The 121,896-nt window shown below is 38.7% G+C and overlaps 1 protein-coding gene across 5 annotated transcripts; it reads right to left on the bottom strand.

Moving 5' to 3' along the window:
• Nucleotides 1–6,474: 6,474 nt before the first annotated feature.
• C12H1orf87 (chromosome 12 C1orf87 homolog) lies at nucleotides 6,475–84,796 on the bottom strand. 5 transcript variants are annotated; one of them, XM_072730777.1, is made up of 12 exons: nucleotides 84,716–84,796; nucleotides 83,539–83,738; nucleotides 67,300–67,516; nucleotides 53,714–53,854; nucleotides 52,866–53,126; nucleotides 50,570–50,691; nucleotides 46,710–46,872; nucleotides 39,589–39,686; nucleotides 25,230–25,294; nucleotides 16,378–16,457; nucleotides 12,844–13,054; nucleotides 6,475–6,928 (listed from the first exon to the last, which is right to left on the bottom strand). In XM_072730777.1, the coding sequence occupies exons 2-12, from the start codon at nucleotides 83,643–83,645 to the stop codon at nucleotides 6,768–6,770; spliced, it is 1,626 nt and encodes a 541-aa protein (XP_072586878.1). In that variant the 5' UTR covers nucleotides 83,646–83,738; nucleotides 84,716–84,796; the 3' UTR covers nucleotides 6,475–6,767. The 5 variants fall into 5 exon arrangements, with proteins under 5 accessions (XP_072586878.1, XP_072586876.1, XP_025862680.1 ...); XM_072730775.1 differs by having other exon boundaries at nucleotides 46,710–46,875; nucleotides 84,716–84,794; XM_026006895.2 differs by having other exon boundaries at nucleotides 83,539–83,671; nucleotides 84,716–84,794.
• Nucleotides 84,797–121,896: the final 37,100 nt, after the last annotated feature.

The following is a 121,896-nucleotide window of genomic DNA, read 5'->3' as shown; positions in this document are numbered from 1 at the left end:
GACACTTATCTGACTGAGCCACCCAGGCACATCTAGACATCCATTTTCTGACCCATTAAGAGCCAGGGAGAGAAACTACCAACAGATCAATCTAGACAGGGGTCAGTTAGAAAGAAGGTAGTCCAAGTAAGCCAGTGTTATTTGGGCAAGGGAATTTTCTGGGAAGTCTAGAAATATTTTGGGAAATCCATTCAAACTGTTTATTGAGACCTGACCATAGTAGGTGCTCAGCAAATACTTGTTAAATAAAAAAGAGACAACTGTACAGGCCTGAATTCCTCATTTCCCTCCCAAGACACAAAAAACCCAGGATTATTAGAAGCCCCAGAAGGAAGTAGCACCCAGGCCATTTCTGCCCTCCTAGGCAGCCCAGGGTGGGGGTCATCACAGGATTTGGAGCTGGGAAGGTCTGTGTTAAATCATGTCTCTACTGCTCTTTTGCTGAGCCTCTGAGGTTCAGCTCTTAATTCATAAAGTAAAAATAATTCCCATCTCTAAAGGCCATCATGGGTATTAGGAGAAATTATAGTACCTGGCCCACAGCATGGGTTCAATACTGAGAGTTCCTTTACCCTTCTCTTGGGTTTAAGGAACCTTGGCATGAGGCAGCAGGACACAAATCCCAAGGCGTAGCAGTGTGGGGGAACACAGTTCTTGCACTCTGCCAACCTACTGTGGGCAGCTGGAAAATAAGCCAGGATGGAGGGGGATTGGCAGGACTGGCGAGGAATGGCCCCTAAGAGCTGTGTGAGGGAAGGCAAGTTCTCATCTCTGTCTCTAGCACCTCCTGCACCTTTAGCAAAGCCACAGAGTCTCAGCATGCTCATCTGCAAAATGCTCACCGTTGTTCTTGCATTTTACTCCACTCCTGGCCCACTCCTGTATTTCCCCCTCCCTCAGGATAGAGGGTTTTCCTGAAAATATGCCCTAGATACTGCATAGGATATTACAGCTGAAATCAATTCCTTCAGGAAGTGGGGAAATAATGAGCCCCAAATGTGTCTTCCAAAGGCAGAGTGTAGATTGGAACTCAGGCTCTGGAAGCTCCCATTGTGCATAGGTCTTTGTTTGGGGTCTGCCTGAGAAATAGCAGGGGTCCAATTAGACTAGGCCTCCTGGACTGCGTGCAGCTAAGGAAAATATTGATTTAATTACAAGTGTAATGATGGTAACAAAAGACCAGAGGAGACTAAGCCAATCTGGGGATAGTGGTACCTCTTCTCTCCTTCTCTGCCATTGTAGAAGGTGGCCAAGACCTGGCGACCTTTCAGAGGCTTCATAACCTGAGGCTTCTGTCATTCATGTTATCCTATACTTGGAAGGAACCACTTATCTTTCCCAACACTGACAGATTTTCATCCATCTCAAGGGCTTCTGAGGACAGAAAGCTACTGCTCTTAGGGAGCAGCCCACTTTATTGTTTATCAGTTCTGATCACTAGCATGTCTTTTCTCTGGCTGAATCAAAATCCATCTACCTATCATTTTCCCCATTCCTCACCTCATCCATGGACCCAATGGGAGATAGACTGCCTTTCCTACCTGCCTTTCTGTTTCTTTGCTTTCTTTGTCACCTGCTGAATACATGGTTGAGTAAGGAGTCAGAAGTGTTGCTAACCAAGGCCAGTGGGTAGGGGTATTCTGAGGTTGAGATGGCTTATTTGGGATGGGCAGTTTATTCAGAGGTACATACATAGGAAATTAAAAATAGAGAGTGTAGGTCAGCATATGGATTATGGAAAGTTTTATACAGTAAAAGACCCTTCCCGAGCTATCTATTTCCCCAGTGGGAGTCAGTGGTGGAAGAAAACAAAGTTTTCTTTCCTTTTTTTTTTTTTTTGTTGTTGTTTTGGTTTTTGTTGTTGCTGTTGTTCTTAACTCTAAAAGGGCAGTTGTTGTTGCCATGACTGATCAAACTTTACATCCTCTTTGGCCACAAGGGAGGGTAGAAAGGAGGTTAAAGCAGAAACCAATTTTAGAAGAACAAATTGGAGCTGTCTGGAGAAGGAACTGTCTTAGAGATGACAAGTAGTGAGGTCCACATCCCTGGAGGTGTTCAAACATAGTGAGTCTGAAGGAAACTGCTTAGAGACAACACAAGTATGTTGGAAAATGGTTTTGCTGATTGGAATCTCCCAGGGATTGGCCTATTGATCAGTATTTTGGAATTCCAGTGAAACAGAACCCTGGTAAGGGTCCCCTAATGGAATTGTTGAAGTCTGTATGGGAGAGCAGGATATGTGTTTTGAGCAAAGGCTTGGTGCAAGTCACTGACTGCTCTCCACCAGCTAAGTCTTTGTCAGAGCTCAATCTGCTTGTGAATTTGTCTGGAATCCATTCCTAGTGGCACCATCTGTTTGTGATTGTCCTATCATCTGACCATTCACCCTCTGTCAACTCCCCTCCTCTGGGCACTCCCACTGCCAGTTAGAGTTCTACCCATTGTCCAGTCTGGATAAACTGAGTCTGAGACTGGACAGCAGAGAGGGGAGAAGGAAGGACACCTTCCAGTGTGTTGGCATCCAAGCCCATGATGTGTCTGGGAAGTCCCTATCAGGCCTTCACACAGAACCTGGGGAGAGAGCATGTGGCTGAGCCAGAGCCATATTGTGCTCCAGGCAGTCTGATGGCTTCACAAATAATATTGATGCCTTTTGTTTGGAAACTTTTTTTTGGAGGCTTCCCATTTCCCAAGAAGCCATGCTAAATGCTGGGCCTCCCCCAAGCCACTGCCTTTTGCGTGGTCCTGAAGCTAACTGTGCAGGCAGATGAAGAGCCCTGAATGCTAATGAGAGGGATGGCTGGCATTCCTGAGGCACCCCAGCCCTGGGAAACCCCGCCTTTGTTGCTAAGGAGCCTTGGAACTGTAGCTGAAAGGCTCTAATGAGGAGGGGCAAGGAGAGAAAGAGAAGAAAGGCCAGCATTTGTTTGCAGAACTCCACAGTTCTCTGGCCAGCTCCAAAGCTGTCCAGTTGCTGATCCCAATTAGAATATCAAACCCTGTATTGTTTCTCTTAATGATCTTGGGAAATTCCTCTGAAGAGTCAGGGAGCACTTAGCAAACTCTTTGGATTGCCTGATCTATACAGTTGTTTCTCTGCTTGTGCAAACACACAATGCCAAGAGTTCTGAAAACACCTTTCATTTCAGTCCCCGCGAAGGCAGGGATGTAGCCCTGAGAGCTGCAAGAGGGCAGAAGGCCACCGGCCTTCACAAGTTTCATGTAGGGGCTCCATTCTACAGATATTTTCCAGGTGCTCACTTGAGAGTGAATTTGGGCTGTGAGCTGGGGACAAAGCTGGGCAAGACCTCAGGCCTTTTTGGGAATGACCTCCAGACTTGCTGGGGTAACAGACCACTCATGCTACAGAGAATTTTGCAGGTTATTTGCTCTGACCTGCAAGCCACTGTTGGACTTAAAGTTGTGCACTGGGTTCTAACCCTGACTCAGTCATTCCCTAGCTGTTAGCCCTTAGGCGAGTACTTTTACCACCCTGGGCCTCAGTTTCTCATCTGTACAATGGGCTTCATAGTGAGACTAGCCTAATTGGGTTACTGGGAGGAGTCAGAGCAGGTGAGAGAATGAAGAATGAGAATGTGGAGGGCATGGTCCCTGCCCTCGAGGACTACATGATCCTGGGGCCACTTGTTGGCTTGGAAGGGGTCTGTACTTGGAAAAGGGATTTGATGATTTGGGTTACTGAATGGAGTAGATGGAGATACTGTATAAGAGTAAAATAGGAAGCCAGTGTCCCCTCTGGAGCATGTCTATGTGACAGGTATAGTGCTGGACAATTTGTACCATTATCTCCTTTAATATGAATGACTCCGGGAGATAGGGAGTGAACTGCCCAGGGTCATACATCTGGGAAGGAGGCTGCCCAGCTGGTGAGATTTAGCCTCTGTCATGCCTTCAGTGATCCATCTTTAGAGGCTGAGGCTTTCAGACAGTTGGGGCAGACACAGTTGACCCTGAGTCACTCCAGGGCATTCTGGAGTTTGAACAGTCCATGCACACAGACACCAGTATAGAAAGGTTCTGCTAGAGAAAACTGGTCAAGACCGCAGACACCAGACTTCTCTACCCAAGTGTTAGAAGCTCACAGTGACAGTCACTGAGAGTATACAAAGTAACACTGACATCTGAGGGGGGAAAGAGAGAAAGAGAGAAAGGTAATAGATTTTCCATAAAAACAAATCATGGAGAAGTCCTAGGATAGAGGTCAAACCAGTATTCTAGAGCATAATGACCTCATAGCATTTTCCTGTTTATGTCCAGTGGTTTGTTTGCCTCAAGGCCTCATTTAACATCTGCTGTCACACTGTCACCTTGATATCTTTGCTTTTCTCTATTACTTAAGTTGAATTTTGTTTCTTTTAATGTTTACTCAGAGAAAATTGAACGAGTATTTACTTTTGCAAGGTGGAAGTTTTGCAAATGCACGCACACACACACATACATACACACACCCCTTGGGGGTAAAGTAGTGGACAATTCCAGACAGGAGATGTTTCAAGAACAATTGTTCTTTGGTCCTAGAAGACAGATATATCTCAACATTTGTTTTTGCTATAGGGGTAGCCTTATGTCCCTGTGTCATTTCACGCAGACCATTGTTCAAGCATCTTGATGCTCAGCAGCTAAGGGAAGGGGGCATAAGAAAGGTCCATCTCTACCATGTGTAAGAACCGTCCAAATGGCATGACTCTTGGTGTTTATAACACTCCTGTGAAACAGTGTTTATGTTACTCCTGTTTTAAGAAGAAACTGAAGCTCAGAGAGATTGAACACTTGCCAAGGCTATTACCTACTAAGTGCCAGAGCTGGATTTGGGTGGGTTTTAAAGCCTTTTCTTTTTCTGCTGTTTAAGAACGGGTAGTGGTGGTGGGATGACTGTGGATCCACGTATGGCCATGGCTACCCCACTTCCAGAAGCATTTAGCCAGCCAGCCCTAAGTACAGGGTGTGCATGACTTGTGGTCACATAGCTCTGGGACACCTTTCATGCTGCATTCTGGGTCAGTGGAGTCACCTCCAGCTGTGTGAGTTGGTAGGTGCTGAGGCTATCCATCAGGAGCTAATCTAGATATTGCACGCAAAGAATTGGGTAAGGTAGGGTTACACCCTCCGGGACCACACAATTGAGTCTGATAACCCTGGCTTCATGTTTAGGACCTCCCATCATCCAATCCTCTTTCCAGTCCACTTCCCCACAGAGATGTAGGGTGGACAGGGTATTCTTAGGTATGTGACCAGTGTTCTTCAGGAGTCTCTAACCCTCTGGCCAGTTATCAACGGCACAGCTCTGTTGCTTTTCTACCCTTTACTTCTTTGAGTCTCTTTCCTCAACAGTATTGAGTACTGTTGAGTACAGTATTTACTCAATATGGTAAAACCCACCACAGTGAGTCATCAGAATTGGATGAAGCAAAATATGTCCAGTTCCCAGCACAAGTTAGTTGCCCAACGTATACTGATTTGTCTGATCTAATATTCTAATTTCCCTCATTTGACATTTTGGTAGCTTGAGAAAGCCATGTTTATTTGTTTACTTCTCTGACCTCAAAAGCAGCTAGCAGGGCCAAGGGTTCTAGAATGTTAAAGAGATGGTCAGTGGGCCTCAAGAGGCATTTTTTTCTGGGTTACTCAAGGATTGTGAAAACTAAAGCAGGTCACACTTGAAGCCTTTAGGGATCATTGATGTTAGTGAATCAAAATTATTTTGTTCTTAGGGCTTGTTTATGAGATTTTATGAGACACCCCTCTACATAAAATAGATAAAAAGAGATGCTCAGAGATCTTTTTACTTTTCCCCTTGACCTAACTCCTTTGTTCTGTCTGAAAACCAGAATCCAGGTCACTCAACATTAATGATGGTTCTGGGAACACATTTGTCTCTGAAGTCCTGGGTCAGTATTCCTTCAGTGAGCTCATGCTACCTGTGTGGTGTGATGTGCGTGTTATGTGGGAGGTGCAAAGTTGGATAGGAGAACTGTGGGAACTTGTGGAAAGTTTTGCTTGATTTTTCTGCCAGAGAGAGCAAAGAAGATGTTGCCTATTTCCAGAATCCTTTGTCCCAGGTGTCACTTATTTAAAAACTTCTGATACTTTGGGAAGAAGATAATCCCTGGGGATAGTGTAACATCATCTTGCTTTGTACTAGAGAAAATATCTCACTTGTTCAGAAAACTTGCTTGGAATTCTGCTCCTACCCTTACCTTAGTATTAATATATTGCCAATAATTTTATCTTTTATAATGTGAAAATCCTACCTAGAATAGTGACTAGAGGAAAGGCTAGCTTACTTATCTAAAAATGATGTATCTAGGTCTCCTATGTGACAGGCATTTTTGGGAGTTGATAAGAATGTCTAGCGTTTTTTTTTGTTGTTGTTGTTGTTTTGTTTTATTTTGTTTTGTTTTTACTATTTGGAATTGCAGGGTTTGCAAAAAATAAAGTTTTATCAGCAATATAGGGGGAAAATCATGTAATGATAATAAGGAGCTTTATGAGAATAGAAGAGGACTTTAAGAAATTGAGTTCTTGCCACCTCAGGAGGGGAAACCTGTTTTTCCAGGGTCATTCTGAGCTGCCTATGAGGGAGCATCATAGCCAGAAAAGAAGTCCAAGTCCAAAGCATCTCCAATTGCTGTATCGGCCTCAACTCTGACAGTGCCTCTACCACTACACTCAGGACGGGGAGGAACACGTGTCTGGGTAAAAAGGAAGATAAAGGAAACATCTGTTCTCACAATATGGGCTTGTTATCATAGCTCCTTTAAGTACTGAAGTGCTGGTTCCAAGAGCATATTTTCTCCCACACGGAATCTCCGCAAGGCTTGGTCGATTTTCTGAGGGCTCAGGGACAGGTTGTAAATGAGATTGTAGTTGTGAATGAGACGTCTGGCCCGTTCTTTCTCCAGGACCCCTGCAATTTGGTCAGGTGGGTGGGAGGTTTTGAAAACAGGATGGAGAAAGCAAAAAAGAGAAAAGAAATCTATATTAGCTTGAGTGACTTCTGAGTAAAAAACAAAATGCTAATATTTTGACACTTTCAGCTTCTTAAAGCAATTTAAGCTTGTTCTTTGTGGCCATAAAACTTTACAGGCCAATTTTTAAAACAGGTAGGGTGTCTGCTAAACTCAATTTCTGAGTTTTCTGGTTTATTTTTATCTTACTGAAGTAGCCAAACATGTTCCAAAAATGCAGGATTCAAACAGCTCATTTTTATGCATCTCTGAAAATGTATTTACTGTGACTCCCTCCTGCTTGCTTAAGTGTAGAGCATGACATCAGCAAAGAGGAACAACTCATTCATAAGCCCCTAATTGTGAGCTGGTATATGTCAGATACTATATACTTAGGAATATAGAGGATTTAGGGAAGGAACATTTTACCTCAGGAAGATCCCCAACCAGTTGGGACAGTAAGATATGCAGAAAATTAGCTAGAGTACAGCAATAGTAACTGAGACTTATAAGTGTATGTAACATTTACTATGTTTCAGGCATTCCCACGAACATTTTACCAATAGTAATTCACTGAATGCTCACAACCACCCATTTTACAGAGGGATAAACTGAGGCACAGAAATGGTAAGCCACTTGCCCAAGATTGCTTGAATCCATGCATTTAACCATGACACTACATCATAGAGTAAGGGGGAAGAGATTGTTGCAAGTAAGGCTCAGATTGTTTCCTAAAGATGTTCCTTGAATTGTGGAGATCTACAACCCCAGGTGTCCAGAAAAGCTTTTCAATATCTTTTGTAGGGATTAAAGATACATCCCTTGCATGTTGTTCTTCTACTTTCCTGTACTCATGGAGGCTATAATAATGATTGTGAAATTCTTTTTCAAAGAGGTCAGATGCAGTCCTCTAGTCATTTTGTAAACACCACAACCAGTCCATTTGAGGTTGGGTCTACTAGACACCTGTTATCTCTGTTTAAGCTGCCAAGTATTTATATTTCAATGAGCAAGTACTGTTGAGAATGATGCTCCCCTCTGAACCTCTCTGTGATGTGTGTTCTTAACAGTGGGCTACAAACATTTTGGGTCCTGATGTGATTTATTCTATTCAGTTCTATTTAGTTCTATCCCATCCCACCCCATTCCATCCCCATTTGTTTCTTTTCTGTTCTATGTAGGCTTGTTTATTGTCTCTCTCTTCTATTAGAGTGTTGTTCCTTTCTTCTGCAGAAATATCTTTCTTTGGGTTGGCCAATTGCATCTTCGCAGTTCTCTACATCGGGTGGTTGCTCTTGATCTGGTCTAGGTTGGATCCCTCAAGACATTTCCTCATAGTCTGCCTCTGGAAATAGAAGTCATAGGCTTTGGAGTAAGTGTCTGACTGGGGTAAGTACTTTAACTTTCTGAGACTCAGTTTCCTCAACTTTAAAATAGGGATAATTAAACTGTATGAAAATCATTAAAATAATGAAAGCTTAGCACAGTGCCCAGAACTATTAAGCACTCATTAAAGCAAGCATTATTATAGGATGAGCATAATAGGTATAGCACCATTATTATTCCAAATAAATAAGAATATGTCTTAATAAGAATATTTTTTATATATAAAAATTTAGTTTGTATTTTAATTAAAAATTAAAAGTAGTAGTAGAAAATATATGCAGGAATCACCACTGGTGGGCATAAGGGGCATTTTCTACTATCTTCTAAGCTATGCCACTGTTAGAGGATTCCTTGTGTCAAACAAAAGTCCATTGACTGAAATTTGTATCTATCTAATTTACTGTCATTAGGGGCTGCCCAGGACAGCTGCATAAAATAACCCTTACAATCCATCTTAGTGTTGGGAGGCTATTCTTCTCCCATCACAACCAAAATGAAAGGAATAAGAAGAGCCTCTTTAACATCCACTTCACTCTACAGTTTGCAAAGAACTCTCAAATCTCATGTGATCCTTTCTCAAAGCAGGGAGGTATGTTTTATTATTATCAGTCTTAGTTTATGATGAGGAAACAGGCTCAGAGAATATAAACAACTGACTTTCAGGGCTTAGCAATTAGTAAAGTCTGGGCTTGAATCTAAGTCTTCTGGTAAAACCAAACAAATAAACAACCGACAAAACAAGAAGCAAAACCTCATGTTCTTTCTAGTGTGTCATGGGAGTTTAGTGTAGTGGGAAGTCCAGTACAACTCGGTTTGAATTATGGCTCCACTTCCCACTGGCCCGTCTTTTACCACTTTGAGCTTGGCTTTTTCCTCCGTAAATAAGGACACTAATCCCTTCAGCATGTGGTTGATGTGAGGAGTTAGTGATTCACTGTGTGCAAAGTCCAGACCCATGCAAAGAATGTCCTTGAGGGCTGTCATTGCATTCTGCCTCCTTGAACTGGAAAACATTTTTCTATCTAGCCTTCAGTTCATTGGGAAGATTCCAAATCTACCATTCACCCAAACATTTATCCCAACCGCCCTTCTTTCTTTAGAAAACACAACCAGTTATTCACAGTCATTTCTTATTCTTTCTCCTCAAGGATATTTTCTTGACAACCCCTGTTAGAACATAAGCACAGAGTAGGTTCCCAGAAACACTAATTTGATGATGGATGGTCTGTCTTCACCCTGAATGAAGAACACCCTGGCCTACATATTTCCTTGCACATAATAAAGAACACTGATTCATCAATAGGCAAAGTAGGTATCATCTGCTCAGTGTCTCAAATGAGGCTGTGGGGGTCAGCTAAATACTGTGGGTAATAAACCAACTAAATGACCTCAGTTAATCCTCTTCCCTCATTAAAGATAGTTATAGATGTTCCCAGATCAGGCTGACACATTCCCTGGCTGATGAGGAACTAATGAATTTCATAGAAACAGAGAAAACAGGCATAAATAGTGAAGAGGCCATGAGAGAGGCATTTCAAATCTGCCGGAATCTGCCTCCAAAGTCAACAAAACTCTGTTTTTCCTCAGAACAGTTCAAAAGTATGAGAAAGGTCCTGGTCTTTGGGGAGTCTCTTAGCAACTAAGTTTATGATCCATCATCCATCACTGCAACTCAGCATTTGTTTCTTTAGAAATGTCTTCCTTCTTCACCTGATGTTTTTTGTTTTTGTTTGTAACCCCGTCACCACTCTTAGGTATGAATACCTAGACTTATACATATACAACATCATTAATGTCAGATGTAGAGTTCAGTGATTCATCAGTTGCATATAACACCCAATGCCCATCACATCACATGCCCTCCTTAATGCCTCATTTACCCTGTCCTCATTATTACTATTTCAGTAACTTTTTGATCACTTTTTCTCCAGTATCTTCCCTAAATTATCTGTCTCCACTTTTATTGTGTTCTCCTCTGATCAAACCTTCGGTGAACACTGGGTAGAGGATTAAGCCTCATCCTAGCACTCAGGATTTGCAGTAGGATCTCAGCTTCACTATCTAATCCAACACGAACCTTCTAAGCTTTCCAGAAGATGGTTTCAACTCAGAACGCCCTCCCCACCTATCCAAAGTAAACCCCAACCTCTCCCGAAGCCTCACTTAAACTCTCTCTTCCATGGAGCCCTCTCTGAACACTCAGCTCACATTAGATAAGCTGCTGTTCATTTTTCTTCTCTTTCTTTTGGACTCTTTAGCTCTTCTTTATGTATTCAATTATTATACTTTATGTTGTCCTTGAAAATGTTTGGTTTTTGGCATTACTATCTGTCTTGGTGTCTTATCTAAAGGTCCTTTAGTCCAAAGATCATGTCCCATTCTTTCTGGGTTTCCTTCTGGTCCAGCCTCTGACACAGTGCTGGGTTTTTAACACATGTCTAATAAGTTATTTTCTAATTCAGCTATATGAATTTTTCATGTAAAATTTTCACCTCCCCGTCTCTTTGGTATGATTATTGGAATTCCATGGGTATTGTGTAGTAGTACCCAACGGTATTTCTTGGGTATTGTGAGTTCCTTTATATTGTCTACACTTAAGTGCTTTGGAAATTCAGAACAACAAAAACAAAAACACAGAGAATGAAAACACAGGCATTGCTACTGTTACATGATTACTTCTAGAATGCACTATATATCCACTATTTTTTTGTTGTTGTTGAGATATAATTGACATATACCATTATTTAAGTTTAAGTTGTATACTGTAATGATTTGATACATGTATATATTGGGAAATGTTTAACACAATAAGGTTAGTTAACATATTCTTTATCACACATAATTACTATTTTGTTGTGGTTATAGTTTTGGTGGTGAGAGCATTAAAACTCTACTGTCCTAGCAACTTTCAAGTATACAATACAGTATTGTTAACTGAAGTCATCATGCTGTACATTAAATTCTTGGAACTCATGCATCTTCTAACTGAAAATTTTGTGCTTTGACCGGTGTCTCCCATTTTTTTCCCAGCAATTACCATTCTACTTTCCATTTCCATGGGTTCCATGCTTTTAGGCTTCATGTATAATACACTAACTCACTATAACTACAGAATGTCATTAAATACCACCACTTCAGTCCATGTGCATTTGTATCTGCTCCCTCTTCCCCAGGTTTTTGACCTTGTCCTGGACTTTGTTTTCACTTGGACATTGCAAGTCCTTTCTCCTTTCCTTACTTTCAGTTTCTCCTTCAATCTGTAGACAGCCATCCATGATCTTTCTGAAATACAACTTCATCATACCTCCACCCTGCCTAGAAACTCTCAGTGTCACTCACTCTTTTTGAACTAAATCCAAATTCCTCGGTCTGGCATCTAAGATCTGGAATCTTATATTTCTACCTTTATCATTTCACATTCTTCTTAATAGTCCTTATATTCTTTCCAATCCAAAATTCTTGCCCTGAATTCACATATAACACTTTACTTGGCTAATGTGTACCTTTGCCAGAAAGGTCTATTTTATTCCTTTGCATGTAAAGCACACTTTATCCTTAGTGGTTAATTTCACACTGGTATCACCTTTCCTGATCTCACTAGGAAGGAATACTCCTTTCTCTGAATGCCCACATAGCACACTGTAATGGTACTTATTACCTCCCATCTTGGATTTATTTATGTATTTACATTCATTCCTTTCTTTGTTCCTTCAAAAAAAAATTGAACAGAATTGTGCAAGGTGCAAGGGCAAAAAAACAGAATAGAGTCTACTGGTGAGATTGTTTAAGTCCCCAAATAAAAAATATTTATATCAACTATGATAATGGTTGTTAAAGAACTCCAAGAGGCCAGATAAAAGCCTAGATCTGTCTGGGGAAATCTTGGGTATCTCAGGGGAGTAGAGCCTGAGTTCTAACACAAAATATGTTTAGGCATGAGCTAGCCAGGTGGACAAGATGGAGAGTTGGCCGGGGGGGTGGGAGCGGGTGGTGGGGTAGGAAGAGGAGAGGCAGACAGCTCAGATGGAGGGCATAGGTTGAGTAAAGGAGCAGCCACAGGAGAAAGTATGGCATGTTTGAGGAGGGCAAGTTATTCATTATGACAGGATAGGATACACTGAGAGAATACCAGTTGAAGGAGAAAGGACTTGTAAGGTGGACAGATCCAGCTTTTGCCTTGCTAAGGAGTTTGGAATTCAGCCTGTCAGGGGGTGCACTGAAGATTTCAGCTGGGAGTTGCAAGATTGGACTGTGTGTTAGACTCCAGGAGTTGAATGGAGGAGGATCAGACACAAAGGACTGTGAGTAACCTGGTGGGGGATTCATGTCTCAGTCTGATTTATCTTTGTATTTTCCAGTTGTATTCCCAGTATCAGTGCACATGGATTATATACAAAATGTCTTTGATAAGAAGTGAAAGAAAAGAGGTGTCCACTTCCAGACTCGAACAAAAATAGAAAGCATATCAGCTCTCAGCGGCTCACTTCACCTGTATTACTCAGATCACACAGGTAGAGGGCATTCTCCAGCTTCCTGAACCTGTTGATCCACATCTCCTGTTCTTCAGACTCTTTCTTCATCATCATTGGACTCACAAGAGGCTGTGAGACTGGCCTGACCTTCAGAGCTTGTAGGGGATCTTCGGGGGCTGAAATCTCAGCAGGACGGTGTTCTGATGGCAGCTCCTCTTCTGGAGTTTTCTACCAAAACAACACAAGCATTGCACTGGCAATACATTCACCACAAAGAACTCTTCCAGTCTCTTGGCCAAAGATGAGGCCACACAGCTAGCAAGATTTATTGCAAGGTCTGGCTTTGTAAAGCTAGAGGATGTGTTTCAAATCCTCTGTGCCATAGGACCATATCTGCCAATTCTTGCTGGATATAAACTATGTTGAGTTGGGTTTTTTTTTTTTTTTTTGGTTGTTGTTGTTAAGAGAAGGGTGAAATCATGACTTTTATTCAGTTTACATTTCTGACTTACACAAAACAAAGGTTTTTGTAACTGAGAATTTTTATGATATTCTACTCTGTTTTTTTTTTTTTTTCTACTCTGTTTTATACTAGTGGGATACACAAGAGATATGCTTCAGGCAATGCTTATAATTTCTTGGTGGGAAACCTCTGCATCATGAGTGTGAGATTCCTGACAGAAAGTGATTGAAACAATATTGATATTATCTTAGGCTCATGGGCCCATTCTACTAAACCATAAAGCACCTCTGTGGTCTGTCCATTCTACACATTTAACAGAGGAAGCGACCTAGGGAGTGGAAGTGACTTACTAAGCTCATACAGTCAATGGTAGACACAAAACTAGAAGGTGAGTGTAGAGTTTATGTCTAGTCCCTTTTGGTATTCTAACTCCATGTCCAGCACAGAATGGTTTTAGAACAAGTGGACAAATGAGTCCTTACTGTGCCATGTAAGACATTCTATCACCTACCATGAAGAGAGAGAGTAGACATCAGCTGTTTGATCTGCCCAACCCCACTTTTCCAGACATTGCCCATCCTCCCTATCTACATGACTGTGGAGAAAACCACCATGTATCTAAGGACATGATGCAGGACTGGCCACCTAATGCAAAATGGACCAATAAACACACTGTCCAGTGGTTTGGGAACTATTTGTGAGAAATAGAGACAGACAAAGGAAGGAAAATAGAGGCCATTCTGTGTAAGATGTAGGAACTCTAGCAAGTTTTCCACTCTGTGTATTGAAAATGAGAAAAAGATGGTCTGCCAAGAAAGATAGACACATACACAGGAAGATACATAGATAGAGGATATGAAGCTGACAGCAGAGAGAAAAGACACAGGAAGTCATGATGTTGTTCAAGTCCCTGACTTTAGTGTGTTGTTATGGTTCTGACCTTAGTGTAATATGCTTGTCTATCCTTCCATTATATTGGTAGAGTTGGCTCTGTTCACCACAATGCAAATAATCTTAGCTAATTTGCCTTAGAATTATGCCTCCAACTTCTGTATCTCTGTGGTTCCTCCATTTTTCAAATACCTGAATTTCTCCAGTTTTGTACCTTTGTCTCAAACTTCTCACATATGAGTTGTGAAAAACCCCATAGCTCTAAAGAATGGAAATTGCAATAAGACAGCAAGTTTTGAGTTTGTTAAAAACACGGATTGAGCTGCTTCTGGGGATTGTAAAGAACTGTTTTGTTTCAAAGAATAGAATGCGATATGAAATTGCAACCATATGGGTGACCAGCAACCGGTAAATTGCAAGAGATTAATATAAAAGAATTCCACATTGATAAAATCAATCTTGAGAAACAGATAAAGTTTTCATGAAGTAAATAAATAGGATTATTATACTTTTTAGAGATTTGGACCCTTTTAGAAATCTGATGAATACTTTAGATAATCAACCCAGCTAAATGCACACTTGCATAGAGTTTGGTGGATGACTTTAGATAATTTAAAAGAGGTCTTTGGATCTGAGAAGCTGATTTTAAATAACTTTGTATTCCTTCAGATAGTTTAACATTCTCTTTGATCACTAAAGGCAGGGAAAGGGAGGATTTATATAGACCTGAATTAGGTTCAACTAAGTAAGTAGGTGACACACCCTATATTGTTTTAGTCCTGCTGTAACAGGGTAAAGTCCAAATTCCTTACCTGGCACTTAGGATCATTCAAGTTCTTGTTCTTTTTCTTCTTTAAAATTCTATGTATGCACCCCTTTTCTCTCATTTTTTCCAGCCTCATAAAACCAGTGGAAAAAATGAAGCTGTATAATGCCTTTATGCTTTATACATGCTATTCCCTCTGTTGTGAGAGTCCTTCTTATCACTCATGCCTTGATTGGTTGGGCTTCTACTCATCCTTCAAGACCCAATTCATATTTCACTTCTTGTGGGCAGCCTTCCCCAAAGCGCCAGGGTGGGTGACGGGTGATTCTTTGCAGCCCTTTTATCCATCACAGCACTTATTAGAGGATATTGTAACTGTTACAGCATCTCTCTTCTCTACCAGGGGTCTAGAGACTGGGCCTGTGAGGTGGTCATTTGTAAACCTTCAAGGTCTGGTTAGTGGCCGGCACAGGTTGGTTTTGAAGACATGTTTACTGAATGAATATGGGAATGAATAAATGATTTTCTCTGGGAAAAGAGGAAATGTGCTTTACCAAACTTCTGCTTCAATTTCTCTCTCTAAAGTGGGGCAATGAATGCTGCTTATAGAGAAATGTGAGAAGAATCAATTATTGTAGAGATGCAGTAAAATCCTCAAACAAGAGGCAAAATAAAAGAGCAAAGTATATTTTTTATAATCTTATTCACAACAGACTTAACACTCAAGGAGAAAAGCATTTGCTGTTGTTTCTTGCATGGCAAGAGGCTTGCCAAAATGGATACTATTTTCTAAAATATTTCGAAGTGTGAAGTGCATGAAGAGGCCTCCCGTCATTTTAAGATGAATTTTGTTCTAATCCGGGCATTTAAAAAACAACAACAACAGAAAAACTCAGGCTGTTTTTCAATTCTATCTGCATCTTCTTTTGGCTAAGTGCTGGGAATATTAAAACGGATTTTAACTGCTTGCCAGATTTTTTTTTTTTTTAAATCAAAGAGCCCATTACATTTTAAAATGTGATGTCTGGGGAAAAGGTCACCCTCAGTTTCTGGAAGCTGGACTTAAGATGTTAAAATAGGTCTTATAGCCATTTTTTATTTTGACAGCAGTTGGTGGATTGGTCACAGACTTTGGAAGGACACCTGTATACATGCTACAAGTCCAGTGTCTTGGGGCAGACAGCAGGTCCGTCACTGCGTGTTGAGAGATTTCTGCTTCCGTATCAGCTGGGACAGGAACCAACCCACGCACTCCCAAGAGTTCTGCCTCCCTTCTCTGGTGGAGCAGAGTCTCAAAGTCAGACTAGCCTGACATCAAGGTGTTGGGTGGAAATCAAAAACCCGGAAGGGAGGCCCTCACCCAGCATGAGAGAATAGAAGGCGAAGGATGGGTGAAGCCCTTCCTCCAGCCCCATATAGCCAGGTGCATACCATATGTTCTGTTTTGCCTGGAGACATCTCAGGAACTTCAGCCGGCACTGCGGTGCCAGAGGTTTTCTTTACATGCTTTCCTGGACAGGAAAGAAAAAATGGAAGGGTTTAGTTTGGTCTCTTCATTTTAGCACATACTCATATATACTCAGGCAAAGAGAATGTTGAGGCTCTGTTAACATGGTTGGCCCTGTGTTAGGTGATAGGGACACACTGGTAGAGAAAAACAGACCTGGTACCTGCCTTGATGGAGCTCACAAAGGGGAAGTAGATGCTAAATCACTCCTCAAATTGATTATTTGGTTACAAACTACCATAAGCACAGCCAAGGAAAATGTGAAAATCTTTACATTTATTTTGAGATGGGGGTGGGAGTGCTGGACGATCAGAGAAGGCTTCTTGGAGGAAGTGACACTTAAACTGGGGGCCTGAGTGATGAATAGGAGTTTCCAGGTAGAAGTGATACTGGTGGTGCCTCCTGCACCAGATTGTTCCAGATAAGCAGAGACAACAGCCTATAGAACCGCCTTGAATCCGGAGGGCTTTCACAGTGTGGAGTGTGGCAAGGGGCCTCTTTCCATAGCTTTGCCTCTTTACAGAGAAGTGGGAACATTTGCCTCTCTCTCCATCCAGGTGTGTGCCTGAAGGATCAGGTAAAAGCTTTGTCTTCCTCCTTCCTTGGTCCTTTCCATGTTCACAGGTTATCCTGAACCCAGGGGAGTCTACTGTCTGGGTGCTACTTGCCCAGGCTGCTGCCTTCATGCATAGAAGACATTTCCTTAGGATCCAGGAAAAAGACACGCAGACTTTCTGCTCAGGTCCTCTTAGGCTTATTATGGGTATCATTCATTCATCATTAGCACCTCTGGTGCCTTACTCATTTATTTTACAAATCCATGCAATGGCCATCCAGTACAGATTTCTGGGAGCTTCAGCTCCCATATTTAGTGTGTAATTCAAGTCTGCCAATAACAAATGCTTACTGTTTCTGAGTTGTGACTTCCTACTTTCAGCAATGATGGTTCAATCAATACGTTTTTTTAAAAGGGTGGAGAGTGGCAGTGTAACCTAATGGTGGAGAGTGGAGGCTCTGCAGCCAGATGTCCTGGGTTTGAGTCCTAGCTCCTTTCTCTATGAGCTGCATCACCTTGGGCAGGTTACTGGTCCTCTCTGTGTCTCACTCAGTGTCGACTTCTGTAAAAGGTGGCTAATGCCGCCCATAGATAATCGTGAGGATTAAAGGGGCTAGAAAATAAAGCAAATACCTAGAACATAGCAAATGCTCAATAACTGTTAACTAAGAGTGCCATCTATGTAAGGAGGTTCATGTAAGTCAACTTATATATCGGATTAAAAAGCCTTTTGTTGCACTTTGAATATTACACCTATGAATTGTTATGAATCCTCTCCCTCAGTTTCTTGGTGAAGACAATGTGACTTCAAAATATCTGAAGCCCCAGCACCCAGCATTAGAATAAGTACTCAGTACATTCTTTATAGATTAAGTGAATGACCATGTGAATGGGTGATTTGGGGTTTAGAAATTAAAGCCGCTGCATATATAGTTCTATTTATCCCAATTCCTTTTCAGGCCCTACAGGAGAAATTTTTCTTCACATTTCTTTATCATCTGATCCTTAACCCAGATGCTGTATAGAGCAAAACTTAATAGATGCTTAATGAGAATCATGATAGCCAGTTGAGGCAGCCCCTTCAGGGCAGATCTGTTTTAATTGCTGAAAATTTGTCACGGGAACCCATCATCACCCCTGGCACCTGTTTATTTCACCCAGTATGTGAAAGAAAAGCTTTCTGGTTACTGTAGGTGAAAAAAGATTCCAGTTACTCTGAATTATCAAGTTTGAGATTTAAAAGGATTCTAGAAACAGTATTTAGCATATAAAATAATCTTTGGTTTATTCAGACCTGAATGCTAATCCTGATTCTTCCCTTTACCAGCTGCAAGCTTTTAGATCCTAATTTCATCAGTTGTGAAAAAGGAATGATACCAGCAGTTTGCAGGAAGATTGTGGAGATTAAAAAAAAGTTACTCACAGAAAATACTTAATACAGGGAAGATGCTCAGTGCAAGGGATGATCATTTGTTATTGTGTTAACCTTATTATATGATCTTCAGCAAAGATTATTATAGGATCTTCAACATTAATTATGTTGTGCCAGGTATTTTTCTGAGCACTGCTCATGTACATTGTCCCTTTTAGCATAAGATCTAGAACCTAGTCTTTGCCCTAGGCCAGTTTCTCTCTGGTGTCTGCACCTCTCAAAGTTCCATTAGGAGAAAATACATACTAGTCTCCCCGGTCTCTCTTAAGCTCCCCTTTCTCCTTTCTAATACCTATGAGCATATAAAAAGGTAATGGTTTGCACGTGTAAAAATGGTTTGAGAAACCCGAGGCTGGGTGGATTTTTTTTCTTTCTAACACAGCAGGAAAGATAAATAATAACCATCTGTCTAGTCTGCCAGTTGATGATTTGTACGGGAGGAAATAAGCCAAGCTGGCTTCTAGAGGTTTCCAGGTGTTGGAAGGGCCAGGTTTTACAGGGCTTCCAGTGAATTCTGATAGTCACGCAGCCCGTGCTCCCATCCCCCCGCACTAATGACTTGAAATCAGTGGTCTTCAGGGCTGCCTGCTAACATGCTCCCACCTGGGGAGCTTTAAAAATTACCAGTGCTTGGGCGGCACACCAGACCAATTAAATTAGGATCTCCGGGGGTGAGAACCCAGCTCGGGACGTCTAAGGGATTCCCTAGGTAATTCTAAAGTGAAGCCACAGGAGAAAACAACAGATCTAAATAAAGACTTCTGGCTTCATTGGACCTAGTGAATGAAACTTTTATGAGAAGGAAACACAAATAAATATACGTTAAATATCTACATATGCCAGACATCTCTCACAGGTTTTCTTATTTACTCTAAAGAATAACTCTGTGAGGTAGAAATTATCTCTATTTTACAAATGAGGGGACGGAGGCAACACCAGGTTCAGTTTCTTGCTTAAGACAACCGAGGTAGGGTTAGGGCTGGGATTCTAATTCATTCACTCGTTCAACAAACATCCATTAAATGCTAACTGTGATACCATGAGGAACAAGACAGAATCATCCCAGGGAGTGCACATTCCAGTGGTGAGGGCAAACAAAGAGATCTGTAAAATGACATCAAGTAGCCATAAGTGCTAGAAACGCAGCTAAGGCCAATTATGGGGGGACGGGGGTAGGAAGTCTTGGCCGTTGCTATTTTAGGGAAGGGATTCACCAAAAACCTCTCCAAGTGACATTAAATCAAAGACCTGAGAAACAAGGGAGAAAGACATGCAAATGTCTGCAGAAGGAGCATCTCAGGAAAAAGTTATCATAAAGGCAAAGGTTATAAGGGAGGGAGGAGTGTTTGGTGCATTCAGGAAATAGCTGAGAGAAAAGACCAGCTGAAGCCAGATGAAAAGGGAAGAAAAGTGGGTTAAGTATTCACAGAACTGAAGAGCCTCATGGGCCATTCATGTGACTGGAATTGTGTTTTGTTTTCTTTGCTTCCATCATTCATTTCTTCTATGGTGATTGTTCTCTTCATTAGCTCCTTCTAATGATAGCACCTATATTTTGCTTGTGGGGACCATTCCTCCTCCATCCTAGTGCTGTGGTTTGGGAAGAATGATCCTCCAGTTCCAATTCCAAGCTTGGTCTCTGATTAGTTGAAGATAGTCATGGTATCCTAATCACAGTCCTGGTTCAAAGGTAGACATAAAACTCAATCTAATCTAAGTCTCTGAGACTAGAGGAGACATCTGCTACAGTTTCTCAACTTGTAAAATTCTCTCCTTCTGGGAAGAACTGGCCAAAAGAGAGAGAGAGAGCTGTGAAGATATGATGACCTTGGCTGCCATAGCTATTTTGTTATTGAAGAAGTGTCTGGAGTAGTTGAGGCACCACCAAGTAGAGCCTAAAGATCATGCCAGCACGATACACAGTAGAGCAGAGAGCCAGAAAGAAACCAGATCCTGGATTTTGATATTTTAATGACTACAGCAAATCAGCCTATAGTTCTTGCTGCTGCCAGAGTTTTCACTTACATAAGCCTATAAAGAGTCTAAACCAACTGAGTTGGCTTTTCTGTTCCTCCAATATAAATAGTTCTAAGTAGGAATTACTATGGATTTTTTTTTTCTTAATAAAAGAGAGGTTGAACTCTTAGTCATTTTTCTGTGTTATCTTGAGTGATAGATCTTCAAGAGTGTTTGCGGGGATCAATGAGCCTTCGAGGCTACCATCATTCTCTCCAATTTCCCCCCATTAACAGCCTTGCTATAGACCTGCTCCTTTTCCTCACTCACAGGCTCCACAGTGAAGAGATTCAAAGTTGGAGCCTTACTTCATTTTTGCGAAATACTATTTTAGACCTCAGACCATAGCATGTTTGGAGGGGTGTAAGCTCTTTTGTATTTGTCTTCAGGGGGATTCACAGGACTTCCTGGATCTGTGGCTTGAGGTCTTCTATCACTTTTGGAAATTTCTCGGTCATAATTGCTTCAGATATTGCTTCAGCTCTATTCTCTTCCTCCTATCTTTCTGTGACTTCATTACATGTATACTGGATATTCTTGCCACTTCCTATATGTCTCATACACTTTTTTGGTATGTCCTATCTTCATTGCTCCTTCATGCTTCAGTCTGGATGTTTCCTGCTGAACTATATTCCAGTTCTAATTCTCTCTTCAACTATACTCAACCTCCTTTCTATTCAACTCACTTGGTGAGTTTTTAAAATTTAGTTTTTATATTTTTCAGTTCTAGATACTCTATATAGATTCAAATTACTTGCCGAAATTCTCCATCTTATCCATTTTCTTAAACATATTAGTTACAGTTATTTCAAAATCCATGTCCTGTTTTGTATCATTCCTGATTATTTGTAATTGAATGCTGGACATTTTATATGAATAATTCTAGAGATTTTTATATGATAACTTCTTCCAGAGGGTTTTTTTTTCTCCTTTCTTTCTGGTATTCAAATTCCAAATAATAGCTTTCAAAGAGATACTGTTTTGTATTTTAACTACTCTTCTAGTTGATCTTGCCAAGAGGTCTGATTGCTGTAAACTAGTCCATCTAAGGCTTAGCCTAAATCACAGATATTATTTATGTGATTATCATGTACATTAAAAAACAAGTTCATAGGATTCTTGTGAGTCCAAGTGAAATAAAATTTGTGATATATAAAAATGAGTCACTTTGATAGGCTACTATAGAATCTTCGAGTGAAAACAGGCCCCAAGAATGAGAAAATTCACAATTCTTCACACCCAAAAATGAGTAGCTGCCTTAGTGTCTTATAATGTACCTTCTTTCCTTTCATAACACTCACCTGTGGAGCTAAAAAACAGGCAAATAAAATGCCTCCCTTAGTGCCAAAGAGCACTTAATTATCATAGCTCCAGCAATACAGAAATGGGAAGAGATTAAGGCATTAACTTTCTCAGTAAGCAGTAGGTCATCACAACAACAATCAACAATGGTATCGCTAAAGTCCTGTTGCTCTGTAGGGTGCAATATAGCCTTAAAAAATTTGTCTGTCAGACTTCTAATCACCTTATCAGAGCAATAGGGAAGATATTTTTTATTTCATATTTTCAGTTCATTTTAGAGATGAGAAAAATGAGTCCAATAGAAGTAAAATAAATGTTCCAATATAAGGTGGCTATTTGGTTGCAAAAGTGAGACCTTGACCCTTCTTTTTATACACTTTTCCATGTAAACTATTATGGATTGCATTCTGTCCCCCTCAAATTCATATTTCAGACTTTAACCCCTAGTACCTCAGAATGTGACTGTATTTGGAGACAGTCCATTTAAAGAGGTGATTCAGTTCAATTGAGCTCATTAAAATGAAGATACCAATCTGACTGGTGTTTTTATAAAATCAAAAATTTGGACACACAAAGAGACACCAGAGATGTACAATGCATTGAGAAAAGACCATGTGAGGACACAGTGAGAAAGAAGCCATCTGCAAGCCAAGGAGAGAAGCCTCAGAAGAAACCAAACGTGCTTACACTAGGACTTTGAACTTGTAGTCTCCAGAACTGTGAGAAAATAAACATCTGTTGTTTATGCCTTTCTAACAAACTAATGCATTGAATGACTTGGTAAGCCAAGTCATTAGTATATTAGAGAGAGAAGGAGAAAGTATTTGATTCATACATTTGTTCTTACCACCCTTTGATATGCTTGTTTTGTCTTTTCAACAAAACTGAGTTCTCTGAAGTTACAGATGACAGCATGAAAGATGAACCCTCAGTCGATGTGACTCTTGATCTTCTAGCACATCTCTTCTATCTCTTTTCTGTAACGTTGGGCTGAGGATCTACCACTATATTTCCCAGATACCCTGGCTCACTGGCTTCAGGCTAGATTCTAACAATGGGAGACAGTTGGAGGGAGATTAGACTGTGAGGAGAGTAAAAGTACTCTCTTCTTATTTTTGGAGTTTGTTAGTATTTGTTCAGCATGATGGGAGAGCTATTGCTGTTGCTACAGCCGTTGGTAAACTTTGAGCTGTCAAGAGAAGCATCCTGGACCTCACTCTTAGGTCTGAATGAGACTCCTTAAGTGTTTTTCAACATTTTTAGCATTGGTCATATGTGAAAATTCAAAATTTAGACACAGGACATCCCATTCAGTAGGCCCATCATTGACCACATGGTGCTTTGTTAGAAATCCAAGCACCAGCCCCACTTGTAAAGGTCGGAGTTTCAATCTATGTGGTGTTCCAAGGATCAGCTGCATGGCACCTCCTTCAAAATTATTTCTCTAGCTGCTTGCCATATTCTTGGAGGTCCTAGAATCAGCTATGCAGTAGCACTGGCCAAGATTCTGCTAATAGTACACTTTTCTCAATGTTTCTTTAACCCCAAGAATGAGTGCTGCTTTCTACAAACTACTAATCTCTGGGTTGCCTCAACTCTCATGGGTTGAATTGCGCCTTCTGACACAGCTACCACTGGTACCTGTTAATGTGACCTTATTTGGAAACAGGATCTTTTTATATGTAATCAAGTTACCATGATATCATTCTGGATTAGGGAGAGTCCTAAATCCAATGAATAGTGGTGTCTTTATATGAAAAAGAAGATACAGAGAAGACACAGAAGAAACAGAGAGGGAAGAAGACCATGTGAAGACAGGGGCGGACAGTTGATTTAAGCAACCACAAGCCAAGGAATGCCTGGGAGCCATCAGAAGCTGGAAAAGGTAAAGAAGAGCTCTTTCTTAAAGCCTTCAAAAGGGAGCATGGCTCTTCTGACACCTGGGTTTCAGACTTCTAGTCTCCAGAACTGTGAGAGAATAGATTTCTGTTATTTTAAGCCACATAGTCTATGGTACTTTGTAATGGCAGCCCTAAGGAAATGAATCCACACACCATCCTCTTTTTTGCTCTTTCAAACTAATGTTTGAGCAACCAGTCCTCCAATCCTCTGTTATAAATTCCCTGTTTGAAATATCCAGCAGGGTTTCTGTTCTTCTGCTGGAATGCAAACTGAGATACCATCCCTCCCCTCAAACTTTTGGTACCTTGTATTTTGATCCAAAAGGTAATCAGCAAATAGTTGATGGATGTAGTAAATAGAGAAATTGCAACAGCAGATTAATATCAATGCATATTTTTTCACCTGTCATATTTAAAACTTGCTAATTGCTAAATATTTTGCCCAAATTTATCTTTACAATTTCACTTAATATGTTTTGGAAATTTTCCTGTATCAAGGCCAGCCATGTTACTTTACAGCTGCATAGTTTTATCAATTGGATATACCCTAATTTAATTAAATTACCCCTAAAGGATTTCTCATTGTTTCTATTCCTTTTTTTTCTTTTTAAGATTTTACTTATTTATTCATGAGAAACACAGAGAGAGAGGCAGAGACACAGGCAGAGGGAGTAGCAGGCTCCATGCAGGACTTGATCCCGGAACTTCAGGATCACACTCTGAGACGAAGGCAGGCACCCAACCACTGAGCCACCCAGGAATTCCTCATTGTTTTTATTCTTATTTTTAATTTTTAAAACATTTTAATTTTCATTTTATAAGCATTTACCAAAAAATGCTGCACTAAACTGTATTTTATTGCTAATTTTTTTAATTTTAAAAATTTAAAAATTAATTAGTGTCTATATGTATGTATGTATGTATTTACTTTGTGAGATGCCAGTAGGATAAGGACCTAGCTGTGGGATTCCTAGATCTAAGGAACCATGCAACTGAAATTCTAGTAATGTGCACTTCTTCTATAAGTGCTGCATTCATCTGAAAGGGCTCTCACTAGAGAATGCTTCATGATATAACACAACTTGGAGAATCATGCCTTTTATGATTTAACTGGCCTAAAACAATAGCCAGTAAGGCAATTCTGATTTTTCTTATTTTTCTGCACTGCTGAACCATTTACATTTCTGAGAGCAATGAGATGAAACCAACAAGCAGGGACGCCTGGGTGGCTCAGTGGTTAAGCATCTGCCTTCAGCCCAGGGCATGATCCTGGAGACCTGGGATGGAGTCCCACATTGGGCTCCCGGCAGGGAGCCTGCTTCTTCCTCTTCCTGTGTCTCTGCTTCTCTTTCTATTTGTGTCTCTCATGAATAAATAAATAAATAAAATCTTAAGAAAGAAAGAAAGAAAGAGAAAGAAGAAAGAAAAGAAAAGAAAAGAAAAGAAAAGAAAAGAAAAGAAAAGAAAAGAAAAGAAACCCAACAAGCAAACCACTGGAGCAAAGCAACAGAATCAACAGTAGCTCTGAGAAATGGGAGGCCTCTCAAGGAACAAAATCGCCAAACTTACCTGCAGGCAAATCATGTGACAAATCGGAGAAAGCTTTGCTCAACAACTCAATGAAGTTCTGCCATCTGTGCAAGAAAAGGAAACAAGTATTGGTGATCAACGTAGAAAGCCCTGGAAGAATGTGCAGTAGAGGTCAGTTTATATTGATATATTGATAGTGATATTGAAGGAGCTTTTTTTTTTTTAAGACTTTATTTATTCATGAGAGACAGAGAGAGAAAGGGAGAGAGACACACACAGGCAGAGGGAGAAGCAGGTTCCATGGAGGGAGCCCAATGCAGGACTGGATCCCGGATCCCAGGGTCACAACCTGAGCCAAAGGCAGGCGCCCAACTGCTGAGCCACCCAGGCATCCCTGAAGGAGCTTTTTGATACCTATATCATTCAGGGTATTAACTCAGGAAGCAGAAATTACTTTAGGTGTCTTTACTAGAAAGAGCTTTAATATAGGAAATTAGGTGCCTAAAAAATTATTGCAGGGGTTAGTAGAATGGAGGTTGGCATCTGACATTCGCTCAGGATCAGGCTTCACCAGTTCTGGAGACCAGTGAACTGTAGGAAATTCTGACTGATGTCTCAGTTGCCCTTGACTATGAGGTTGGTGACCAGGCCATACAAATTGCATTTTGGCCACTGCAAGAACTGATGCCTGCCAGGGTCCGGAGTGGCTACTACTTCAGGAAAATAAATACTTAAAATATCCCTGTCCCCACCTCTACCCCTTCTGCCTTTCAAATCTCACGCAATTGCTTCTCACTGGTGGAGCTTAAATCAATTCCAGAACCTTGGTGTCAAGGGAGTTAGAAATGTTGTTTTGTAGCCTTCCCAAGAATGGGAAGTATTGCAATACAGGAAAAAACAGGAGAGGATAGAAATGGGTTCTGAGTGCCAACAGGCAATATTTAGCAAAATCCCCAAGCAGCAACCACATTAAGCAATTATGTGCATGGGACAATCAGGGAATCATTGAAGGCTTACAAGTAGTTTAGGAACATTTTGGCAGTGAAAATCACCTGTATTTGCTTGCCTAGCATCTATCCTCCATTTATATACAAATATGTTCTTCTCTGGGATGATGGACTACAATCAATGTCCCATAACCTACCCTGGCCAATGTTTTGACTCACCTTGTCTAAATAATCTCGATTACATTTATTACATTTATTACATAACTCATCCATCCTTCTTTTCCTCCTTCTCTCCCATTCCCTGTGTCTCTCATTAGTTTTTGGTTCTGATTTTCTTTTTTCCCCCAGTTTGTTGTCTTACTTCATATCTTTTCAAAATATTTCTTTCTGCTTATGTTAACAAAAGGCAGTTTCGGTTGCTAGCAACTGGACTGCAACTGATAAGAATTTTTATCTCCTTCTTGCCCATCAGAAGTCAAGCAAATATGAAGGCCAAATTGTGAGCTACAGAAGCCCTGAATTTTCTGAAAGAGTCTAATGTCATGTGACCTTACTCTCTTTAAATAAAAATGATTCATTGTTTTGCTTATACTGCATAAAACTTTTCCTATACATGACATCACAAGTCAGAAAAGATCTTTGGTTGGTATGGAAACATGGCCTCTGGAGCTTCATGTCAGTTTGGGTACAAGAAAAGATAAGATGTGGGTATGCAGAATCACATGCCAGGTGAGCTGATGACAATGTCACCTGCTAAAGGGCTACACAGGGAAAAGAAAGTTGGAAAAGCAGCAATGTCAAGAAATAACAATAATCATGCAAAGGTTCGATATTAGCCCAGATCTGAAAGTGAGCTAGAGTGGAAGCATCTCCTGTCATCTATGCTTGCTGCAATCTGTCCTCTTAGGAGGACCAGCCTTAACTCCTGCCATCTTCTGACCCTGAGAAAAACAGCCCCAACAACATGACAACAAAAATCTAGATCCTTTGATGTTTCCATATTACATAACATTTATTTTTCAGAGCTGTTAGAAGTTATCAAATATGAGGTAAGGCATCTGGACAAGCGGTAGCAGAAGCCCTTCTGCCCCTTCTTGCATGGTGCCAATAGGGGGAGGGGGAGACTGTGGGAAAATCTTGTTAAGTATTGAGCCTGGACACTGCCTGTTTTAAATGGTGTATAGAACTTATGCAGCCAATGAAATCCTTGAGATCCTTCTAATTAATTTTTCTTTCTTCCATATTCTTTACATTACCCTAGGACCTGCAAAGAGCCATTGACAATTTAAATGTGAGAATGAGTTCCAGTTACCATAACAGGTACTATAATTCTAATCACAGTAGCAAGTGCCAAATTCCCAATGTAGAGTTAGAGAGTTCGGGAGGACAAGCTCTGTGGGCCGGATTTAAGATTCAGGCAGATCTGAGTTCAAATTCTAACTTGCACAGATTATTAAGTTAAAATGGCCTTTAGTAAGTGTTCTGAGTACTTCATGTGTATCATTATCTCATTTCATTTAGATAATCATCCTATGAACTGCACAAATGAGTTGTCCAAGGACACACTGATCAATGGGGTTGCCTGAATTTAAACTCTAGCTGTTTGACTCCAAATCCTGTACATTTAACTATTGTACTATATGGCCTTACATGTGAATGTAATATTATTTGGTTTCAGCTACATTTTTTCTCATGAACACAGCTCCAGTGTCTTCTGATATTTATTATTGCAGAAGTTTGAGGTCAGTCTGACTTAGGTTCACTTAAAATTAATTTTTTCCTTCCTTTGCTTTGGTTTAGTTTTATTTTGGTTTTGGCATGCATCCTTAAGTAATTCTCTTTGTCTCTGTAAACACAAAACTTTCATCAGGATAGACATGGATACGTTTTTTTTCTTAAATTAGCTTAGTCATACTGAATCCTCTTGATCTGTACACCGAGGGTGTTTTCTTTTTTTCCATCTCTGCAAAGTTTTTTCAGTTGTGGCTTTTGTTGTTAGTTCTTATTCCATTTTTCTAGTTTCTTCTTTCACAATGTCAAGGCCTCTTAGTTTCAATTTCTATTCTTACCCTTCTATATCTATGATCTGTCTCATTTTTTTCTGTTTTTCTTTTCTAGATTTTGTGGAAACCTCTCAAGTTTGACATTATGTATTAGATTTTCTCTAGTATTACTTTTACTTTTTATTGATTCCTGGATCCCTCTTTTATTTTTTTAAATAATATTTTATTGGGAGGTACCTGGGTGTCTCAATCGGTTAAGCATTCAACTCTTGGTTTCAGCTCAGGTCACAATCTCTGGGTTGTGGGATCAAGCCCCATGTTGGGCTCTGCGCTTAGCATGGAGTTCCGGTTAAGATTCTCTCTCCCTCTTCCTATGCCCATCACCAACACTCATTCACTCTCTGAGTGAATATTAATTAATTAATATTTGGAACACAGCCACAGCCATCTATTATGTGTTGTTTGTGGCTGCTCTCGGGCTACAGTGACATAGTTGAGTAGTAGAAACAGACTGTAGACCCACAAAGCCTAAAACATTTACTATCAGGCCCTTTATAGAAAAAGTTCGTTGACCTAAAAATATAATACAAATATCTCAGTATCATCAAATATCTAGCAATATTCAGATTTCTTTGCCTCGTAATTTTTTTGAGATATAATTGGTATGTAACATTATATTAGTTTCAGGTGTACAACATAATGATTCAATATATGTATATGTAGAGACATGATCCCAATTAGTCTAGTTAATGTACATCAACACACATAGTTACAATCCTGATTACCTTTTAACGTGACTTGTAGAAGCTTCAGTTTCCTTGAAATTGTCCATGTTTTACCAAGTTCTTCCTAATTTCTTCTTTTCACTTTAGTGCTTCCTAAATCTCATTTTAATAGCTTTTAATCTCTTTATGCTTATTACTTTCCAGTTGATTTCAATAGAGGACATGGATCCATACAGCCTAGAGAGAACACCAGTGGTTTTCTAAATGCTACCTAGTTTTTGGAATAGATCATTTTCAAAAGTTTGGAGTCTGCAGGATTGTCATTGCCTCTCCATGGTCTGCAGTATTTTTTAAAATTAGGCCTCATATTTGGGGTTTTCTCTATCCACTGCCAAATGAAGAACTGCTCACATTCTGCATAATCCAAGAGATGAGTTGCATAGATTTTCCTTGGCCCTGTTCACTGCTTACTTAGCTCTGCAGTCAAGAAGTGAGCGATGACCCTCACCGATGCCTGGTGGCCCTTAGCTGGGACCACCACAGAGATGGGTTGTATGTCAGACATGAAATTAGTGTGTATGTCATAATTGATACATTCAAGTATATACAACTACCCAGGAGCTCCCTCTCTCTGCTCCAACCCACATGACCTTATTGCCAGGAATTACGCCACAGCATATGCAGACAATGCAGCCAGGTTTGCCCCTTCCCTCTTTCCTCACCCCAACTTCTGTTCTGTCATTCTTTGAAGTTGTGCTTTTGGCATAGGTACAGAAAAGCAGCGTGTGGGTAAGGGTATGTGTGTGTATCCTTGGGTGAGGATGGACACAGGCTAACAGTACTCAGATAGCTACAGAGAGTAGCACCTGTGTCATTTTTATGGTGTGTTAAGATGTGGGGCCTCCAGGGGCACCTGGGTGGCTCAGTGATTGAGCATCTGCCTTCAGCTCAGGTCATGATCCTGGGGTCCTGGGATTGAGTCCTGCATCGGGCTCCCTTTGGGGAGCCTGCTTCTCCCTCTGCCTATGTCTCTGCCTCTTTCTGTGCGTCTCTCGTGAATAAATAAAATCTTAAAAAAAAAATAAGACTTGTGGCCTCCAAATCAAGGAGAAGTTTGGTGAAGGGACAGGAGCTCTTTTGTCTGCTGTACTTCTCAGAGGTAGACAGGGCAAAGCATGGGCATCAACTCACTGATTTTCCCAGATTCCATTTACTTATAGTTAGTGGAGATTCTTTCTCAATTTTGATACTAGAGTGCCTATTAGTTTTTGCTACTGGTATGGTTACGATTCTCGCCTCTTTATTTACTCATTGGAATTTTAATCACAGCTTATTAAGTGGATGACATTTTATATAATAAGTAATTTTATAAGTCTTATATATCAAAACAAAATGAAACAAACGTCTACATATAACAAACATACAAAATTTGGGCTATTTCACAGAAACACCCTGGTAATCTTGATGAAGTTAATTCCAGGTGACACGTTTCTTAAAGGAAAGCTAGAAGTCAAGAGCAAGGTGTCAGCAGGTTTGTCTTCTGAGGCTTCTGTCATTAGCTTCTAAATGGCCACTTTCTTGCCATGTCCTCATGTGGTCTTTTCTCTATGTTGGCCCATCCTTGGTGTTTCTGTTTTCAAATTTTCTCTTCTCAGATCAGATTGGATTAGGGCCCACCCTAATGGCCTTATTTTATTTAACTCAACTGTTAAACAGGCTTTATCTCCAAACACAATCATAATATAAGGTACTGGAGGTTAGGGCTTCAACATATGAATTTGGGGCGATGTAATTCAGCCTATAACAGACTCAAAGAAGTCCAGCTTTGGAGATAATTTACTTAAGGTCTCTGCATTCCAGTTTACTCATCTGTGAAGTGGATATAAATACATAACTCATTGGGCTGTTGGGAGTATGAAATAAGCCATACAAGGCATCTAGTCCCATGCCTGGGGCGTATTAGGTGGCACAAACATCGACCTCTTACAGCCTCAAGTCAGGAGGTTATTTTGGTTATGTTATTTAACTCAGCCACTAGGATGCTCATTTCACTCCACCATCTTCCTTTGTGTTTACCTTCTGAATCATGGACCCTTCGTTGTATTCTTCTTGCCTTCCAGTTAATTGTGAGAAGCACAGTCCTTCCCTGATTCATAGGCAATAAATTCTCAAATCCATACCAAAAAAAATTCTTTGTCCATTTGGCAGATGAAGAAATTGAGGTTAAGAGAAACTGGTTACTTGCCCAACTTCCCCAAGCTAGTACATTTCAGAGCAAGGATTTCTATCTAGGCCCATGTGATTCTAGAGCTCATGCTGCCTTTCTCCAAGGACAAGGGATGAAGGGGGTAAAGGGAGGTGCTATACCAGTGAGATGTTACCTCCTGGGCTGGGCCCTGGGCTTCTTTGGGTCATGCCTTCCCCTGGAACTTAAGAGCCCCTTTGCTTTTGTGTATGTTTCTCACACCTCTCCTAGGTCTTAGGGGAGAGGACAGAAGATACTGAGCTCCTCAAATTCAGACTGCTCAGCACCAAGCCCAAGGGTGGAGCCAGCCATGGAAATCAGTCAGTTTGCCTAAAGCACCTGTGCTTAGTCACTATTCTAGAAACTTCTGAGTTTCCTAGGACTTGTAGGAGAGTCAGTATAGTATATTGAGATTACAGACTCTGAAGCTAGAAAGCCTGGTTTTGACTAAGCCTGATAATTCATTTACCAGTTACCTATTGGTTTTGCCCTCTCTGTGCCTTAGTTTCCTCTTTTGAAAAATAATAGTATCTACTTCATGGGGCACTTACAAGGATTAAAAGAGTTAATATTTATAAAATATTTTAAAAACGCTTAGAACATTGCCTGTAATATAGTAATTACTATATAAATGTTGTCTCTTAATAATAATAATAATAATAATAATAATATTACTATATAAATATAAATAAATATAAATATATTTATAATATAAATATATATATTACTATATAAATGTTGTCTCTTAATAATAATAATAATAATAATAATATTATTATTATTATTATTATTCTCACCCCAATATGGATATGGACTTCTGCAAGAGAAGATGAAATTCTGAACTCTTAAAAGCCAGGTCCAGTTTCCAACACCCAGCCGATGAGCAGATCTATAACATGTCTCTAATTGCTCACTGTCTACCAATTTTCCTATTCCCATTCACAAGTAATTGCTGAATCAAACACCTCATGTTTGCTTTATCTCCTAAAATCCTCTGGTTGTTCCTGGGATTATCAAACCAGTCCTTTTCAACCTAATTGCACTCTTCATAATGGGCCAGATGTGTATGATAAGTCCTACTTGTGGCTGTGTCAATTGCTCCATTCTATTTACACAGCTTCCAGAGCAGCTTCATTATTTATCCCCTCCCCCAACACAATTTGGCTTGTGTGCCTGTGTTTTTAACTGGGTTTGAAGCATTTAATTTTGCCAATACAATTTTAGGGTATTAGTTTGCCTCCTGTTCTCTCTGTGCCCTCCTTAATTACCATTTATTGCAAAGTCACATAGAAACATCAAATGCTAATTCTGACTTACATGTTCCTGGCCAACAACGAGGATAATAATTTCCATCCAACACAACCTGAACTCATTTTACATAAGGGCGATTCAGATTCGAGATTTGAAATCATAATCAAGTCTTTCTCAAAATCGCCTTACCCTAGCAGACATTCACTAATGTGTCTGCTAATTGGTAGGCAAATGGCAAAAAACAAAATCTCAGTGTTAAAAAAAAAAAAAAAACAACGCAAAAAACAACTTTGTAACAGCATTCGTGAAATTACTCCTCTCATCAGCTCTTGCAACGTGACAGTTTAAGAAGGGAACACAACTCATTTTATTTGGTTAGATGGGGCTAATCCCACATCACCATAATCCCTCCTGATGTTTTATTGATTCTAAAGGACATTTAATCAGGAAGCAGCTCAGCACTAGAATCCTGCTAATTAGCAAGCAGCCACATTCCAAATGGGTTCCCAATTGAACAGCAGATTAATGGACAATATGCACTAAAATAATGATTCGTGCATTCAGCTCCTAAAATGTGTGTCTAAATTGCATCTTTAATCTCTTAAGGATATAGGTTTGCATACAAAGCCTTTAGCAGAATGGATTTAATTCAACAGAAGAAGCTTTAGCCAATGACTGTTTAAGGATGAAACAGGTTTATCACTTATAAATGCAATTCTTCTCTGGTTCTTGTGGTTCAATGTCCTTGAACATTCAAAGGTCAAACACAGGGGAATAAAGAAACTGGTGTGCTTCTCTGATATGCACATAAAACAGTGGGAAATTGAAAATATTGCTATACACAGCCTAACCTCATTTGCTCTTGTCCTCATTAGGGACAATCACTCTTGTTCTCATATCTCTGTTTCCTGGAATCTTGGTTCTGGATCCCCCCTTTTAATCAAGTATATTATGTACCACGTATACTGTGAGCTTTGATACTTGCATTTTCTCCTTGTATATTGGAGCCTTTTTGGAGCTCCCAATTTTAGCTTATTGGTTTTCTACTTGGCTCTTAGCCCACTTTTCTGCTTCTGCTGCTTAACCACCTCCCCCGCTTACTCAACCATCCCCAAGGTTTTAGAGAAGGGAAACCCCCACATGCCAAAGCTGGTCTACTGGAAATTCATTGGTTAGACTCAACCTCCTTCCATCATTAATTTATCAATTGATGTTCCCCATAACCTTTACCCTTCTTTGTTTTTCTGTATTGCTCTTATCATCATGTGATTTATGTCACACATTCCAGCTTATTTATTGTTTCTCTTCCCCATTAGAATATAAGCTTCACAAGGGAGGAGATTGTTCCACTCATATCTAAATCCCCAATGATTAGAGTAGTGCTTGGTATACAGTAGGAACTCAATAAATATTTGTTAAATAAATGAATAAATGAATTAATAAAAATATATATTTAAATATTTTATTTATTTATGAGAGATACAGAGAGAGAGAGAGAGAGAGAGAGAGAGAGGTAGAGACAGGCAGAGGGAGAAGTAGGCTCCATGTAGGGAGCCTGACGTGGGACTTGATCCCAGGTCTCTAGGATCACACCCTGGGCTGCAGGTGGCACTAAACCGCTGAGCCACCCAGGCTGCCCTGAATTAATAAAATATTTATTGTGTGCCTATCATGTGCCAAGTATTGGCCTACAAGATGTTGGGGATATAATGTGAGGGAAATAGTCATGTTCCCTATCAGCATGTAGATTACTATCTAGACATTAAAGTAACAAGCCACACAAATACATGCATAATTACAAATAATGATAAGTTTTAGGAGATAAAATAGAGTGCTAAGAGAGAGTATAGCACAAGGAACCTGATTTTTTTAAAATTTAAATTAGCTAACATATAGATAGTATATACTTTGTTTCAGATGAAGTGTTCAATAATTTATCAGTTGTGTATAACACCCAGTGCTTATCACATTATGAGTCCTCCTTAATGCCCATCACCCAGTTACCCCATCCCCCACCCCCTCCCCTCCAGTATCCCTCAGTTTGTTTCCTATAGTTAAGAATCTTTCATGGTTTTTCTCTCTCTCTGATGACTTCCCATTCAGTTTTTCCTCCCTTCTCCTATGATCCTCTGTCCTGTTTTTTATATTCCACATATGAATGAAGCTGTATAATTGTCTTTCTCTGATTGACTTATTTCGCTCAGCATAACACCCTCCAAGTTCTATCCATATCAATGTAAATGGTAAGTATTCATCATTTTTCACAGAGCTGGAACAAATAATCCTAAAATTTGTATGGAACAAGAAAAGACCCCAAATAGCCAAAGGAATGTTGAAAAAGAAAACCAAAGCTGGTGGCATCACAATGTCAGACTTCAAGCTGTACTACAAAGCTGTGATCATCCAGAGAGTGTGTTACTGGCACAAAAACAGACACACAGATCAATAGAACAGGATAGAGAACCCAGAAATGGGCCCTCAATTCTATGGTCACATAATCTTTGACAGAGCAGGAAAGAATATTCAATGGAAAAAAGATAGTCTCCTCAATAAATGGTGCTGGGAAAACTGGACAGCCACATGTAGAAGAATGAAATGGGACCATTTTCTTACATCATACCAAAGATAAGCTCAAAATGGATGAAAGACCCTAAATGTGAGACAGGAATCCATCAAAATCGTAAAGTAGAAAACAGGCAGCAACCTCTTCAACCTTGGCAACAGCAACTTCTTGCTAGACGTATCTCCCAAGGCAAGGGAAACAAAAGCAAAAATGAACTATTTATTGGGACTTCATCAAGATAAAAAACTTCTGCACAGCAAAAGAAACAGTCAACAAAACTAACAGACAACCTACAGGAACGGGAGAAAATATTCACAAATGACATATCATAATGACATAAAGGGCTAGTATCTAAGATCTATAAAGAACTTATTAAACTCAACAACAAAGAAACAAACAATCCAATCGTGAAATGGGCAAAAGAGATGAACAGAAACTTCTCCAAAGAAGACATACAAACGGCCAACAGACACATTAAAAAATGCTCTGCATCACTTGCCATCAGGGAAATACAAATCAAAACCACAATGAGATACCACCTCACACCAGTCAGAATGGCTAAAATTAACAAGATGGAAAACAACAAATATTGGTGAGGATGTGGATAAAGGGGAACCCTCTTGCAGTGTTGGTGGGAATGCAAATGGCATAGTCACTCCAGAAACAATGTGGAGGTTCCCCAAGAAGTTAAAAATAGAGCTACCCTATGACCCAGCAATTGCACTACCGGGGATTTACCCTAAAGATATGTGTTGTGATCTGAAGGGGCACCTGCACCCCAATATTTATAGCAGCAATATCCCCAATAGCCAAACTGTGGGAAGAGCCAAGATGTCCATCGACAGATGAATGGATAAAGATGTGGTCCATGTATACAATGGAATATTACTCAGTAATCAGAAAGAAACCTCGTGTTGATGAGGTCTTTAGGAATGGCCTTCTTCAATTTGACCGTCAGAGGGACTTTTCAGAATCTGTGTATCTGCACGCATCCCTGAGAGTATTCTGAGAGTCTATCCTTTCCATAGTTCAATTCAACTTCATAGATATTTGTTGAATTCTAATATGTACCAGGCAGTGCTCTAGACACTTAGGATACATCAATGAGTAAAAATTCTGCCTACCCCTGGCACTATAATCAGAAACCCACAGATGACAACAATAAACATCATTCATCAGCAACTCACCTGATACATTAGAAGTTGACAAGTATGTAGAAGAGAGCAGAAGGGAGCAAGTTAAAGGGAAGAAGGGCTGAGAGACTACAACTTTAACTAGATGGCTAGTGTAGGCCTCATGGACAAGGTGACATTGGAGCAAAAAATAAAGAAGATGAGAGAGTTAACATGAAGATATCTGGGGAAAGAACATTTTAAGTAGAGGAAACATTCAGAAGTTAGTTGCTGAGGTGAATATATACCTGGTGTAAGAAAGACAAGGAACACAGTGTAACTGAAACAGAATGAGCAAAGGAAGTTGTAGATGGAGCCAGAGAAGTAATGGGGGAGCAGATCATTTAGGACTCTTTATAAGTATTTTAATGTTTTTTCTAGTCCTCCCACCCCCCTGTGAAATAAGATTCTCTTGCAGTTTCATGAGCAAAATAATGACATAAACTGTTTAAGGTTTTGATAGACACTGTAGCTGCTGAATGGAGGAAAAACTAGGGACAAGAGATAAGCCTACTTCAATTAGGAAGCTATTTTAGTGCTCCAGGAGAAAGACAGTGGTAGCTTGAATGAGGTGTAATTAAGTAACAATAGAGGTAGCAAAAAGTGGCCAGATTCTGGGCATACTCTGAAGATAGAATTGATTCACTAATGAATTTTTGTTGGATTGGATAGGAAATGTGAGAAAAAGAGAACAGCTAAGAATTACAGGTATGTTTTGTTTTCATTTTAATTCAGTTCGAAATATTTTCTAATTTCCCTTTTCCCTCTTACCATAGGTTATTTAAAAGTGTGCTATTTAGCTTTATGATGTTTGGAGATTTCCAGGATTTTCATTTGTTTGCTTTTAATTTCTAATTTAACTCTGTTGTGATCAGAGAACTATTTTGCATGATTTCATCATTTTAAACTTATTGAGACTTGTTTTATGTCTCAAAATATGGTTCATCTTTTAAATATTTAATGTATGCTTAAAAAGGATCTGTATTCTGCTATTGTATGGAGTGTTCTGTAATTGCTAATTATATCAAGTTGTCTGATCATTTAGTCCAATTTTTTATATTTATAATGCTTTTCTATCTGCTTGTTCTATTAATTACAAAGAGGTATTATATTCTCCAACTGTAATTGTGAATTTGTCTATTTCTCCTTTAAGTTTTGTGTTTTTGTTTCATGTAAATTAGAGCTACATTTTTAAGGACATGAACATTTAGGTTTGTTATGTCCTCTTGATGAATTAAGTTTTTGGCATCCCCTGCTTTGGAATCCACTTTGTCTGACATTAATGTAACTAAGCCAGCTTTCACTTAATTAGAGCTAGCATGATTTATCATTTCCATCCTTTTACTTTTAGTATGTCTTATGTCTTTATATTTTAAAAGGGTTCACTGTAGACAGCATTTAGTTGAGTCTTGCTTTTTGTTTTTTAAAGATTTTATTTATTTATTCATGAAAGACACAGAAAGAGAGGCAGAGACACAAGCAGAGAGCGAAGCAGGCTCCATGCAGGGAGCCTGATATGGGACTCAATCCTGGGATAGCAGGATCACGCCCTGGACCAAAGGCAGGCACTTAACTGCTGAGCCACCCAGGCATCCCGAGTCTTGCTTTTTTAATGAAATCTGAAAATCACTGCCTTTGAATTGGTGCATTTGGATCATTAATATTTAATGTAATCTTGATATGGTTGGGTTTAAATCTAAGACATTGATATATATTTTCTATTTATCTTATTTGTTTCTTGTTTCCTTTTCTTCTTTTGAATCTGTTATTATTTAAATATGCTTATGCTTCCCTTTTATCTTTTTAATTAGCATTTTAACTTATTACACTCTTCCTTCAAACAAAATATAATACTTAATTTATAGTATAAGAACCTTATCAAGTACATTTCCATTTCCCTCTTGCAGCCATGTATGCTATTGCAATATGTGGCACTCATATTATGAACTGCTTAGTGCATTGTTTTTATTTTTGTTTTAAACAGTAAATTTTCTTTTAAAGAGCTATTTTTAATAAAAATGTATTTTTAAATTTATCCATACATTCACTATTTCCAGTACTTTTCTTTTTGTTGTGTGTGTGTGTAGATCCAAAATTGTCATTTTTCTCTGCCTGAGGACTTCTTTTAATATTTGGAGTATTACTCTGATGGTTTTGAATTCTCTCATCTCCATCTTATCTTTGTTTTAAAGTCTATTTTGTCTGATGTAATTATAGTTCCCCCAGGTTTCTTTTGGTTTCCATTTGCATAGAATATCTTTTTCTATTCTTTCACTTTCAGTCTGCTTGTTACTCTTACATATGAAGTGAGTCTCTTATAGGCAGTATATAGATGCAACTTGCTATTTATTCAGTCACTCTGTATCTTTTGATTGGAGAATTTGGTCCATTTACATTTAAAGTAATTATGGATAGGTATGTACTTATTGCCATTTTGTTCATTGCCTTCTGGTTGTTTTGTAGATCCTCTATTCCTTTCTTTATCTCCTGTTCTCTTCCTTTGTCGTTTAATGACTTTAGTGATATGTTTAGAGTCCTTTCTCATTATCTTTTGCGTATCTGCTATAGGTTTTTGCTTTATGGTTACCATGAGGCTTACATATAACAATTTATATTTATATTTTTAAGTTTTATATGTAAATATTTAAATTATATTAAATATATTTAATAAATATTAAAGTATTTAATAAATACATATTTAAATGTATATTTATATTCCCCCCACTCTGGCCTTGGGTAGTTTCCTCAAGTGAATATATTAGCCAGTACCCAAGAGCAACTATTTAGAAATCTCCAGAGAGAACTCTCTGGGGATATCTCTTTTCTACCACTCTGTACTGTGCATTCTAGCTTCTTTGGTCTCCTTGAACTTGAAACTCCATCTCTTTAACTGAAGAGGAATTCTGGGCTCTGGATTTCCTCTTCATGTCTAGTAAGGTTAGCTTACCTCATTTATTTTTTTTCCTTTAGGAATCATTGTTTTGTGCTGCCTAGTGTCAAATATCTGAAAACCACTATTTCATGTATTTTGCCCTGTTTTTAAGTTGTTTAAGGTGGAATGGTAAATCTGATTGTTGTTAGTCTATAATGGTGGGAGTTTGAAGCTTCCTCCTTTGTCTTTCTATGACCAAGAAGATTCTGTTCTTAATATAAGCAAACATTCCTTAACTATCTTCAAGTGATGAAACATTGTTTCACAGATGTCTGGGTGGCTTAGTTGGTTGAGCATCTGACTTGATTTCAGCTCAGGTCTTGATCTCATGGTTGTGAGATCAAACACTGCATTGGGCTCCATGCTCAGTGGGGAGTCTGCTTGAGATTCTCTCTTTTCCTCTCCCTCTGCCCTTCCCCCACTCACATGTGCATTCTCTCTCTAAAATAAATAAATCTTTTAAAAAAAGAAATTGATTGCTTCACACCTAAAACTTGTAAAGACAGACCTCAGTATTTGGTATCTTAGTAGATAACTATGTGAATAAAATATCAACTTACTTTATTTCACCATGGTAACCCAAATCTTGATGATTTAGCAATGTTTCCAGGAAACTCAAAGTTAGATATAATCCATGCTTTCCACATATAGCCCTAACCTGCAAAATAAGAAAGGATTTGGAGTTTCATTATAATAAGATTAAGATTTGAATTACTCTCTCATAATTAGAACCCACATGATTTTGACAAAGAATTAATACCCAGGAGTGCATTATCTCATCATAATATCCTTCAGGACAAGAATGTCCAACTGAATGAGCACTGGGTGATATATAGAATTGCTGAATATTGATCACCTGAAGCTAATAAACACTGTATGTTAACTATATTGGAATTAGAATATGAACAATTAAAATAAAATAGCAAATTTTTATTTGATTGATGCAGAGGTATTGTTCATTACTCAGAAGCTGTTGCACTTTGAAATGTTGATCTTAAATTTTTGTCAGCAATGGGATGGGTGGACAAGGACTAGAAGTTACATACGCTTATACAGGTAAATTGCAAAATATTTTTGTGTATCTCCTTTGATTTATAAAACAAGCTTGATGCATTAGCATGGTCAGTATTGCTATCTGCATTTCATATGTGACAAAACCAAGACTTAGAGAGATTAAGTCACTTCCTTGATGTTACACAGTTCATAAATGATGAAACTTAGTCTAAAAACCAGATGCCCAATAAATTTTTGTTGGATTAATAAGTAAAGTGTCATTGTAGTTTCCCAGGTACTATTTTTTTCTTTTTTAGGATTTTATTTATATATTTGAGAGAGCAAGCATGAGCAGGGGGAGGAGCAGAGGGAGAGGGAGAAGCAGACTCCCTGCTGAGCAGAGAGCCTGACACAGGGCTTGATCCCGGGACTCTGGGATCATGACCCATGCCAAAGGCAGATACTCAACTGACTGAGCCATCCAGGCACTCCAGTCCTAGGTTCTTAATATATTCTGAGTCTAGCTGACAAATCAGTTCAGTTCTCAGGTTGGTGGGTAGCTAACATTTAGATTCAAACATGTCAGACTTTTACAGGTATGATAGCATGTATTATGTGTTCAGCGTTTTGTTTTGTTTTTGTTTTGTTTTGTTTTGTTTTGTTTTGTTTTGAGACAGAGTGAGAGAGAGCATGGCACAAGGGTTTGGAGAAGCAGAGGGAGAAAGGGAGAGAGGCAGGGTGAGGGAGAAGGAGAATCTTAAGCAGGCTCTACGCTCAGCATGGAGCCCAGCATAGGGCTTATTCTTAAGACCCTGAGATCATGACCTGAGCTAAAATCAAGGGTTGGACACTTAACTAACTGAGCCACCTAGGTACCCCTAGCATAATGTTCAAACATAAATTTTAGAATAAAACAGGACTTACTTGGGACACCAGATCTGCTGCCTGTGATTTGTGCAACCTTTCTGTGCCCAATATTCCAACTACTAAATAAGACTAATATTTTAGAGGCACCTGGGTGGCTCAGTCAGTTAAGCATCTGCCATCAGCTCAGGTCATCCTGGGATCGAGCCCTGAATTGGGCTCCCTGCTCAGCAGGGAGTCTGCTTCTCCCTTTCACCCTGCCTGCCACTCCCCCTGCTGTGCGTGCATGTGCTCTCTCTCTTTGACAAATAAGCAAAATCTTTTTCAAAGGCTAATATTTATTTTCCCTAGGGTTCTGTGAGGATTACATCAGAAATAAGCAGTTAGAATAGTGTCTTACTTTTACTACGCATTTGATTAATATTTGTTGAAATGAAGAGAAGAAAGAGGAAAGAGAGATGAGAGGAGAGCATAGGAAAGGAGAGAGAAAACAAAGAAAGGTGAGGGAAGGGAAGAAGAGATGGAAGGAAGGAAAGGAGGAAGGGAGGGAGGGAGGCAGGGAGGAAGGAAAGGGCAAAGAAAAAGAGATGCCTTACTTAGTGTTTGGACTAAACAGTAGCTACTATTATTACTTTGAGGAAGTTCAGTATAGTGACTGTATTATGTATGTTTTTGTACTCTTATGATTTGACATCTTGGGCTGTGCTGACCCTGTAGTGATTGCCCCTTCCAGGGCTAGCTATTCCTAAAGATGGTGAAGGACTGGCTTGGAAGTGTGCTTTTCTCTCATGTGCAAACCAACCTCTTCCTTTACAGGCAGTAGGGAGTGGGGGTGGGGTTCTCACCGTGGGGCCTGTTTTGCTACCCTTATCACCCCAGGGTCAAGTACTAGGCAAGTTGGGACAGCCCCCCTAGGCCCCAGAGCTCACTGAAATTATTCAAACTAGCCAATCCTAAACCTTATCTTGCCTTGCCCATTCCATAATTAGGGCTCTTGCCCACATTATCCCCTCATCCCCTTTGCCTCCTGACCAACCCTGCTCCACTTCTGGTGGAGCCTGTGTGGGTGTGCCATGCTCCCTTCCCTTGGAAACTGTACCAAACTATCTCTTGAGTGGCAGTCATCTCCTGATCTATTGGTCTGAACATAGCTGAATAATAATAAAACCTAGATTTTAAAATGGTGAGAAAAAGCTAATCTTTATGGAAGGAAACAAACAACAAATCTGGGTTCAAAACTCACACATGTTACTTACTAGGTATATAGGAGTCACATCAGGAATGCATAACAGAGGGAAAAATATCAATTTAAAACACAAAAAACTGAATAAAAGTTTACCAGAAGTAAGTAAGGGGTCAGGGAACATTTTAGGCTGAAAAAAATCATGCTTCTTAGAAGCTGCATATATTTTGCCATTATCCACTCTACTATAGTTTTATACCCTTTTCTAGGCTGGGCAGTAATGATCTGGTCATGAGAGCTTCTCTACTAAACACTGGCTTACTGAGGGCTACAGCTGTGTTTCATTCATTCTTCAATCACCATTTGTCTAGCACCATGTTGAAAAATAAAGTATCAATAACTATTGAACAAACACATATGTAGATAAACAAGGAAGTGAATGAATGAGTTGAAAGCAGTAAGGAGTAGAGTGTGTATGGGCAGAGATTGGCAAAAATAAATTTAGAGAGGTAGAAATTAGTCACATTGTGCCATTTTACTCCTTAAATAAGAACTGGATTGTCCTCATGATTATAGCATATTAATGTATTTTTAAACATCAGTGTAAGTAAGAGGTTATTCTAAAAACAGTTCATTTACTTCTGGCAACATTGAGTTTTGCTGTAGGCTAAAATGAACAGCAGATTAGAAATAGTACATCAGGGTTCCTAGAAGCAGATTGATTGATGGCTGCTAAGAGCTGACAGTTACAAAGGAGCAAAAAAACATCAAGCAGAAAATCCTGGCAACTTAGTGTTATTCAGGATTATTACTAAAATTGTTTAAAGCATGAATATTCATAATGGTGACCCTTGTTCAATAAGAAAACATTTCATTAAGTGTAGTTTCTTCTGTTTGGTAAGGAAATGTTTTTTAATCAAATGTAAATAAAATGTCTATGTTATTTAGAAAATGACATGTGAAATAAATATTCATTTCCCCAAAATGCTCCTTGAAAGAATGGCACACAGATGCTCTCTCAACTTCCTCTCTTCCCACTTAAGGCTCTATTTGCATTTTACCCCATCACTGTACTTCAGCTGTATTTGCCAAGTCACTGGTAACTTCCATGGTTTGAAATTGCATGAGTACTTTACAGTCCTAATTAGATGGTCTCTTCATAGCATGTAACATGACTGATAATGCCATCCTTCTATAAATCTCTTTTTTGGCTTTCTTGACTACCTCCCATGCCTCTTTTGAGGATTTTAGTCTCCTTTGCCAGCTTCTCTTCTTCTACCTACTTCTTGACAGTAAGTGTCCTCCTCTACCTTCCCTTCTCACTTTCCATTATGTCCTTGGGTAACCCAAACTATTCCCGCGGCTTCAACTGTATATTGAAGAACTTTAAATCATTATTTAGATTTTTATCTCTCAACCGAGCGAGTACAATGTGTTTAAAACTGAACTTCTCATCCCATCCTCCACCCCTCCAAAGCTACTCCTTGTCTGTTTTCTATCACAGAGAATGGTATCACTACCTACCAAGATGACAAAGCCAGAACCTTGGGAGTCATTTTTTTATTCCTCCTAATTCAGGGCCCACTTCTAAGTTAGTTGTCAAGACCTCCTTTCCTACCTCCTTAACATCTATATCTCTCCTTTTACTGCCCTGGCTTAAAACCTCCTAATTTCTTGCTTGAATTGCTGGCTAGCCTTCTAAAGGGTCTCTTTGCCTCTAATTCTTCATATTCCACTAGAGTGTTTTTTTAAATTTCAAGTTTAATCATATCATTCACTGTTTAATATACTTTGATGATCCCTTTGGGCCTTCAAGATAAAGTTCAGCCCCTTAGAAAGACCCTTCATGAACTGGCTCCTACCTTCCATTCTAACATCAACGTGGGCAGCATCTCCCACCATCCCCAGCTGCCACACACCCACTATGTTCGGTCTATATGAATGACTTAATGTGTCCCTGAATGAGTCCTGCTCTTGTTCTTTTTACCTAGAATACCTTTCCCATCCCTTCTCCTGCCCCTCCTCTTAATTCTTTGTCCAATTCACTTGTCCTCTAGGATTTAGTATTTGCACCATCTACCCTGGAGGGGTTTTGAGCCAGGCTAGGTAGTTATTCTGTCTCTGTGCTCCCAGTTACTGCATCTGTCATACAGAACTGTGACATGTTTAGAATGCCATCTTTCCCCTGAGTTCCTGGAGAACTCAGGAACTGAAATCATAAGCGCCTCTTGTCCTTAGTGTCTTATCATAGTGCTTAGAACACTGGATGTGGATCTACATTGCTATATCCAGAAGCCATTGTTGCATCAAAGATGTGCTAGGGGAACAGGAGGAGTGAGTCACAGAATGAGGATGGTAGGTATTTGATGTTTTTTTGACTATGAGAATGGCAAAATTTCATTCATTTGAGTGGCAAGATCCACAGGGTATCCTTCAAGACTGCATTTATTTATCTGAGAAACTACAGATGATCTGTGAGCCTTCTGAAATGGCTGTAAGGACAGCCCCTTTCCCCAAGCCCCACACAAAGGGGCACAGGGTGCATAGATTTCATGAGAAACTTAAGGAGGTCTGTGATTCTTTCCCTTACATTCCAAAGAGATTAAGAATTGCTGTTCAAAAAGAGAAGCCCTCCCAACTCATAGCCTTTCCCAGCCTACCCTGAAGTCCTGTGTCCAGGAACATGAATGGTGGGGTGCAGCTGCTGCTGCTTTTGTATCCAATGTCCCTTGGGCCTCAATTTGTCTCACGTTCTGGGGAAACAGAATTCTATTTTACATGCCTCCCAGACTGCAATATACTTTGAGCGAGTTCCAGATGTCTTAAGAGATGCCAGATGGCTCAAGAGAGACCAGCTTCAAGGAAAATGTGCCCCATTTCCTTAGATATGAATCACAAATTTAAGCTTTCAGGGCCAGCTCTGATAGCCAGTGCTCAATGTGGCCATCACTTGACCCTGGAAATATCCTCCTTCCTTGGGCTGTTGTGAGTAATAATTCAACCAAATCCGTTTGTTTGTTTGTTTGTTTGTTTATTTATTTATTTGAAGAAAGAGAAACTAACATTTACTGAGTGCCTCACATACTAGCATGCTAAGTGCCTTTACATACTTATCTTGTTTAATCCTCACAATAGATGCAGGAGATAGGTATTTGAAACCTAGTATTTTTTCATTTGGAAAAATCTGAAGACTCAAAGAATTAAAGCAAATTTGTTTTGATTCACAAGTTATTTATGTTTTATTCTACAAGTATCACCTGAGAACATTCAAATTTCATTGATGGTGTTATGTAATTTCCGATCTAACAAAGAATTGTTGCTTTTTATTCAATTTCCCCTGATCTTATGAACTTAATAAAAGCCATTTATGTTGTGTGGAATCTCCTATAGCATACACTCTCTGTCTCTCTAGTGAAACATGCTTGCACGTGTAATATCCACATACACAAACACACGTACACGCTGTCATGACCTTTGCCTTTGCATAGTTAGCTGACTGTGTAATGAAAGCATAGAGAAAGCTGCTTCTGTCCTGGAATGGGAATCTACTTTCAGCATATTATGTCCTTGCTTCCTTAGTAAACATCATATGTTCCTTTTAATTCTCTCTCTCTCTCTCTTTTTTTTTTTAATTCTCTCTCAATCTAACCCACTTACCTAGGTGAAAGATTTTCTAATCTTTTCTATAGCACTTTCTCCGCCCCCTCCCCCCCTGTAATTTTAAATCCCTTCTACTCCTCTGGAATCTTAAGTCTTATATCCTGGACTCAGTGGATGCTTTCAGATATCTTTGGCCTCATAGAGTTCCAATTCTGGCTCTCAATCTCCAGTATTCTTCTATACTTTAAACCTTGACTCTGCTGCTTGCTAGCTAGCTGTGGCCCTTGGGTGATTCAATTGGCCTGACACACAGTATTTTTCATTAAATGGGTATTATAACATCTATCTGGATTTTGCAGTTCTCTGCAAATGTTAAATAAGATAATGTAAATAAATAAAAAAAAAAGATAATGTAAATAAAGCATTTAGTGCAGGGGTTGGCATTTGGTAGGAACTCAGTAAAGCGTGGTGGTGACAAGTTGTCGTTAACGGAATTGTAGTAATAGTCATAATTATTATTTCTTCTTTGTCTGAGGTAGCCTCATGACTAGGGCTTGTTTAGCTAAAGACAACAATTGAATTAATATGGTTCTGGATCCTGTTCCACAAAACACATCTGCACTGTTAACGCTCCAAAACAGCATGCTAATCTCTATCAGCAATAAATCACATTAGTTCCTAAAATTGGATGCTCCTAAGGAATGGGATACCCCATGTTCATGTCACTGGAAGCTGGTAGAGGGTATGAGAAATGAACATCTGGCCTTGGAAAAAAATATTTGTTGTCCATTGTGAAATATTATTTGGGTGTTGTCATCTTCGCTATTATTAACATAGAGTATATCCTAGCGTAAGTACTTCCTGGACTAATTCCACACATTTTACAATTCCTTTTTCCTTTTGTTTTTCTCCTCTCAGGCATAGAAAACAAATAATTGTATAATGTGATCCACAGGCAGAACACAGATCATAACTGTGCTTCCTGATAGACCCTGAGGTAGCCTTTGAAGACAAACACACCTGAACTCTAGTTTTGGTTACCTTGGGTGGGGGCAGGGAGCCAGAGAAGGAGCGGTCTTCTTTCCGAAAACTCAGGCGGAGGCCCTCTATGTCGAGTTTGCCACTGGTTGTCCTTAGTGCCCTCAAGATCTCCAACAGGTTCTGGCTCACTTCTGACTGAGGGCTGGCATCGTGAAGAGTGGTACTGCTTGGAAGGGCAGGGGAAAGATAGACTGTGAAAACATGACCCACCCAAAGCTGCTATGCGTTTTCATACCACATCTCTCACCACTGACATATATTGTGAAACCAGAGAACCCACCTAGTAAGGTCTTCTAAATCTCAGGAACCTGGTCATGGGGTCTGTGCATGGAGATTTCAGAGATTGTCTCCAATCTATTCCAATCTACTGACACCAGAGTCTCTGCTCCAGGAGGCTCCAACCAATTCAAGTAGAACATAACGCCAAATCTGTCATCTACTCTCTCACCCCTTTTTGCAGCTTGAGAGAAAAAATTACAAGTGGCCACAATAGTTTACTTTCACTGCTTGATCTGAGCCCAGATAATTATGAACGGCAAATCACATCTCCAAACTGTTCATTGGCACAGGCAAAGCAAAGCAGATCCTGCCAGATTCCTATAACCATGGAACTTCTATAGAAGGAAATCTTGGATCAAGTGAACATCCCATATCCTTGACTCTGCAATTTGTATCTGGAAAACCCAGAAAAGTTTTGGGAATAATGATTTTTCAAATGTTTGGAACTATTAAGATGGTTTATCTTACGGACTCTTGTTACTTTAAAAAATAGGTGAAAACCCACAGGGTGACAAAGTGTTATAGTCATTTATTTTATGAAACTAGTTTGAGATGTTTACTCATTTAGCATCCAAATGATGTGTGATCTTCTTGGCAGTGACATTTCCTCTAATTTCCACTGTCTCAATATAAAGCGCCACTTCCCCACAGGGACATTCTGTGACATCTCCCAACCTTCACTTCTGTAAATCAGCTTCCTTTCAGGAAACATTAAATCAGTAAACTTTAACAATCTGCTCTCCAAGATAATGTCCTAATTTGTAACATCACTAATTTTCACGGTGTAAGAACTCCCACCATGGCTGACTTCAAGCTACAAATAGGATGTCACTGAATGAGAACTTGGGAAGGGTGCTCCTAATTGGCCCTCAACGATGCTTCAGCACCGGCTGCTTGATCACCTCTTTCATTGTTCCTGGTCTTTTTCTTAATAAATCTCAGGTTGCAATCATATGTTTATTTCTTTAGCTATTGCTTCATGTCTGACTTCCTTACTAGACTGCTCCATCAGATGTGGGTCTGGTTTGTTTTGTTTCTTACTATATTCTGGGGATCTTGTACAGTACTTGGAATGGACTATTTTTATATGCATTTAACTTTTACTAAAGGCCATATTGTATCTTCTTTTTTTCTTTTCTTTTTTTTTTTTTGTATCTTCTTTTTTTCTTAAAGATTTTATTTGAGGGGGTGGGGAGGGAGTGTCTGGGGGAGGGTAGAGCCTAGGTGGAGGCAGAGGGAATGGGAGAGAATCTCAAGCAGATTGCTGAGCACAATCCCTGCTGAGCACAGAGTCTGACAAGGGGTTCCATCGCAGGACCCTGAGATAACAACCTGAGCCAAAATCAAGAGGTGGCTGCTTAACCCACCAAACTACCCAGGTGCCCCTGTTATCTTCTTTTTGCTCGTGATTCTTAACTCAAGCTTTGGCCTAACAGCTCATATTTTCTGAAAGCTTGGTCCAGGAAAGGAGTGGCTGTTTGTCTTTGTTTCGGTCACATAGTTTCTACATCCTCCTTCCTGGTCCAGACAGTTCTCCAGCTTAGGAGTCTGCCTCTCACCCTAGCAGAGGAAAATGCAAGCCCTGTGCTTTACTGGTCTCTCTTTGCTGAGAGAGCACATGACCCAGGCCTTGCCAATCAGATAGATGGATCTGTCCCAGATCTGAATCACACAAGTTTTCCTTCCTCTTTCCTTTTCTTGCAATGCCAGTTCCTGGGGGTAGGAATTCGTGAGGCTTTGGCCCCTGTCTCTGAACAGCAAGTCCTAAATGGGCAGGGGTTGTATGGAACCCATTTGCTTCAGCTGGTAGGGTTTCTCAGGAAACCTGCTTTAGGAGTTTGTTTCATCTGGTCCAACTTAGGTAATGAGAGTTGTTGCCACGCTTGTTGCCACTGGTGACGCTGGAGGTTTTTAAACATCACAGAGCTGCCCTTTTAAAGGCTCTACCTGCAGAACATGGGAGGGCCTTTTCCTGAGCAGCACATTAATTAACAAAGAGCCTGGGGTCATTACAGGCCATCAGTTCTGCACTTCCACAAACATACTGTTTGGTTTGTATAAAGCTGCACCTTCTCTGATGAGTTCAAAGTGATCTCTCTGTGCACCTTTTTTTATGGAGTAGGCATCCAGATGTCCCCGCAAGTGGATAATTGGAGGTGCCAATTACATTAAAAAAGTATTCATCAAGCATTTCCCATGTGTCAGGAACCATGCTGGACACTGAGCTGGCCAGGGCAGACACTATTACTGACCTCAGATGTCAAGTGGCTAGTTACCAGTACAATGGCTGTCAGGCAAGGAAAAGACTGTGGGCCATACCACAGAGAGAGATAACCTAGTCTAGGGCTGCCCAGGACTCATAAGACCCCTATCTGCCAATGGGTAGCTATGTATGTTAGTGCATAGTCTACCTCTCAGGGCCCAAATCTCATGGTTAGTGTTTTATGAAGTGTGGTTGCTGATTATTAAAATTTCTGGGGCTTTATGGCCCTCTGTAGGACAGTTGTTCCCAGATATTTGACTGGTGTACACATATCTTTCTTTGCACTTTAAGCCTTGAGGGAAAGACTGGGCCTTGCCAACCTCTGGATTCACTGTGCCCAGCAAGGTGTGTCTGGCAAGCAGCTGGTATTCAGTGAATATAAAAAGGCACAGAAAGGGCACACTGTAGAAAGGAATCAAGTCTAATGCTTGGCTCGGGGACATTTTTACAGGAAACTTCTTTCCGAAAGTGAAGTGATAAATTACAATACCGTGGCTCTTAACCACTATGTCCCATTGTTTCTAACTGAAAAGAGTGTCTTCTGGTAGGAATAATTTAAAAATAGTACAAAAAAATTGTTATATGGCATTTACTATGTATCAGATACTGTTTTTAAGAACTATGAATTGATTAAGTTACTCTTAACATCTACGAAGTGAAGGGAAATCTCTTATGGATTCCATTTTATAATGGAAGCACAGAGAGCGTAAGTGATGCCCAATGCTACAGAGCCCTTAATGGCAGAAACAGGAATTGAGCCTAGGCTTCTGGTAATGGAGGCTATGCTCCCAGCCACTGCACTTTGTCAACTTTCTTGGAGAACACAGACACTATCATGCTTTATTGTGCCTCATGTTTAAAGATATTCCTCATGTTCTGTTTTTACTTTGTGTCATTTCTTTCCCTCGAGATTACATGAAAGGATTATTGATTCTTATACCTGAAACCTTTCTTTGCTAGTGCCTGTAAGCCAGGAATTCATTGACGGAATGTATTTCCAGAATCACACTGTATAGACTGGAGCTCTGCACAGTATACAGTCGTTTTTTATTCCGTAACGAAGGTTTACACTTTCACATGGCAACCTCACAAAAAAAGACACATGCTTAATCTCAAGAAACCCATGCAATTATTGCAAATAACTTTCTGTGCTGGTCTGCATACAAGAGAGAGGAGAGGAAATGATAAGCATAAGCCAAGTGTTGGTGAAGGGCAAAGTGATTCCACATTGAGTGAGCTTTTTGGGTGAAGGGTCTCCAAAATCACTGGTAGTTCTAGAAGTTTAGGAACACTATACCCAAGAAAAGAAAGAAAGTACCTTTGACTATGATGATGACAACTTTGAGTTTTCATTGGGTGGCTGCCCACAGCTCTTGTGCTTTGCTTCGGATCATCTGAAGCTGCAGCTTTTAAAAACCAGAGGAGCTTTCCATAATTCACCTGAAAATCCGATATGAAACAGAACGTCCTCATTTAGTGTACATGCAAGAGAAAGAAATGCCCATAGGGAGATACGTGTTGAGGTAGAGTATTTGGGAATATTTTAATAAAAAAAATTTATTAAGGGGCACCTGGGGGTCTCAGTCAGTTAAGCATCTGAATCTTGGTTTCAGGTCAGATCATGATCTCACAACTATGGGCTCTAAGCTCAGCGTGGAGTCTGCTTCAGATTTTCTTTCCCTCTCCTTCTGCCCCTCCCACTTTTGCTCCCTCTCTCTTGAATAAATACATCAAGTCTTTAAAAAAAAAACTTATTAAAAGTTTTTAAACTGGCCTTAAAAATAGAGTATAATGATTATCAGTGCTTTTTACCAAATATTCCTGTTATTCTCCCTTCCTGTTTGCCTTGGGGTTGGGTAGGGCCATGAGAACAGTTCTGGCCAATGAATTATGAGAAGTCACATGTGCTCCTTCTGGTTGAGGATTAAACTGTTCACACAAGACCCTCCAGAGATTTCTTTATTTCCCCCTCTGCCAGCAAGTCCAAAAATATACCAGAGTTACTACTTCATCAGTCTGGTTTTGGAGCTAAGATAATGACAATACTATGGCTGATTTCTTATGGAAATATAAGTGAGAAACAAACTTTTATTGTTTTGGGCCACTGGAACTTTAGGGCTATTTGTTACTGCAGCCTAATCTTGTCTCTAGCTTCTCTCTCTCTCTCTCTCTCTCTCTCTCATCTCTTATATATTTATTATATATAGAATAGGCTTATATTTAGATATATCTAGCAGATATATTCAGATTATTTGAGGACAAGGCCTTATTAAGCTAAGTGAAAACTCCCAAGGACCCCTCCCCTTTTTCTTACGAGGGAAAGGACTGAAGGAATGTTGTCCATTTGCACTCTTGGTCTGGATGACATCCTAGGGATTCTGGTGGGTAGACAACTCCAGGGTAGTGGAGGGGGCAACAGATGGGGAAGGAAGCTATATAAAGTTCTGATATAAACTTGGCTTCAGGCCAGAGAATTTGATCAAACTTAAGATTCATAGTGGTTGTACTAAGTTGATATTGTATTGCTAAATATTATCATCAACAAATAACTACTTATAGTTAGCTAGAGATGGGCAGGGGAGAGAACTAACATTTATTTGAGAACCTACTAAATGCTAAGCATATGACCAGGTACACTGCATTTATTATTTTTTTAAAATATTTTATTTATTTATTCATAGACACACAGAGAGAGAGGCAGAGACACAGACAGAGGGAGAAGCAGGCTCCATGCAGGGAGCCTGATGTGGGACTCCATCCCAGATCTCCAGGATCACACCCTGGGCTGAAGGCGGCGCTAAACCGCTGCGCCAGCGGGGCTGCCCAATTGCATTTATTATATTATTAAATTCTCAGATTACCTCTATAAGGTTGAGTTTGGCCTGGTTTTCTATCAACACATGCTCACTCGTGATTTATCCATTGCTATTACCTCTCCTTGTTGTAGGATATATTCTTCTCTAGCTCTGGAATATGGTTACATTTGGACTGTGCTTTGTATCCACCCACAAATGTAAGCTTGGAAAGTGTAGAACCCTGGACTTATCACTGGGGAGCCTTTATATCTTCCATGGGTTTGGCATTAATTCTCTGGGTACACTGAGCAATTTCCTTACCCCACTCTGGGTCTCAGTTTTCTAATTAGTAAAATGGTGGTGAGTCATATTCCAAAAATACCTCCCACCTTAACTCTCTAGGAACTGTGCTGATATATCCTAGCCAAATTCTCCAGTCTTATCTCAGAGCCTACAGACTGATCAACTTGTAAATGAGACTCAAGTGAGCCCATTATTCTAAATCTGTAACTACCCCAAAGTGCTAAGAGCAGACTAGGAAAGTCAGGACAGGAAAGTCTTTTAAAAAGAAATCAAATAGGGCTAAGAGACCATCATCTATTTTCTATTTTGGTGTATTCTGACTAGAAATTTCCATATATAGATAAAAATAAGCTTTATATTTTAGGGTTCAATAGTAAACATTATTATTATTATCATTATTATTATTATTATTTTAGTAAACATTATTTTTAAGAAAGATACTAATTACATGACTCTGGTAGATTCAAGTTAAATAAATAAAAGGAACCCACACTTAAAATAGCAACATGGCTGTACCATTTCTGGAGTGTCCCGCCTAGAAAACCTCTGGCAAAGGATCTTGACTGTTGGTAACTGTAGAGGGACTTCATGCCTCAAGAAAAGGCGGCTAAGTTGGGATTGGAGAAGAAATCCTGAAGAGATAGGATCCAGGGTCGTCAGCTCTTTCTGAAGTTTTTCTAGTAAGCCAGCATTCAAGGGGCATGATCTGAGTTCTCTTCTGACCAGGGCAAGAAGAAAAGCATCTTCTCTTGTTCCACTTGGCCTCTGGCCAAAATCCTGACAAAAGAGCAATAGCAACAATAAATTAACATGGTTCTAAAATAAAAAGGCTGAAGGCCAATGCAAGAAAACAGAAGCCTAGTGGCATCCACTTTCAGGTCTACCCTAGAGCAGGACAGGTTGCTAACACCCCGGGCGGGGCAAGTGTTCAATCTGGGTGTATTTATTAGTTTGCAATGGCTTGGGACCATTGCCTTCAGGAGAAGAAAAGAAGCAAATCATTTCAGAGCGTATACTCTGTGAGGAGGCTCCCTGAGTTATAAAAGTTATATCACAGGTCTTCTGTAAATATTTTTTTAATTATAAGGGAATTTAGAATGCCAACTCTTAGAGACTCATTGGATCTCTTAGAGACCCATTGGAGCTGGAAGAAGGTAGGAGGAAGATGAGAAGTTCAGTTGAGACATTTGCAGTATGCCTTTGAGTTACCAGGGAGCTTCTTGAGGCTGATTGGATGTATGGCCTCTGATGTCCTCCAATCCATCCTCGAACTGTCTCATTATCTGCTCCACATTAAAATCTACAGGCATCAAATAATACCCATCATCCACAATAGAAAACAAGTCCAGTCTTAGTACATGTACCTCAGGTTGGTCAGAGCTGCCCCTTGGCATCCGTTCCAAGGACCAGTCTCTTATGTTTCTCCTGGGGAGACCATGGATATAGGACAGAGACTGGTCTCCAGTTGGCACCGAGCTGCAATAGACATTTGCCTGGCTGGGAATCTTAAAGAAACAAAGACAAATGGTAGTAAGGATCAGAAGGGGAGAGGGAAATGAATGAGGAAAGAAGAGGGAATATGAATAAGGAACCAATCTCTTAAAACACATTCCCAGTTCCAAGTGACTTCAGCCCATATAGTCATTGAATCATTCAGTCCCCAAAGAAGAAAGCCTGCCTCAACATCAATCTCAGCATTATTCAATTAACATGTCTGACAAATATATTAACAATAAAACAATGCTGCGTCATTTACGTGAGAAAGAAGGTGTCTGTGACAGACAAAGGAAGAATAGGTATAACATAAGGTATTTATAGGCAAATGTAGAATCCTATTAGAGATAAGGGTATCTTTAGGCTGTTTTATTTTTATTTTTTTAAGTAAGCTCCATGCCCAATATGGGGCCTGAATTTACAACCTTGAGATTAAGAGTTACATGTTGTACTGACTGAGCCAGCCAGGCACCCCCTTAGGCTGTTTTAATTAGCCGATTGAGGAAGGGCAACAAAGGTAACTGTGAGTTTTGTCAAGAACGGAGTAAAATAGATTAAAAAGCCCAGCGTGTTATATCCTAAGAGCAATGTTATTAAAGGTTACCATAGACTAAATGATGGAACAAAGGTCAATGATGAAGTATCATTGCCTCTTGCAATAGAGTATGGTATATTAATAATGTTTTTTTTTAAATGTTCCATATTTTATGATGTTTTGACATCTTGGATAGCATTGCTGGCTGAAAGAGACTGCCCTTCCCAGGGTTAACTAATTTCTCTCAAAGCAAATATCCCCTGCCCAAAATCAACACAGTCCAGGTACTGGACAACTAGGGACAGCCCCTGAGCCATTTATTCAAAATTGCCAGTCCTAAACTGTTTACCCTACTCTGCCTTGCCTTTCCTGTGGAGACCCCACTAATGCTTGTAGACTGTGCTTTCTGCTCACTTCTACCTCCTGACTGAGCATAGAACATCCCCATGTGTTCCTATGTGGTGTGGCTTGCCCCCTTTTCAAGGAAATTTTAACCCCTTTTCATGGATATTTTAAGAAACTATTCTTTCAAAAGCAGTTGTCACTCTGTTTTCTTGTCATACCAGATAAAAATAACATTTGGGGTACAAATCGAGATACATGGGTATTTTTAATATCCGATCATGGAAAGGAGACAATTAACAAAATGATTCATTGAAAATGGAATGTCTGCCCTCAATTGATGGTTATGTGAAATAACCTGTCAGTATGAATAGCAACCTACAGGTGCTTTATAGTTATGAAGTATTTCAAAGAAAAATCAAGAGGCTCTCTAGAGTGGGAAGAGTGAGCAGGAGAGAGTTCTAGAATAAGCATAAAGACAGCAAGATATTTATTGGGCACATACTCTGTACAAGGCACCATACGGATGCTTTGTTTATAACATTCGGTTTAATCTTTACAATGACCCTATAAAGCAGTTAGTGTTAGCACCCTTCTATATTTTGAAAGCCAAGGCTTTCAGAAGCTTAGTAAGCTTATATTACCTAGAAGTAATATAAATTACGAAATACTTATGGCTTGCTTAACCTGGGCCAGGCAGGGTGATGGGCCCTACAGTGAACAAAACAGATTTGGCTCCTGCTCTCACAGGGTTTGCAGATGGAGAGGGTCACAGCAAGCACTTGTGACAGAATGATACGGAGTAGAGAGGGTCACTGTCAGAACTGTCCATAGGTCCACTCAACCTGGACTTGGTGGGCCAGATACAGAAGCAATGACCTTGAGGTCTAGGCTTGAAAGATGAGTTCGATTTGGATATGGAGAGGCTAATGAGTAGAGGGAGAAGAGAAGAAGGAAGGGCCCAGGAAAGAAAGCTGGGTATTGAAAACCTCAAAGGTACACACAGGCTCTGAAGAGAGAGATGGATGCTTCCAGAGCATAGTTTAAGTTTTGAGAAAAGCAAAAGATAAGGCAGTAGAGAGAGAGAGGAGAAAGGGGGTGAACCCTCAAGTCGTATCAGCCTCTGTGCTTTCTCCTGAGGGCCATGGGGAAATGTTTTCAGCAGAGCCAGGACTAGGTCAGAAGTGTCCAAAATTTACCCTCAAGTAAATTGTGCAGGTACGACTTGAACCCTGCTTTTTACCACTACCCCAGGAGGAGACAGATTCCACATTCATTCAGTCCACAGAGCAGATTCATCCTATGGAATATTTGGCTAGGCATTTCAGGTGTTTCCTAGAACATTTTCTTAGAACAATATATTTCTTTGGAAATTACTTACAATTAAAACATTTCCATTGGCAGCCACACATACATATTTTTCTGCCTCTGAGAATTGCTACATGTCTATATTATAGTTTTCTGAAGCTGCATTTATCAATACTTCATCATCCCAATGGAGTCAAGGAGGGGTGTCCCTTTCCTCATTTAAATACCAAAGTTTATTGAGCACCTTTATTTTTAGCACTACAGATACAGGTGAACAAGGCAGGTATGATTCTTGCCCTCATAGATCTTTCAGCCTAAGCATCACAGAATAAATTTTATAGCCTTTACTCCCAGGACTGCTGTGAGCAATGACTATTCTAATGTATTTAAACATTTTGTAAACTCCAAAAGTTTGTTACTTGCTGTATATCTCCAATAGAGTGTGAACTCTGTGTGGGCCAGAATTGTTTTGTATCCTGCTTACTCCCAGCACCTAAGAAGGGTGCCAGATTGGAAGAACAAATAGAGAAACACAATGTCAGAATGGTGATGATGGCTTGTGCAGGCCCAGCCTATGCGGGGCTTCCGGATTTCTCTCTTCACTGACATCAATCACCCTGGGCTGTTGTTTTTCAAAACAGTGTATCCACAAAGTGTCAAAGAAGATAAAATGGAATCATCATGTTTCTGACTTCAGGAGTTGCCAGAGTATCTATAAAAGTTCCTGTAACATTTGCTTTACTTTGAATCACAAAATAGTGCTTGTGGATGACACAATAGCCTGAAATGAGTTTGGGGCAGAAGACTAGTTTTGTGATATTTACCTAGAGGAATTGTTACAAGTGATGCACAGAAATGTAACACAGATTTAGTAATCCTTCTTGAGGTGTTGGAAACTTGCAAGTGTTGGGAGTATAAACAAGTCTTTTTTAAAAGATAGCTTATAAATTATTTTTAAAGTGGTGATATTGTGGAATCCATGAACACTTCCCTCCAAGACAAGTGAACACAACAAATTGTCTTAATATTGTGCAATGCATAGCTGGGGATTGGGAGAAAATCTGCAGAGATGGCATCAAATGCAAATTTGAAAAGTTCTGTTTCTTCAACATTTTAGACCAAGGTGTTGATGTGTTCTAGAAAGCTGTTAAATGGCTCAAAAAGGGATGCTAGTGATAATAAATACGATGAGAAAGATGCATATAAAAAGCTTGATAGGATTTCTCAAGAAATGTAGAATTGAGAAAAAACAGTATTTCCAAATTAATAGATTTAACATGTGATGTTAATATATACTTTAAATCAAAAGAGTAAAGTATTAGAATTAATCATTTGAGTATTTTAGTTATATTTGTAAAAATCTTTATTTTCTTTACATTTTCACTTGTGATTAAATTATGGAAAACTTAAAGCATAGGCACATGTACCCAGGATAGTATAATGGAACTCCATATACTCATCACCAGGCTGTAATTATCAACTCAACTGACATTCTTGTTTTATTTATATCTACATCACCCGCCACCAGAAATGAAGTGAACCACAGATGGTGTATTATTTCATCCATATTTTTTCAGTATGCATCTATAAAGCAGTGGTTTTCAAAGTGTGGTCCTTGGACCAGAAGCCTCAGCATCACCTAGAAATGTATTAGGAATGTGAATTCTTGAGACCCAGCCTAAACCCACTAAATGAGAATTTCTGTGTGTGGGGTCCAGAAATCTCTTTTGTTTTATTTTTTTTAAAGGTTTTATTTATTGAGAGACACACAGAGAGGCAGAGACACAGGCAGAGACACAGGCAGAGGGAGAAGCAGGCTCCCTGGCAGGAGCCTGATATGGGACTCTACCCCTGGGATCACGCCCTGAGCCAAAGGCAGACACTCAACCACTGAGCCACCCAGGTGCCCCCAGAAATCTGTTTTAGTAAGCCCTCCAGTACTCGTAGTGCATGCTAAAGTTTGATAACTACCTTAAGGATAACAACTCTTTGAAAATATAACTATGATAACATTTTAATACTTTTAAAAATGTGATTCCTTAACATCATCAAATATTACAAATATTGTTATTCAGCAATAGATAACTAAAGCAGACTTATTTTGTTTTTGAGTTTAGGAATTGATTTTTTTGATTTTTAAATTTGTTTTATATTTCTGTAAAATGTTTATGCGGTTCCAAGGCTAAATCTACAAAAAAGATTTATTTGGAGATGAGTTGTTTCCATTCTTGATCCTTCCAACATTTTCCCTTTATCCAAATAGATAACCATGTTTTAAAAATCCTTTTTATTAATTCCTTCATTTTAAAAAAACATAAGCAATAGAGAGATGATAGATGATAGATGATAGATAGATAGATGCCTCAAAGCAGAACCTACATACTTTTCTTCACTTTGCTTTCATTTAATTAATGATATATTTAGTTAGATTACTCCATACAATGATAGTGATCTTAACATTCTGTATATATTGTGATAGTCTTCATACCCTTTTACAGTTTTAAAGTTTTTATAGGGCAGCCCCAGGTGGCTCAGCGGTTTAATGCCACCTTCAGTCCAGGGTGTGATCCTGGAGACCCAGGATCGAGTCCCACGTCAGGATCCCTGCATGGAGCCTGCTTCTCCCTCTGCCTGTGTCTCTGCCTCCCTCTCTCTCTCTCTCTCTCCCTCCGTCTCTCTGTCTCTCATGAATAAATAAATAAAATATATTTTTTAAAATAAAAATTTTATAATACTCTGTATGGATGTACTGTAATTTATTCAACCAGTCCCTTATGGATGGGAATTTAGGTTGTTTATAGTTTTGTTTTATTTTTTTTTAATAACAAGTAATGCTGCAATGAGCACTTCCTGCATAAATCTTCTAACATTTTTTTCCAGTGTACCTTTGTGATAGTTTTCTGAAAGTGAGATTTTTTTTCATGTCAACAAATAAGTGCATATGTAGTTTTGCTAATTATTGTCAATTTCCTGCCAAAACGGTTCTACTTTAAACATCCTCTACCTTCCAACAGAGTATGTTGTCAATTTTCTGGACTTTTGCCAATGTAATTGTGAGAAATTATATCTCAGGGTGGTATTAATTTATATTCCTTTTATTAAGAGCAATGCTATATTTTTTGATATGCTTAAGGACCATTTATATTTGTCTTTCTATGAACCATCCCTATGTTTTGCCCATTTTTTCTAATAGTTTACTGCCTTTTTTTCTTTCTTCTTTCTGATAGAAGATTCTATATTTTAGGGATATATTTATCTATGATATAAATTACAGATTTTTCCCCTCAATTTGTTGGGTATATATGTACACTTTGCACACAATGATTCTGGCTACATATATATAGTCAAAATCATCACTTTTTTTCTTATGGTATCTGGATTTTGAGTCACAGTTGAGAAAATTTCCTCATCTCAGATTACAGAAGATTTTCTTGCACCATTTCCTTGCACTATTGTGTAGGTTTATTTTTTTACATTTCAACCTCTGATATCCATTTGGAATGTATTTCAGTGTACATTTTATGTATGTACCATATACGAGAGGCCCAATTTAAAATTTTCTCTGTGGCTATCCAATAATATCAGCATTACTAATTAAAAAGTCCATCTTTTTTCCTACTAATTTGCAATATCATCTTTATTATATACAAAATGCCATTAGGTCTGTTTCTTGATATTTCTTTTCAATTCCGTTAGTCTCCTATCCATGTGCCAAAATCACATTATTTTAGATATAGAGATTCTGTATCTGCTAATGCTACACCCACTGCTCTTCTATCCATGACTATTCTTTCTAGTTTGTTATTTTAAATTAACACATCAATTTGACTAGTTCCAAAAATCTAATACCATTCTTGTTGGAATCATGTTATCCTCAGGGAGGATTGATATCATGATGTTAACTTTCTTTCATGACGTTTTTTTATTGTGGTAAAACACATATAACAAAATTTATTATCGTAACCATTTCTGAGAGCATAGTTCAGTGATACTAAGTACATTCATATTCTTATGCAGCCATCTGCACATCCATCCCCATGGCTCTTTTCATCACACCAAACTAAACGTCTATAACCACTAAATGTTATCCATCTATTCCCTCCTCCCCCAAGTCCTTGGGGCCACTATCCCTCTTTCTGTTGTTATGATCATACACTATTTGTCTTTTCATGGCAGCCCTGTTTTACTTAGTAAATGTCCTCAAGGTTCATCCATTTTATATCATATGTCAGAATTACCTTCCTTTTTAAGGCTGGAATAATATTCTATCATATGCATATGCCCCAGATTTTGCTTGTCCACTTACCTCTTGTTGGACATTTGGGTTGCTTCCCCATTTGGGCAACTGTGAATCATGCTGCTATGAGCATGGGTGTACAAATGTCTCCTTGAGTCCCTCCTTTCAATTCTTTTGAGCATATATCCACAAATGGAATAGGTGGAGAATATGGTTATTCTGTTTCTAATTTTTAAATACTTTTGAGAAACTGCCACACTGTTTTCCACAGTGGCTGTACCACTTTACATACCAACAGTGCATAGAGTTTCCAATTATTCCATATCCTTTCTAATAGTTGTTGCTTTCAGTTTTTTGTCTTTGTTTGTAGCTATCCTCCTGGATGTGAAGTGGTATCTCATGGTAGTTTTTATTTGCATTGTCCTAGTGATGTTAAATATCTTTTCAGGTGCTTATCGTCCATCTAAAAATCTTCTTTAAAGAAATGTCTATTCAGGTCCTTGCCCATTTTTGAATCAGATTGCTTGTTTTTTGGTTGTTGAGTTTTTTAGTTCTTTATGTATTCTGGATATTAATCTCTTATCAGATATGTGATTTTTCAATATTTTGTCCCATTCCGTAGATTACCTTTTTATAATCAGTTGTGTATTGTGGCACACAACATTTTTTTTAAAGTTGCATTAAGCCCAATTAGTCAATTATTTATTTTGGTGCCTCTGATTTTGGGGTCATATCCAAGAAGTCATTGTCAGATCCAATCTGAAGACTTTGCCTTATTTTTTTAGTTTTAGGGGTTTTTTTTTGTTGTTGTTTTATAGTTTTAGATCTTATATTTAAGTCATGGATCCATTTTCAGCTAATTTTTGTATATGGTATTAGGAAAGGGTCCAACTGCATATTTTGGCATGTGGATATCCAATTTTTCCAGTGCCATTTCTTGAAAAGACCACCTTTTCCCCATTGAACATCTTGGTACCCTTGCTTAAAAAAAATCATTTGACCATATATGTGAGAATTTACTGTGGACCCCTATTCTATCCTATTGGTCTCTATGTCTGTCATTATGCCAGTACCCTATTGTTTTTATTATTTTACCTTTGTACTACCTTCTTTTTCAGATTTACTTTGGATTTCAGGATTCCTTGAGATTCCATATGAATTTTAGGATGGATTTTTATATTTCTGCAAAAAAATATTATTGGGATTATTTTTTTTTAATTTTTTTTTATTATTGGGATTTTGATAGAGATTGATGACATTAACTTTTTCTATGTATAAGAACGTACTATACCTCCATTGTTCAAATCTACTCTTGTGTCTTTTAGGAGAGTTTGTAATATTTTTTCCTCATAAAGATTTGAACATTTCTAGTTAAATTTGACTGCATTTGATTTATTTACTTACTAGCTAATTTAGTTATGATTTTATTTGGTATTATAAATGCTGCCTTCCATTTTACTAGTCTTTGTTTATAGATGTGAAGGCCACTGATTTATGTATATTGATATAACCATGTTTGGCCAAATTCTCCTAGTGGTTTAGTAGTTTCTTCATAAGCTGTTTTGAAATTTTATATGTATAATCTTCCATCTGAAAATAATTTTTCCTCTTCCTTTCTAATTATTATGCCTATAATTGCTTTCTTTTGTTTAATTACATTGGCCAATGCCTCCAACATAATATTAAAAACCAGTGGAAATGATAGATATCCTTGAATTTTTCCAGACTCTAGTGTGAAAGCCTCTAGTGTTTATCCATTAAATAGGATGTTGGCTTTGGGTTAATATATAAAGAGAAGCATTTTGGAAAAAAAAAGTGAACAAGGAAATTCTTATTCTCAGGAAAATTTACAGACTTGTGTAAGGAGAAAAGGAAGTCTATTTTTTATTTATAGAAGATATATTCACTTATTTATAAGATTTATTTGCAAGAAATTTCATTATAAATTATGTGTTTATGAGAGGCATTATATAGTGCATGCTTTTTAAAAAAGATTTATTTACTTATTTGAGACAGAGAGAGAGAATGTGAGCAGGGGGAGGTGCAAAGCAAGAGGGGGAAAGAGAGAGAATCTTCACACAGACTTCCTGCTGAGTGCAGAGCCTGATGCAGGGCTTGATCCCAGGACCCTGAGATCAAGACCTGAGCTGAAACCAATAATCTATTTCTTACATGACTGAGGCACCCAGGCACCACAATGTATGCATTTTTCTGAATGTTGCCCTTTAGGAAGCAAAAAAATCTAAAATATTTCAGTGATTGCCAGCACTCCAAAGCTCAACTCTACTCAACAAAACAGTGTTTCTTGGTATTTAATTCCTCTCTCTTTAGTGAAAGTTTTAATTTTTCTCCTAAGGATGGAGTCCAATAATGAAACAGATATTGAGAAACACTGGTATGGTGGATCCAGACTACTTAGGTTCACATTCTAGACCCACCAATACTCGACCGGTTCTATGAGCTTTGGTAACTTACTTCCATGTCACTATGTCTCAGTTTTCTCACCTATAAAATGGAGATATTAGCACCTACTTCACACCATTGCTTTTTAATTTTTTAATTATTTTTTTTATTTGAGTGTAATTGACACACAATGTTAAATTAGAGGAAACAACTGTTTTTAATAGTGTAACAACATCTGCTATAGGGATATGCACAGATTGATTTACACTTACCTCAATTTTGGTAATCAGACAATGATGCTTCTTAGTAGACTTGACCTAAGTTGAGACCCTAGTGTAATTAGGAGTTAAATGAAGATAGAGGGAAATTTTCATACTAAGGGAATAGCATGGGCAAACCATAGAAGATAAAATGAAACAGAATTCTATTTGGGAAATGTAAGTTGTTTAGGGAAAGATGGGCATGGGAAAGAAGTAGAGAGTGGATAGAAGTGAGTTAGAATGGCAATGAAGGAATTTGCCTTTTATACTGGAGTAAGGGGGGATTAAACAATGTTTTTAAGTATTTTAAGCAGTGGCTACACTTGAGTACTTTTGAAGTTCTTCCTAAAAGAGGCAGAATATATATCCTTGCCCCAGTGGTATTGTGCTTTGGCTTGTGGCTTGCCTTGGCCAATGGGATGGATGTTAGTGAATATGACACATGCAAAGACTTAAAATGTACTTGTGGTTGAGTCTGTCCTCTTGAAATGTTTCCATTGCCATAAGAAGAACTTGCTTTGAGGATCCCACTGGATTCAGAACAATAAGAAAAACACAGAGCAGACCTGAACCAAATCTACCAACTGGAGCCAAGCCTAAAAAAGTTTAATTTAAAAAAAAAAAAGCAAAAGATATCTTAACTCATATCCACAGATGTGAGCACAAATGATTATTGTTATAATCCGCTGAGTGCTGGGGTGATTTGTTGCACAGCAGTATTATTATAATAGCTGACCAAGACAGGGAGACATAGAAAAGGATAGCCAGTTTGAGGATAATTAAAAATCACTGTGCTGAAGTACATGGTGGTCTAACTAGGATGATGGCAGAGGAAGCAGAAGGCATTTTTGAGAATTATAGAGGGTAGAGTTTAAAGGGCTCAGTGATATTAGACTTAGAGAGAGAAAGGGGGAAAGTGTGCCCAGGTTTCTTGCTGGTATAATTGTGAGAATTGTGGGATTGTTCAGTGAGACACAGACCACAGAAAAAGAACAGGATCAAAGGTTCTGTTTTGAACCTGGTGAATCTACCAATGCACAGCCAAGTGGAAATGTCCTTGACGTCTGTCTATTCACCTACAAAATGAGGACGACATCATGTGCTTCTACCTACCTCACAAGACTACTGTGTGGAACAAATAAGATAAAACACACAAAAGCACTTTGAAAAGAACACATTACCAATTAACTATGATAATTATTAAAATTAAAGCACTAACACTTTCATTTTCATGCTGCCAGATGCAAAAAACTCACTCTAATTTTATTTTTGAAACCGTGCTACTGAGTTTGTAGCTAGTCACACATTCTTTTTTATTTTCTGAGAGAAGGCAGAGCTGATGCCTCTGAGAAATAATACAAATGATATTTGTATTTTCAAAGACACGTAAGGAACAGAATTTGGAGAAAAAAGATTCTTGGGTTACTGTTGATAAGAGTCAGACTCTTGACTTGTGAGACCTCAAACTAATCACTTAAGTTCTCTGGGCCTCCCATTCTTTGTTTCTGAAGTGAAGGTTTGTACTTGTTGATTTTTAAGATATCTTGCTATTCTCAGATACATGAAACCCTAGGTTTTCATAGCATTTTCAGCTCTACTTACCTCCTACTAACTAATGATACTCTTCAAATTTGATTTGTAATTTAGAAAAGAGTTTCACACTTGCCTGTCCTCACCCACGTTAGCTCAGTCTTTATCAGCAACTTTTCTTTTGGAGCAAATTCAGGCAGTCCAGATTGCCTGTTACATCCCAGGCAGGAAAGCTTATTTTCATCTATGTGTGAGGAAGAAGGATCTAGAAGGAGTTCTGATTGGTTTGCTTCTTTCACTGAAGCAAAATTCCATTTACCACTTAGTCAAGGTGGTAATGAGGGTCTCTGTATCAGGCAACTGTGGCTGCCATCTGGCAGGCCAGCACCATATACTCGGCAGACAGAACCAATTAGTCAGGCCCCACACCTCCCAGGAGGCCTTGCTGTATTTGGTGGCTGGGTGTCAGCTCTGCTGAGTCTCCTACAAGAAACCTCATTGAGTTCTGGGAGGGGAAGGGCAAATCATCTCCTTCTGGCACTACAGGGCTAGCAAAGAATCCAGATCTTGGAGGTATAAGAACAGCTTACTCAAGGAACATTCTGCCTATGATAATGGTAATGAAAAATCTATACCAGAAATGGACAGCTTGATGTGGTAGAGGAAGTATCAAGAAACAAATGTCCATTTATAAGAGAAAAACTAGAAATGACTTTAATGCCCATCAGTCAGGGATTAGTTAAATGAGCCATGTTATATCCATCCAAAGGAATGAATATTATTGGTGATGGAAGACCTAGGACTTGGGCTTTAATTATGGCTCTGCCACTGCTCAGCCTTATGACAAGGGCAAAGCACTTGATCTTGCTTTTTAGTTCCTTCATCTATGAACTGAGACAACAAGAGTTCCTACCTCATTGGGTGCTTGGGAGTAGTAAGCTAGTTAATATATATAAAGAACTTAGAACAGTGCCCAGCACATAGTAAAAGCTATTTAAGAGTTTGTCCTGAGTGTGATTTTCATTAGAGCCATTCAAGTGATGCTTAGGATGAATTTTTTGAATACATGGTAAAAATTCGTAGTATGAAATGAATCAAGCAGAATAACAATATATATATAATGATTCTCATTCTATATCTATGCATGGAGAAAAAAAGAGAAAGAAATATATATTATAATTTTTCTTTCATTGAGTTTTCTTATATTCTCCATCTGCCAAAATTGTACATGAGTATGCAATACCTTATAATGAAAAAAATGATTTTAAGAAAAAAAAAGGAAGAAAAGACTAGAGGAGAAAAACTGGATAAACATCTTATCTCTACACTTAAGAGTGACTTCAATTTTCTGAGCCTCAGCTTTATCATCTATACCATAGTGATTAAAAAAACACTGATACCTACCGTAGAGTGTTAATTCCAAGGAGCAAATGATAAAATTTACCAGAAAGTAATCAGTCAATAACAAAGGGTCTTATAACTATAATATTATTACCAAAGTCATCTTGCAAAGTAATAACAAATACATCAATGACAGAGTCAAAATTACATAAAATCTCAGAGGTCTTTAGAAGTTCAAAATGAATCATTTCACCTCTTCAGATGTGCTATGTCCTGCCCCAAACTTAAATTCAAGAACTACTTATACGACAGTCAAAAGAGGGGCACCTGGGTGGCTCAGTCAGTTAAGCATCTCTCTTTGGTTCAGGTCATGATTCCAGGATCCTGTGATGAAGCCCAGTGTCAGGCTCCCTGCTCAAGAGGGGAGTCAGTTTCTTCCTCTACCTCTATCCCTTCTCCCACTTGGGCACTCTCTCTCCCTCTCAAATAAATAAGTAAAATCTTAACAACAACAACAACAAAAAGTCAAAAAAACACATTAACTGAGGATTAGAAGGCTCAAGTTGCAGTGTAGGCTGTGTCATTGACATTTTGGGCGAGTCACTTTTGTTTCTGGACCCATGTTCAGTTAGACCTTGCAGAGTATGGTCTGAAGTCCCCTAGTAAACCATTAGCCACTTTAAATTATAAGCTTTGCAGGGTTCTTATGAGCAAAAGATCACAAATCCATAGGCTTTTATTTTCTCAGATGACTAAAGACTAGTTGGTGTCTGAGTGATTTAGTAAGGGCTATTAAAATTATAAACTAAAAATAGTTATGTTAGAGTTTATTGCAGACTCTAATTCAGTATTCTACTAAAATATTTGGCTGTCACTTAATGCTTGGCAGCACTGCAAAACTCCTACTCTATGTATCCATCTAATTGCAATTTCAGCAATTTTTGGAAATGATACTTTGTTATCAATGAATCCTTAGTTTTGTCTTGATTTGGATCCAGTTTTCAATTACTGCTATTCTTGTGTTTTAATTACAAATTACTAATCACATAGATTCATCATTATCAAGTTAGTTTGTTGTGAATTGTTTGGTTGATTCTTAAGAGTACATTGATGTATATTTCTACCAAGATTTTTGGCTGATAATTTTTTGATATGTAGACATGGTTGCACCAGATTTTGAAAATAAATGATTCCTGTAATGTTACAGCAGACAGACCTTTCTCTTGCACCATAACCCAAATTTGCATGTACATTTACCTGTATCACTATATGAGTATCACTGAGTTAGCCACCAATAGAGTTAGTTGGCCAACTCAACTGGTGATCAACCAGGATGCAATATACAAAATGACCTAATTAAAAAAATGAATTCCAAGCCTACCTTATGCAAAATATATTAATTACCATTAGTATAAAGATGTGTGGGTGTGAATCTGTTTCAAACTAATTCTGAATTTTCTTAGTCAATTACCAAGAAAAGCTTGGATATTTGTCACTCACTTTGCCATCCAGAAATCTGTTACTGCGTGCTCCTGCTAGAAATTTTTGGTTGTTCTCTGGGTGCTTGCTTTCTTCCTTATCATCCAGGTCATGATTGATTTGATGATCAGTAGGATTAGTAGGAGTTGGGGAGTCTCTGCTTATCTGCCTTGCACCACCAATCATGGATTTCTGGAGTACTGTTTGAGTTTCTGCCTTCAAATTCTCATTTTCCTTGCTGTGAAGAAACAGTTTTGCACTTTGTTACTCATAGGGCAGACTCTGCATACACGAGGCTGGTATAAGAAGCAGAAGGTGTTAGTCTGGTGGTGTGAACAGTGGTAACTCAGCATGGCGGAATGAAGGGGTAAACATTGATTAACTGTGTGTGGATCATTTACCATAGAGAGACTGTGTTACTATCTTCTCAGAGTTTAACTTCTCCCACCCTCTTCCTCATGTTCATAAAGAGAATCTATCCATCTGCTCCTATACCCTTAATGTAAGTAATGGGAGTGTCAAAAACGAACCCCACAGTTTATCACATATCTTACTGACAAATCTAATGGGTATTTTCAGTGTTTACAACTAGAAGAAGAAGAATTCCAGTCCAGGGGGTTTGCTAGCTGCAGTCCTGCTCTGTGTCTCTCCTTAGGTGCTTCCTCCTGTGGCTTCTTTTTAACCTTGGTAATTCTCCATTTAAGTTTAATCTTAAACAGAGAAAAGAAAAGGAAAAAAGAAACTGTAGGAATGATTCAGAGAATGGAAATAATAAAAATTTAAAAGGACTCAACCTTGTTTAACAACTAAAGACTCACAAATCAAAACAATTATATAAGACATCACTTTAAATTTAGGAAACTTCTTTAAAAGTAAGAAAGTCAAATGCTAATGGCCATATAAATAGATATAATTCATATAGTGGGTGAACTGATAAAACATATGAAGAGTCAGTCAGGAAGCTGCAATGGTTTAACCTATTAACTCAATATTTAAGATTGTGTATTATGGGGAAAAATGGAGAAGAAGAAAAATTTTAAACTCTCAGTATTGAGTAATAGGTGAATATGCTGAGTATTCCATTCTATGTTCATATGATAGGATTTATAAAGCTATGAAAATAGGAATGAGATTTAATGACACAAGAACATATCTGGTTATACAAATAAGTGAAAAATAATTATCTTACATATGTGAAATGCATGTGCATAATATATGTGCTTGTGTGGTAAAGTACAGAGTTTATCTAAAAAGAAATATGCTAGAAATAAGCAGCGTCTCTGGGAGACACTTCACTTTGCTTCCAAGACCTTACACTCCTGGTTTCCCTTCTACCTTATGAGAAGTTCTTCTAAATCTCCCTTACTCTTCTTCCCTCTGTACATGTAGGTGTTCCAGTGGATGCCAGACTGAAGCGGGTTGGGGAAAGAGGCGGCCAAGAAACCGAATACAGAAGTATAAAGACCTCTGTGAAGAGGTTTGGCTGCAAGATAGGAGAGAGAGGAGTTGGTGACTGGAGTGCAATGTAGGTTTCAGATGGGGCTTTATGATAATTATGTGGGGACTTTAACACATTAAATGCCAGTGGTAAAGAGCCCATTGAGCCAGGGGGAAAAAGAGGATATTATTGATGAAATATGATGAACCCTAACAAAGTGAGATGGGATATCATTGGGAGAACAGAGATAGAAATGAAACCTCAGGGTAGTACAGTAGGGAGATAGGTGAGGATGTAGGCAAATTTATTTGTACATTTGGTGACGGTTTGACTTTTCTCTTTGATATATAAGGTATGCTTACCTGTTGGCTCTCAAGCAGAAAGGCCTAGGGGAGGAAGTCTGAGCTAAGGGCAGATGGCTTGAGATAACCGCTATGAAGAGTGGAAAAGAGCTGATCAGAACAAGAAGAAGGATCGGCTGGGTACAACCAGGTAGCCATGAAGATTGGGGACCACAGTTTTATGGCTTCAATCTGAGAGGATGTATATTCTTTTCTGAGATTTCCTAGGAGTCCTTGTGGAGATGGAGAGGAGAGAGTGGGGCTCATTCACGGCTGGGATTTTCCAGATAGTACGGTTGAATGATAACACAACAGAATGGGAATGTGAGAACAATAGTGTATATTTAACAAATAATTCTTCCAGTTAGAGAAGACATAGGACATATGATCCCCGACCTAAAGAAATTTAACTTAATTTGGCTGTCCAAAAATAACACAAATAATAAAGTTAACAACTGGTATAAACTTGCTTCTAGGAGTCAGATTGATAGCTTCTACGTAGTGGTTACCTTTTTAGGGAGGTGTAGAGCCCAGAAGGGAACACTAGGGCCTTCCATGGTATCCATACTATTCTGTTTTGTTTTGTTTTTTTATCTTGGAGTTTGTTACAAGGGTGTATCACGTTTGTGAAAATTCAGTGAGACCATATATATCATGTGGGCTTTTATGTGTGTATGTATGATAGATAGATACATTATATTTCTATAACATGTTCAAAGAAATGGGTTTAATTTATGAAACATACGCAATTAGTATATAAATCAATGTCATGTGAAGGTCACAAAGAATCAGTGCTGCTGAAGTTCATAAGAAAGAGAAAAGAACTATGATTTGTAATGGTTGCAAAAATAACATTACTGAGCATTTAACTACATGACAGTCATATTATAGCCATTCACATACATCAATCTTCAGATCAACCCTATAGGTCAGTGCTTGTATTATTTTCATTAGGACGAATGAATTAAGATTCAAAGAGTTTATGTGATATGTCCACTTGTACATGGTTTTCCAGTAGTAGAACCGGAATTTCAACTTAAGTAGGCCTGATTGCACTTAGAAGCCTACTTACTTCCAGCAGGGTCAGGAGAGAATCCATGGATGTTTACACTAGGTGAGGAGCAGAAAGAGGAGGAAAGTGCAGATTTAAAGGCAAAAATGGGTTCGGGACAGAGTTAACTCCTCTGGCTGAACACAATCAGCTTTGCTTTAATCACCTTCAAAATCCTTTTGTGGGCAGTCTCAGGACAGAATTGCCTGAGAAACGTGGAATGTATCTGCCTGCCTGTTAAAACAGTCACAAGTAGATGTAAAACCAAAAATAACCTGTTAAATCTGTTCAAAGTGAAAGCTGTTTAAAAAAAAAAAAACATACATAGCACTTTAAAATTACCATGAAAATGACTCCCCAGCTGAGAAACGGCATGTGCCTGTTAGCGCAAACAATTTGTCAACACACACTGGTTGTTATGCTGTTCACAAACTCACAGCTCTTTCTTCTAGACTTGTGTACTATCTACCTGAAGTACTGAAAATAGAAGTTTGCCATTTCGAAAGAAGAAAGAAAGATGCCACCAACACTGTCTTGGAAGCAAGGCACAACCAGTTTCTTCATACGTACTTCCAACCTCAGCTGCTGCTCTCAGGGACGCTGTGAGGAGTTTAGTGTCATCCTGGAACTACAGCAATTAGGGAGGATTACGGTATTGCTGGATGATAAATAAATGAGGTGAAAACTGTTCAGTTGTTCACTGTCACACTGGGCTTTTCCTGCAAACCAGCCCGACAGTGCCACCCTCTACTAGAGCTGAGTCTCCGGGTTAGAGGGAAACATTGCAAGGGCGTCTGATAGCATCCTCTGCCCAAAGCAGTGCGGAGACCTCCCATCGGCCCACCTCCCATGTAACTCCAGCTCACCAGATCTCACATTTGATTTGGATTACACCCCTGCCGAGAACATCAAATCTCAAATGGAGGACCCAGGGGGGCTCAGCAGAAAGGTCACCAGATGCCATCTTAAAGGTCTGCCAGCCTTGGCAGAGACTCAGTGCCACCAATTTCCAACTGTGCGCCATCTAACAGGGCTCCAACCCTCTGGAGAAGACAGTCCTGAGTGTGCCAACTCAGTGAATGGGGATCTAATTTCAGTAAATGAAAGCATGTTCTTATTTGGAAGTCATAGCAGATAATCATCAACACAACCAGACTTTCCTTTTTTAAAAAGACAACAACAAAATAAAAATATAAAATGGGACTGGGGAGGGGGGTGCAGCTGAAACTCTCACTAAACTCCATGGGGAAGCTGAAATGTGAAGTCTGTGCTAATGTAGCAAATGTTATTGTGACGAAGTGTGAGGGTTTTTTTTTTTCCTTCTTCTTTCTCTCCTTTTTTTTTTTTTTTAAATGCCAGAGAGCCATGCCTCGTATTATTATCATAGAAAGTTAGTCTTCAGAAAGATTTTTAAAGTGCTGAACTCCTAAACCTATGCCCGAATCATATCTTCGTCATTGGAATTATGAGCTAACATTTTAAATGCTTATATGTCTCAGATACCACATACACATTTACATAAATTCTTTCATGCTATCCTAATAATCCTGAAAAATAGGTATGATTATCACTATTGTGCAGATGAAAAAATGATGATCAGGAAGGTTAAGTACATTATTCAGGCCATCTTGCAAACAGAAATCTTAGACTCATGGCCAGATCTACATGGCTCTAAAGCATATACCCCTCCTTCCACATTACTCCTCACTTTTATGCCCATACGTACAAAATGTTTAAAACAATAGTATTTTTATTCTCTTTTAAAGTGTTAATAAAAAAGAACATATATAAAGGCATCTTGTCTGGGTTATTTAATATACAAAATTAGTAACCCACCCAATCAACAATTGTTCTTTGTATGATGTACTTTTAGCTTTTAGAAAATGATATCCCAACACACCTACTCTTCTGCATCCTTCTTTCTCCACTTATATGCATTTCTACAGCATGAGAAACATATTTATACCATGGTGGATGTTTTCTTCTATCTGACTTGTCTTTCAGCTATGCATTACTACCTCATTGGTCAGTGTTATATTGGGCATCCAATGGGCTGTTTTGTCTTTAAATTTATGAAAAATAGTGTGATAACTGAAAAAATAGAGTATGCGTAAAGAATATCATAGAGGAATTTCAAACCAAATTTGCTTAAGGAAAAGGTGGAAATGATTCCATGAAGGTGTTGGCTGAGAGAAAGAGGCTAGAAAGCAACCAAAAGCATTTGTTTGAGGTCTTGAGGGATTGCAATCTTGGAGACACAAAGTTGACCAAAAAGAGGTTTTTTTTTTTAAGATTTTATTTATTCATGAGAGACAGAGAGGCAGAGACACAGGCAGAGCGAGAAGCAATGCTCCCTGTGGGGGGACTAATGCAGGACTCAATCCCAGAACCCTGGGATCATGACCTGGGCCAAAGGCAGACGCTCAACCACTAAATCACCCAGGTGCCTCAGAGTTGACCAAAATGGAAACTGTGCTCCAAATTATAAGCAGAGAGTGCAGGTTTCCAGAGGCAAAACCCAGAAGATTACATAACTTGTTGTGAAGGAATTATGACTGGTGCTGAGAGAGTTAAACTAAGACACAGTGGCTCTTTAGTTGGTAGAGAATACATGTTATCTGTTTCAGAACAAAGCAGGAGGATGTGTCCCAGGAGGTGGTGGAGGCGCACTGTTTAGTTGCAACTGACAAAAGTCAAAAGTCCATGGTGTTTCAAATATTGAAACAGGAGACAGTGTACAGGCCTTGCTTCCTCAATATCCTCCCCTTCCTGTTTTGAGTGATTCTCTTAGAAATGCTTACTTCATTTTGGAATGTTCTTTCACAAAGGAACTACATATAAAATGAAGAATACCCCAGATTGGATGAAGTGCTTGTGTTGGGAGAAAATGACAGTGATTTCTAACCTTTGAACTTGAGACCACCTAAGGTGGGTGATAATCATGCAGGGTGCTGGATAATAAAACACAAACTTGGAGAACACTGAGCTCATTGAATTGGAATTTCTGAAAACAGGACGAGAAAATTTGTATCCTTAGCAAACGTCAGATGATTTCTAGGGACACTAAAGTTTGAGAAACAGCAGCATAGAGAGTGAAAAAGAAAGTCTTTTTCATAATTGTGCCAAATCTGTGCATAGTTATAAGCAGTATAGTATAGTGGTTGAGGACATGAGCTATCTGTTCCATGGACCTGATTTTGAACCCTAGCTGCAGATGTGATTTGATTTTGGCACGTTATTTCACATCTCTAATTTTCAGTTTCTTATCTGTGGGGTTAGAAAAATAATCCTTATCAAAATAAGATGTATGAAATATTTACCACTGAACCTGGTTTTCAGTCCACCCTTGACAAATGGTAATTTTGTATTAGCCATAGGTAGAGTACTATCTCCTTTTTATTTTTTTTTTATTTTTTTTTTAAATTTTTATTTATTTATGATAGTCACAGAGAGAGAGAGAGAGGCAGAGACACAGGCGGAGGGAGAAGCAGGCTCCATGCACCGGGAGCCTGATGTGGGATTCGATCCCGGGTCTCCAGGATCGCGCCCTGGGCCAAAGGCAGGCGCCAAACCGCTGCGCCACCCAGGGATCCCTACTATCTCCTTTTTAAACACCTCCCTCATCACCCGAGTACAGAAGGGATGCATTCATTTGGAACCTCAGAACTTTCTTTATAGGCAAAACTAAAGTTCAAAAGATCACAGTTTTATAGTACACAAGAACTGAGAAAAATTTCTTTAAATAGGTAAAAAGAGAAATCATGTAATCTAATTGACCACCTTGCAATTTACTAGTAGCAGTGAATACAAGTTCTAGAAATCACCCACTTAAAAAAATAAAGCAGATTAATTAGTATCAAAATCTGCTCTGATTAAGCAGAATTCTTCAGAATTACTTTTTAAAATTTTACAGAAAAAAAAAAAAAAACAAACCCAAAGCATTGTCTCATCATGATGTCCTCAAGTGGATTTTACCCAGGAGTTTTGCAGACTGTACTGCTTTTAAATCTTTGAGCCAGCCTTTATCAGCTTGAAATTTAATGTCCTTTGCACTGCCTTCTAGCCTGTTTTGCTTTTGCAAGTCTAAGCAAAGTGATTGTGCAACTGGCTCACCTTTCCCCCAATTATCTCAGCACTTTGAGGCACAGTTTCTGAGCCAGGACTTCTGTCCATATTGTGAGAGGATGCAGCACAAACAGTTCTCTCTCTGGACCATCCTCTGGGTACATCCACATGGTCTATAGGAATGAGGAGTAATAATTCTGGCTATGTTATTTTGTTTAATTAGGTTGAACTAAATCAGGGTATCAGGAGATCGTAGATTTAAAAAGTGTACCATAGGGAAGGAGGAGAGGGATGAATAGATGGAGCACAGGATTTTTAGGGCAATATCATACGGAAAATACTCTGTATGATATTATGATAACAGATGCATATCATTATACATCTATCCAAACTCTTAGACTATAAGACACCAAGGGTGAACCCTAATGTAAACTATAGACTTGAGATGATTATGCTGTGTCAATGTGAGTTCAACTGTAACAAATGTATTGTTTTGGTGGAGGATGTAGATAATGCGGGAGACGCTGAATAAGTGCGGGGCAGGGGGCAGATGTGGCACCTCTGTACCTTCCTCTCGATTTTGCTGTGAATCTCAAACTACTCTAAAAAAATTAAGTTCTAAAAAAAAAGTGTACTATACAAATATAAATCCGTGCTTTCTCAAAATTATAAGTGGTTAAACTCAAGGTGGCAAGGTATTACATGACCTCTTTATAGAAAATTTCCAGATAGGCACACAAGAACTTGTTTTGTTTTGCTTTTAAACCAAACTAGGATTATATTATTTTATAATCTCTTAAAAGAATTTCCAGTCCACGGTATAATGCAGATATTGTTACACATCGATACTTCTATCTCTGTGAGGGCATCTGAAATGTCTAAAGAGTATTTCACTGCATGCATGTACAAGAGTTTATTTAACTAGTCCTATATTGTGGAACATTTACTGTTCCCCAATTTCTACTAAATTAAATATTGCTGCCCTACTGGATGTGTTCCTTTGCTGCTAGCTCCTTGCCTTCTTCCTCACCCCAGGAAGCTGCTCTGTGTGGAGTAATGATCTGCTCTCAAGCCTTCTGATTGTGGCTGGTTTGGGCCAAAGCATAGCCCTGGCAGGAGATGGCTCTGTCCCTACAACATTGCCCTAAGCTCCTTGTGTTTCTTGTTCAGAGGTCACTACATGTCCCAAGGTACCCTGAGTGGCAGAGTTTTCCCTCCTCAGTGACATTCCCCTCTTCCCATTTCTGCAGACTGAGGGCTGGTCACACTTTGCCTCTGCTAGTGGTTCGTGCACCACACCTTGGATTTCTCTTACTCTTCTAAACAAACCCTTCTCGAATCATCCTAATCTGAATTATGTAAACTGTTTTCTACTGGACCCGGGCTTGTACATTATTATGTAAATTTCTGAGATCAAACCATATATCCATCTATAATTGTTTCTACAGAATTGATTCATAGATAGAGATCTTATGCCAAAAGTATATACACTTTTTAAAAGTTTTTATTTAAATTTTAGTTAATTAAAATATTGATTTCAGTTGTTTCTACGGAATTGATTCATAGATACAGAGCTATGCAAAGTACATACACTTTTTTAAAGGTTTTATTTAAATTCTAGCTAGTTAACATATTGGCTTCAGGAGTAGAATTTAGGGATTCATCACTTACATATAACACCCAGTTATATCACCATAAAGTACGTGCACTTTTAAGGTTTATGATAAGTATACTTAAAAACCAATACCAAAAAAAAAAAAAAAACAATACCATATGAGTACTCTTTTTTCTAAATCCTTGTCAACCCTGGATATTTCCATTATAAAAAATATTTCTAATTTTTATTGGTAAAAATAATGCCTCGTTGCTGATTAATTTTTTTTAGTACCATTTAGACTGAATCTCCCCCACCCTCATCAGACACATATTTAGTGTTTATTTTTATTTCTTCTTTTTTTGACTTTCCCGTCTATATCTTCTACTGTCTTATGAAACTGGGCTGTTTGTCCTTTTCTTATCAATTTGCAGGAGCTCTTTATACAGTAACAGGATTAATTTTTCTCCTGTTATGTATGTTGTAAATAGTGTTTTGCTTTTCCCGTTTACTTTTTATTCTATTTTTTAATATAGAATTTCAAATGGTAAAGTAACAACTTTTAACTCATAGCCACAATATTTAGAATTGATAGGCACCTATTCTTTTTTATAACACTGCTTTCACATAAGGCCATATACTCTTACTGAAAGTTTTATGCTTATGCTTTGTGCTAGAGGCATAGGTCTAAAGTAGTATCTCATGCTTCTTTATACTCCTCACAGTGCCAATAATAATAATAATAATAATAATAATAATAGTAATAAACAACCCATTGTAGGAGATTAATAAACAGCTTCCTGTAGTAAAAAAGACATGATGATTTAACATGATTTTAACATAATACGCCATCGCTTTGAACTTGTGAAAGTAGACACAATAGTGTGTGCTCTGATGTTGCTCTGCTTTATGGAAAGACTGAGTTAATGGATATTAAGGTGTGTAGATTACATAGCAAGCAAAGCAAAAGACAAAGATAAGGTATTCTGATCAGTTATTTCTTTTTTATGAAGAGTAAGTAGGGTACTTGAATTCTTAAATCACAAAGTTTTATCCAGGTTTTACATAGAGACTATAACTGGTCATTGCTACAATCTCCTGCATGGATTACCATAATGACTCCCTAAATGGTGTTCTCTTTTTTACCCATGTCTTTCCAATTTATCCTCCACAGAGTAGTCAGAACCATTCTTTAGAAAGAATTTTTGATTGTGACTTCTGGTGCTCGCAACTTTCCAATCCCTTTCCATTTTACGTAGAACAAATCCTAAGTTCCTACCATGGCCCACGGGGCCAGTGATGGCCTCTGGTGGTCTCTCTCACCTCATTTCCTATCCCTCTTCCCCTTGTTCCTCTACTACTCCATCATTGGCTTCCTTGCTCCACCCTAAATATGCCAGGAGGCTTTCTATTTGCTGTTCCCTCTGCCCACAATGCTCTTTCCTCAGGGATTTGCATGGTTTATGCTCTGGGCATCTTCGGAAGTGCCAGGATCGTGGTGAACACCTGTGGTGTAATTGGTACACCCTGAACCTCCTGGGCAGGATAGCAGTAGTGACGTGGGTGCCCTGATCTCTGGGTACTATACTGGAAAGCCATGTTCTGTCACTCCTTATGAAGTGTGCATAAGGCAGCCTTACACAAAAAATCTGCTTGGGCTCCAGGTGGTCAATTTTGGTGCTGTTTGTAGCAGGTGCTGTGTCTAGCAGTTGCCGGGAGAGCCAGATGTCTAATATTTGGAGAGCTGTGGGAAGTTGCAGCCTCTTCTTTTGAGACAGGAGCAGGAAAAAGAAACTAGAACTACTAGTTTTATGGAAAGTTGGAGTCTGGCGAGCCACGGCCACCAGGATGAAGTTGGGCCAACCCCAGCCAGCTCACTGCTAACTAACCATGGATAATTCTCACTGGAGAATTCTGGCTCATGTCTCAGTTCAAATGCCGCTTGCTCAAACAGACCTTCTGGGAAAACCCTCTGTGACCCATTACACCCTTAGGACCTTCCTCTATTTTTCCTCATGGCATTATGCTCACTTGAACAGTCATTACTCAGATGCTTGCCATGTGTCTCCCATCGTTAGAAATTTAGGTATACTGCTGTATTCTCAAGGCTTGACACTCACTAAGTACTCATTAATGTTGTGGAAAGGATGTCGATGGAATTCCATATATGCATTAATTTCTAAAACTGTTAAAATTAGCACTTTTTAAAAGTTCAAGAAAGGAAAAAAATAATGTATTAAGAAGAAGGGGTTTGGGGTATCAAAAATGACAGAAGATGCGCTCCAAGGTAATCATGTGGGGAAATACCAAAACTTTATACTTCTAAGCTATAAATATCAACACACATTATTACAAATATTTGCTACCCTTTCCCATAAAAGTTTGCAGCCAGCTTCCCCTGAACTTAACAATACTCTACCAACAGCAATGTACTATGGAATGAATTGCTTTGGGTCATTGATTCTTGGCATTGGAAGGAACTATAGAGGCCAACTTTATTCACTGGAAGCATCTCTACTCACAGGCATTTCTTGAAATGGACTCAAGTTCTCTTTTATTTAACAACTCAATCCTCAGATTCTAGAAATGTTCCCCTATGCCACATTTCACACCCCAGATATTCCATCATACTACACCTTTAGCACCCACACTTTTAGTGTGCCAGGGTCCCTCCTAAAATGTGGCGTGCAGAAGAAAGTACAGTACTGCATAGGTGGCATACACCTATGTTCTGAATACATTGGGCCTCCCACATCCCTCTCTGTGGATACTTTCAGCTCATGCTGAGCACAAACAGAAATGTAAAGAGGAAAACACTCCATTTTATCCTCTACTCTCTACCACTACCACACCAAATGTGTGTGGGTTTCCCCATAGCAAGCAATTCTTCAACACCAGCTGGGTATCCCTATAATTCAGTTCAATTCTGAAGCTACCTACCCAGAGCACAGACCCTACAGGTTAAGGGCTCAGTCCCACAAGACTGTCCCCTCTCCTTCAGATATCAATCCCAAGTAGGTTATTATAACCTGTATTTCTGATAGACCCAGTATAAATCAGGATTCTCACAACCCCCTTCTCAGGTTTGATTAATTTGCTAGAGCAGCTCATAGAACAGGAAAACAGTTTACTTACCAGATTACTAATTTATTATAAAAAAATATGTTAGGAGTGGCCAAATAGAAAGGATGCATAGGACTAGGTAGGTGGGAAAGGGTGTGGAACATCTGTGCCCTCTCCAGGCACACCACCCTTCCAGCACATAGACATGTGCAGCAACCCGGAAATTCTCTGAACCCCATACTTTTGAGATTTTTAGGGAGGCTTCATCATATAGTTATGCTCAATCATAAACTCTCCAGCCCCTCTCCCCTTTCCAGAGGATGGAGGGTAGGGTTGAAAGTTCAAAGTTTTTTTTTTTTTTTTTAAGTTCAAAGTTTTTAATCATGGCTTGGTCCTTCTGGTGACCAGCCTCCATCCTGAAGCAGCCCACAGCCCATTGAGAATATACTCATGGGAACAGAGACATCTCATCACCCAGGAAATCCCAAGGGATTTAGGAGCTTTGTATCAGGAACCAGGGTCAAAGACCAAATATTAGGTCAAGAGATGTACCTGGTGCTCTTACCTGTTAGGAAACTGCAAGGGTTTTAGGGATTCTGTGCTGGGACTTGGGAGCAGAAACCAACAGATATATTTTCTATTATTTCACAAGTAAAACACAAACATTTATTCCATATAAGCATTTACATGTACTCTCTAAAGACAGACTTTGCATCCATCTCCATTGGATTCATTTTGTCAGTTTTAGCTCAAACCGTCCCTGCCGAGGCATTCCAGCATTCTTCTACCTACATGTTTACTGAAGTGATCTGTCTTCCTTCAGTTATGGATTAAAAAATGCTGACTGGGGTACTTGGGTGGCTCAGTGGTTGAGCATCTGCCTTCGACTCAGATCATGATCCCAGGGTCCTGGGATTGAGTCCCACATCAGGCTCCATGGAGGGGGCCTGCTCTTCCCTCTGTGTCCCTGCCTCTCTCTCTTTGTGTCTCTCATGAATAAGTAAATAAAATCTTTAAAAATGTTGTTGACTAAAAACAGGGTCAACCTCCAACCTCCCCACCTCCAATATGCCATGTTGACATTAATTGTTTAATCACTACCATGTTAGCATCATTTGGTTTTAGTCAACATGAACCAACTCCTAGTGACCATCACTTTTATGTTTTGTTTTCACAACTAATATATTTAATTCTTTGGCCTACAGTTTTACCAGGGATTGCCCACAGGCCTCAGGCTTTGTGGTTCTATTACACACTTTTATCCTCTTATAGAAAAATGGTAATACTTGTCTCCTGTCCATTGGCCTTGTCTTCCTCTCCATGAGCTATCAAACAGTACCCCTCAGGGTTCCATGGTAACATATAATGCTACTTTAGCAACATAGGCTTTAGACATGGATTTAAAGCAACCAAGTATTGTCTTTCTAGATCTTTATTTTTCTTGGCATCCATTGTGCTCTAGGCCATTTATTAGGCTTTCAATGTGTATAAGACTTTGTACTCAGTGGTGAGGGTACAGTGGTGCACACAGGATTTACAGCTAAATGGAGGAGACAGAAATGCACAGGAAATGGTCATAGAGTGTAACAGTCCCTTAATGGTGTTACAGGAGCCCACAGGGTAAAGTCCTAACCTCCAGGACTTCAGAGCTATTTGGAAATAGGGTGATTGTAGATGTAATCAGTTAAACTGAAGTCATACTAGAATAGGATGGGCCCCTAATCCAATCGACTGGTGTCCTTATAGAAAGGGGAAATTTGTACACAGACATATATACAGGGAAACTGCCATGTGAATCTTATGGGCTATGCACCATGAGCCACAGAACTACCAGAAGCAGGGAGATAGACCTAGAAGCTCTCCTTCCTGGGCAGCTTCAGACTCAGACAGAGCACAGTTGTACCAACACCTTGATTTCAGACTTCTAGCCTCCAGAACTGTGAGACAATACATTTCTGTATTGTCTAGGGTACTCAGTTTGTGGAACTTTGATATGGCAGCCCTAGAAAATTAATACACTGATTTATACCTTGAAGATCACATTCAGGTCTGACATACCATTCCATCCTCTCCACATATCCTACAGTAAATTTGAACTAAATGTGCTTACACAGGAAGATTTCTGTTTTCCATCCATTATTAGTTTGTGATTTTTCTTTTTAGAGATTTCTTCCCCTTTTTGGCGTTCAACTTGTTTCTTACATAGATATTTTACTAATGGACTCAACAGATTCCACCCCAAGAAAAAGCCCTCTTGAGACCCAGGCTGAAAGCTGTAGATGTAGTCCAACTACAATGATTCAGAGGCAGATTATGGGACATGTATGACTTGATAATGGTGATCCTTCTGAGAATCACTTATTTTTGAACAATATAGCAATATTTTAGCAAAGCATGTTAGTAGTCCTATGTCATTCCAGCAACAGTAATATCAAACCCATAGAAAACAGAAAAAAAAACAACCTACCTTGACTTTTTTAAACATTTTTTTTCACAGTTGTCCTAGAAGTAACAACTGTGTCTTTTATTTTAGTTTATGTACCTAATCTACTGTATTCTTGTATTTCCTGGTCTCTGAAGTTAAAAGAATAAAGAGAAAAAAATAAAAGGCACCTTTTTATAAGACAAAGGAATTTTTCCCTATATAAAAGGACAAGGACACGCCCCTAGCATCCCCTTTAGGAACATGTTAGACAATGATTCCCCTGGAAAAAAGAAGGGATTTGGAATGAAAGGGGCTAAACAAAGAACCCCAGAGGGGAATGGAATTAGTAGAGTAGTAATATCATCTTCCGGGTGGGAGGAGAACTGAGCAGGGCATCCAAACTGATCCTAGTACTTTCCTTGCCAACCATGAGCATTTGGTAGGAGATCTTATAATTATGATTATTATAAGATTATATCACAGTATCTTAGTTTTCTCATCTACAAAACAGAGGCAAACTGCCTCTCAGACATAGAATATAAAAGGGATTGCAAGCATTGCATAGAATGGGATTTGATTTTTTTATTAAATGTCTTGTATCTTGTATCCCTGGAAAGATATGGTTTAGTCATAATAGCAGAACCACTGATTGAACATGTTGAATATACTACTTGGCACTGGAAAGGTGTTTTGCCTACTTTTTCTCATCTGGTTTTCACAACAACCCTCCTAGGTCCATGTGTTTTAGCCTTACTTGAGAGATAGGAGAATCTGAGGCCAGAGATATTAACTTTCTTAATGTCAAAAGGCCAGGAAGGCACAGAGGCAGGATTCAAATTCACATCTCTCAGCTCTGTAGGGATCCCAGATGCAGGACCCCTGTGCCAGAACAGACATTACTACTTGATTACAGCACTCACTTTGGAATTTCTCTGGGCTGACAGTACTGATGGTGGGAAGTTTAACCAATTTGCCCTCCTAAGGCCTGTGCTCCCTAATCCTGATGACCCCATCTTCAGAGATTCTAATTCAGTAGGTCTTGGGTTGGACCCCAAATCTTTATTCTTAAGGATTTTTCAGTTGTTTCTGATGACAGGTTTTATAACCACTACTTTCTGCACCTATGTTCTGTGAGGCCAGGTCTTTTCTGTCTGTCTATTTGTTTGGTCTGTGGGTTTCTGAAATAAAAGCAAAAGCTCTTAGGAGGGGAAGGCAACTATTGACTGCTGTTGTTTATGGAATGACTACTAGATGAAAAATGGGTTGGGATCCCCGGGTGGCTCAGCGGTTTAGCGCCTGCCTTCAGCCCAGAGAGTGATCCTGGAGTCCCAGGATCGAGTTCCATGTCAGGCTCCCTGCATGGAGCCTGCTTCTCCTTCTGCCTGTCTCTCTCTGTGTGTGTGGGGGTGTCTCTCACGAATAAATAAAATATTTTTAAAAAAGAAAAAATAAATAAAAGTGGGTCTAGGGACACCTGGGTGGCTCAGTGATTAAGCGTCTGCCTTTAGCTCAGGTCATGATCCTGGGGTCCTGGGATTGAATCCCTCATTGGGCTCCTTGCAGGGAACCTCCTTCTACCTCTGCCTATGTCTCTGCCTTTCTCTGTCTGTGTCTCTCATGAATACATAAATAAAATCTTTCAAGAAAAAAGAAGAAAGGTGGGTCTAGTGCCTCTTTTTTCTTTTCTGAACACTGGAAAGAAGACCTAGTCATACCCTTCCGTGCCAAGTATCTGGTGAATTTTAGAGATACTTGAGTGTCCTCCCTCAAATGTGACTGTGATGAGCTTGAAGAAAGAAAGACCTCTTAGCTATTCTCTGAGAAGTCTTTGTTTGGAGGAGTATAGACTATAAACAAGAGTAAGTAAAAATCTTATAATTTATGATTTATTATTAATCCCACTCCTCTAATTCATAACAAATTGACTAACACTATTCCTCCTCCCTCCCCAAAATCACTACATGTTGTAGATTACAAACGTGATGAGAAGCAGCAGCAATACCCCATTAATAGTTATAAATGTCTCAATGCTTATATTCCTCATCTATTTGGAAAATCTGCCTAAGTAATTAAAGAGTAAGAGGAATTAAAAAGATGAAAAATATCAGGAAAACAGTGCGCATGGAAGTTATCAACACTATTTTACTTCTACTATTACTTCTTAATGACTTTATTTTCCATGGACAACAGTTTAAAAATGTTAATTTCTAGATTAAAAAAAAAAAAGCCCCTGACTTCATTATCTTCCCAGCAAAGCAGATATTTTTCAAACAGTAAACTTACATCTTTGGCTTCTCTGAGAGGTACCGGAAGTGTTTGCTTCCAATGATTTTCACCACTGTCTCAGACATTGCTTCTGATCCACGGGGAGTCTTCTCAACAGAAGACATGCTTTTTCTCAAAGTCCTTTAAAATACTTGGGTTGGAAAATAAGTAACTCTTTTTTCCTCTTGATTTCCCATTAGTCAATTTAGCATCCTCATCTATATTAACAAAAACAGTAGCAGGACCAAATGCTATTTGGTCTTACCTCACTTGACATTCTTAATAAAGACATGAGTAAGATATTTTTAATTACTATTATCATTCTCGTTTTAACGTTGAGAGAACAGGCAATATGTAGTTATGTAACTTACTCAGTAGCATAGAATCAGTATTTAGCAGAACTGGGAATCCCACTCAAGAGGTTTGCAAAACAGGTCTACTGAGCCATTTGGAAACTCTACTTTCCTGATACCAGATTGGATTCTTTGGAGGTCAGAGAGGAAACCAGGGCTTTAGTGGGGTGTATGAAGATCTTATATTCAGCTCTCCTGCTCAGTTTCCCTTTTTACAAAACCGGGATAATTCCAGTTCTACTTCCTGGGATTTAGGGAATCCAGTAAGATAATGCATCTGAAAGAGTGCTGTATATAGGAAAGAGGGAATTTTGTTGTTTTTGCTGACGGGTGTTTCTGTAATAATTCAGGGAATCTGAAATTGAGATCCTGTACTACATAAATACTGGTGTTTACACAGGTTTGATGCCAAGGGCAACTTAGAAGTTCTATAACCCTGGTCCCAGGCTGATCACTTTCTTTCAGAGCCTCTCACGGATTGAAAGCTCTTCAGAGATCATTCTAATCCAAATGCTGGCTTTGCAGATTGGTACACCGAGGCCCAGAGAGGGTGTATCATTTGACCAAGCTCACACAGCGAGTGGAACCAGCCCCTTTTCTAGTATTCTGGTCTGAAGTAGACCAGCTCTTCCCAGTACCCCAGCTTCACTTAGTGTGTGGTCCGCACTAAAGAAGGACCTGCTAGGAGAGGATAGCCCTACCCAGCGGGACCTGCAACCTCTTGGAAGCAGTCTGGAAACTTCAAGGGCCACAGTCTGTGATGGTGGGGTCCCTTCTCTTCCCAGCAGGTGCGTGTCTGTACTGAGCCCTTTCTTGGGTTAGAACAGAAGGGTTGGCCTTACCGCCGAGGCAGCGTTTCCCACCCGGGCAGCTCAGGAGTACTCGGTCAGTGCTCTCCCCTGGATCGAGCCCCGGCGGCCTGCGGGGAGCAGGGCGGGTGATTGGAGCCCAGGAGTCGGGCCAATCACAGGGCCCGGCTCGTGGGCGGGGCTGCTCCCCCGGGTTGCTAAGGACGCAGAGGCTGTTGCTGGGCGGGGGACCAAGTTTCCATCCCTGCCCGGTGGCTGGGGGCCTCCTCCGCGGGCGCTGGCGAAGAGTAGCAGTGTGCTCAAATCTGTGTTTTGGAGCTTCTTCAAGATCTCTGAGCTTTTTTATTTTTATTTTTTAATTTATTTTTTATTTTTTAGCTCTTCTCGCTCACCTGTGTTGCCACGCATGTCCTGCTCTTTCCCTTAAGCTTCATTTCCCTTGGTGAGATTGGCACGTGGTTGGAATCTTGCCCCTGTAGGTTTAAATCCAGACCCTTCCACTGTATGGGTTTGGATAAATCTCTTCTTTTCCCTGAGGTTCAATTTCCTTATCTGTACAATGAGGAAGAGTAATAACACAGACGTAAAGATAAGTCGGGGATGAAATGAAATGAGAGTATAAAAAAATAATTTTATGCCAGATCACTCATTTGAGCCAGACAACTATTACTATAAGTTAAAAATGACCAATAGCATAATTTTATTTATTTAATAAAGATTTAAAAAGTAAGGCTTGGGGGTGTTGAGTCACTTGGGTCACTTACCCAAGGCCCCACCAAGGCAATTGACAGATCCCCGATTTGAATATACTCCTACACCTCCCGAATTAACAGCAATTTTTATTATGTTAGAAGGCTTCAGCAAGCATGGGTAAAGACTTCAAATTGACTCCAAAATGGTGTTAACTATTTCCAGCAGCAGCAACCCCAGCATCCATACGGCCTGCCTCCTGCCCTCTGGCTCCACTGTGTTTTGTGGTTCACTATATCACCTACTGGCATATGTGATGTGATACACTCAGCTCCCCTCTAGGGCTTGCTCTCCCGTGGGCAAGACACACTGGCACATTCTGTGATATGCAAAGTACCTTGGTGTAGAGGAAAGGGGACAGCTCCCTATTTATTCTTCCAGCCCAGCTTCACATTGTCACTAGATCAGTGCTCTTAAGGTACACTAGATAAGCCCCATCTAGTCCAATGTCTCAAAGGACTCTGATCAGCAATAGAGGTTGTCTGTGGTTTCAAAGTCTTCTGTGCCCTATCCTCAGGCTAGATCTCTAGGTGGATCTCCCACTACTTCTCCCAGGCTTGCTATACTCCATCCAACCCAGTATACTAACTGACCTGAATCTGTCTTTTATTTTTCAGCCTTTGTGCCTTATTCATTCTGTTCTCTCTGTATAAGACCCTTCCATTTGCTCTTTTTTTTTTAGGTTCAAAAAAATTATAATTTTTGTACACCGTTTGCTCATTGTGTCCACCTGCAATCCATTCTTTAAGTTCCATCTCAAATGGTCAACAGTATGTACCTGGGAATCAGATACCTTGGGTTCAAATCCTAGCTGTGCTAGTTCAAAGTGATCTTTGGCAAATCACTTAAAATCTTTGTGCCTCAGTTTCTTCTTTTATAAAATGAGGATGACTTTTTGTAAAGATTGAGTTATATGAGTAATGGCTTAGAATAATGGCTGACATATAATGAGAAATATAAATGTTTGCTATCATCATCATTATAAGTATCTGTCGAGAAGCCAAGTCAGATCCCAGAAGCTGAAAATGGTTTCTCTGTTCTCTGTATAATTTGTGGTTTCTCTCTTTTATAAAATGTGTCTTTCTTTGCCTGATAGTTGACTATCTGTTTGCATTGGTTGCCATACCTTCCTGGACCATGCTTGTGGTAGGCTGAATAAAGCCCCCCCCACCGAGACATCCATGCCCTAATCCTTAAAATCTGTTCATATTATCTTCTGTGGCAAAAGAGACGTGGCAGATGTGATTAAGTTAAGAATCTTGAGATGGGGAGATTATCCTGGATTATCCAGGTTGGTCTTAAATATAATTTCAAGTGTCCTTGGAAGAGGGGGGTAGAAGGATGTTTGACTACCAAAGAGGAAGGAGGAAATATGACCATAGAAGCAAGAGGTTAGAATGATTTAAAGAAGGGATTTGGGCCAAAAAATGCAAGTGGCCCCCAGAAGCTAGAAAAGGAAAAAAAAATTCTCCTCTGGAGGCTCTGGAAGGACCAAGATCCTGCTAACTCCTTGACTTTAGCCCAGTGAGACTGATTTTGGGCATCTGGCCTCCAAAACTCCAAGAGAATAAAGTTGTATTGTCATTACCTGCCAAGTTTGTGATAATTGACAGCAGCCATAGGAAACAAATGCAATGCTTGAAGGACCCACTTCTTCAAAGAACTGATTGCACTCCATGGCTTAAGTAGACCAGAATGTTTTTTTTTTTTTTAAGATTTTATTTATTCATGAGAGATGGGGTGGGGGGGCGGGAGGGGGTGCAGAAACACAGGCAGAGGGAGACGCAGGCTCCATGTAGGGAGCCTGACATGGGACTCAATCCCAGGACTCCAGGATCATGCCCTGGGCCAAAGGCAGGCACCAAACCACTGAGCCACCCAGGGAGCCCAGGCCAGAATTCTTATTGATGACCAATGTATAGGTGTTGGGTGAAAACGAAGCCTTCCCTCTGCTGGGGTCACTAAAGTGTGAGGGTAAGATATGGAGGCTGTTGGCAGATGTTTATGTCAATACATAAATACCTTTTCAGCAAATAAGGAGCAAGCCAGATTAGAGCCGAAAATAGAGCCAGCATGGGGAGGGGATGAGAGCAAAGAGTCTGGACCCAGCTATGCCTGAAGCTAAAAAGATTCTAGAACTCCCAAACATTGAAGTGAAAAATTTCCCTTTCTTAAGATATTTTGAGAGGAGCTTCATTAAACTTTTACTCAAAGAGTCCCGGGGAATGCAGAGACTTTCAAACTTCAGGTTACTATGGCTCATATGTGGGGTATAGCTAATTGATTCAATGGCATTTTAAGTTTCATTGTTAATTCTGTGATAAAGCTTGAAGAAGTAAATTAATTTTGATCAAATAAGATATTCTAATAAAGACTCTCCTTTGACCTTATCTTGACTTAAAGATTTTATAAATGCCAACTTGAAACACAATGACATAAGAGGGAGGCTTTCCACTGCAGCTCTTCTGTCAGTTTGAGGCTATTCATTTGAAATTCGATATATTTTTTCAGACCCCAGGGAACCTCTGCTTTGCTGTTTCCTAGCCAAATGACCTTGAATTAGCAATTTCACTCTTATCTTTGAGGTGAAGACAATAATTACTCTGAAGATTGCTATCAGGATTAGAGATAATATTCTGAGAGCCCCTGACATGTAATAAGCTTTTATAAATTGTATTCTTGTTCATAACAATAGCAGCTAACATTTAGTGAATATTTATTATGTGCTAGACATTGTGCTAAAAACTTTTCCTTTGATATCTTATTTAATCTTTACAACCATCTTATGAAATAAGGACTTAATATCCCCATTTTAGAGATGAGGAATCCGAGGTTTAGAGACGATAACTTGCTCAGAGAGAATGTAGGTAGGAAGACTCAGAGCCGCGAAAAAAATCAAGGTGTATCTGATTCTAGAAGTGCCTTTGCAGCCACTACTCTATACCTCCTTTGTGGAAGTTAGCCATTGTTGTTATATTATTATTACTGTTGTTATTATTAATTGTTAATGCTTTCATTGGCACTGTTTTAAGATTCTAGTTCCCTTTGAGAATGCAGATTCTATGATAGAATTCTTAAGAAGGGGTGGTCTTTTCTTATCTGGGATTTCCTATTTCACACTCTAGTTTATGAAATAACACAAACAGGAAATGTCTCTCCAGTGGTTTATATTAAACAAGGTAAAATAAAAAGCCATATAATAAATGTCTCCAGAAGATTAAAATACTGTGGTTAAAACTTTCCTTGAATTCAACAGCTTTAGGTTACAAGTCACCAGAGAAAGATTCCAGAGAAACATCTTCCGACAGAGTCGGCTCTCTTTCTTTCCCCAAAGAAAGATAAATAGCTATAATCAGGAACTGAAGAATGGTCCCTCCTAAAATTTCATGATTTTACGCTTACCACCACATACAGGAAGGAAAAGAAGAGAAAAAAAAATTATTTCCAATGTTGTTTTTGCTCATACAAGTCAAAGTAGAATGAGTTTATAAATAGGAAGCAATAAAACACTGTCTTTTTGGGAACTTGGGTAGTTCAGTTGGTTGGGACTCTTGATTTTGGCTCAGGTCATGATCTCAGGGTCATGAGTTCAAGGCCCTGTGTCAAGCTCCATGCTCGGTGCAGCCTGTTCAAGATTCTCTCTTTCTCTCTCTGCCCCTCCCCGCTAAATTAAGTAAATAAGATCTTTTAAAATTTTGTTTTAAAAATTAAAAAATAAACATCACTTTTTTGAAGTTTAATCAAAGAACCATAAAAATGAAGGATTTTACATTGAGGTCTTGTTCAAAAATAGAGGGGTCAGATACGGACATTAAATTAAGCTGTATTGTGGTGCCTGGGTGGCTCAGTGGTTGAGCATCTGCTTTCAGCTCAGGGCATGATCCTGGGGGTCTGGAGATCCCCCGCCAGGGGAGACTGCTTCTCCCTCTGCCTATGACTCTGCCTCTCTCTCTGTGTGTGTCTCTCATGAATAAATAAGTGAAATCTTAAAAAAAAAAAAAAAAGCTGTATTGCGAAGAATTTGGGGCATTATGCTTTCTTCTCCCAAGAAACATATAGGACCCAAGCCAACGATCTTTATGACTAATGGAGGACTTCAGGTTAAAAAGATGAGCAATGATGGGCTGATTTTAGAACAGAATGCAAACACAGCCAGGTTTCTTTTCCTTTTTAAAACCTCTCTCATGGCTTTGGAGAAACAAGAGCATATTAGCATACTGATTAGATGGGCCAATTTTTGGCTGTACACTAATTTACTAGGGTTACCATAATAAATGAAAAAATGGGGGGATTAAACAACCAACATTTATTATTTTACAATTCTGGAGGCTAGAAATCCAAAAAGGTATCAGTACATTGGTGCCTTCTGAGGGTGATAAGGGAAAATCTTTCCCATGCTTGTGTCTCCTTGCTTTGGGTGGTTTACTGCCAATATTTGGTATTCCTTGACTGGTAGACTTCAGCCTCTATGCTCACTCACATAATGGTCTCCCTGTGTGCACACCTGAACTTACTCTACTCCAGGAGAACTTCATCTTATTTAATTACCCGTGTAATCACCCTATTTCCATATTACCTCATATTTTAAGATACTCGGGTTTGGAGTTTCAATTGGGGGCGGGGATAGAGTTTACTATCAACTGAATGTTTGTGCCCCACCCCCCAAACTTCATATGCTGAATTCCTAATCCTCAGTGTGATGGTATTTGAAGTGGGGCCTTTGGGAGGTAATTAGGTTTAAGTGAGATCATAAGGGTGGGACCTTGTGTTGCAATTAGTGGCCTTACAAGGAATTGAAGGCACGGTGCTCCTTCTCTCTTGGCTCTGTGAGGGTAAGTCTGACCTTTGCAAACCAGGAAAAGGCTATGTCTCAGAACTGAATTGGCTGGATCCTAGATATAGGACTTCCCAGACTTCAGAACTGTGAGAAATGAATGGTTGCTATTTATCCTGTTTAATCTGTGGTATCTTTGTTATAGCAACTTGAATCAAAACACAATGCAAGCCTTGGCTGCTTGAGCTCCAAACCTGGCTCTGCACTTAGTGTGGTGGTACGTTAGCAATCTGTAACTTTATTTCTTCATGGATAGTACCAATACCTACAATAATGGAAGGTCTAAAGGAAATAACAAATATTTAGAACAGTGTTTGGTATCTGGTAAGAATTTGTTGCCATTAGCCTTACCTCCTTAATATAACATGTACATCCTTTATTATTGCCCACTTGATTTGGTTCCTGCCCACTTTTCTACTCTCCTCCATCACCTCCGCCCCTCTCCCCACCTAATTAACTGAAGCTGCCCCTACATTACCTGCAGTTTCTTGAAGCTTCCATAAGTTTTTGCCCTTATGCTTTTGCAGAGGTGGTTGTGTTGGCTTGAAGTGTCTTCCTTGTGGCCCTGTTTCTAACTTGAAGATAAAGTCGAATGTTACCAGCTTCTCTGAAGCTGTCTATTCTCAATGTCCCCAGGCAGGGAGGTGTGCTCTCTTCAGTAAACCAGCAGTCTTAATGCCTCTTCAATGTGATTACTGCTTCCATATCCTTCTCCTCTGCTGAGTTGCTCCTGTGGATGCTGAGTACTATACCTTATTTGTTATTCAGCCCAGTTCTTTTTTTTTTTTTAAGATTTTATTTATTTATTCATGAGAGACACACGGAGAGAGGCAGAGACACAGGCAGAGGGAGAAACAGGCCCCCCTGAGGGGAGCCTGATGCAGAACTCAATCCCTGGACCCTGGGATCATGACCGAAGTTGAAGGTAGACACTCAACCACTGAGCCACCCAGGTGCCCCGTATTCAGTCCAGTTCTAAGCACAGTGCTGGTACCTAGTATGTGATCATAAATACATATTGGACAATTTATAATAGGGTAATAATGATAATGTTAAGTAAACACAATTTAACAAAGGATAGCATCTTCTGTTCATTTAAGATTTCCTATGTGCCAGTCACTGAGGGAGGCACTCATTTAATTTCAATAACGATCCTATAAGGGATATATTCTTTGTTCTGCCGATGAGGAATCTGGTTTTGAGTGCTGGATTAGACAGGAGTATTGGTGGTAAGGAGCAGAAACTCCACTAAAGCAAATTCTAGTAAAAGGTGTGTTTGTCCTGAAACCCACGTGCAGAAATGACCTGCCCTTGGACACAGTCAGGAACCTGGAGGAGAATTCTCTTTTTCCAGCCCTTGTTTCTGCTCCTCTCTGTGCATCAGCATCATTTATTCTTTTCTCTAGTATATATTGCTGCTTTCTGATCGCAAGACCACAGGAAGGAAAGTCACCCATAACAATTCATAGGTTTACATCATTTCTAGTTAAGAGACCAGTACACCTAGAATTTCTTAGTACCATTTACTAGGGGAAAATTATGGCTGGCCTAGTTTGGGTTAGGAGATATTTGAACCAATAAATTTTTGCTCAGGTGGAAAAGGAGGTAATAGCAGAATCATGAATTGTTGGAGAAGCCCTTAGCTCTGGAGAAAAGCTTGTATCTAGAAAGCTATAGGAATCTGGTAGATATTAACCAGATAGGAGGTTGGATAACTTGCCTAAGGTCTTGTAGCAAATAAGTGGTAGAACAATGATTCAAATTCATATCTGTGTGATTCTAAGCATTGCATCTTCTCTTTGGAACATGGGTTTTTAACTTCTATAGTATGATACAAGAGGCCTGGAAAAAATGTGGTTGTATCAAAAGGTTCTAGAGGATGATCACAGAGAAGTTCTAAACCACAGAAAGACCATTCTGGCCACCTCTGCCCTGAATTATTGGGAACCTTATTTGCTTTTAAGTTTGAGCATCTGTAAATCACAGAATCTAGAGGCTGAAAGGATTCTCACAAGTTACCTTGTCTGATCATTCTTCCACCCAGCCAGATGGAGCATGGACATTCTTTGTAACATTCTTGCCTAGTGATTCTGAAGGCCTCAAAGAGGCTATGGTTGAAGAACTCAGAGCATTGACTCTGAGGCCAGAAGGCTTGGGTTCAAACTCAACCCTGTCATTTACTATTGCATGTCTTTGGGCAGTGGGGTTAGCATTTATGCCTTAGTATCTTAATCTGTGAAAAGAGAATAATAGCAATAATTACATTATTTTTTTTCAAATCAATATTTATCGTTCACTTATTATATGCAAGCCCTCTTCTAAGTGTTTAGTATTAACCAATACATTTATCCATTTATCCTAATAATTCCATGAGGGAGGGAATATTATTTTCAGTTAAGGAAACTCAGGTATAGGATAGTTAATTACCTTGCTCCAGGCCTACCCTATTAGTGGCAAGGCTGGGGTTTAAACACCTGCAGCCTGGCTACAAAGCTTATGTGCACTATCCACCATGTTATCTCCCTGATGTTCTTAGGAAGAGCATGTGATAAAACAAACATAAAGCACTTATCACAGCATACTCTATATTCTCAATATATATCAGTGCAGTTGTTACCCTCCTCCCAATTCCAATCTTCTTAACCCCAACCACCAAGCCTGAATGCCACAAACCCCTCCATTCTTGAATGCTTTTGGGAAAAGCAGGAAGCCTGCTCTATTTCCTTGTACTGCTTCATAGCCTAGAAGAAGGAATTTGTGTAGATATAGGACTTTTCAGTGCCCAATATCCCCATCAACCTCTAAGCATGGCTTAAGATAATGCTTCTTTTTTTGGAGGGGAAGTAAGAAGGTGGTTGAGAAAAGGAATGCTGCTTGATAATGTCCTAAAAAGGCCTAAGTTGGTTTTATGATAAAACTTACTATATTAGTATCCCTCATATATCCATACCTATTAAATATTTACTGGGCATAATTTTAAGGCCTTGAGTTGAGTGCTAAGGATACAATAACTAATCAGATTTGAACAGTCCTCTCAAAATTACCAATAAGAGAGTTAAATTTTGCTCATAAATAATCATAATCCATGACCCATGGGTGGGTTAATACTGTTAAAATATCTATGCTACCCACAAACAATCTACAGATTTAATGCAATCCCCATAAAAGTTGCATGTAATTTTTCACAAAATAGAACAAACGATAGTGAAATGTGTATGGAACCACAAAAACCTCCAAATAGACCAAGCAATCATGAGAAGGAAGGACAAAGCTGGAGGCACCATGCTTCCTGATTTCAAACTACATTACAAAGCTATAGTAATAAAAGCTGTATGATTTTGGCATTAAAAACTGACATACAGATTAATGAAACAGAATTCAAAGTCCAGAAATAAACCACATATAGATGGTAAATTAAATCATGATAAAGGAGCCAAGAATATACACTGGGGAAAGAAGAGTCTCTTCAATAAATAATGCTGAAAATAGGCAGCTACATGCAGAAGAATGAAACAAGACCTCTCTCTTATGCCATGCACAAAAATGAACTCAAAATGGTTTAATGATTTGAATATAAGACCTGAAACCATAGAAATCCCAGAAGAAAATACAGGCCGTAATCTCCTTGACATTGGTCTTGGCACTGCTTTTTTTTTTTTTTTTTTTTGACATCAAAAGCAGAGATGAACAAGTGGGACCATATCAAACTAAAAAACTCTGCACAGCAAAGGAAAACCATCAACAAAATGAACACAATGAAAAGGCAACCTACCAAATGGAAATATTTGAAATCCTATGCCTCATAAGAGATTCGCATCCAAAAAACATAAATAGCTCCTAGAAACTCAATAGGAAAAAAACCAAAAAACAAAAAAAACAACAATCCAATTAAAAGTGCGTGGGGGTTTTGAATAGACTTTTTTTTTTTTTTTTCCAAAGAAGATATACAGGTGGCCAGGTACATGAACAGGTACTTAAGAGCACTAATCATCAGGGAAATGTAAATCAAAACCACAATGAGCTATCTCCTCACAACTTTCAGAATGGCTAATATAAAAAATAAAAGAAATAACAGTTGTTGGCAGGAATATAGAGAAAAGAGAACCCTCATGCACTGTTAGGAATGCAAATTGCTGAAGCCACTATGAAAAGCAGTATGGAGTTTCCTCAAAACATTAAAAATAGAACTACCACATGATCCAGCAATTCTACTACTTAGCATTTATCCAAAGAAATGAAAATGCTTACCCAAAAAGATAAATACACTCTGATGTTCATCACAGCATTCTTTACAATAACCAAGACATGGAAACAACCTAACTTGTCTGTCCATTGGTGGATAAGTGGATAAATAAATTATTATATATTTATAAAATGAAATATTATTCAGCCATAAAAAAGGAAATCTTGCCATTTGCAATGACATGAATGGATCTTGAGGGCATTATCTAAGTGAAATAAGTCATATGGAAAGACAAATACGGTATGATCTCACTTACCTCTGGAATCTGAAAAACAAAAAAACAAACAAAACTCCAAAGGTATAGAAAATTAGTCATTGCCAGAGGCAAGGGATGGGGAATGGGTATAATGGGTGAGGGGGTTCAAAAGGTACCAGCTTCCAATTATAAAATAAATGAGTTATGGGGATGTTATGTACAGCATAGTGACTATAGTTAATAATAATGCATTATGTATTTGAAAGTTACTGAGAGACTAGATCTTAATAAGAGTTCTCATCACGAGAAAAATTCTGTGTTTTTTTTAATTAAAAAAACGTTTTTGGTAGCTGTTGATGGATATTAACTAGACTTATGATCATTTTATAACATTTACAGATATTGAATCATATACACCTGAAACTAATGTGATATGTTAAAAATTATAGGATATAAAGTAAGAAGGAGTAATACATATGAAAATTTAAAGGCAAGGGCAATTACTTCAGAATAGTAGGATGGGGGAGGTGCTATGGAAGAGTTAGCATGTGAGTTCTGCCTTTTAAAGATAGGTAGTAACTTGACATATGAAAAGGGGAGAAACCATATACCAAGCAGAGGGAGTAGAGATAAAAGGAAAAAGAAATTGTGAAATGTGGTCAAGGAATTGTCTAGTTTCATTTGGGGAATGGTGGAAGACCAAATTTGGATAGTAGGTTTGGCCCAGATTGGAGAAGACCCTGGGTATCAGATTAAAATGCACATATTATTTTTTATTAGGACAGGGAGAGATGGATTCTATTTTACAGTATGAATGGAATGACCTCGCCCATGGTGTTAGTCAGGAGAGTCCCACTTACGCCATGGTTACAGACCTAAATCTCAGTGGCTTAAGAAAACAAAAGTCTAGTTTTATTCATGTGCATTCTGCTGTGGATTTGAGCAGTTCTCTAGGACAATTATCCCCCATGCGTTAGTTCAGTGGTCTGATCTCCACGGACCCCATGGCGTCTTTGTTCCAACACGTGCTTCTGTGATGACTGTGGTTAAGAGGAAGAAAGTTGTGGAAGGTTACCCACCTGGAACTAAGTACTTTGTTCTGGAAACCATACATGTACTGCTTCTGCTTATACCCCATTGGCCAGATGAGTAACGCAACTGACCTCATAAAAACGGGGGCTGGGAATTATGGTCTCTGAATGCCTGGAAAGAGAAAAGTAGACACTGATGAGCCCTAGTAATGTCTACCACACCCACACTTACATAGAAATTACTATGATTCAGAACAAGATTGTATTTACAAACAAAATAAAAATATGTAAGATTTCTAATATACTATTAACAGAAATTTTCCCATCTGTTGCATTTACCACTTTCAAATGTAGGAAATGTTGTTTACAGTTTATCCACCCACAGCACATAATGAAAGAAAGATATCTACTTATTTCTGTAATCTGCCTGTTATTATCTCTGGCGTAGCATGAATTGGTATACATTGCATGTGATGTAGGCTCTGCCAACACACAGCTGATACCTCCTTTGGCTTCAGCTGCAAGCTGCAGTCTAACTAGTATAGACCACGGCTTCCAAAAGAACACCCCCTTGTCAGAATGTGATTAGAGAGAAACTTGTACGCAAAGAATTAAGGACACCTACGTGATGTGTATACATACAGTTGCCTACATGTGATATTAACATGTTACATGGTCTCAGATACCTTATTTTTACAAAGAGTGGAATGTAGAACTATTAGAATTTGATCAAAAGGGCCTGAGTTTTGGAGTCAGAGATAAGTTAGAAGCCTAACTCTATGAACTAATGGCTCTGTCACGCTGAGCCTCGGTTTCTTCATTTTAATAATGGCATTGCTAGGGCACCTGGGTGGTTCAGTTAAGTGTCTGACTCTTGATCTCAGGGTGGTGAGTTCAAGCTCCACATTAGACTCCACGGGAGGTGTGAAACCTACTTAAAAATGGTATTGCTATCAACAGAATTGTCAAAATGTATTAATAATAATAGCTAAAATTGAGAACTAAGTGTATACCGAGCACTTTACATATGATACTCTATTGTATGACCAATCAATGATTGATCCAGCAATCATCTATCATCAACATGTATAAGGACATTGGTTTAGTTCCTATGTAGCAGGAGGGAGTGTTTCAGATTGCGTCTAAACTGAGATTTACATGTATCTGGTAAACTGAACTGGTGAACAAGACCTGAGGTATTGGGTTTGCATGAGGGATTTTTCCAGGGTTGGAGAGGAGTTGCTGAAGGCATTGGTTTTATGTGAATACATGGGACTGGGCCTGAAATAGGATAGACAGGACAGTGTTTGTCTGAAATTTAGGTATCCCACCTGTGTGGCCCAAGTCTGCCTATACTAGAAGCAACTGATCAAGGGGATGATGTAAGAAGATGCTGAGACACAGAGACACCAGCAGCACCTGTTTGGTGAGCAGGTGACAAGGTGTGACACAAAAGAGAAAAAAGAGGATGTTTCTCTCTACTTTGGTATGAACACTGAGATTCACAAGGCAGCTGTGCTGGAATCTATCAGGGGGGTGCTCTGGACCACAGCATCTTTGGCAGGTAATTGACATTCTTTTGGCAGGTGCCCTCATCTCCGACAGTGGCAAGATTCTGCTCTTCCCAACTGGCTTCCTGGTGAGTTACTACATCCTCAAGGGAGGAAAGAAAATAATAGTAAAGTGTTACTTTTGGTGAGAACACGTGGAATACCCACTGGGATCCTTTGAAATTTATGGGAAACCGTATCTTTCCTATCAAATCTGTAGACTCTAACCCGAGGTCTGACATGAAGGGGCTCAGAAAGTCCTTTATCAAAGAATGAAAGAAGGAGTGAAGAATTGTCTCAATCCTCCAGTGAATTGTCTCAATCCTGCAGTGAATGCTATGCTTTCCCGCGGGGACAGTATTGGCATTCCTGTGCAAGACTGTCCGGCATATTGCAGGACATTTAGCAACTTTAACCCCTGAGCACTAGATTCCAGGATGCCATTCAGTGTAGCAGTCAAAACACAGGACTTTGTCCACTTCAAATGCTCAGTGTGGGGATACTATTCTTGAAAACCATTGATCTAATTGGACTCAACATTTCTCTGCAGCCCTTGAAGCAGTATTTCTGTGGGAACCCATAGAGTCTCTGTAGAACAGGACCATTCTTCTTTCTGTATGCTCAGTACATTGGGACTGGATTTTTCTCTTGCTTCCTTTGCTCTGTACTGTGGGAATGTCCTAGAGAGGAACTCCACTTGACATCCCACTGTTCTTGTCCAGGGCAATGAGTTTGCCAAATTCAACCTAATAGTCTGAGGGAATGATCCTGGCTGCTAAGTTTTCTGACTAGAAGCTTCTCTGTATTGCACTGGTAGATATTTTGAAAAGGGGAGTCAAAATATCAGGTTTGTTAATAGTCTAGTAGATATTAAAGAACACAGCTCTTCGGCAAAAGTAGATTTGGGATCTTTTCTACCTCATAGGCCATAATCCATACCACAACCTTCTAGATTCTGACTGGAATAGTGTATGTGTGTGTGGGAAAAACAAGATGAGTAAGGAGAGACAGTTGCTCATCAGGATGGTTGGTTTGTCATATGCTTAAAAACATCTGCCTCCTGAAACTCCAACCTCAAAACTGCCAGTTCTAATATACACCATTAGGTGGCAGTAAAACAGAAATGTCTGCAGAGAAAGCAGAAATCCCTTCAGAATTATAATAAGTTTTATAGACCAAGACAACTGCAGTTGTAAAACATTATGGTGTATCAATTGGCATATTTGCTGATCAAATCTTTACAAGGTTCGAATAGGCTCATAAATACCGGGTTTTCTAGTTTGGCCTATTCATGCTTCATGCTTCTGTTTAAGACATTTAGGGAGGCGGGAAATCCAACAAATGGTTGAAATACCAAAGCAATATGCCACTGACAATTTGTTTTCCTGTGATTGAGGCAAAATATATATGCCTCGATTAGAAGCACTACCCAAACAAGCAGAATCTGCTACATTCAAAGATGAGCTCATTTCTCATGCAAAGCACAGCCCAGGCTGGAGTGAACCAACAGCTAAATCGTTTTGCTACTTGATTTTTATAAGTGAGTTCCAATTCCTTTACCATTCCCACAAGAGTCTCTTTATACAAGGATGTTTCCTTTTATATATATATATATATATATATAGTTATTGGCTGATGATAAAATCGGGTTTTAAATGCATAAAATCACAGGGCAGGAGGTGATATGAAAACACCCCTTTCATTAGAGTGTTGGTCTCATGTGAATGGTTGAAAAGAGGAGCAGACTGGCTTATGACTGTCAACATTTGACAATGGGGAAACTGAGGCTATGTGTTAAACAACTGGCCCAAAGACATATGACCAGTGAGTTATTTAGCCAGATTATGAAACCAGATTTCCCATAAGGCGCTGGATTGGCTGTGACACTGATTATCTTAAGAGACCCATTCAAGAATTTTTGGCTAACCGAGCAAGTCAAGCAGCTAAACTTCTCTCAGCTTTGTTTTTGTACACGTGCACACTGACCATGTTTTTAAAGAGAGAAATTGAAATTCCTTGGAAAGATCACCTTCATCATATGGTGGCTGCTTATCTTACATTTGTAGATAAAGATCTTGTCTCTGGCCAGTTAGTTCCCAGAGATCCTGCCTTAGAAAATGTCTTTCAGCTTCTTCTTTAAAGCTAATGCATGTATGGCCTTCGCTCTATCTAAAATCCTCTGCCTCTGTGTTCATCTGGCAAAACTGTGTTGACACTGAATTTAGGGGCCCTTTGATGTGTTCCCCAGATTCCTATGCTAGGTACTTTCTTCAGGGAGGAGCAACCCTTTGTTATCACTGCCTGAGCATCCATTAGATACAGGGCAGAGATCACATCTGTTTCGCTAGTAGTTTTATGCATGAGAGTGCTCAACACAGAGGAGGTCCTTAAATAACTATTGTGTGACAGACCAGACTGATCCTGTCCTGGCTTTTACACAGTGATACTCTTATTGAAGGGAAATATTTATTCAAGAATCCAAAGTAATGGAGTATAAAGACGTAATATAAATTACATATTATATATTGCATATATTTATAATCATTTTAAATAACTGAGTTTAAAAAAATAACTGAGTTTTAATTTATCCTCATAATGCTATGTACATATATATGTAGATAGTTTTATATATATACTATTATCTATGTACCTATGTATGTATCCGAGTATCAATCAAGTATATATAGACTTAATTGTTCTGCTCTAGGGAAACAGAAATGAATAATTATTGATCTCTGTTATGTGCCAGTTACACTATTAGGTCTTCATGCATATTGATGCTATATAATCTTCAAGCAATTCAAGCAATTCAAGTGATAAAATTAGGGCTACGAAAACTGGATAACTTGTGTGTTCAGAATGTAGGAAAGCTGGGTTTATATCCAGATTTACCTTCCTCAGGAGTTCTTGGTTTATTGCTATTCTCCGGAAGTAACTGGGGCTCTGAGAGCAGAAGTCACTTTGCTAAAGTATGACGGCTAGTCAGTGGCGGAGCTAAATGGTAGGATCTGGAACTTTTGGCCTTTGCCTCCTCTTACTGCATCAGACTTTCTACTCTGTATAATGATAAAAGATAAGAATTCATTTTCATTCAGCTGGAGTAATTTGGCAGATTTCAGGATTTTCATGAAGCCCAGACTTTCCTTTGGTTCTGTTTATATTGAGAAATGTATTCATTTGGCAACTGCCTGAGACCCATGTGAACATCTGCTAACTTGTGGTATTAGCTAGTTCACAGATTCCTTGGTCTTCCTGACTTAAGCTCCTGCAGAAGTTCAGGACTGGGGAACAGATTTTGTAATTCATTTGTTTGCATGTAAAAATGCCTTTTCAGTTCTCCCATTCCTTAGTGATTCTCTTCTAAACCATCTTGCTATGCATTTATCAAGGAAATTTGCCATCTTCAACTTGGAGACAACAATTCAAGTTAAAGCTAACCATTAGAATTCATTGAAAAAATATTAGAAACAGTTTAAAAACAAGAATGGCTGTGTTTGCTCTATAAGAGAGCATTAAAAAAATCAATAATAAGAACAACTAATGGTGATAATGTCTTCCCTGACTCATAGGGATATTTAAAAGTAAAATGATGTAATTGTTGGGAAACACTTTGAAAAATAAAAGCGCCATGCAGTACAAGACATTACGATTATTATACGATTGTCCTGAAGCACAGCTGAAAGTGAGCCTTATCTCCCTGAGGATCAGATGTCATCATTGATAAATCATTTGTGTAATTCCCAGATCTCTCTATCAGGGTGTTCAGGGGATGTGACCAAAGGTGAGTCACAACCTCTCTGAGCCTTTGTTCCCATATCTTTGAGCTGGGAATTAATATTATTATGAATGACTAACCATCTATAGAGCAATTCTGTGTCCAAGATACAAAGCATCTTGGGATTATGATTTAATTTAATGCTTATGACCCCATGAAGTGCCTTATTTTATAGATGAGGAAAATGAAGCACAGAGCAGTGAAACATCCAGGCCTAGATCACACAGCTAAAATATTGTGAGGTGTCTGTAGAAATCTACAGATCTCAATTTTAGGTATACTGTATGTTGTGGATTGTATAGACTTGGCTCTCTAGCATGCTTTTCTCTATTCTTTCTCCTTTGGAGAATTGCCCCTCCACCAGAACATATTTCCCCATATTCTGATAGGGCTGCTAATCCCACGTACCTCCTCATGTCACCACAGGGTAAAAGTATGACCAGGCCTAGCCAGTCACAATAATTCACATTAGTTTCATTAATTGACTTAAGAAGTAGGTAAAGAATGAAAGCTTGGACAAGTCAGAATCCTTGGGATTTATATATACAAAAGGGAAGAGAGAGACTTTCTCTCCTGAAGGCCTGCCAGCCAGAGTGAGTGAGAAGATGCTGGAAGGCTGTTTCTAGTAGGAAAGAATGAAGCCAATAGAGTACCAAAGGCAAGAGATTCTGATGGCATCATTTCAGCTCCCAGTCCAGCAGTGCATGAAGTGAGATCTACCCCCATGCTTTTTGGTCATTGGAGACAGTAAATACCATATTTACTATTATTTTTTTAAAAGACCTATTTTTAGAGCAAATTTAAGTTTACCAAATAGTCGAAAGTACTGAGATTGCCTGTATCCTCCTGACCTCACAATACAGAGCCTCCCTTCTTATTCCTGACCAGAGAGGTATATTTGTTACAACTGGTGAACCTACACAGACACATAATCACCCAAGTCCATAGTTGACCTTACGGTTCATTCTTGCTGTTATACATTTTATGGGTTTAGACAAATGTATGATGACATGTATCTATTATTATAGTATCACATAGAGTATTTTCACTGCCCTAAAATCTCTGTGCACCACCTTCATCCCCAGCAACTACTGATCTTCGTACTGACTCTATAGTTTTGCCTCTTCCAGAGGGTCCTGTAGTTGAAATCATACAATACCTAGCCTTTTCACACTGACTCCTTTCATTTAACAATATGCATTTAAGATTTGTTTTGTTTTTGTCTTTGATAGCTTGATAGCTCATTTCTTTTTTTTTATTAAAAAAATAAAAAAGATTTTATTTATTCAAAAAAATAAAAAAAATAAAAAAGATTTTATTTATTCATGAGAGACAGAGAGAGAGAGAGAGAGAGAGAGAGAGAGAGAGAGAGGCAGAGACACAGGCAGAGGGAGAAGCAGGCTCCCTACGAGGAACTCAATGTGGGACTTCGACCCTGGGCCAAAGGCAGCACTAAACCACTGAGCCACTGGGGTTGCCTGATATCTCATTTCTATTTAGAACTGAATCAAATTCCACCATTGGAATGTACAGCAGTTTATCAATTTATATACCAACAAAAGGACATCTCGGCCCCTTTCAGGTATTGGTAAGTATGCATAAAGCTGCCATAAACACACACGTGCAGGTTTTTGTGCAGAGATAGTTTTCAATGAACACCAATTTTTGAGAAAGATTTTATTTATTTATTTGAGAGAAAGAGTGAGACAGAGAAAGAGCATGAGTGAGAGGAAAGGGAGAGGGAGAAGCAGGAGCAGGCTTTCTGCCTGAGGGGGAATCTGATGCAAGGCTTGATCCCGGTACTCTGGGATCATGACCTGCACTGAAGGCAGATATTTAAATGACTGAGCCATCCAGACACCCTAATAAATACCGATTTAAAGTTAATTTGAGTTAGATTTTTAATACTTACCACCAAGAAGTTTCTGATTGCTAGAATATGTAACAAAGTATGTTGCCATATATTGTTTTCCTGAGTTCTCACAGCAAGCCTGTGTTAGTATTCTCATGTATGGCTTTTTCTAACAGAAGTAAAAGAAAGAACTAGAAAAACTAGAGACACACTTGATATTTACACTCAGTGTTTGTGTTTCCAAAGACCTTGCTCTTTTGACAATATTCTGCTAGATATAGAAGGTAGAACCAGATATGGTAATGGACTTTGATTTTACTGTAAAACAAAGGCAGATAATCAATCATATTGGAATAATTGTTCATTGATTCTGCATCATCCAAAAAAAATTAACAAATATTTTTCTAGCTATTAAAGCACATACATATAAAAGCCCCAAACTTATTTTAACAGTATCTTGATTTAAATCTAACATACGTTTTACTCTATCATGTCTTCTTGGCAACAGAATTCTAATTATGATTGTATTTCTACTTGATGATCTAGGTCATAGTTGTCCCTGTCATAAGAGACAGCACAGCACACTTGATCATGTTGCTAATTAAATTGTTTATCTTTCCAATTAGATGGTAAGGTCTGTGAGGGTGGGTAGCATGCTGCTGTCATAATATTAATAATAATCCCATATGAATTTCCAGTTCTTAGCCCAGTACCTGGTATCCAAAGTTAACTAAAGGCCTGACATAAATGCATGTATAAGTGGGCCTGAATAATTATAAAATGAACCTGAATAATTGTAATGCAATTCAATTACTGATGTTCTAGAGGCTACTAAAATATGCGAGATTGGCCTTTTGCTGAGCCTCAGGTCTCTGAGGCTTTTGTCTGTGTTTCTGCCCCTGGCTGTGGGCTTTATTTAGGTAATGTTTTGAGAGAAAGAGAGATGTCTAGTATCCTATAGATCCTACCTCTGCCCGTTAATATTTGTGTGACCTTGAACACACCCCTTCTACCTCTGAACTTCACTCTCTTTCTCTGCAAAATGGGAATTTGAAAAGTTTTCTAAAGATGTGTGATGAGGATTAATTGAGATAAAGCCATAAAAATCACCTAGTAAGTGAACAACAATCATGTTTGTTTGTTTGTTTTGAGAGAGAGCAGGCATGTCCACAAGAACACATGTAGGGAGGGATAGAGGGAGAGGGAGAGAGTATCAAGAAGTCTCATGCTGAGCTCAGAGCCAGAGCTCAAGACACTGACATCATGACCTGAGCCAAAATCAGGATTCAGATGCTTAACCAACTGATCCACCCCGGTGACCACCATAAGCATGTTTTAAATGAGATTTTAGAGGAGTAAGAAACAGTGCTGAAGTGTGTAGAAAAAGCAATGAATGCTTGAACAGTGCATCAGTGGAGAAGTGCACAAGGAAAGGAAAACACACAGAGGATTTTCAGTGTAGTCTCCACTCTGCAGGTGAATGATCAGTCTGAGGCCAAGGCCAGGCTGAGAACAAGGAGTTCCTTCTCTAGGATGGAAGGAACATAATTTGCTTTGAGAGCAAAGAAATGTTTTTTCTTTAGTGACTAACGAAATGAGTGCACATGTATAAACACTTTTAGAGCCCTTCTGTCGTCAGCATGTGCAAACCCTGCAAACACTTCTAGGGACCCAATTCCAGACGGCTTTGTAGGAAATCAAGCTGTTGCTATGTCTTCTCACTTTTCCTTTCCCGAGTCACCCCCACTGTTCATCAAAGATAAAGGAAGATAAGTGCTAGGAAAACAATTTGGGAAGTGGGAAATCCTTAGGCCTTTTTACCTGGCCTTTCAAAAAAACATGCCTAAGTAGGTGATTTGTTCACAGTAGAGAGTGGCGGTTGACAATCAGGCCTGGAAGTCCCATAGACAGGGATTCAAATCCTTGCTTCTGTCTTTACTAGTTTTATAAATTTGCACAGTTATCTCACTTCCCTAAGCCTCATTATACTCCTCTATATAATGGGTATAAAAATACCTACTTGGCATGATCGAAGAAAAGCCCAGAGCCTGGTACCTAGGACTTAATTGACTGCTGCAGTTGTAAAGTTTTTTTTTTGTCCAAGTACAGGTTATGTCCTCATTTCAGGTAGCTAGCAGGAATAGCTGTGTGTGAATCTTAGCATAATTAGATACTGCCCAAAGGTTTCCAGGGTAGTTCAACCAATTTACTCTCTCACCAGCAAAGAATGAGAATTTGTTAGCTCCACCTACTCGTCAACAATTGGTATGGTCAGAATTTTAAATACTACCTGTCCCCACTGGGTATGTAGTGATATTATTATGCCAATTTGCATTTCTCTAATGCCTAAGGAAGTTGAGTGCCTTTTCATATGCTTATTGGCCATTTGTAAATCTTCTTTTATGAAATGCCTATTCTGGTCTTGTCTTTTTTGTCCTGATTTTCGAGTTTCTTAAAAAATTATTTTTAAAATTCTAGATTTGGATTCTTTGAGATCTATCTATGTATCCTACTTTGTGGTTTGACTTTTTTCTGAATGCTATTTTTGGCATATAAAAATACTTAAGTTTTGGGGTACCTGGGTGGCTCAGTGGTTGAGCATCTGCCTTTGGTTCAGATCATGATCTTGGGGTCCTGGGTTCGAGTCCTGCATCTGGCTCCTCATGAGGAGCCTGCTTCTCCCTCTGCCTGTGTCTGCATCTCTGTGTCTCTCATGAATAAAAGTCTAAAAAAAAAAAACCACCAAAAACCTTAAGTTTTATATAGTGTGACTTACAACATTTTCTTTATTTTGTGTCCTGTTTAATATTTGCTTACCTTCAGGTCATCAAGATATTTCTTTTTCTAGGGGTTGTAATGTTCCACTTTTCACATTTAGATCTACATTTCATGGGAATTCGTTTTTGTTGTTTGGAAGGGTTAAAGACTTATTTTTTCCATTATAATTTCCAATTGACCCAGTACCATTTATTGCAAAGGGCGTTATTTCTTTACTGCACTAAAGAGAATTATCTGTCCAAATCAAGGGACCATGTAAGTGTAGCTTTAGTTTTGAACAATCTCTTGTCTTCTATTGATGAATTTGTCTATCTATGCATCTATGTCTACCAATACTACAGTGTCTTAATTGGTGTAGATTTAAACAAGTCTTCATATTTGGTAGATGAATCTTCCAGTATTTTCTCTTTCAAGACTGTCTTGGCTATTGTTAGCCTTTTGTGTTTTCACATGAATTGTAGAATCAGATGTCTTTTTTGACAAAAACAAATAGCTAATTCTGCTGGAGATGTTGAATGGGGTAGTACTGATCCTGGTGAACCATTTTGAAAGGAATTAACATTTATATAGTAGGAATTTTCTAATATGTCAGCATGCTATATACCCCCTTTATTTTGGTTTTCTTTAAGTTCTCTAATGAATGTCTCTTAGTTTTGAGTGCAGATGTCATGCGCATTTTTCATTATCCTTTTCCTAAGTATTTCATGTCTTTGATGTTATTATAAATGGCATTTTAAAAATACTATTTTTTTCTTTACTGATTGGAAGGGATACATGCACCCCAATGTTTATAGCAGCATTTTCAAATAGCCAAACTATGGAAACAGGCCAAGTGTCCATCCATAGATGAGTGGATAAAGAAGATGTGGTATATATATGTAATGGAATATTACTCAGCCACAAAAAAGAATGAAATCTTGCCATTTGCAATAGTGTGGATGGAACTAGACAGTATCATGCTAAGCAAAATGTCAGAGAAAGACAAATACTGTGTGATTTCACTCATATGGAATTTAAGAAACAATACAGATGAACACAGAGGGCAAAAGAGACAGAGAGAGAGAGAGAGAAAGAGAGGCAAACCAGAAAACAGATTTTTAACTATACAGAACAAACTGGCAACAACTATTTGGAGCTCAGCCACAGCAACTTCTTGCAAGACACATCTATAAAGGGAAGGGAAACAAAAGCAATAATGAACTATTGGAACTTCATCAAGATAAAAGACTTCTGCACAGCAAAGGAAACAGTCAACAAAACTAAAGGCAACCTATAGATAAAGAGGTAGTATCCAAGATCTATAAAGAGCTTATAAAAAAAAAAGAAGTTATCAAACTCAACATCCCAAAAATAATTCAGTCAAGAAATGGGCAAAAGACATGAACAGACATTTCTCCAAAAAAGACCTATACATGGCCAACAAGCACATGAAAAAATGTTCCACATCAGTTGGCATCAGGGGAATACAAATCAAAGCCACAATGAGATTCCACTTTACAGCAGGGAGAATGGCTAAAAGTAACAAGACAGGAAACAACAAATGTTGGTGAGGATGTGGAGAAAGGGGAACCCTCTTGCAACTGTTGGTGGGAATGCAAACTGGTACAGCCACTCTGGAAAACAGTGTGGAGGTTCCTCAAGAAGTTAAAAATAGAGCTACCCTACAACCAGCAATTGCACCACTGGGTGTTTACTTCAAAAATACAGGTATAGTGAAATGACAGGACACCTGCACCCCATTGTTCATAGCAGCAATGTCCACAATAAAATGTGGAAGGAGCCGTGAGGTCCATTGACAGATGAATGGATAAAGAAGATGTGATGTGTATGTGTGTGTGTGTGTGTGTGTGTGTGTGTGTGTATGTGTACACACACAAGCGAATATTACTCAGACATCAAAAAGGATGAATACCTACCATTTACATCAATGTGGATGGAACTGGAAGGTATTATGCTGAGTGAAATAAGTCAGTCATAGAAAGACAATGATCACATGGCTTCACTTATATGTGGAATTTAAGAAATGGTGAAAGAGACCATAAGGGAAGGGGGGAAACTGAGTAGTGAAAAATTAGAGAGGAAGACAAACCATGAGAGACTCCTAACTCTGGGAAACAAAGGGTTGCAGAAGGGGAGGTGAATGGGGGGATACTGGGTGACAGGCATTAGGAGGACACACAGTGAGATGAGCACTGGTATTATACTCTATGTTGGCAAATTGAATTTAAATAAAATTAAGAAACCGAGGGTTGCTGGGGGAGATGGGCTAAATGGGTAATGGGTATAAAGGAGGGCACTTGCTATGATGAGCACTGGGTGTTGTATGTAGGTGATAAATCACTTAATTCTACACCTGGGACTAATAGTATGCTCTATGTTAACTAACTGGAATTTAAATAAAAATTTGAAAAAAGGAAAACAATACTATTTTCTATTTGTTATTGCTATAAAAAACTATATTTTTATATTAACCTTGTTAAATGCATTTGTTACTTTTAATTACATATTCTTTTAGATTGTCTATTGCATACAATCATGTCACCTGTGAATAAGAACATTTTAATTTCTTCCATACCAGGTCTTAATTTTTTTCTTCCCTCATTTTACCAGCCAAGTCCTCAGTACAACATTGAATACAAATGGTAATATCTGGACATTTGGGTGGCTCAGCGATTGGGCACCTGCCTTCGGCGCAGGTCACGATCCCAGGACCCTCTGAGGAACCTGCTTCTTCCTCTGCCTATGTGTCTGCCACTCTCTCTCAGTCTGTGTCTCTCATGAATAAATAAATAAAAACTTTAAAAACAAAACAACAAAAAATAAATGGTAATATCAAGCTTGTTTTTTATTCCCAGTTTCAAGAAGAAAGTTTTCAATATTTCACAATTAAGTATGATAGTTGATATGTTTTTAAAGGATAATACTTATGCAATTAAGAAAGTTCACTCTATTCAAAGTTTGCTAGGAATTTTTAGAATGAATGGTGTTGGATTTTATCAAATGCTTTCATCCATTGAGATTGTCATTATTTTATTCTTAATTCTATTAATGTACTGAATTACATGGATTGAACTTTGGGTACTAAGCCAACCAGGATTTTTTATTTCTGGAATAAACACCAATTGGTCTTGTGTACAAGACCCCAATTGGTCTTGTGTACTACTAGATTGGACTTGTTGAATTTTTTTTTATTTATTTTTTATTTTTTTATTTTATTTATTTATTTTTTTTTTTTGAATTTTTTTTTATATAGGATTTTTGCATGTTCTTGAGAGAGATTCTCTGACATTTTCTTTATTGTAATATTCTTGCTAGATTGTTGAATCAAGGTTATGCTAGTCTCATAAAGTTAGCTTCCCTTTACTATTATTTGGAAAAATTTGTGCAAGATATTTCTTCCTTAAATATATGAAAGAATTCAGCAATTAGACTTTCTAGGCCTAGAGACTTCTACATTTGGTAGATTGTTTTAATTGGAGGTTTAACTTTTTATAGATCATCCAAATTTTCTATTTATTCTTGTGTCACTTTAGGCAAGTTTTGTTTAAGGAAGTTGGCAATTTTATTTAAATTTTAAGAATTTATTGGCATTAAGTTATTAAGAATATCCTCTTATCCTTTTTAAAAGAATATATTTGTAAGATATGTTGTGATATGTTCTTTTCATACCTGTTTATCATCTCTATCTCTTTCTCTCTTTGTGCTGAGTCTTGCTAGGAATTTTTCATTATGTTATTCTAATAATCATTCTTGCTTTGTTCATTTTCTGTATTCTTTCCATTTCATTATTTTTTGCTTTTAAAAAATTTTTCCATCCTTTGACTTTTTGAATTAATCACTTAAAATGTTGGATTTGGGATATTTAAATTTTCCTTATGCATTTTTCTCTGAGCTTATACTTCAGCAGTGTCCTGCAAGTTTTGATAAGTTTTATTGTAATTTAATACAAAATATTTTATAATTTCTATTATTCTTTGTCTCAAGAGTCCTTTAGAAATATTTTACATAAACTTTGGTTTTAGGGATTTTTTAAAAGATTTTATTTATTTGAGAGACAGCATGAGAAAGTGAGCAAGAGAGTGAGAGAGTGAGCAGGGGGTGGGAGAAGCAGAGGCAGAGGCAGAGGGAGAGGGAGAAGCAGACTCCCCTCTGAGCAGGGAGTCCCACAAGGGGCTTGATCCCAGGACCTTGAGACCATGACCTGAGCCTAAAGTAGGCGCTTAACTGACTGAGCCATCCAGGCACCCCAGTTTTAGGGATCTTCTGTATAGATTTTTGTTACTGAATTCTAGCTGTAAACTACTGTGTTTAGAGGGCATATTCTCTATGATTTCAATTATTTGCAAGTTGTTGAGACTCACTTTATGGTCTAGCATATGGTCAGTTTTGATAAACATTCCATGTACACTTGAAAATAATGTATATTCAGTTACTGCTTGCTTTCACTTGCAGTGTTCTGTCAATTAGTTCCAGAGTATTATTTATGTTATCTAGACCCTTTAAAAATCTACTTATTTATTAGAGAGAGAGAGAAAAAGAAAGAGAGAGAGAGAGGTGGGGAGAGGGGCATAGGAAGAGGAGAGGGACAAGGAGACTCTGATAAGAATAGAATTGGAAGCTGGGCTCAATCCCACAATCCCATGACCCTGTGATCATGACCTGAGTCAAAATCAAGAGTTGGGTGCCCAAATGACTGAGCCACCCAAGCACCCATCCCGCATCAGCTTTTAACTGATATTTTTGTTAGTATATATATCATTATTGAGAGAGACATGCTGATATTTCTGCTATGATTGTTGATTTTTCCTTTTATGTCAATTTATATTTCATATATTGTGAAGCTATGCAATTGAATTTATATTACTTAATAAATGCTGGGGGGGGGGGGGGATCCCTGGGTGGCGCAGCGGTTTGGTGCCGCCTTTGGTCCAGGGCGTGATCCTGGAGACCCGGGATCGAGTCCTACATCGGGCTCCCTGCATGGAGCCTGCTTCTCCCTCTGCCTGTGTCTCTGCCTCTCTCTCTCTCTCTCTCTCTCTCTCTCTGTGTGTGTGTGACTATGATAAATTTAAAAAATAAATAAATAAATAAATAAATAAATAAATAAATAAATACTGGCGCACCTGGTGGCTCAATGGTTGAGCGTCTGCCTTCGGCTCAGGTTGTGATCCTGGGGTCCTGGATCGAGTCCCACATCAGGCTCCCTGCAGGGAGTCTGCTTCTCCCTCTGCCTGTGTCTCTGCCTCTCTCTCTCTGTTGTCTCTCATAAATAAAGAAACAAATAAATGACATTTTTTAAAAAAATTAGTAAATGTTAAATCTTTAATGAAATATTCTTTTTAAAAATGATCCATTTATTTGAGAGAGAGCAATAGAGAGGGCAAGGGAAGGGCAAAGGCTGAGGGAGAGAGAGCCGCAAGCAGACTCCCTGCTGAGTGCAGAGCCCAACACAGGGCTTGATTTCAAGACCCTGAGATCATGACCTGAGCTGAAATCAAGAGCTGGACTCTTGATCAACTGAGTCATCCAGGCGTCTTTATGAAATATTCTTTATTTCTGCTAGCATGTCTTGCCTTAAAGCCTACGTTGTCTGATGTTAGTATGGCCACACTGATTTGTTTTTGTTTACTTAATGTTTGCATGGTATATATTTTTTTCATTTGTGGCTGAAGCTACTGATGCCCTGCTCCTATATCCTCAGCACTTACTCTTCCAGTACGTGAGAGAGCATCCTACTGAGTCCTCGTGAAGCGCCCCATGACTCTCTGACAGTTTTATCTTAAAAAAAAAAAGTTTTTGTTTTTCTTTATTTTTACTGAAGTGTTGTTGATGTGACTCATTGAGCAGACAGGATGTAGGTGATTGGTGGTCCTCCAGATACAGCCGTCTACTGATAAGGTAGAGAGTTTAGGGAGAAATATTTCAGTTTCCTCATCCCTCAGGTGAGACAACTGTGATACATATTTTATGCCATCCCTCAGCAGTCCATGCCAGGATTCAATTATAATTGCCTCAAGAATTTAACTGTTTATTAATAGAACTCATATTCCCTTTTTTCCCATCTTATTTTTTCTTGCTACCCTACAGATGATCCTGGCATGACCTAATATTAAATGATTTGCACTCAAATTCTTGTGCTAGGGTATGTTTCTGTGGAAATCTGAGCTAAGAAGCTATCTTTCAACTTATTTGTCTACATCTTTATGTTTAGAGTGTCTCTTATAAGGAGCATATTTGTTGTTTTATTTTGTTCAGCCTGACAATATTTGTCTTTAATTGGAATATTTAGTCCATTTAACGTGTATACTGTTATGTTTGTTGATTTTATTTTCTCTACCATGTATGTCCTTATGATTTCTCCTCCATTAACTAGTTATACATTCTTTTACCATAATGGGTATTCAAGAAGTTTCAACAAGCATCCTTAACTAATGATAGTGTAATATGAGTTAGATCTTTTATAAGTTCCCAAACTTTACTAGGATCTAGAACACTTACACTCCTTTGACTCTCTTCCTAATTTTTGGTGATTGATGCCAAGTGAAGTAATACACACATTTTAGTGTTCACAAGACATTATTATTGTTTTATACAGATAATAGTCATTTAATGTTATATTCTTAAGTATCTTTATCAATTGCCCTTAATTCTTTCCTGCATTTTGATTTTATTGTCTAGGATCATTTTCCTACTGTCTAGAGAACTGCTTTTGGTGTTTCTTTTAGTATAATTCTATGGACAACACATTTTCTGAGAGTTTTTTGTTTCTTTGCTTGTATGGATATATCTTATTTACTCTTTGCTTTCTTGATGTAAGGAATATTTTACTGAGAAACAACTTACATATATTCAAAAGCACAAATCTTACATATTTGGCTTGATGATTTTTTTGCATGTATCACCCAAATCAAGGTTTTGAACACCTTGAATACTCTCTCATTCGCTCCTCCAGACAATGCCCTTGCGGCAGAAGTAACTATAATTCTGTGTTCTCCAGCCATGAGTTAGTTGAGTCTGTTCTTAAACTTCATATAAATGAAATTAAATAATATGCACTTTTCTTTCTGGCTTCTTATATTGAACATGAGGTCTGTGAAATAATTCATCTTTTAGGAGTACTGTAGTTCATTTTTAAAATTGACATATAGTATCCCATTATATGAATATACCACAATTTGTTTATCCATTCTATTATTGATGGCCACTAGAGTTTTTCATTTTCGGCCATTAAGAATAACTCTGTGATGAACATTTCTGTACACGTCTCCTTTTTGTAAGACATAAACACTTATTTATGTTGAGTATATACCAGTTTTCATTGGTTTAAGTTTTGGGGTAGATATTTATTTTTTAAGCCACTTTTAAAAGCATTTTTATAGTTCTACAGCTTCTAAAGTTTCTACTGAGAAGTCAGCCATTAAGTCTTGTTATTACTTCTTTGAAAGTAAATGTGGTTTTTCCTCTGTTTTTAATATGATTTTGTTTTTGTTTTTTAGTAGTTTTATGATGATAGGCCTAGGTGTAGTTTTCTTTGTATATTTTCTGCTTTAATCTGTAACTTCATGTCTTTTGTAAATTTTTGATAGTTTTCAGCTATTTTAAATATTGTCTTTGACCCTTTCTCTTCTCCTTTTATATGATTCCATTTATATATATGGACCTTTTAATCATCTCTCATATATTCTCATGGTATTTTCTAAGTTTTCATTCTTTTTTGCTCTCTTTGTGTTAGCTTGAATAGTTTCTGTTGCATCCTGGTTCATTGTTAGGTTCATATTGAATTCTTAGTTTTGATTATTATATTTTTTAGTTATACAATCTCTCTTTTTTTAAAGATTTTATTTATTCACGAGAGAGAGACAGAGACAGAGACAGAGACACAGGTAGAGGGAGAAGCAGGCTCCATGCAGAGAGCCTGACGTGGGACTCAATCTCGCGTCTCCAGGATCATGCCCTGGGCCAAAGGCAATGCTAAACTGCTGAGCCACCCGGGCTGCCCAGTTATACAATCTTTATTTGATTTTTTTTTTTGTGGCTTCCAGTTCTCTTATTACATTCTCCGTCTTGTCATTTGTTTCATTTGTTTATTTATTTTTAAGGAAGGAAATCTTATTTATATATTTTAAAATTTCAGTATAATTAACATACAGTGTTACATTAGTTTCAGGTATATAATATAGTGATTCAACAATTCTAAGGAGGGTACTTGTGGTGAGCACTGGATGTTGTATGTAAGTGATGAATCACTAAATTCTACTCCTGAAACTAATATTATGCTATATGTTAACTAACTGGTATCTAAATAAAAAGTTGAAAAAAAATTCTTTATATCACTCAGGGCTCATCAGGATCAGTATACCCTTAATCCTCTATACTTATTTTACCCATATCCCCCATCCTCCCTCTAGTAACCACAAGTTTGTTCTTTGTATTTGAGTCTGTTTTTTAGGTTGTCTCTTTTTTTTTCTTTGTTCATTTGTTTCTTAAATTCCACATATGATTGGAATCCTATGTTAATTGTCTTTCTCTGTCTGGCTTCTTTCGTTTAGCATTATATCCTCTAGATCTATTCATGTTGTTGCAGATGGCAAGATTCCATTCTTTTTTATGGCTTAGTAACATTCCATTGTATATATATACCACTACCTCTTCTTTACCCATTCATCTATTGATGGACACTTGGATTGCTTCCATATTTTGGCTATTATAAATAATGCTGCAATAAACATAGGGGTGCATGTATCTTTTTGAATTAGTGTTTTCATTTTCTTTGGGTAAATACCCATTAGAGGAATTACTGGATCATATGATAGTTCTATTTTTAATTTTTTGAGGAGCTTCCATACTGTTTTCCATAGTAGCTGCAGTAGTTTGCATTCCTACCAACAGTGCATGGAGGTTTCTTTTTCTCCATATTCTTGCCAACACTTGTTGCTTCTTGTGTTTTTGAGTCGGGCCACTCTAATGGGTATGAGGTGATATCTCCTTGTCGTTTTGATTTGCATTTCCTTGATGATTAGTGATGGTGAGGATTGTTTCTAGGGTCTGTTGGCCATCTATATGTCTTCTTTGGAGATATATCTGTTTGTCTTCCACCCATATTTAAATTGGATTATTTGGTTTTTGGTGTTGAGTTGTGTAAGTTCTTTACATATTTTGGATACTAACCCCTAATCAGTATATCATTTACAAATATCTTCTCCCATTTAGTAGGTTGTCTTTTTGTTTTGTTGATTTTTTTCCTTTGTTAGCAGAAGCTTTTTATTTTGATGTAGTCCCAATCTTTTTTTTTTGCCTGTTTCCTTTGCTCTAAGAGACTTATTTAGAAATATATTAATGTGTCCAATGCCAGAGAAATTACTGCCTGTGCTCTCTTCTAGGATTTTTATTGTTTCAGGTCTCATATTTAAGTTTTGAATCCATTTGAATTTGAGTCTTGAATCTATTCTTGTGTGTGGTGTAAGGAAAATGTCCAGTTTCATTCTTTTGCATGTAGCTGTCCAGTTTCCCCAACACCAGTTGTTGAAGAGGTTCTTTTTCCCTTTGCTTATTCTTACCTCCTTTATCATAGATTTATTGACCATAAAAGTGTGGGTTTATTTCTGGGCTCTCCTATTCTATTCTATTCTATTCTATTCTATTCTATTCTATTCTATTCTATTCTATTCATCTTTGTCTTTTTTGTACTAGTACCATGCTGTTTTGATTACTCCAGCTTTGTAGTATATCTTGATATCTAGCCTTGTGATGTCTCTCAGTTTTGCTCTTCTTTTTCAAGATTGCTTTGACTATTTTGGGGTCTTTTGTGATTCCATGCAAATTTTAGGATTATTTGAAAAATGCTGTTGCTATTTTGATAGCAATTACATCAAATCTGTAGATTGATAGAATGTTGTTTAAAATGTCCATACTATGCAAAAACAATCTATGGGCATGAAATATCTTTCCATTTGTTTGTGCTTTTCAATTTCCTTTATCAATGTTTTATAGTTTTCAGAATATAGGTCTTTCACCTATTTGGTTAAATTTATTCCTATGTATTTCATTATTTTTGGTGCCATTCTAAATGGGATTTTTAAAAATTTCTCTTCTGCTTCATTATTAATGTGTAGAAATGCAACAGATTTCTCTATATTGATTTTTGTAGCTTGAAACTTTACTGAATTCATTTACCAGTTCATCTAGCAGTTTTTTGATGGTATCTTTAGGATTCTCTATATATAGCATCATGTCATCTGCAAATAGTGAAAATGTTACTTCTTCTTTATCAATTTAGATGACTTTTATTTCTTTTCGTTGTCTAATTGTTGTAGCTAGCACTTCCAGTACTATGTTGAATAAAAGTGGTGAGAGTGGACATCCCTATCTTGTTCCTGACCTTAGGGGAAAAGCTCTCAGTTTTTCACCATTGAGTGTGCTGTTAGCTGTGGGTTTTTCTATATATGGCCTTTATTAAGTTGAGATATTTTCCCTCTAAACATACTTTGTTGAGCATTTTTTTAAATCATGAGTGAATGTTGTATTTTATCAGACATTTTTTCTGCATCTATTGAAATGATCATATGATTCTTATCCTTTCTCTTGTTGATGTGATGTATGATATTGATTTGAAAATATTGAACTACCCTTGCATCCCAGGAATAAATCACACCTGAATATGGCAAATGATTTTTTTTTAAATGTATTGTTGGATTTAGTTTGCTAATTTTGTTAAGGATATTCGCATCTATGGTCATCAGAGATATTGACCTGTAGTTTATATTTTGTGGTGTCTTCATCTGGTTTTATTTTATTTATTTATTTTTTATTTTTTTAAAACTTATTTATTTATTTATGATAGACATAGAGAGAGAGAGGCAGAGACACAGGCAGAGGAGAGGGAGAAGCAGGCTCCATGCTGCTTCCGGGACTCCAGGATCGCGCCCTGGGCCAAAGGCAGGTGCGAAACTGCTGAGCCACCCAGGGATCCCCTTCATCTGGTTTTAGTATTAGGGTAATGCTGTCCTCATAGAATGAATTTGAAAGCTTTCCTTCTTCTTTAGTTTTTTGGAATAGTTTGAGAAGAATAAGTATTAATCTATTCTTTAAATGTTAGGTAGAATTTCCTGCGAAGCCATCTGGTCCTGGTTTTCTGTTTATTGGATTCTCATTTATTTTTTAAAAACATGTTAGTTATTTTCAAGTTCATGTTTGATGACTCCCTACACCAGGTCGTTTTAGGTTACTTTTCTATTGTTTGTTTTTCTCTTAGTCCTCCTCACAGATACGTTGTCTGACATCTTTAGTTAAATGCCAGACTCTATGTATGGAAGTTTATAGGATCTCTTGGTGATTATATTTTCCTCCAAAGTGGCTTTATCATCTGCTCACAATGGTAAGTAGAGGACAGATCACATTAACACAGTCCTAGGATGACATGGATTGAAGCTGGGTTGCAACTTTGGAGAGGTTCCATTTGTCTCTGGTTTATCCCACAGCTAGACAGTAGCCCTCCACAAGCATTATTTATTTTATCCTTATATTGTGTCAGGTAGGATTCCCTTGGCTGCTACAAGTTAAAAAAGAAAAAAAGGTAGCTTAAACAAAATAGGTTATCATCTTATAAAATGAGAAGTCCAGAGATAGGACAAGTCTCTTTGGCTGTTAATCCATAAATGTGCCCTATCCCTGATCTAGGTTGGCTTCTCTACAATTCTCTTGGGTTTGTTCTCATGGTCCTTACATGACTGATAAAGTTGCAGGTGTCATGTGTAGCTAAAACTGTCTTGAGATAGGAAAGTGAAGTTTGTCTTTATGGGGCATTATGTAAGAGTGAATAATTATTCTAGAGACCTCTTTCTCCCAAAGACTTTTCATTTGTCTCTTTGGCCAGAATTTTGTCAAATGCCAACTCCTAAACCAGATATTGTCAGTGGAAATGGCATGACTATGTTTCACTTAAACTGGTCAAGATGAACCACTTAGACCTGGGGAGGCATTGTTTCTCTGAATATATCCAGGGAGACTATTAACACCTAAGCAAAACTGAGACCTGATTAACAGGGAAGAGGGATTCTTGGGTATTTGTCACAGGGAGAGATAGCTGTCTCCCACTCACAGACAGTCATATGAGAAACATATTATTATTATCCATATCCTTTAGTTATGAGAATTCTATGAGTCAGAGTTTACCCAGCATAAGGTCCAGTATTTAGTGGCATACTTTCTATTGAGACAAGTCATCTGATCCCAATTTTGTGCTTATTTTAATGCTCTATAGTCTCTCAATAAAGCTCTAAGCTTTCTTTTTTATAACCATTCCTACAAGATGTTCAAATATACAAATTGGGGTAGACAGCACCTTTCCCCCCCTGTCTTCTTAGACTTTAGCAGAAGTATAACAATTAGGGTAAGAATGCTACATGGAGAGTGTTAATCATCTATAGATCTAAGATTGCCTACAACTTTAATTCCTATATTTATGTGGCCATTCCTCAGTATATAATGTACATAAGCCATCTAGGGCCTAAGCATTATAAGGTGTTGCTCTTCAGGCTGAAATCACAAGGGACCAATTAGATTTTTCACTTCCATTAGCAAATATGATTTGTGTCCAATCCCTACTGTCATTCATAATTTGGAACTTCACTCTACTTAAAATGTTCCCTCTCAGCTTCAGCTGAATGATTTTCACAAGAATCTTCCTCTTTGAGAAGTACCCTCAGAGTGATGGATTAGCAGTCCTGACAGCATTTGCTAAATTGGGAGCACATTAGCCATTTCCATCTCTCTCCTCCAGAGTGGAGGTGGGAGCCAAGAAGTTCTGTCTTCAGAAGAGTTGGGGAATAGACCGTTTTATGACAAAGCAGCTGAACAACCACAATTGCGGCCCTTGAGAACAGCTCATGCCACAGGGTCAGAAGAGCAGCGTTTTATGTTCCTTTGTAGAATAAACTGAATATGTTTATAAGAAACAAATCTTCCATCTATGATCCTTCTCCCATTAGTGGGTCAAGGCAAGAGCAAATCCAAGAGGCTTAATTTACTTAGGAGACATTCAGTATAAATACTATATTCCCTTGTGTGATGTTCTTGTTCTGTTGGCCTTAATACGTGCAAACAAAGATGACTTACTCAAAGTTTTGATATGCCCAAAGACCATCCTTCTTATAACATGGTGTTCCTTTTCGGCTGGGTGTCAAGAAGATCCAGAAAGTGTGCATCAACACAGAATGTATTTTCCCTCCACTAAACTAGTATACAATCTGTAATTGCTAACCCCACAAGTTTGAAAGTTTACCTTAACATTTGTGAGAAGCAGATGGTTTCCATACACTGCCAACCTGTTGTTACCAAAGCATTTTCCAAGAATTGTTTCCCAACCACAGTCACTAGCATAATTAACCTTTCTGTGGATTGTATAAACAAGAAAATGATCACCAATCTGCACGAAAGCCAAGTGTACCATTCAATATTTTGCCTCAGAGCAAGCTCTGGGACATACATAAACTACATACAGCATGATGAATGGCCCACTTCTGGTATGTTTTCTGATGGCCACTATTCTTTGTCTCCTTTTTCATTCCACAGCACACCATCTCTAGTCATGTCTTCCCTTTTACCTATTTCAATCTGCAGCCATTGGTCTGACTGGGTCCTGAGATATTTTTCTTCACGGAATAGTAACGAGGCAAGAAGTATCTAGGCTGTGAGAGAAAATGGCCTCAGATTTGATTCTTTAGGACTCCCACTCCAAGGCTGTTCATTTCCCTAGAGGCTTCATGCAGCCTTTTTCAATACTTGAGAATTTCCTGCACTTTCTCCTGCCCCCCTGCCCTCTCCTGCTTTTTGCCTCATTTTCTGCTATTAGTGTCTTGCTGATTTCTCTCTTTCTCTGGTTTATATGGTTTCCCCTGATATATTTTTTTTAACTTTTTACTATGAAACAATTACAGATTCATAGAAAGTTGCAAAAAATGTATAGAGAGGTCTCTTGTATACTGTTCAACTAGCTTTCCTCAGTGGTTATATCTCCCATAACTATGTACAGTATTCAAACCAGGAAATTGACATTGTTACAATTCCCAGAGCTTATTCAGGTTTCACTAGTTTTAGATGCACTGTGTGTGTGTGTGTGTGCGTATGTGTTCTGAGTTTTAAAGAGGAGTCAGTCTTCTCCCTGACTTCAGAATGGTTTAGAGTCAGATTCAATAAACACTCATTAAGGGTATGTATGAAACATTCTTCTATAACTCATATGAGCTTGTTCAGTTAATCTTCACATCAATGATCTTCCCAAGGTCATCTAAGTAATGGCCTGACTCTAAGCCAAGTGCTCATCACATTACTTAGCCTCTGTATAGACCATGGTCTCTGTTTTCATGCTTTCTGTTTTTCATGTTTTCTCTATTTGATTCACAGCTTTGCAGGGTCCTTTTCCCTTCTACCCTCCCTGTCTGGTGATCCACAGCCTAGATTCACTCCTGCCCAGTGTGCTCTTTGCTTTTCTAATTCCGACATCTACTGGGGGTCAGAATGTCCAGTGACTTATGGTGGTATTTGTACTTATGCCTTAGATATTGGGAGCAACTTACGAGGCTCTTTCACAAGTGTAATTTGTTATATGAGGGATCAATGTACTGAAATAAGTAGGGCTGATATTACTATTCCAATTTTTTAGATGAGGTCTCTGATGTTCTGGAATGATAAAACCAGAAAACTGAACTCAAAAAGCCAGAGGTAGGGGGACACCAAGGTGGCTCAGTTGGTTAAGTGTCTGACTTAGACTCAGGTTATGATCCCAAGCCCTGAATCATTGGGCCCCCTGCTCAGTGGGGAGTCTGCTTCTTCCTCTTCCCCTCCCCCTACTTGTATGAGCTCTCTTAAATAAATAAAATCTTAAAAAAAAAAAAAGCCAGAGGTAGAATCTGGAATAAAACTCAGTCCTTTTGACTCTTGGTGAAAGTTCTCCATACTGTTTAATGTCAAAGTGTGGGAAGATGTCTTTCTCTCTGTGATGATGGGTTTAATTGAGAACTCCCTGTGTGTCATGAACTATGCTAGGCTTCCTACACACATTGCATCATTTGTTCACATAGCATTCATATTAGGTACTATTATCATCATCCCCATTTTACAAATGAGGAGATAGGCTCAGAAAGTATAAGTAACTTAGTATCGGGCCCAGAATTAGCAAGTGGCAAAACTGAGATTGGAGCCTAAGACTGACTCCTAACCTAAATTTGTAACCCACACTTCTTGCTTTGAAGGAAACAAATAATTACCTCCAGAAACAAAAACTAAACAGAATGGTTCAAACTGTATGATATAGGGTAGACATTGTGTACTACACATTAAAATTTGGAATTACTAATAATGGTTTGCTATAGTTCCCTGCAGGCTTGTGAGTTGTTGATGGCTGCTCAGACTAGTACATCAAGGAAATGGGACTTGGAGTTAAAGCCATAGGTTTAAAAATCACAATTCCAATATTTCCTATTGTCTATGGCAGTCTTGAAACATAATCGGTCCTTTGACATTTTCTCCCATCTAGAGATGGAGTTTATGTTCTCTCATCTTGAATTTGTGTGAACTTCTGATTACTTTGGCCAATAGAATGTGGGAGAAGTGACTATGTGGCTTTCATGGTTAGGTCATAAATGTCATTCAGTTTCCACTTTGCTCACTCTCTTTGGGAACTAACCAGGGATCATCATGGTGGAGAGGCCATATGTAGACACTCTGGTCAAAAGTCTCCTTGATCCTAATAATCATTCCACAGCATATATGAATACCAGATAATCACATTGTATTTTTAAATCTATACAATTTTATTTGTCGATTATTCCCCAATGAAGTTAGAAAAAAGTCCCCACTGAATGCAACCTTCCAGCTCTACTTGTCAAGGCACCAGACATAGGAGTGAAGCCATTTCTGATATTCCAGAGTGGATCTGCTGGATAAATACCACTGAGACATCTCAATGCAACATGGAACAGAAGAATCATATAACTGAGCTCTGCTCAAATATTTAACTGGAAAATCATGAGATACAATAAAATGGCTTTTGTTTTAAGCTTTGGAATAATGGTATTTTTATTTTCATTTTTTATTCTCAACAATACATTAGACAAAGTACTCTGTGCCCCAGTTTGGTTATATATAAACTAGAACTCATAATAGTAGATGACCTATCTTCATACAGATGAAACAAGAAAATGAAGGAA

Source organism: Vulpes vulpes, chromosome 12 (assembly GCF_048418805.1).
Source record: "Vulpes vulpes isolate BD-2025 chromosome 12, VulVul3, whole genome shotgun sequence".
Taxonomy (NCBI): Eukaryota; Metazoa; Chordata; class Mammalia; order Carnivora; family Canidae; genus Vulpes; species Vulpes vulpes.
Note: the sequence above shows the minus strand (reverse complement) of the source record. Positions and strands in the feature narration are given on the sequence as shown.

Coding starts and splice junctions, on each gene's coding strand:
- C12H1orf87 (XM_072730775.1), bottom strand. CDS start 83,645: ATGTCTTCTGTTGAGAAGACTCCCCGTGGATCAGAAGCAATGTCTGAG. Junction 53,127..53,713: donor GCAGCTCTGACCAACCTGAG/GTACATGTACTA, acceptor CTCTTTTGTCAG/GATTTTGGCCAGAGGCCAAG. Junction 13,055..16,377: donor CAGGCAAAACAGAACATATG/GTATGCACCTGG, acceptor TTGTTTTGGTAG/AAAACTCCAGAAGAGGAGCT.